The sequence below is a fragment of the Neoarius graeffei genome, chromosome 8, assembly GCF_027579695.1.
Source record: "Neoarius graeffei isolate fNeoGra1 chromosome 8, fNeoGra1.pri, whole genome shotgun sequence".
NCBI classification, from domain to species: domain Eukaryota; kingdom Metazoa; phylum Chordata; class Actinopteri; order Siluriformes; family Ariidae; genus Neoarius; species Neoarius graeffei.
In genome coordinates this window covers 18,168,629-18,312,807 of record NC_083576.1, presented here as the reverse complement: position 1 = coordinate 18,312,807, position 144,179 = coordinate 18,168,629, and positions in this window count along the sequence as shown.

Below are 144,179 nucleotides of genomic sequence, written 5' to 3'. Positions count from 1 at the left end.
GGCGATCTTCCTGCTGGGCCAGCATCAAGGCTTCGAAGTGTTGCTCTTGTTCCTTTCAGAGGACAGTCAGCGCTTGATGCTGGTTCTGCTGGGTGGTAGCAAGGGCAAGGATGAGCTCTTCAAACGGGGAGGACTCCATGGGGTGATTCCCTTCTGTGCATCCCGGGCTTCGGCACCACTGTGGCAGTTCCTGATATGGGAGGAGCAAAGAAGCATGGCAGGTGAGTTGATGGTCACACACAAGTTCTTTATTTCACTTATTACTAGCTTTTCAGCTTGCTTGCTTGCTTGCTTTCATTCATTCATTCATTCACTCACTCTACACACACATGCATTGTGATCAGGAGGGAGCCCCTTTTCTCTGCTCCCCCCCTCCTTTTATGCTCCGTCCCTGTAGCAAACATGCTCCCACACACAAATTGACAGCAGGTGAAATGACTGAGCCACTTACCTTCCCTGACCCTGCCCTCCATTCACAGACTGCTGCTTGGCCACACCCCCGCTGCCACAATATGATATTGTACATTTTAATTTTTAATAAATTAAAAACCTGCTTTCACTTTGTCATTGTGGACTATTTTGTGTAGAATTTTGTGACAAAAAATGAACTCAGTCTATTGTAGAGTAAGTCTGTAACATAAAGCATGAAGAAGGTGAAAGGGATGTGCAGACTTTTGTGGCTTGACTCTGTATATATATATATATATATATATATATATATATATATACACACACATGCGGCACAGTGGTGTGGTGATTAGCACTGTCGCCTCACAGCAAGAAGGTCCTGGGTTCGATCCCAGCGGCCGGCGAGGGCCTTTCTATGTGGAACTTGCATGTTCTCCCAGTGTCTGCGTGGGTTTCCTCTGGGTGTTCCAGTTTCCCCCACAGTCCAAAGACATGCAGGTTACGTTAATTGGTGACTCTAAATTGACTGTAGGTGTGAATGGTTGTTTGTCTCTGTGTGTCAGCCCTGTGATAACCTGGCGACTTGTCCAGGGTGTCCCCTGCCTCTCACCCATAGTCAGCTGGGATAGGCTCCAGCTTGCCTGTGACCCTGTCGAAGTTTGCAGGTTGTATGAGTTCATGGCCTGATGGTCAGACCTATACAAACATTTACCATCCAATGGCATTGCAAGGCTAAACAATAGGAACCATTGACTATGTAAATGTGGCCTTTAATATATATATATATATATATATATATATATATATTTTTTTTTTTTTTTTGCAGGTTTGTTTTTGGGAGAGCTAAAAGTGATGTTGTAATTTTACAACAGTGGGCCTTCCAGGGGCGGAAATGAGTTTGTCTGACGTTTTGTATAAAGTTTTTATTTATTGGATTTGCAAAAATAAATTTATTAATTAATTTAAAAAAAATACTCTTTTTCTCAAAATCCAGTGAATGTGGATAGTTGATGGCACTGTCTGTCTCGAAAAACAATGGTATGTGCTTCAAGGAGGACAATTTAGTGTTGGCATTTTTCATGTGGCTAATTTGCCCAATTCTAGCATGACCCTGATGATTGCATTTAGGACAGATAAAGTCCCAGTTTGCTATTTCATCAGCAGCTGATCTGGACATATTGTGTCTTCTATGTCGCTTTTCTTGGTAGTGTTCTGCATCCTTGTTCTTTCTCTTCCCCTCGAGAAGTGTCATTCGCCACAAAGCTCTATCAGCAGCAACATCCTGCCACTCAAAAGGGCTCAGTCCACAAACATTAAGATCTTTTTTACAAACATCTTTGAACCTGAGTTTAGTCCTTCCCACTGCTACTACTATGGGCAGACTTCAAAAGAAGTTTGCCCTCTTTCCTTCACAAGTTCTCCATAGAAAAAACTGCCTTGAGAATCCTCTCATCTTTCATTCTACTAACATGTCCTAGCCAGCAAAGGTGTCACTGGAGGAGCATGGAATGAATGCTGGTGAGCTTTGCATGGTTCAAGATTTTAGTATCAGGTATTTTGTCAGTATACCAAGAATATGCCTCAAACAACGCATAATGAAAGCTTTAAGTCTATTAGCTTGCTTTGTATAAATCAGCCAAGTTTCACTCCCTTACAACAAAGTACACAGGACACGTTTCAAACACTCTGATCTTGCTATTTTGGGTCAATTTGGGATTTTTCCATACTCTCTTTTAAAGTATGCCCATAGTAGTAGCAGCTTTGCCTATTCTGATATCTAGCTCAGTATCGAGAGACAGAGTATCAGTTAAAGTAGAACCTAGACAGGTAAACTTTTGCACAGTGTCAAGGGTCTGGTCATCAATAGTAATCATGGGAGGTTCTTCACAACCCTGTCCCAGAACTTGAGGTTTTTTCAAGCAGATGGTGAGTTCAAACTCTTTACACACAACAGAAAATGTGTTGATGAGAACCTGAAGTTCTGCCTCACTGTGGGCAGCCAGTGCTGCATCATCAGCAAACAACATTTCATGAATCATGATTTTCTGAACCTTACGCTTGGACCTGACTCTTGAGAGATCAATGAGATTACCATCAGTGTGGGTGTGCAAGAATTTTTCCTCTTCATCCAAAGGAAAAGCAAACTTCAGAAGCATTAAAAAGAACATTCCAAACAAAGTTGGTGCTCGAACACACCCTTGCTTAAAACAGTTATTCTACTCAGTCTTGTCGTACATGGCTTAACGCTAACTTGGTACTATGCGTCTCATCAGCTATCAGCTCATGGATCACTCGATTTCATTGAATAACTGTTTATATATATATATATATATATATATATATATATATATATATATATATATATATATATACACACACACACACACACACTTTAGACTAACTGAAGTAAATCTTCACTTGATTGACATCAGATCATAAAACTTGCACTGATTACTGCCCTTTTATGGAAGTCGCTGTCAAGATTTTTTTTGTTTTTTTGTACAGCATTTCATAGATTCCCTCATGCAGCAAATTGCAGAAATAAATTGGTGTCTATCAAAAACACATCCTCAGGTGTTCACTAGTACTATTTATATTAAAGGTATTCATTTAAGAATGAAAAAAAAACATTACGGTTGCATAAAACCCATAAATTAAGACAAATAAAAATTATAATTCAGTTGCCACAAAATAAATACCAGCTTATAAACCAAGAATGGGCCACTCAGTACATGCACAATCAATTGCCATAAATGAAAACAAATGCTTCACCTGATGTAAGTTATTACAGCAGAGCAAAGAGACTTGGGACAAGTTTTCAGCTTTTGTTCATTGTGTGAAATTCTTTTCAGGTAGCATCACATTCAGATTGTATTAGAGAGTATTTCCTATACACTCTTACCACAACATTCATTTCTCAGGTTGTTACAGATACTGGCCTTCAGGCTTCATTTTTTCTGTCATTATTTTTTGCAGGGAGACATGACACATTAAGGGGAGATATGGGACATTATGTTGGGAGATGTAGAATTTAAGTTTAATAAATCATACTACATATGATAATGGGCGGCACGGTGGTGTACTGGTTAGCGCTGTTGTCTCACAGCAAGAAGGTCCGGGTTCGAGCCCCATGGCCGGCGAGGGCCTTTCTGTGTGGAATTTGCATGTTCTCTCCGTGTCCATGTGGGTTTCCTCCGGGTGCTCTGGTTTCCCCCACAGTCCAAAGACATGCAGGTTAGGTTAACTGGTGACTCTAAATTGACCATAGGTGTGAGTGTGAATGGTTGTCTGTGTCTATGTGTCAGCCCTGTGATGACCTGGCGACTTGTCCAGGGTGTACCCTGCCTCTCGCCCGTAGTCAGCTGGGATAGGTTCCAGCTTGCCTGCGACCCTGTAGAACAGGATAAAGTGGCTAGAGATAATGAGATGAGATGAGACATATGATAACTCTAGGCTACATGCTTTAATTCCTAACAAATCCCAAATTCATCAGCATACAATGCACCTAAGAATAGAGGTGGATGAGAAGTAGGATATACAAGTTTTGGTTGGCAAAAAAATTGAACTGCACAAACCTTACTGCAGTGTCCAGCTTCATGGATCCAAAGGAAGTAGTTTACTCTTCGAGGCAACATCTCACTTGTGATGTAATCTAAAACCTGATTGGTTGAAATTAATTAATGGGAATACAAACTGTCCCAAGTCTCCCTGCTCTATGCTCTTATATTATCTTCTATTTTTCTTTGCAGAGAAGTCAAAATAGCTTCCTCTTCTGCCTTCCAGGCTTTAGCCTGATTGTTTCTTTCATGCTCCCAGCTGTCTGTAAACTTGAACTATTCTGGTTTTGTGGGTGTCATGACATGAAAATGAGCTGTGACTGGAACAGTAGAGGTGATCAACATACACAGCTGAGTACAAAGAAAATCAGAGCTTCTGAATCTTTTGTAAATCCAATAGATTTCTATCTATCTATCTATCTATCTATCTATCTATCTATCTATCTATCTATCTATCTATCTATCTATTGCAAATATTTGCAAAAAATGTCAGTAAAAGAATGATTGGCCCATTGGTGGCATTTCAGTCTTAAATATTTGTTTCACCTCGAATTAGCAAATTAATGTGGTTAACTAGTAATGTGAATTTAAAAAGAACTGAAATTCTGCATTTTCTTCTTCTCATGATTTTCAAGAAATTTGGCTGATGCAATTTCTTCCCAAATATTTCATCAGGATGAATGTATCTGAGCAACAGGGTAGTGTGAATACTGTGGGACACTAATCTCCTTTTTTTTTTTAAATCTGTAATGGATGACTCATTGTAAAGGATGTTTCAAGGATGAAAAGTTAAGAAGTTTCAAATTAATGCACAGGTACTAAAAATTTTGAAGCATTTCAATAATTAGATGTCAAGATAAAGTGTAGCTATAGTGGGCTGTGACAGGCAATCATGGTCAAATATACACATATGGTGTTCAAAAGATAACATTACACACACAAATACAGGGTGTCTCAGAAGTTAGGGGGCACTTTGGAATCATAATATAGATCAAGTTGCTCCCTAACTTCTGGGACATCCTGTATATTACAGACATATTTGTAGTGTTAAATTGACACAGATGATATGCCAATCAGGGAAATGCCCAACACATATTTTGTAAAATGTTTAATTTTAATTATCTCTAAAATATGACTTGATGACTGGAAGCAGAGGGGCGGCATGGTGGTGTAGTGGTTAGCACTGTCGCCTCACAGCAAGAAGGTTCTGGGTTTGAGCCCAGCAGCCGACGAGGGCCTTTCTGTGTGGAGTTCTGCTTGGGTTTCCTCCGGGTGCTCCAGTTTCCCCCACAGTCTAAAGACATGCAGGTTAGGCTAATTGGTGGCTCTAAATTGACCGTAGGTGTGAATGTGAGTGTGAATGGTTGTTTGTTTCTGTGTCAGCCCTGCAATAATCTGGCGACTTGTCCAGGGTGTACCCCGCCTCTCGCCCATAGGTGGGGTTTACATTAGACCGTATCAGCGGATCATCAGATTAACGTTTTTAAAATGATTAGTGTACACACAGCAACGCCAATACACGATTCGCGTGCAAATAGCAACGCCAATACACGGACACGCTCGGATCCGCAGGCATCCTGCGCTCCAAATCACTCCACCCTGAACAGCGAGTGCCCTCTGGAGGGTGCGCATTCCGGCCCTGCGCAGCTCACAGAGCGCACGAGTATAGCGCACGAGCAGTGATTTGGGACTGAGCCGCTGTGTGTGTGATCTCAGTGCATGTCGGGCATGCGCGTCACTTACCACTTGCAAGTGGAAGGATGGCAAGCCTAAAGACAATCATAACTACACAATGGGCAGTATTTGCATCAGTATTTGCAGTATTTTTATACTTTTTAATGAAAGGTGATACAAGGCGGAAGTTCGCGCCGTTTTTCAGCAGTCGCGTCACATGACCAACGCCAGCGAATCAGGAAGGTGGATGTCACAGTGACGTTGTCCAATGACGACGCCAGCTAGAGCTCAGCACAGCGTATTCGCGTATTCTCAATGTTTACACAGCACCGGACCAGACACGATCTAGATTGAATACGTGGACCCTGGCGGATTCCCGTTTCCCGGCCTTTCCCGGCGTTTTAATGTAAACGGACAGTGCATCCACGAAGAAAACGAGACAGATACGGTCTAATGTAAACTTGGCCATAGTCAGTTGGGATACGCTCCAACTTGCCTGCGACCCTGTAGGACAGGATAAATGGCTACAGATAATGGATGGATGGATGGACTGGAAGCAGTTGAAACATCTGTGTGATGAGACCATTTTAGTTGCAGAAAGCCTGGGGCCTTGACTTGACTGTGACAGCTGTAAAGTATCAACATGTGTTAACACATTTAATGGCAGAGTAATGTTCAAGCTTTTAGCAGTCTGACAGACCTGCATTAGCTGTGTCACTTATAACAGGCACCATGTATGATGCAACAGTTCACCAGGTATGATGCAATTACTGGAAATCCTGTCTGCTTCATCACGTCAGCGTTAAAGTGGTAACTTTTTTTTAAGATTGCCGTTCTGAGAGTTTAAATGAATGGCCATATTGTGACTATAGACATATTCATATCCTCTCACTGAATGCTTGACACATCAGTTATATAATTCCTGTGCATAAAGTCTATTTTTATGTAAAGGAAGCTCTGGAATAACATAAGAAATAAAGCATGATAAGAGGTGGTGTTGTTGGAAAATAATCAATGATTAGGTGGAAAATGTATTCCGTACATTTTCACCTTGACCTTCAAAACCTGTTCAAATATTTGTTTGTTCGTTCGGTTGTTAATTTGTTGGATTTACCAATGATTCATACAGTCTGACATGTCTCCTTTGGCTCCCACAAAACAAAATAACTAAGCAAGCAAATGGTTATTTTTTTAGACTCCCTGTAGGCCAGCTGGCCTGTCAGTTGCCAGCCTCTTACAAGGCTGTCTGCGTCTATGGCGAGCACCACCAGCTTGTCATCCACCACCAGTGTGTGAGGCCTGTTGTAGCTTCCCCCAAAAATAACCATTCACACACACAGTTTAGAGTTGGCAGTTAACTTAATTGCATGTCTTTAAGCTGTGAGGGAAACCCACAGAAACACAGGGAGAACATACAGTACAAACTCCACACAGAAAGGCCCCCATCAGCTGCTAGGCTCAAACCCAGAACCTTCTTGCTGTGAGGTTACAGTGCTAACCACCATGCCACCCAATGGTTATTTCTGATCAGTTAAAAATCTTAAATTTTTTTGTCTCTTGAATATTTGAGTATATTTACAGTAAACTAGTATTTTTTTCCACTCAAGTCCATTTGATTAATATTTTGACACAGTGACCAAACGTTTATCTAATTACAGTTACAGCACTTTTTTCTTTCTTTTTTCATACCTGGCTTCCCTCACAAGACAAGACCACTTGTCATGTTTACCGGAGTAAAACTCATTCACTGATTTGACACTAGAGACTCCATCCATAAATGTTCAATGTCCCCAGAAAGCTTCACCATCATACCAACAATGACAGACTTTTTTTCTTTACTAACTAAAGTGACTTTTTAAAATCCATTTATTATTAACCTTAGATTATAACCTTAGATGGGCAGCCATGGCCTGAAGGTTAGAGAAGCAGCTTTGGGCCCAAAGAGTCGCCGTTTCGATTCCTGGGATCGGCAGGATAAATGTGAGGGGAGTTGAGTGAATGAACAGCGCGTCCCCCTCCCTCTGTATCATGGCTGAAGTGTCCTTGAGCAAGGCACTTAACCCCCAACTGCTCCCTGGGCTGTGTAGCATAGCTGCCCACTCCTCTGGGTATGTGTGTGTCCTCATTGCTCACTTGTGTGTTCACTGCTTCAGATGGGTTAAATGCAGAGGAGGAATTTCACTGTGCTTGAGTGTACATGTGATAAATAAAGGCTTCTTCTTCTTTATGTCAAGTATTTGCCGTATAAGACCTTTTGAATAAGCTGTTGCTATAGAAACATTAACATATTAGAACCACTGCATTAATATAAACCTATCATTTCAATTACACTCCAGTCAAAGCAGAGAAAATTAATCCACACCTACACATTTGAGAATTCACCAGTGCCATGGTATAATGTAGCATAAATGACATGCACAGACATCTCAAAGACTGAGAAGTTGAACATGCAGGTGAATAATAATTTATCACTGCCATGCTGGAATTTAAATGGCATTTACTCAGAAGGGTTCATTTGTCTGGAAAATGAGACTGTAGATCCCATGGCTATCATAGATGCAAATATTTCTGCAAAGTTTGGTTTCTCACAACTCGTCAATAAATAAGTTTCCTCTTACCTAGAGTGCCTTGAAGAATCAACATAATACAAGGACATGATTGAATAAGTTTAATGTGTTCCTGTCTGCACTATGATTTGGTTTATAATTTGGTTGCAAACATCCAGTTTTATAAATGATCACTGAGATTTCCATTTTTCCATCTCTTTGCTTATAAAGTGAAAAAGTTATGCAATAGAAATCCTGTTTGCTGGTAGCAATAGGGAACACGATTCGCTTGATTTATTACATTCAGGAAAATGTACGGGGCCTGCATTTTCCATGTTTACAAATGTTCACAGAATGTGTGAAATGCTAATTTGGTGAAAAATGTGCACTTAAGCTAAATTGTATTTCTGCTCTGTCAGTTTGATTCATCGCAATAGATTGTATTTCTTTATAACCATTTATCAAGGTTTCATCACCGGCTCATGAGTGATCATCGATAAATCTCATGTACTATTGGTTCAGGTCTGATTAGATTGCTTTAAGGGGGATTCAGAACTTCCAGTAACTTGCAGTAAGTTATTATCATTAGTGCGCATTAAGCCAAAAAGCTCCAAGTTTCTCTTTAAAAAATAAAATAAAATCCTTGATTTCTATTGAGGCTTTGTTTTTAGGAAGAGAACACAGGAGTTCATTAGGAATAAAATACAACAGGAATCAGTGATAGGGTGGCGTGATACTGTTACCAAGGCAAAGCAAGGCAAGTTTATTTTTAGATACACAAAAGCAAGTCAAAGTGCTTTACATAACTTAAAGCAAAATAAAAGATAAAACATAAAGAAATAAAATACAGAACTGTAATATAAAACATTAAAATGAACTACAAAGTGTAGGTACCACCCTGAAGTTTTAAATTTTTACAATGTCTCAAAGTGGGCGGCACGGTGGTGTAGTGGTTAGCGCTGTCACCTCACAACAAGAAGGTCCGGGTTCGAGTCCCGTGGCCAGCGAGGGCCTTTCTGTGCGGAGTTTGCATGTTCTCCCCGTGTCCGTGTGGGTTTCCTCCGGGTGCTCTGGTTTCCCCCACAGTCCAAAGACATGCAGGTTAGGTTAACTGGAGACTCTAAATTGACCGTAGGTGTGAATGTGAGTGTGAATGGTTGTCTGTGTCTATGTGTCAGCCCTGTGATGACCTGGCGACTTGTCCAGGGTGTACCCTGCCTTTCGCCTGTAGTCAGCTGGGATAGGCTCCAGCTTGCCTGCGACCCTGTAGAACAGGATAAAGCGGCTACAGATAATGAGAGACAATGTCTCAAAGTGTTTTATTGAAGAAGAAGAAGCCTCTATTTGTCACATGTACACTTAAGCACAGACTTAAACATTTAACCCACCTGAAGCAGTGAACACACACATACCCAGAGCAGTGGGCAGCTGTGTTTCAGCACCTAGGGAGCAATTGAGGGTTAGGTGCCTTGCTCAAGGGTATTTCAGCCCAACCTCAAGCCATGGCTGCCCCATGTTAACCTAACCGCATATCTTTGGACTGTTGAGGAAACCAGAGCATCTGCATGCAGACACGGGCTGAACATGCAAACTCCATACAGAAAGGCCTCTGTCAGCAGTGTTGGGCACGTTACTTTCAAAAAGTAATTAGTTATAGTTACTAGTTACTTTTCCCAAAAAGTAACTGAGTTAGTAACGGAGTTACTTTGTCATAAAAGTAACTAATTACCAGGGAAAGTAATTATTCTGTTACATTTTGTTCCCCCTCAAAAAAAAAATCAAATTCAATTAGTGTAATCATAATAAAAGTGAATGTTAAATGTGTTTAATGACTGAAATGGACACTTAACAGAAACAATTAGTAATGTTATCTACACTATATTAATATTTTTTGTGGGACAATGTGAGATAAGACATCTATCAAATGTATTATATTTTTGTAGTTATTAAAATTATGTTACTAATTACTGGCCACTGACAAGGACAAACGCTTTGTTCCTCGACATAATGTGCATTGCACGTAAACACGCTTGCCTTTTATTTCAAGTAATGAAAAGTAATGGCTGTATTTCCAATGTGAAAGCGCAGTGCTGGGCTGACCGCTGACCATCGCTGTGTCTTCCGATTGAAAGAGCGCGCAATAGTGCAGTAGGTGTGGCCTACCTACGTATGTTGTCCAAATCTACTCTGATTGCCTTACTGTGCCGTTGTCTCGTGTCTCCCCACCCCACACGAAAGCAGAGTAAAGAAAGGCTGAATGAGCAGCATGCCAGATGAGAACAGCTTTAATAAAGTAACGCATAGTATTTTATTGTAAGTAACGGGAACGGCGTTATAACGATGTAAAAAGTAATTAGTTAGATTACTCGTTACTAAAAAAGGTAACGACATTAATTTCTAATGCCGTTATTCCCATCACTGCCTGTCAGCCACTGGGCTTGAACCCAGAACCTTCTTGCTGTGAGGCGACAGTGCTAACCACTACACCACAATCATTACACCCCCATTATCTCTTTATTTTGACTAAGTACATAATTTTTACTGAAATATTTAACAATTTACTTCTCTATTTAACAGTTATTCCACGAAATCAAGTCGTACGTGAGCTGATAGCTGACGAGGCGCATAGCACTGAGTCGGCTATCAGCCATGTATGACGAGATTGAGTGGAATAACTGTTTTATTCGAGCCACATTCACTGGATCATGAGAAAAAGAGCATTTTAATTTTTATATTTGGTCAATTTGATCAATAAAAAAACTATACAAAACATCTGACAAAATCATTTCTTCTTAAAATGTAAACAAACCAGCGCAATGATAGTAGCAATTTGTGAAAAATGCTGTAACAGTAATGATTCTTGAAAAAAAAAAGAAATGTTCTTACCATCAATTTTCTTTTTTTTTGGGGGGGTTCTTCTTTGTCTTCTTTAGGGTTTTTGGGGTGTTTGGCAACTTAAAGCCACCAACTGGGCTGGAGTATGGAACAGGAGCTATTGGGGAGGGGGGGAAATATATTATTTTAGCTGTTTCTGTTTTATATAAAACACCGTGAATTATTATTTTTTTCTACTCATTGTGTCAAGCTATTATCTCATTGTTTTGACAGAGTAACTTAGTAGATTATTTTCACTTAGTAGCTTATTTTTTTCCCTTTTTTTCCTTCAAAGTAGTGACTCAGTATTTCAAGTGAGAAATTCTTTATTTCAAACTATTATCTCATATCTGCTGAAAAAAATCATTTTTATTTTGACTTAGTAACTTATTATTTTGACAAATTCACCTATTTCACAATACCATCTCATGATTTTGACTTAGTAACTCATTATTTTGCCTTCATAAGTCAAGATTTGAAGACATTATCTCATTAGTTTGACAGTCATTCTTCAAGATATTTATTATCTTGCTAATTTGACTTAGCTATTTTGACATTATTTCAACATAGTTGCTCAGAATTTTGAGTTAGTAGCTCAATTTTTTTCACTTAATAAATCAATTTTAAGACACTTATTTCATAATTTATACATAAGTACTTGCTTTTTGAGATTAATTTGGACTTAGTAACTCATTTTTGACTGAGTAACTTGTTATTTTGACTTAATAAGTCATTATTTCAAGCCATGATCTCATTCATCTCTTTACAACATGGCGGCGTGCCTAGACACAGCTGCTTTGTGCTGTCTGACTCAGAGTTTGTTTTGTCCATCCTGTCTGGTTAAAAACACCTATAGCTGACTGGAAATTTTATCTACAAGACAAGAGATCGAGGGAAGCTTGTCATACGACTTTCGCCGTATCCACAACATTCCGGACGACATCGCATGGACACCGGGCTCTCCGTGGATTACAATCCCAGCTTCGAGGAGCCGGTGGCGCAGAGAACGTAAACAAAAGAGGGGGTGCCAAGGCGGTGTGCCAGTGAGGCTAAGGAAGCAGCTGCACAAGTCAAGTCAACTTTATTGTCAAAAATGCTATACATGCTCGACATACAGCACAGATGAAATTTCAGTCCTCTCTGACCCACGGTGCAAACAGGCAATGCAATAGATAAAAATAGAATAATTGAAAACAACAAACAATATAAACAGTATAAACACTAGATAAGAACTAGACATAGACTAAACACTCAGACGCTATAAACAGTATAACCACTAGATAAGAACTAGACAAAAACTAAACACTCAAACGGTATAAACAGTATAAACACTCTAGATAAGAACTAGACATAGACTAAACACTCACACACACGTAAATTGGTCTAAATAAACAGTAAAGGGCACTTGAGGTATAGCAGGTAAACATGAAATAAGCAGTATAAACAATAAAACTAATGGCTGTTAAGGTGAGGTAGTGCAGAATAGTGCAAATGCGTGAGGTAAAGTGAAATGTGCAGTCCCTGAGTTCAGATTGTTAATGAACGTTGAGAGTATGTATGTGTGTGTGTGTGTGTGTGTGTGTGTGTGTGTGTGTTGGGGGGGCTGTGAGGGTGACATGTCAGTTGCTGAAGGGGGGGCAGGGGGTGTGGGAGCAGAATCTGTAGCAGGGGGCAGACGGGGGAGGAGTGGCAGAACAGGGAGGGAGTTGAGCCTCCTGACCGCCTGGTGAAAGAAACTGTTCTTGAGCCTGCTGGTTTTGGCCCGGAGACTCCTCAGTCTCCTTCCCGATGGCAGCAAACTGAAGAGGCTGTGAGATGGGTGGGTGGGGTCACCTGCAATCCTGATGGCTTTGCGGGTGAGGCGGGAGTTATAAATATCCATTAGAGAAGGGAGAGAGACACCAATGATCCTCTCAGCTGCTCTCACGATGCGCTGCAGAGTCTTGCAGCAGGACATGGTGCAGGCGCCGTACCACATGGTGATGCAGCTGGTCAGGATGTTCTCAATGGTGCCTCTGTAGAATGTGTGCATGATGGGGGCTGGGACTCTTGCTCTCCTCAGTTTGAGGAGGAAGTACAGATGCTGTTGGGCTTTTTTGGCCAGTGGTGTGGTGTTGTTGCTCCAGGACAGGTCTTCAGAGATGTACACACCCAGAAACTTGGTGCTGCTCACCCTCTCCACTGCAGCACCATCGATAGATAGTGGAGCATGCTGGGTGTGCGCTCTCCTGAAGTCCACAACAATCTCCTTCATCTTCTCCACGTTCAGGCGGAGATTGTTGTCCTTGCACCACATGGCCAAGCGGCTCACCTCACTCCTGTAGATTGTCTCATCGCCATTGTTGATGAGACCCACCACAGTATTGTCATCCACAAACTTAATGAAGAGATTGGAGCTGGATGTTGGTGTGCAGTCATGGGTCAACAGAGTGAAGAGGAGGGGGCTTAGCACACATCCTTGGGGGGCCCCCGTGTTCAATGTGATGGTGCTGGAGGAGTTGCTGTCGACCCATACAGCCTGTGGTCTCCCTTTCAGGAAGTCCAGCAGCCAGTTGCACAGGGAGGTGTTGAGTCCCAGCTGATCCAGTTTATGAATGAGCTGTTGAGGAATGATTGTGTTGAATGCTGAGCTAAAGTCTATGAACAGCATTCTGACATATGAGTCTTTTGTCTCCAGGTGGGTGAGGGCTGAGTGGAGGGCAGTGGAGATGGCATCATCGGTCGAACGGTTGGACCGATATGCAAACTGGAAACGGTCCAGGGTGGGGGGGAGGGCAGACTTGATATGCCGCATGACTAGCCACTCAAAGCACTTCATGAGGATGGGAGTGAGTGCGACAGGGTGGTAGTCATTGAAGCAGGAGGGAGACAGCTTCTTCAGGACTGGGATGATGGTGGTGGCTTTGAGGCACGTGGGGACAACAGCCTGGCTCAACGAGATGTTGAAGATGTCTGTAAAGACATCTGTGAGCTCCTTGGCGCAGTCTCTCAGGACACGACCAGGAATGTTATCAGGACCCGGGGCTTTTCATGCATTTGTCATCCTGAGAGCTCTCCTCACGCTGTCTAGGGACAGCATCAACACCTGGTCGCCGGGAGGTGGTGGGGCCTTCTGTGCCGTGGTGCTGTTGTCTGCCTCAAAGCGAGTGAAGAAGTTGTTCAACTGATTCAGCAGAGACATGGAGTTGTCACAGGTCTGCGGTGGGGGCTTGTAGTCTGTGATGGTCTGAATCCCCCGCCACAGGTTCCTGGTGTCTCTGCTGTCATTGAAATGGTTAGCAATGTACCTGGAATACTGACTCTTGGCCACCCTGATGCCTCGTGACAGGTTGGCCCTAGCTGTCCTCAGACCCACCTTGTCCCCAGCTCTGAAGGTGGTGTTCCGAGCCCACAGGAGCCTGTGGACTTCCCCTGTCAGCCATGGCTTCTGGTTGGCCCGAGTGGAGATGGTTCTGGTGACCGTAACGTCGTCCATGCATTTCCTCATGTAGGCAGTGATGGTCTCCGTGTACTCCTGTAGATCTGTGATGTTGTTGTAGGTGGCCGCCTGTCTGAACATGCTCCAGTCAGTGGTGGAAAAACAGTCCTGGAGTGCCTCTGAGGACCCCTCTGGCCACACACGTGTCTGCTTTGTCACTGGTTTGGTGACTTCAACCAGCGGCCTGTATGCTCCCATTAGCATAACAGTGGAGTGATCTGAGGCCCCAAGGTGGGGGAGGAGTAGGGCTTTGTAGGCGTCTTTATGCATGGTCTAAACATTGTCCAGAGTATTGTTTCCACGTGTGGGAAAGTTGATATGTCCATAGAGTTTTGGAAACATGCTCTTGGGGTTTGCATGATTGAAATCCCCAGCCAGGATGAGGAAAGCATCTGGGTGGGCTGTCTGCTGCTCACTGATGTGCTGATAGAGTTCATTCAGTGCTTCACTCCTGTTGTTATTGGAGCTGGGAGGGATGTATAATATTACCAGCAATATGGCTGTAAATTCCCTCGGCAAGTAGAATGGCCGGCACTTAATAATTATAAACTCCACCAGTGGTGAGCAGTGTTTGCAAACCACAACAGCATCGCGGCATCAGGCATCACTGATATAAACACAGAGTCCTCCGCCGTGAGTCTTCCCCCCCCCCCCGCCTAGTGCTCTGTCTGACCGGTAGCATGTTAGCCGGGCTAGCTGAATGGCACAGTCCGGGATGCTGTCGTTAAGCCATGGTTCCACAAACACAAGTACACAACACTCACTCACAGATTTAAAAGATGAGCGGAGCAGGCGGACATAATCCAGCTTGTTGTCCAGCGAGCGTACGTTGGCCAGAGTGATGGTAGGGATAGCCGGCCAGTGAGGGCTAGCTGCTAGCCTAGCCCGGATACCTCCATGCTTGCCCCTTTTCTGCTTCCGCATGTTCCACCTGTGGCACCTCCACTGTGGGCTGGATGCAGGAGTGGGGGTCGGTGGTTGAGCAGGCCTCCGGAGCAAACCATAGTCACATAGCACTTCCGCGTCCGCTGGATTTATATCCATGAATATAGTTCTGCGGATGTCGAGCAGAAACTCACGGGAGTATGTGCACCTTAAGACTGATGGACGCGACAAAGACGAACAGATACACACTGTTTTAAAACACGAAAACACCATTCTGTCGGGACAGAGAGGAGCCACTGCGTGTGTACATGCCACCACAAACCACTGCTTCCAAGCATTTTCCCCTCTAATGTGAGGTCTCTTGTGAACAAACTGGACAAGTGGAAGCTGCGGATTGCAACCGATAACCTTACCCGGGGCTGCTGCATTCTGCTGATCACAGAGACATGGTTGAATCCACTCATACCAGACACGGCTATCGAGTTTGTAGGCTACACAGCACACCAGCAAGACAGGTCGGAAAGCTCCGGTAAGAAAAGAGGAGGGGGGCTATGCATTTATGTAAACAACAGCTGGTGCACGAATTCCACCGGGCGGCACGGTGGCATAGTGGTTAGCACAGTCGCCTCACAGCAAGAAGGTTCTGGGTTCGAGCCCAGCGGCCAGCGAGGGCCTTTCTGTGTGGAGTTTGCATGTTCTCCCCGTGTCTGCGTGGGTTTCCTCCAGGTGCTCCGGTTTTCCCCACAGTCCAAAGACATGCAGTTAGGTTGACGTTGGGCAGCCTTGGGCTGAGGTGCCCTTGAGCAAGGTACCTAACCCCTGACTGCTCCCCGGGCACTGTGTGTAGCTGCCCACTGCTCTGGGTGTGTGTGTGTGCATGTGTTCACTGCTTCAGATGGGTTAAATGCAGAGGATGAATTTCACTGTGCTTGAAGTGTGCATGTGACAAATAAAGGTTTCTTAGTTGTTAGACACTGCTCTCTGGATGTGGAGTTCATGACAATTAAATGCAGACTCTTGTACCTCCACCATGAGATTAATGCTGTACTACTCACTGCTGTGTATATAGCACCAGATGCTAATGCTAGATCGGCTCTGGGGCTTTTGCACAACACCACCAGCAACAAACAGAACAAGTATCCAGAGGCTGCTCACATCATGCTGATCTGAAAGCAGTCCTCCCCAAATTCCATCAACACATACATAAAGTGTACAACCAGGGGAGAAAAAACACTGGACAAGTTGTACACAAACATCAGACAGGCCTACAGGGCTAAACCCCTAGCACACCTTGGCCAGTCTGATCGCATGTCCCTGCTTCTGATCCCTGCATACACCCCCCTCCGGAAACAAGCTCCCATTACGACCCGGACTGTTAGCACATGGCCTGAGGATGCCTCCCACCAGCTACAGGACTGCTTCCAAAGAACTGACTGGGAGGTTTTTGCTCACCAGGACCTGGAGAACCACACTACAGCAGTCCTGGATTACAGGTTCTGCACGGACAATGTCACCAGGGACAAACGTATAAGGATTTATCCCAACAGGATAAGGCACTCTAAAGTGCAGCTAGGGCCAACCTGAAAAGAGGCATCTGTGAGGCCAAGGCAACATACAGAAGGAGGATAGAGGACCAGCTCAGGAGCAACAACACCAGGCAGGTGTGGCAGGGTGTCCAACACATCACCAGTTACAGATCCAGCAACTCCCCTCCCATGGAGGGAGACTCTTCTCTGGTAGAGGAGCTGAATATCTTCTTTGGCCGCTTTGAGGTGACAGCAACAGCAGCTCCATTATAGCTGCCTGTCTACAGCAGCCTCACACTCACAGTAGAGGAGTGTGAGGTGAGGTGGGTGATGAGGAAGGTGAACCCAAGGAAGGCTGCGGGACCCGATGGTGTGACAGGATGGGTGCTGAAAGACTGTGTGGATCAACTGGCTGGAATCTTCACAAGGATTTTTAACCAGTCCCTTTCTCAGGCCATTGTCCCATCCTGCCTTTAGTCCTCAACCATTGTGCCACTGCCAAAAAAAAAACCTAACATCAACACCCTAAATGACTACTGCCCAGTGGCATTTACACCTGTCATCATGAAGTGCTTTGAGAAACTGGTGTGGAGTCATATCCTTGCCTGCCTGCCTCCTGAGCTGGACCCTCTTCAATTTGCTTATAAAGCAAAGAGATCCACAGAGGATTCTGTATTCACAGCACTTCACGCTGCACCGACCCACTTGGAGCAGCAGGGGAGCTATGTCAGAATGCTCTTTGTGGACTTCAGCTTGACATTTAACACCATCCTTCCACAACAACTGGTGTCCAAGCTGGTGGACTTTGGACTTCCACTACTTACCTGCAGCTGGATATTGGACTTTCTGTCAGGCCACTCCCAGAGGGTCAGGCTGGGTTCCCACACCTCCACTGCTCTCAGCCTGAACACCATCTCGCCACAGGGTTGTGTACTTAGCCCACTCCTTTACACCCTCTACAAGTATGACTGTATCTCCACCCACCTCAGCAACAAGATTGTAAAGTTCACAGATGACACGACCGTGATCGGACTCATCTCGGGCGAGGAGGGAGAGCTGGCATATAGGGACGAGGTGGAACGGCTGTCAGAGTGGTGAAAAGTCAACAATCTGCTCCTCAAGACCACCAAAACAAAGGAGCTGGTTATTGACTTTCGGAAAAACAAAACTGACATCTAGCCATTCATCATCGGCGGGGCCTGTGTGGAGAGGGTCCTGGTGTTCAGGTTTCTCGGCATTGAGCTGGAGAACGATCAAACCTGGAGTGCCAACACCAAGGAGCTGCTGAAGAAGGTGCAGCAGAGACTGTACTTTCTGAGAATCCTCAGAAAAACTGTCTCTCCCAAAATCTGCTCTGGGCCTTCTATCACTGCTCCATAGAGAGTGTGCTCACATACGGACTGTGTGTATGGTATGGCAGCTGCACATCCTCAGAGAAGAAGGTGCTCCACAGGGTCGTTAGGGCAGCAGAGAAAACAATAGGCTGCTCTCTCCCCACCCTGGAACAGACTTACACCTCCAGATGCCACAGGAAAGCAATGGACAGTTCAAAAGACTCTTCACACCCTGGTCATTGTCTCTTCCAGCTTTTGCCATCAGGCAAGAGATACAGAGCAATGAAAACCAGGGCAAACCACCTAAAAAACAGTTTCTATCCCAAAGCAATCATGGCTTTAAACTCAAATGTGCAATAGAACTATTCTTGGCCCTATCCCCAATGTGCAATTTGTGTATTGTAGTATTATACCAGGTGGGTGTAGCACAGAAGCACAGCAGGCCAGAACTGAGTTCTCAATAACTTTTATTTTCAGCTTTTCAGCGTTCGCTCATACACACACACACACACACACACATATGTGATCTGGTCGGGAGAGCTTCCTTCCTCTGCTCTCCCTCTCCTCTTATAGGGTGCTGTCACTGAGGAAGACACACAAACACAGGTTAATTCCCATCAGGTGCAGTGACTCCGCCCTCCCTTCACAGACCAACGCTTGACCACGCCCCCACTGCCACATGTGTGTGTGTGTGTATATATATATATATGTGTGTATATATATATATATATATATATATATATATATATATATATATATACACACACACATCAGTGCAATCTGTGTACATACAGAGCCAATACAATTCTGTTTATATTCTGTTTATACTATTTTACCAGTGCAATTCTGTATACTTTATGATTTATTTCTATACTTTATTTGTTCTTATTTTTTCTATAACTCATCATTGTACCTTTGGAAAAGTGACAATGACAAAGACTTATTATTTTAATGATGTACATAATTTTTAGTTCACATATTATTTTGACTTAAGCTATTATATCAAAACATGATCCCGTTATTTGGACTGTCACTCATTATTTTGAATTAACTTATGTTGACATCACATTTATTTTGTTAAAAATGACTTGCAACCACGTGATCAAAATGTGCTATGTCATGAGCATCCACCAAGTTGGTGGATATAGAAAGCAACTTGGATGGCAGCCACTGAAAGTGTGTCTGTAAACAATGCTGAATTTTCTCAGTATTACCATGATTTGAATGGTCGATTGAAGATTTGATACAAAGAGAAGATAGACATGTGTGGTTTTGATCCATATTATTTTAAAAAAGTCAGACTTCTCTGGAGATATAGTGGTGCTTGAAAGTTTGTGAATGATTTAAAATTTTCTATATTTCTGCATAAATATGACCTAAAACATCATCAGATTTTCACACAAGTCCTAAAAGTAGATAAAGAGAAACTAGTTAAACAAATGAGACAAAAATATTATACTTGGTCATTTATTTATTAAGGAAAATGATCCAATATCACATATCTGACTTGTAAAAGTATGTGAACCTCTAGGATTAGCAGTTTATTTGAAGGTGAAATGAGAGTCAGGTGTTTTCAATCAATGGGATGACAATCAGGTATGAGTGGGCACCCTGTTTTATTTAAAGAACAGGGATCTATCAAAGTCTGATCTTCACAACACATGTTTGTGGAAGTGTATCATGGCATGAACAAATTTCTGAGGACCTCAGAAAAAGTGGTTTTGATGCTCATCAGGCTGGAAAAGGTTACAAACCCATCTCTAAAGAGTTTGGACTTCAATCCACAGTCAGACAGATTGTGTACAAATAGAAGAAATTCAAGACTACTGATATTCTCCCAAGGAGTGGTCGACCAACAAAGATCACTCCAAGAGCAAGGCGTGTAATAGTCGGCGAGGTCACAAAGGACCCCAGGATAACTTCTAAGCAACTGAAGGCCTCTCTCACATTGGCTAATGCCAATGTTCATGAGTCCACCATCAGGAGAACACTGAACAACAATGGTGTGCATGGCAGGGTTACAAGTAGAAAGCCACTGCTCTCCAAAAAGAACATTGCTGCTCATCTGCAGTTTGCTAAAGATCACATGGACAAGCCAGAAGGCTATTGGAAAATATGTTTTGTGGATGGATGAGACCAAAATAGAACTTTTTGGTTTAAATGAGAAACATTATGTTTGGAAAAAGTAAAACACTGCATTCCAGCATAAGAACCCTATCCTATCTGTGAAACATAGTGGTGGTAGGATCATGGTTTGGCCCTGTTTTTCTGCATCTGGGTCAGGATGGCTTGCCATCATTGATGGAACAATGCATTCTGAACTATACAGTGAATTCTAAAGGAAAATGTCAGGACATCTGTCCATGAACTGAATCTCAAGAGAAGGTGGGTCATGCAGCAAGACATCGACCCTAAGCACACAAGTCGTTCTGCCAAAGAATAGTTAAAGAAGAATAAAGTTAATGTTTTGGAATGGCCAAGTCAAAGTCCTGACTTTATTCCAATCGAAATGTTGTGGAAGGACCTGAAGCGAGCAGTTTATGTGAGGAAACCCACCAACATCCCACATTTGAAGCTGTTCTGTACAGAGGAATGGGCTAAAGTTCCTCCAAGCTAGTCTGCAGCACTGATCAACAGTTATGGGAAACATTTAGTTGCAGTTATTGCTGCACGGGGGGGGTCACACCAGATACTGAAGGCAAAGGTTCACATACTTTTGCCACTCACAGATATGTAATATTGGATCATTTTACTCAATAAATAAATGACCAAGTATAATATTTTTGTCTCATTTGTTTAACTGGGTTCTTTTCATCTACTTTTAGCACTTGTGTGAAAATCTGATGATGTTTTAGGTCATATTTATGCAGAAATATAGAAAATTCTAAAGGGTTCACAAACTTTCAAGCACCACTGTAAGACACTTCTACCGACCATCGAGTACCCAGATATCATGTTTTATCTGGTTTCGCTTCCGAAGAATCACGTCTGACCTTGGACAAAACATAGCCCATTTTCTGAGTGGGTGTCCAGTCTGGATTGTTTCTATCATATAATTTTGCTAGTGCTCCTAGAAGCGAAATGGTAATACACGTGTTAAAATTATAACAAAAACCGAGTGAACCATGACAAGAGAACACTCATTTTATAGCAAAATTCTAGCGACATGAAATAAAATTCTTCCATGATATTATTGAGAAAGCTTTTGAATCTCGCCTGAGATAAAATGATCACTGCAATCATGAGCTGTTTTGGTTTGAGCCTCTGTTAGATCAGCCCTGCCGATGTTGTTCAGCCATGCTCGTCTCCTCTCCGTACTAAGCCTCAGAGTTTCCTCGCCCTCTTTCTGAATCACGGACAGAATTCTAAAAAAATTGGAACATGCCAAGGTCGCGAGTACTGTCGTGACCACAACCATATACAGCACAAAGATATGGCATAGCTAAAAGAATGCTTCAAGCAGTGGAAAAACTAAGAGAGTTGTGCACGCCTGACTATGTTTTGTATGGAATGTCGCTTGACTCCGCATTTGTATCTCCACCATCATGGCCGACATCCAGGTTTCGATTTTGCTTTGACGTCACTTGCAAGTCAAGGATGATAAGTTCATTATTTTGACTGATTACCTGGTTATTTTGTCTTCATCACTTGTTATTCCAAGACATGGTCTTGTTGTTTTACTGCTGTTTTTACATAATGAGCAGAATTGAAAATTGAAAATATATTCTATATACACAAAATAATGGATGATTTTCATTGTGTTGCCATTGTTTACAGCACTCAGCAGATGTCTCTGTGTCCCGAATACTGTGCACTTCATGCTTCATTAGAACAAGGCTGCAGAAGTTGCATTGTAAAATAAAGGCTGCTTTTATGAGCATCATTGCTTTTACCGGCAGTCGGCTGTCTCCTCTCTGTCCAGCATCCGCAGTGCAGCACCGGCTCTGGCCCTGCCATAATTAATGCATTCTAAGTAAATGATTAATGCAGGCAGCTTTTGGGAGAAGAATGTTCGTTTCTCAAATCAATCACTTTGTATCAACCTCCTATTGCCAATTAATAATTAAACCCACATTATGGCAGCTCTTTGCAGCAATGAGCAGAGCAGTGTTCTGCCTTTCATTATTTTCTGTTCTTCACTGATTTGGGAGCTTGGATGACTGTAAAGGAATCTGTCAATGTGAACAACTGCTTCTGCTGTTAAGAGTGGAGTAGACTGGCAAATTAGCTACATTGTTGAAAACAATTAAACTGCCACGGGTTCTCTTCAGCTGAATTAAAGACAATTACAGACATTTTTTCTTAACAAGAATTTTTCAATTGCTGCCACCAAAAAACAATTTTGCTGCTTCGGGGGGGTAGTTTATGTTTAGCTTGAAATAGAGGAAGATTTAGGGTAGGTTTCCTGATATCATTGTACTTTAGGGCTAAAGAGCGAGTTTAAAGACATTCTTAAGCAATGAATGTTGTCTCTGTACGTGGTTTTCCTGAACTCACTTGTAAGGAGAAGTCTTCAGAGCAATTTTGCGAAGAGTGTCTTTGCAATGTGCATCCTTGCTATTGACATTAATACAGTGGATATAGAAAGTGTACACACCCCATTAAAATGATAGGTTTTTCTGATGTAAAAAATAATGAGACCACAATAAATAATTTCAAAACTTTTCCCACCTTTAATGTGACCTATAACCTGTACAATTCAATTGAAAAACAAACAAATCTGTTAGGGGTCTATGTCTAAATTTAACAATTCTCAAAGCTGGAATTAATATATCAGTCAGTCAGTCTACTTTGTGACATTGTCCATTGTTCAAAGAAATTTAATTGGTTAATTATACCACTTCCATAATGTATTTTAGCTTATTTCGTTTTGGTTGTGAGCACAATTTCCTACTTATTTGAGCTATTTTCACCCTTACTAAAGCTTGTTGCATAAGTTTGCACACCCTTAAACTTAAACTAATACTTAGTTGAAGCACCTTTTGATTTAATTACAGCATTCAGTCTTTTTGGGTAGGAGTCTATCAGCCTGCCACATCTAGACTTGGCAATATTTGCCTACTTTCCCTTGCAAAAGCACTCCAAATCTGTTAGATTGCGAGAGCATCTCTTGTGCACAGCCCTCTTCAGGTCACCGCACAGATTTTCAATTGGATTTAGGTCTGGGCTCTGGCTGGGCCATTTCAAAACTTTTTTGGGGTCACTGTCATGCTGAAAAAAAATTCCTCTTCATCTTCAGCTTTCTAGCAGACACCTGAAGGTTTTGGGCCAAAAATTGACTGGTATTTAGAACTGCTCATAATTCCCTCCACCTTGACTAAAGTCCCTGTTCCAGCTAAAGAAAAACAACCCCAAAACATGATGCTGCCACCACTATGCTTCACTGTGGGTATGGTGTTCTTTTGGTGATGTGCAGTGTTGTTTTTGTGCCAAACATACCTTTTGGAATTGTGGCCAAAAAGTTCAACCTTTGTTTCATTAGACTATAACATGTTTTCCCACAAGCTTTTGGGAGAGTTGATGTAGTTTTTTGCAAAATTTAGCCAGGCCTGGATGTTTTTCTTTGACCCTACCTCATAGTCCAGAGAGATGGAGAATACAGGAGATTGTTATCACATGTAGTGCACAACCAGTACTTGCCAGAAATTCCTGCAGCTCCTTCAGTGTTGTTGTAGGCCTCTTGGCAGCCTCGCTGACCAGTTTTCATCTTGTCTTTTCATCAATTTTGGAGGGACATCCAGTTCTCTGTAATGTCACTGTTGTCCCATATTTTCTCCACTTCTTGATGACTGTCTTCGCTGTGCTCCATGGTATATCTAATGACGTGGAATTTTTTTTTGTACCCTTCTCCTGACTGATACCTTTCAACAATGAGATCCCTTTGATGCTTTGTAAGCTCTCTGTGAACCCTGGCTTTTGCTGGAGGACACAACCGAGTAAATGTCTGAACTTTATTTGGGGTTAATCAGAATCATTTTAATTGATCGCAGACATGAACCCAAACAGACTGAATGCTGTAATTAAATCAAAAGGTGCTTCAACAAAGTATTAGTTTAAGGGTGTGCAAACTTATGCAACCAGCTTATTGTACATTTTAAATTTTTTATGTTTCCCCCGCAAGCAGATTTGTTTGTTTTTCAGTTGAATTGTACAGGTTATAGGTCACATTAAAGGTGGGAAAAGTTTTGAAATTATTTATCGTGGTCTCATTTTTTTTACATCAGAAAAACCTATCATTTTAATGGGGTGTGTACACTTTTTATATCCACTGTAGCTGCTAAAGGCATTCATATTGTAGTTTCTGAAGACATTAGTAGTTGCTAAATGCAGTCAAAGAAGTAATATGGTGTTAATTTTTAACCAAAAAAAAAGAACTATAAAGTGTTAAAATATGTTAATATATTGTATCATTGTTGAGCATAAGATAAATAATGTGGTAATTAATAATTGAAACAATTTTACATTTTTGGACAAGCACCTTTTTTTTTTATTCCAAGCATGTTTTTAATTAAATGAACAAATGTTCAGATGAATGAATGAACAAATAATAAGCTAAATAATAAAGTAAATGGTTTCCCTGTGCTGCTCATTTCACTGTTACCCAATCAAGCAGTCAGGATTATTTCAATTCTTATCAACAGTGCAAAGTTGGCAATGTTCTTCCTGATATATATATATATATATATATATATATATATATATATATATATATATATATGTATGTCAATTCAATCTCCTTCAATACACACAGATCAAAACATAACTCTCTTTTTCTCTCTCACACACACCATGTTAGAGGTGCAGAAATTTGTCTCATTTATGACAATAAATTAGATAATCACTTGACTAATGGAGTTAAATTTGATTAAAATGTGGTGATATCAATGTGACATTACAATATCCATATGTAATTCCGTAACGTCCATTATCCATAACCACTTATCCTGTGCAGGGTCATGGGCAAACTGGAGCCTATCCCAGCTAACTATGGGCAAGAGGTGGGGTATACCGCAGGGCTGACACATAGAGAAAACAACCATTCACACTCACGATCAATTTAGAGCCACCAATTAGCCTAACTTGCATGTCTTTGGACTGTGAGGGAAACCAAAGCACCCAGAGGAAACCCATGCAGACACAGGGAGAACATGCAAACTCCACACAGAAAGGCCCCCATCAGCCACTGGGCTCGAACCCAGAACCTTCTTGCTGTGAGGCGGTAGTGCTAACCATTGCACCACCGTGCCTCCCTGTTCCATAACATATTGAAATATATTCATAATGTTTTGCGTATTGTGACATCCTGAGAGGCTGGGTCTTGGAGGGGCGCTATATTCCACGCAGATGGCTCCAACCACTGGCAGCTATAACTCCATCTGGTGGTGGAGTTAGGAACTTCACTCCTCAGCACACAACATGACAACACACCTGTGGCCAATGAGGGTCTGATGAGGAAGAGGGCTTTGTGAGAGCTCAAAACTCTCAGTGTGAATGTGGAGGGGAGAGGAGAGAGGTTCATGGACTCTCTTTGCTGAGTGGATCCTGCTGGGCAGAGTATTCATTGAAATTCTTATCTGGAATTCTTACCTGAGGGGTTTTGCACTGAAATACTTATCTGGGTTACGAACGCCTGCTACTGGACGGCCACCGGGCTGAAGACTACAGGGATTGTTGACTGGACTCAAAGTAAGGCAGAAGATTCTGTTTATTCTGTGAAAAGGATATTGGACTGAAGGAAACCTGCCTATAATTTTGTTATTCTAAAACCAGAGACATTGTTTGAGTTTGACTTTTGGGAATCCATCTTCGTTTGAACATTGGACTTTGAGATACCTTTTCTGTTTAATCTCCTGGCATAACATTAAAAATCTTGATTTATTCTAACCTTTGCATCCTTGCACTAATTGAAGGATCCCACTGAGAGCCAGTCAACCTCTCGTGATATCACATATGGTGGAGACTGTGGGCACTTCAATCATCAATAATAGTGCAGGTATGAGGAGGACACTGAACATTCGATTCCTCAATTCTCACAGTTAGCCATAGCCCCTCCCCATAACAAGATGGAGGAAATTTTGCAGGCCAGCAAGCCCAAATTCAGCCAAGTGCGGCCCTCCTGGAGGAACAAAGGAAAGCCAACCAACTGAAGGCAGAGGAGTTGCAGCTACAGAAGAGGATGGCTGTTCGGAGTGTTGGCCCAATAAAGGCAAGTAACTTTATCTCCAAAATGGGGGCCACAGATGATGTTAAGGCATACTTGCACACCTTTGAAGCCACGGCCACTAGGGAAGGATGGCCCAAAGCACAGTGGGTTGGACTGTTAGCCCCATTCTTAACGGGAGAATCGTTGAATGCTGTCCGAGACCTACCCCCTGACAAGACTACGAACTATGATGCTCTGAAGACTGAGATCCTCAGCAGACATGGGCTCACCAAGTTCGGTATGGCTCAACGCTTCCACAGCTGGACCTTTCAAGCAGACCAGGCTCCCTGTGCACAGATGCACAAACTTTCCAGAATCGCGAGGAGATGGCTGGAACCTGAAAAATCCACAGCGGCTGCAGTAGTGGAGGCCATGGTTGTGGATCACTACATTTGAGCCCTGCCATATGAGGTGAAGCGCTTCATCAGCCAAAAAGCCCTAACCACAGCTGAACTGACTGTTGAAGCTGTGGAAAAGTACCAGGCCACAACAGAAATGCTCCGTGCTTCCAGGAAGGACCCCAGGACTGTGGCCCCGCTGCCTACAGGGGGAGGCCACCCCAAAAACCCCAAGGGGTCCAAGCCTAGCCACAGCAGGACCTGACTATGCTCCAGGGGGAGCCAGAAGCCAGCCAGGTCCAGTTAGAATTCCCCGTGATGGTGACACCTGACAATGCTTCCGGTGTGGGGGCATGGGACACATGTCTTGGCAGTGTGGCAAACCGGTGGCCAACCCTATGCCCACGGCAGGGTCCTCCAGCTCACCATTTGCCCAGCTGTTTGCATCACTCATCGGGGCTGCTGACGGGCCCCCAGATTGACCCCCCCCACCTGCCCAGTGACAGTGAATTGCCGTGATGTCGAAGCATTGTTAGATTCGGGTAGTCAGGTCACCTTGGTGCATAAAGACCTGGTGGATCCATTGTGTCTGACCACTGACAAAGTTCTCCCAGTTTCCTGCATCCATGGAGACACCAAAGAGTACCCCACCACTGAACTAAAAGTGACCACCACCAGGGGGACTATACACACGAGGGTGGGAGTGGTTGATTCCCTCCCTTTTCCTGTTCTGATTGGGCAAGATTGCCCAGCCTTCCACCTGCTGTGGAGAGAGACCCAGCAGAGGCCAGCCTGGGTACCCCACAGTCAGAGGGGTAAGACTTGTCCTGCAAACATACAAGTGCAACCCGCACAACCACTTATCCCCACGTTTGCCCTTGCAGGCATGACAGGCACCCAGGCTGACAAAGAGACTGGCCCGGACACTGGAGAAGAGAATGTGGCCCCGGAAAGCTCTCTGAGCTCCAACGAGGAAGACGCCCCAGGCATCAAGGAGCTTCCCCCTCTCACAGGCCAGTATGGTACTGCCCAGTTGCAGGATCCCATGCTTGCAAATGTCTTAAGAAATGTGCAGGTGCTAGAGGGTGTACTGTTAGGGGGTAGAGCAAGCCCTACATACCCCCATTTCACAATTATACATGGCCTAGTGTATCAGGTGGTGAAGAAAAATGACGAAGTGCATGAACAGCTCCTGGTACCACAGCCCCACCGGGTGACTGTGCTCAATCTGGCACACACACATCCACTGGGGGCCCACCTAGGTGTAGAGAAGACAAAAGAGAGGATCTTACAGCGTTTCTTCTGGCCTGGAGTGCACAAGGAAACAGAGAATTACTGTTGTAGTTGCCCAGAATGCCAGAAGGTGGCGCCTAAGCCCCCATACCGTAACCCGCTCATCCCCTTACCAATTATTGAAACTCCTTTTGAGAGGATTGGACTGGATATAGTTGGTCCTTTGCCAAAAAGCTCCAGGGGGCATCAGTACATCCTGGTCATCCTGGACTATGCGACCTGGTACCCTGAGGCCATCCCCTTGAGGAAGGCGACCTCCAAACAAATAGCCAAGGAGCTGTTCCTCCTCTCCACCAGTCTAGGAATTTCAAAGGAGATATTGATGGATCAAGGCAGCCCGTTCATGTCCAGGGTGATGAAAGAACTGTGTGCCCTATTGAAGATTAAACAGTTGCAGACATCTGTCTACCACCCCCAGACAGATGGATTGGTCGAACATTTTAAAAGGACTCTGAAGTCAAGGCTGAGGAAGGCGGTTGAAGAGGATGGGCAGAACTGGGACCAGCTGCTGCCATACCTGCTGTTTGCAGTGAGAGAGGTACCCCAATCTTCTAATGGCTTTTCACCTTTTGAACTTTTGCTTTCTTACAGACCCAAAGGGCTGCTGGACATTGCCAAGGAGGCTTGGGAGGAGCAACCCTGCAGACAGCGGACCCTGATCGAGCATGTCGGGGCCATGAAGGAGAGAATGAAGGCCGTCTACCCGATAGTGCATGAACACATGGAGACTGCTCAATGGCAACAGCAGGCCTCCTACAACTGACCTGCCCAGCCGAGAGAGTTTAAGCCGGGGGACAGAGTGCTGGTGCTGACCGTGGAATGTAAGTTCCTGGCAAGGACCGTATGAGGTCATCGAGCGGGTAGGAGAGGTGAATTATAAGGTGAGACAGCCTGATAAAAGAAAACCTGAGCAGATGTATCACATTAACCTCTTGAAAAAATGGCACGCCAGGGAGGCATTGTTCAGCTGTTTGCCTCTGACAGAGTCCAAAGAACCCGCCAGAGAGGAGGTTCAGGTGGGGCCAGGCCTATCCCCACATCAGCAGCAGATGACCCTAGAGCTGGTGGACCGCAACCGAGACGTCTTCTCCTCACTTCCCGGGCACACAGAGGTGGTCCAACACGAGATCCGCACCATCCCTGGCCAAACGGTGACCCAGCATCCCTATCGTGTGCCGGAGGCTCGCAAGGCGGCTATCCAGGAGGAGGTGAGAAACATGCTAGAGCTGGGAGTCATCAAAGAGTCAAAAAGTGCCTGGGCAAGCCCCATCATCCTGGTTCCCAAACCAGATGGGTCGGTGAGATTCTGCAATGATTATCGCAAATTGAATGAGGTGTCAGAGTTTGATTCATACCCTATGCCCTGTGTCGATGACTTAGTCGACTCCTTAGGACATGCCCAGTTCCTCACCACTCTGGACCTTACCAAAGGCTACTGGCAGGTGCCCCTGACCCCGGCGTCAAAGGAGAAGATGGCCTTTGCCACACCAGAAGGTCTCTACCAATACACATGGCTTCCATTTGGTCTGCATGGAGCACCGGCCACGTTCCAGTGCTTAATGGATCGGGTCCTTGCTCCCCACAAGAGGTATGCAGCTGCATTTTTAGATGATGTTGTCATTCAAAGTCCGGATTGGGACAGTCATTTACCCCGTGTACAAGCTGTGCTTAATTCCCTCAGAGATGCAGGTCTGATGGCAAACCCGAAAAAATGCAGGCTGCCCTTCAGCAAAACCAATTACCTGGGGTACACCATTGGCCGGGGACTGGTCAAGCCCCAGGAAGCGAAGCTGCGGGCCATACAGGACTGGCCACAACCCCTCACAAAGAAGCAGGTGAGGTCATTTTTGGGCCTGGCCGGCTACTACCGGTGTTTTATTGCCAATTTTGCCTCCATTGCTGCACCCCTGACAGATCTGACAACCAAGCGGCACTCAAGAATGGTGAAGTGGAATCCTGCGGTGGAGGCAGCCTTCATCAACCTGAAGCAGGCCCTCTGTTCCAGTCCGGTTCTGGTGGCACCAGACTTCAAGAGGGAGTTTGTGGTTCAGACAGATGCTTCAGAAGTGGGGCTGGGGGCTGTACTCGCTCAAGTGCATGAAGGTGAGGAACATCCCATCCTATACCTAAGCAGAAAACTACTCCCAAGAGAGAAGAATTATTCAATGGTGGAAAAGGAGTGTCTCGCCATTACCTGGGCCCGGAATCCCTACGATATTACCTCCTGGGCCGGCGTTTCACAGTGATCTCTGCCCACGCCCCTCTGCAGTGGATGGCCAAGAACAAGGAGACAAACAGTAGGGTTACCAGATGGTTTTTAAGCTTGCAAGCATTTAACTTCTCTGTTGTCCACAGGGCTGGCAGGCGCCATGGCAATGTGGATGCCCTGTCCTGGCAAGATGCCCTCTTCATGACCTTCAGCCTGACGAGGATGTCCGTCCTGAGGGGGGGGGGGGATGTGTGACATCCTGAGAGGCTGCGTCTTGGAGGGGCGCTATATTCCACGCAGATGGCTCCAACCACTGGCAGCTATAACTCCATCTGGTGGTGGAGTTAGGAACTTCACCCCTCAGCACACAACACGGCAACACACCTGTGGCCAATGAGAGTCTGATGAGGAAGAGGGCTTTGTGAGAGCTCAAAACTCTGTGTGAATATGGAGGGGAGAGGAGAGAGGTTCATGGACTCTCTTTGCTGAGTGGATCCTGCTGGGCAGAGTATTCATTGAAATTCTTATCTAGAATTCTTACCTGAGGGGTTTTGCACTGAAATACTTACCTGGGTTATGAACGCCTGCTACTGGATGGCCACCGGGCTGAAGACTACAGGGATTGTTGACTGGACTCAAAGTAAGGCAGAAGATTCTGTTTATTCTGTGAAAAGGATATTGGACTGAAGGAAACCTGCCTATAATTTTGTTATTCTAAAGCCAGAGACATTGTTTGAGTTTGACTTTTGGGAATCCATCTTCGTTTGAACATTGGACTTTGAGATACCTTTTCTGTTTAATCTCCTGGCATAACATTAAAAATCTTGATTTATTCTAACCTTTGTGTCCTTGCACTAATTGAAGGGTCCCGCTGAGAGCCAGTCAACCTCTCGTGATATCACAGTATATTAATTAATAATGAACTCAATGTCCTTGCAATGTAAAAGAAAAATAATTGAACACCAGCAGCAGATTCAACACCAGTTTTCACCCATTGACTGTGAGAGTCCCTCGTAGGCGCATGCGCGTTCTGTATATTCAGCTGTAAGCGAGATGCTCTTTGCTGTGAATGAGTGATCTAGGTCCACTGTAAGTTCAGAGTAAACTAAAGGACTTCTTTGGCTATGATGTTGTTTGGGAAAACCACATTACCTTAACGACAGATCTTAAGAGGTAGTTAAAGACGCTCTTAGGCTACGTTTACATTACGTCAAATCAGCGGATCATCAGATTAACGTTCTTAAAACGATTCGCATTTACACTAAAACCGTTAGCCGTGCACACAGCAACGCCGATACGCGGATACGCTCGGCTCCGCAGGCATCCTGCGCTCCAAATCACTCTGCCCTGAACAGCGAGTGCCCTCTGGAGGGTCCGCACTCCGGCCCTGCGCAGCTCACAGAGCACGCGAGTGAAGTGCACAAGCCACGATTCGGGACTGAGCCGCTGTGTGTGTGATCCCAGCGCATATCACTTACTACTTGCAAGTGGAAGGATGGCAAGCGTAAAGACAATCATAACTACACAATGGGCAGTATTTGCATCAGTATTTGCAGTATTTTCATACTTTTATACTCTTTAATGAAAGGTGATACAAGGCGGAAGTCCGCACCGTTTTTCAGCAGTCGCGTCACATGACCAACGCCAGCGAATCAGGAAGGTGGATGTCACAGTGACGTTGTCCAATGAGACGCCAGCTAGAGCTCAGCACAGCATATCCGCGTATTTTGAATGTTTACACAGCACCGGAGCTGACACGATCTGGATTGAATACGTGGACGCTGGCGGATTCCCGTTTCCAGGCGTTTCCAGGCAGTTTAATGTAAATGGACAGTGCATCCGCGAAGAAAATGAGATAGATACGGTCTAGTGTAAACGTAGCCTTAGTCTTAAGAGGCTTTTGGGAAATTGGTGCATAAAATATGCTCTATCCATGTCCTTGTGGAACATTTATTCCAGATTTGTGGCTCCAGTACCTGTCAATTTAATGAAATGGACTATACCTGAATTTTTAATGTTGTTTGAGTCTCTTTTTCTCTTGACATGGGTTTTGTGTAATCCACTGTTTCACTAAAATAGTGGATATGTGTGATTTATTTCCCATCTGACAGAATTCAATAATAACTCATTTTATCCTTGAAGACCACTCAGTACATGTATTGACATCTACAGCACAGCCTCACATCAAAGCTCTGGGTGTAGTTTCACTACATAAGTGGTTTTCAAACTTTTTGCAGCCAAGGACTGCTTTAACTGTAAAAGAAATAGACCCCTTCTGGAAATGACCAGAATCCTATTCAGAACTATTCAAATCATTTCCATGGGTGGAATGTAATGAACTACACGTACTCTCATTTTCACAGAGCAAAGCTCCATGGTTAAGAGAATGTGATAACTTATGACAGTCAGTCAAACATGCTTATAACTATCAGTCGGCAGATCAGGTGAAAATTCAAATTCAATCCAAATTGCTTGAAACTGCTCTCATTGAATTCAGAATTGAATGCAGAACAACATACTTTTTTTATAGATTGAAAATATATTCATCCATTCTTGAGATATTACAAATCAAAGATTGAAAAAACGGCTTATTTTTTTAGAAAACTGCCATAATATTATGTATTAGGATAACATGGGCCTCATTAATGAATGAGGTCAAATGTTTTTTTCTTAATAACTTTTTTTAATTATTTTTCAAGATATTTATATGGAAATTGGCAGGCACATAGATGGTTGTATACTGAATGCAAAGTTTGAAAAAAATAGTGAAAACCAATCATGCAAATTGGTATTTAATTAGTATTGATTATGTTAATTAGGTAAAGGGCAGCACGGTGGTGTAGTGGTTAGCGCTGTCGCCTCACAGCAAGAAGGTCCAGGTTCGAGCCCCGTGGCCGGCGAGGGCCTTTCTGTGTGGAGTTTGCATGTTCTCCCTGCGTCCGCGTGGGTTTCCTCCGGGTGCTCCGGTTTCCCCCACAGTCCAAAGACATGCAGGTTAGGTTAACTGGTGACTCTAAATTGACCATAGGTGTGAGTGTGAATGGTTGTCTGTGTCTATGTGTCAGCCCTGTGATGACCTGGCGACTTGTCCAGGGTGTACCCCGCCTTTCACCCATAGTCAGCTGGGATAGGCTCCAGCTTGCCTGCAACCCTGTAGAAGGATAAAGCGGCTACAGATGATATGAGATGAGATGAGAGATGTTAATTAGGTAAACTGTTAACTGGGTACACTGTCTTCTTCAAAGTTTCACCAAATGTGCAATATTTGTGCAATATAAAGCTGATCTTAACTCTCATTTATACATCATAAAGAAGGAGAAATCAATGTTAATTTGAAAATATGCATAAATCAGCATTGAATATCATTAACATCTACCATTCTCTATCAAAATTTAAAAAAAGTAATAAAATATTGTTTCTAATACCCTCTTTGTACTCTGTAGGCCTTTGTATTTCTAAGTAGGGCCTACTAGTGTTTATATGAAAGAATATAAATGATTATTTCAATTTATATTCACAGCTTTCAAGGCTAACCTCGAAAAAAAAAAAACAGTGTGAGCCACATCCGATAAACAATTCCAATTAATTGAACTGAAATTGACACTCGTGTTTCTGGCTTCCAGTTTTTTTGTTTTGTTTTTTTAATATCATTCCGACCACTAAAATATTAATATTTTTCATCAAAACAACTACAGTTATATTCTAAAATAGTTATTTATTTACATGAATCAGTTTGATTTGAAAAAAAAAAGTAGGTAAAGCTATGAAAACTCACTTCAAAGTCTCCCGTGAAGCATAACATCAAAATTACCTCATGGAAAATTTTGCTGAACACTTCACCTGAAACAGTGAGAGCTAGAGAACATCCCTATAAAAGTAATGTGATTGATATTTATGAGTAATCCAATCAGAAACCAATCAGAAGAGAGAGAGCCTGACCACTTTCCCATGACTCAAAAAGCACCAGCAGTTTCCTGATGTCACGCGAGCAGAGAGTGTACTCTGTTGTACCAACTTCAACCTGCTTTTACTCCCAAAGTACTGAACAGATCTTAATGAGATAAATTTCCTTTTAATGATAGTATTCATGATAGAAAATATTCAAGAGTTAAACAATGACAGAATTGGGAACTCAGATGAGCTTTTGCATGGACAATTTTCACAGCACGGCCAGCGAGCATCTGATCTGCCTAATACCAGAACTCAAAAATATTACTTGGATATACATATTTGTGTGATTTGTCATGTTCAAGACTGTCACAAAACTCAGAGGCCTTGAGTACAATTCCCAGTGATCCACAGAAAAGGAAAAGAAGAATGTCTCAGATAGGATGAGTTCTCGTTGGGATAGCTGTTAAGACCAATTGGGTTTCAGAATTGTCCCTGTTGAGAAAGCCGGAGTAATAAAAGCTATTCCATTTGAGAAAGCAGCAACAAGAGGTGAATGCAAGCATGCTGTTGTTCACCATTACCTGCTTAAACTACCCTCTTTTTATTTTATCCGCAAAATATATGAAGAGTTATGAAGCTCTCTGTAACATGACACACTGAGGCAGTGAGGCAGAACAAAAGGAAGTGACTTTGCAGTTGCTCGACTGACATTGTCGCTCTGGCTGTTCTTGTCGCTTCGTCATCAGTAAACCACATCGTCTTGCCTCTTCTTTACAAACGACATGAAACAGTGTTTAGCACAATATAAAGCCTCCCACATCACTTGTTTGTCACTGGCCTCCCCGGGGACCAAGATTCCATAGCAAACACACTCCTACACTTTCCTTCTAGGCATATGATGTTGTCAGAAAATACTTGTCATTTTTATATGGCATGTATAAATTTCATATTTTGTTCTATCCAGTCATCCTCTTGTGGGCTTTCAGACCACAGCAAAGAAACAAGCAACAATTGATATGAATCAAAAGAGCAAAGAAATTAAGAAATGAGAAGACAAGCAGGGAGGGATGAACTCAGCTTGCAGGACTTCAGATATGACAGCTCAGTGAGGTAAGGTGCTCACTGTTGTCACCCTGTTGCATAAATCAACCCTCCTTTTGCATTCCAATCACTGCGGTCTACGCTCATTGCCTCTGCCTGTATGCAAAACCTGCTGGCTATTTGGTTTTGCCCTCTGGACAGAAGGAGGTTAGCTGTCACTCGAGATTAAGAGACTTATTTACCATTTTAACATTGCTTGACCCCCTTTCACCCTTTCACACTGGACATCGTTATACACTCTCGTGTTATTCACCTTGGATATACTGACAAAATCAGAGCTGGGGAGAAGTGATAGGAATGATATAATATGGAAGAAAAATCACAAAAAAAGTTATCAAATATGGTCAAAGCTCTTATTTGAAACACTGTGGAAGATGAGGCTGTGTCAACATTTTTTAAAAAATTAATTAAATTAATCAAATTAATTTTTTTATTTAATTTTTTGATCATTCATAAAATCAATCCCGATATTTTTGACAAATATCAGTTTAGCCATATTTACATGAATCATATCTCAGAAATACAATGTATTAGGTCATACTATATCAGCAATTATTCTATCCACATTCACTGGATATGAGCAGTCGTATGCTCTGCTTGGCTACTCTACTACTCGGCTATTAGCTCATATACCATGAGTAGAGGGAAAAAAAATGGCAGAGCATGTTGCTGAACCAACTGAGGATGAAATAAAATCTTTACTTGAAAACAAAACCCCAAAAATGCAAAAAAAAAAAGGAACAAAATATGAAATGAAAGTATTTGATGATAAGAATGTATCTTTTATTTTTGGAGAATTATTACCATCACATTTTTCACAAATTTTTACTGTCATTTCGCCAGTTTATTTACATTCTCAGATGAAATTATGTTGTCGGACGTTTTGTATAAAGTTTTTATTTATGGAATTTGCAAAAAATAAAAATAAAAATGCTCTGTTCTCAAAATCCATTGAATGTGGAGAGAATAAAACAATTATTCCACTCAATCTTGTCATACATGGCTTACAGCCCATGTATGACTTTAATTTCATGGAATAACTGTTTAATATTCAAAGTAATTATAATTTGCTTAAGATAACACAGTAAGTGTAGCCCAGCACGTTTCTGAGAAAATGTGTATGATGATGAATCTGATCTTATAAAAACATGCAGGTTTTCTGTGGTATGAAAGAAAAGCATTTGCCCCATCATATGTAGATCACAAGTTTGATGATGCCTCAACCATCCGTGGCCAGGAGCAAAAGATCATGAGGGCAAAATTGGCCATGCTTTCAGGGAGGGAGGGAATGAGTGGTGGCTTACTCTCTCTCATCCATATCAATCACATCAACACTAGCCAATCTTGGGTTTCTGTGAGCTCATGTATGCAGAAGGGGGTAGATGGCACTATCCTCTGAGTGTATTATGCTGCCCCCTGACATTGCATGAGTCGCAGTTTGAAAAGATGCAATCGCCTGGCTTGACATGTCTCAAAAGAAGTACGTGATAATCTTCATCTTTCTTGTTTGGTACCTGTTGTGTGACAAGAGAGAGCTGTCTGATGGGCGGGAATTGGCCATGACAAAATTATGGAGAAAATCAGGGAAAAGAAAAAAAATCTGATGTCATTCTGCCAGAGGAATGGATCCAACCCTGTCTGTACTTCTGTTTATAATTGGACAAGTCCATTAAAAGGTAATTTTTTAACCTAAACATGGTACTATATGGTACTGATATCTGGTGCCAGAAAACTTGGAAATGAAACGATCAGTTCAGTGTCTGGGTTATATACAACCCACTTCGCCCTTTTCATATTGAAGAAAATGGCTGGAGTCATTAGCTGGACTAAATCCCAGCCTAATGATATAGTAGGTTATTATTGTAATTGAGAAACTGGCATTGAACCGGCAGCAACTCAGGCTCCATCTTTGTCTCTTCTCCTTTCTGGGTTTCACATGAAAATCCTGAATGCATTTTAAAACTTTACCTCACACCCTGCAGCTCCACCTGCTTCTCCTTCTGTCTCTTCCATGGTTTCATCAAGGTTCTCCTGAAAAAATACATATATGTACTGTAGAAGATATTTTAAACAAAGTAATACTGGACTTGGGAGGTGATCAGGTATATTAATTTTGAGTTCCTCTGTATGTGCAAAATGGTTGATCAAAGGTACAAACTTTCACACATTCATCACTAATCCATTCAAGACCTCACCTCACTCCCTCTGCCACTTGTTACCCTGCCACTCCTTCCTGACCTAACTCTTCCCTGTTTGTACCACCATTGTCCTTGAAAGATGATCCATTATATTTTAAATATTTTATACTAGGCTTGGGAAGTGATCGGTTCTGATGTTGTCTTCTTGTCATTGTATGTGAAATCTGTTTGTGGCAGCGGGGGCATGGTCAAGCGCCGGTCTGTGACAGGAGGGCGGAGCCAGGGAAGGTGAGTGGCAGAATCGCTACACCTGACGGTGATTAACCTGTGTTTTGTGTGTTTTCCCAGTAACCGCTCCCTATTTAAGGAGGCAGAGGGAGAGCAGACGGAGCGCAACCCGGGAGGAGATTACAGAGTGTGTGTGTTTGTGTGTTACGCCGCATACGAGAAACGGGCGATTGGAACTGAAAAGTTGTGTAATAAAAGCCCTTTCTGTATCTCAAGCATTGTCCTGCCGCCCTCTGTGCTCCACCCACACTCCGTAAGCGCTACAGTGGTGCCAAAACCCAGGAAAAGGTGGAGCACCAACCTTGCAGCCCCATGGAATCCTCCCCGTTCGCGGACTTGGTCCACGCCCTCGCCATGGCTCAGCAGAGCCAGCACCAGGCACTCGTCACGCTCCGAAAGGAGCAGGAGCGCCGCTTCGAAGCCCTGGTGCTGGCCCAGCAGGAAGATCGTGAGGCATTCCGGCATCTCCTCGCGTCGGCGGGGTCCACCAGCACCCCAGCCGCGGGCCCGTCTCCCCTCACCATGACCAAGATGGGCCCGCACGATGACCCCGAGGTGTTTATCACCTTGTTCGAGCAGGTCGCCGAAGCCTCGGGGTGGCCGATGGAGCAGCGTGCGGCGCGCCTCCTCCCCCTCCTGACGGGAGAGGCGCAGCTGGCCGCACTACAGCTCCCCGCCGACCGCCGGCTGGCCTACGCGGACCTTCGCCGGGCCATCCTCCAGCACGTGGGGCGCACGCCCGACCATCAGTGCCAGTGCTTCCGCGCACTGCAGATGGAGGAAGTCGGCTGGCCATTTGCATTCGGCCAGCAGCTCCGGGATGCCTGCTGGCGGTGGCTGAGGGCCGACGATCGCGACGCCGAGGGAATCATCGATCAGGTGGTGCTGGAGCAATTCATCGCCCGCTTACCAGCCGGAACCGCGGAGTGGGTCCAGTGCCACCGCCCGGCGTCGCTGGATCAGGCCGTAGGACTGGCGGAGGATCATTTGGCGGCTGTTCCGGCGGCAGGATGGCTGACGACGTCGTCTCTTCTCTCCTCTTCTCTCTCTCTTCCTCCCCCCCTTCTGTGTCCCGTCCTCGCCCCATTCCCCCACCACAGAGGCGGGGGCCGGCTCCACCCCAGCCGGCCCGCCGCACCCGTGGTGCCCTCCCATTTCTCCCTTCTGTGTCTGTCTCTCCCCCCCCTCAGGTGAGTGAGCCCCAGAACACAGCTGCAGAGGGAAGGCCCGGGCCGGTTTGCTGGCGCAGTGGGGAACCGGGCCACCTGCAGCAACAGTGCGCAGCAATGGAGGTGGGGGCGGTGGTGCGGATCCCCGACGAGCCAGAGGCTGCCCTCGATCGGGCCGGAGCGTATCGCATACCGGTGAGTGTACAAGGGGCTACATATCAGGCGTTGGTGGATTCGGGTTGCAATCAGACCTAGATCCGCCAAAGCCTGGTGCAAGACGAGGCATTGGGGGGAGCACGGGGGGTGAAGGTGTTGTGTGTGCACAGGGATGTTCACAGTTACCCTTTGGTGTCGGTCCACATATATTTCAGAGGGGAAAAATCTATAGTGAAGGCGGCGGTTAATCCTCGCCTTACCCACTCTTTAATTTTGGGGACTGATTGGCCGGGATTTCGGGGTTTAATGACACGCCTAGTAAAGAGTGGGTCCTGCCGTTTGACAGGGGGAGGTCCCGGTGTCACTTTGGCTGGAGCTGCGGTCGCAGAGCCGTCTACGTCATCTCCGCGACAGAGCGAGGAGCCGCCGGCTCCTCCTCTTTCTGTTGGGGAATCCCTCGCGGATTTCCCACTAGAACAATCGCGAGACGAAACTCTGCGACACGCGTTTGACCAAGTGAGAGTAATCAATGGTCAAACGCTCCAGCCGAACACCACCCCGTCCTTCCCCTATTTTTCCATTTTGAAGGATAGATTATACTGAGTGACGCAGGACACTCAGACGAAAGAGCGAGTCACACAGTTATTAATTCCAAAGAGCCGCCGGGAATTGGTATTCCAGGTGGCTCACTTTAATCCCATGGCTGGATACCTAGGGCAGGATAAGACACTAGCCCGGATAATGGCCCGATTCTATTGGCCGGGGATTCGCGGCGACGTCCATAAGTGGTGTACGGCGTGCCGCGAATGCCAGTTAGTAAATCCAGCGGCCATTCCAAAAGCGCCCTTGCGCCCCCTACCATTAATCGAGGCCCCGTTCGAAAGAACTGGGATGGATCTCGTCGGGCCATTAGATCGGTCAACACGAGGGTACCACTTTATATTGGTTCTGGTGGACTATGCAACGCGATACCCGGAAGCGGTGCCTCTTCGCAATATCTCAGCACGCAGTATTGCAGAGGCCCTCTTCCACGTCATCTCCCGGGTTGGAATCCCGAAAGAGATTCTGACTGACCAAGACACCTCATTTATGTCACGAACACTGAGCGAACTGTATGGGCTACTAGGTATTAAGCCGATCCGCACCAGTGTTTATCACCCACAAATGGACAGTTTAGTTGAATGGTTCAATCGCACCCTCAAAAATATAATCAAAAAATTCGTAAGTGAGGACGCACGTAACTGGGATAAGTGGCTCGAACCCTTGTTATTTGCAGTGCGAGAGGTCCCCCAAGCCTCCATGGGGTTCTCCCCATTTGAATTATTATATGGGTGTAAGCCGCGCGGCATCTTAGATGTACTGCGGGAAAATTGGGAGGAGGGACCTTCACAGACCAAAAACGAAATTCAGTACGTTATGGACCTGCGCGCAAAACTCCACACGCTCACCCACCTAACTCAGGAGAATTTGCGGCAGGCCCAGGAACGGCAAGCCCGCCTGTACAACGGGGCATGCGCCTTAGAGAATTCACTCCGGGAGATAAGGTACTCATCCTGTTGCCCATGTCGAGCTCCAAATTAATCGCCAAGTGGCAAGGACCCTTTGAGGTCACACGGCGAGTCCGGGACATCGACTATGAGGTAAGGCGAACAGACAGGGAGGGGGCACTACAGATCTACCACCTCAATCTACTTAAACTCTGGAACGAGGAGGTCCCCATGGCGTTGGTGTCGGTAGTTCCAGAGAAGGAGGAGCTGGGGCCGGAGGTTCAAAAACGGACATTGGCATCACGTACCTCTACAGTCCCCTGTGGAGACCACCTCTCCCCGACCCAACTCACGGAGGTCGCCCAGTTGCAGGCCGAGTTTTCGGATGTGTTCTCGCCCCTGCCCGGTCGCACTAACCTCATAGAACGCCACATAGAGACGCCCCCGGGGGTGGTAGTGCGTAGCCGCCTTTATAGGCTACCCGAACACAAAAAAAGGTGGTTCGGGAAGAACTTCAGGCCATGCTCGAAATGGGCATCGTCGAGGAGTCCCACAGTGACTGGAGCAGCCCGGTGGTCTTGATTCCCAAGGCCAACGAGTCGGTCCAGTTCTGTGTGGACTATAGAAAAGTCAACGCGGTGTCTAAATTCGACGCGTACCCAATGCCTCGTATTGATGAGCTGCTCGATCGACTAGGCACGGCTCACTTTTACTCGACACTGGATTTGACGAAGGGATATTGGCAGATCCCCTTGACTCCATTATCCCGGGAGAAAACGGCCTTTTCCACACCATTCGGCTTACACCAGTTCGTCACACTTCCGTTTGGGCTGTTTGGGGCGCCTGCTACGTTTCAGCGGCTGATGGACAGGGTCCTCCGGCCCCACGCCACCTATGCGGCCGCTTATCTCAACGATATTATCATTTATAGTAATGACTGGCAGCGGCACCTGCAACACCTGAGGGCCGTCCTTAGGTCGCTGAGGCAGGTGGGTCTCACTGCCAATCCGAAGAAGTGTGCGATTGGGTGGGTGGAAGTACGGTATCTGGGCTTCCACTTGGGCAACGGGCAGGTGCGTCCCCAAATTAATAAGACAGCAGCGATTGCAGCCTGCCTGAGGCCCAAGACCAAAAAGGGGGTGAGGCAGTTCCTGGGGCTGGCTGGCTACTATCGTAGGTTTATACCTAATTATTCGGACGTCACCAGCCTGCTGACTGACCTCACTAAAAAGGGGGCACCAGATCCGGTCCAGTGGACGGAGCAGTGCCAGCGGGCTTTCACTGAGGTAAAGGCTGCACTGTGTGGGGGGCCACTTTTACACTCCCCTGACTTCTCTCTCCCTTTTATGTTACAGACGGATGCGTCGGACAGAGGGCTGGGGGCCGTTTTGTCCCAGCAGGTGGAGGGGGAGGATCGCCCCATCCTGTACATCAGTCGGAAGCTGTCGGTGCGTGAGGGATGCTACAGCACGATTGAGAAGGAATGCCTGGCGATCAAGTGGGCGGTCCTCGCCCTCCATTACTACCTGCTGGGGCGCCCTTTCACCCTCTGTTCGGACCACACGCCCCTCCAGTGGCTCCACCGCATGAAGGATGCCAACGCGCGGATCACCCGTTGGTATCTGGAACTCCAACCCTTCAACTTCAAGGTGGTCCACAGGCCGGGAGTGCAGAAGGTCATGGCGGACTTCCTCTCCCGTCAAGGGGGGGAGGAGTCGGCTGCGGGGAAGGTGAGTGGCAGAATCACTACACCTGGCAGTGATTAATCTGTGTTTTGTGTGTTTTCCCAGTAACCGCTCCCTATTTAAGGAGGTAGAGGGAGAGCAGAGGGAGCGCAACCCGGGACGAGATTACAGAGTGTGTGTGTTTGTGTGTTACGCCGCATACGAGAAACGGGCGATTGGAACTGAAAAGTTGTGTAATAAAAGCCCTCTCTGTATCTCAAGCATTGTCCTGCCATCCTCTGTGCTCCACCCACACTCCGTAAGCGCCACACTGTTATATACAGTGCTCAGTGTAAATGAGTACACTCCCTTTGAAAAGTAACATTTTAAACAATATCTCAGTGAACACAAACAATTTCCAAAACGTTTACAAGACAAAGTTTAATATAACATCTGTTTAACTTATAATATGAAAGTAAGGTTAATAATATAACTTAGATTACACAATTTTTTCAGTTTTACTGAAATTAGGGTGGTGCAAAAATGAGTACACCCCACAACAAAAACTACTACATCTAGTACTTTGTATGGCCTCCATGATTTTTAATGACAGCACCAAGTCTTCTAGGCATGGAATGAACATGTTGGTGAGATTTTGCAACATCAGTCGTTTTCCATTCTTCAACAATGACCTCTTTTAGTGACTGGATGCTGGATGGAGAGTGATGCTCAACTTGTCTCTTCAGAATTCCCCAAAGAAAATATTTTTTTTACACCACAAAGGTGAAGGCTACAAAAAGGTCAGCAAAGCTTTACTTATCAGTCAGAATACGGTGGCAAAAGTGGAACAAAAATTAAAGAAAGATGGAACTGCAACCATATCACAGAGATGTCCAGGTCGTCCACGGAAGTTAACACCTTGATAGGAGCATCTTCTGATGAGAAGGGTTGAAGAAAAATCAGCATGCAAGTTCACTGCAGTTATCTAAAGAAGTAGAAAGCCAAACTGGGGTGACTATTTCCCGTGACACAATACGGCGTACACTGCAGAGGAATGTCATGCATGGATGCCATCCACGAAAGAAGCCTCTCCTAAAGCCCAGGCACAAAAAAGCCCACCTAGAGTTTGCCAGGGCCCATGCTGACAAAGATGAAAACTACTGGGACTCTATACTCTGGAGTGATGAGACCAAGATAAATGTTTTTGGAACTGATGGCTTCAAAACTGTATTCCGTCACAAAGGTGAGGAATACAAAGAAAAATGCATGGTGCCTACAGTGAAACATGGTGGTGGCAGTGTCCTTATGTGGGGCTGCATGAGTGCTGCTGGTGTCGGGGAGCTGCATTTCATTGATGGCATCATGAATTCACAGATGTCCGTATTGCTCTATACTGAAAGAGAAGATGCTACTTGGTCATCGTGCACTTTTCCAACATGACTAAACACACATCTAAGGCCACTGTTGGATTTCTGAAGAAGAACAGGGTGAAAGTGATTCAGTGGCCAAGTATGTCTCCTGATCTGAACCCAATCGAACACCTATGGGGAATTCTGAAGAGACAAGTTGAGCATCACTCTCCATCCAGCATCCAGTCACTAAAAGAGGTCATTGCTGAAGAATGGAAAAAGATTGATGTTGCAAAATGTCGCCAACTTGTTCATTCCATGCCTAGAAGACTTGGTGCTGTCATTAGAAATCATGGAGGCCATACAAAGTACTAGATGTAGTAGTTTTTGTTGTGGGGTGTACTCATTTTTACACCACCCTAATTTGAGTAAAACTGAAAAAAGTGTGTAATCTAAGTTATATTATTAACCTTACTTTCATGTTATAAGTTAAACAGATGTTATATTAAACTTTGTCTTGTCAACATTTTGGAAAGTGTTTGTGTTCATTGAGATATTGTTTAAAACGTTACTTTTCAAAGGGGGTGTATTCATTTACGCTGAGCACTGTACTCACATTAAAATAAAAAAGCAAGCAAACAAACTAAAAACAGTACTGTTGTGTTCTCTGATTATAGATTCATTCATTCGTTCATTCATTCATTTTGTGGCATTATGTGGAAAAAATATGACAAAACAATTGACGTTAAAGTTAACACAGAGAAAGTTTTAATGTTATAGGACTAAGATAAGACAAACATTAATATGAAACAAAGAAACGAACATTACCTGATGTAACCAGAGTGTTTTTTGACAACTTGAGTATTGTTAACATGAACATTAGCTCACCCAAAACCCTCCTAATACATTACACACTCAGAAAATAAAGTACATTATTGTACCTTAAGGGGTACAACAGCTTGTCACTGGGGCAGTACCCTCTAAGGTAGGTACTTGTACCCTTTATATACTGCTAGGGGACATACAATTGTGGTCAGAAGTTTACATACAGTGATATGCATATCATTTTGGATATTGTGGGTGCAATCAGTTAATTATTGATATTAAGTGATCAATCTCGTTAAATCAGTCTCATTAAATTTTGAAGGTTAATAATTAAAATGAATCAATCCCATTGAATCATTTACTTTGACTCGTTTGAATTGAATCATACCATAGAATCACTCATTCAGTGAATCATTTAGTGAATCGTTTAATGAATCGTTTAGTGAATCATTTGGTGAATCGTTCAATGAATCGTTTAGTGAATCATTTGGTGAATCGTTCAATGAATCATTTAGTGAATCATACCATTAATCCTGGTGCTTAATAATAAGTTACCAAACAGCTAAATTATGGTACATTTCCAAATTATTAAGATCACTTACCATATAACATTTGCACCCTTTTGAATTCTTCGAGAAGATTGGGGATTTCAGATATTGTTGTTCACACAAATAAACAGTTTGTTTAATAAATGAATTTATTATACAAAGATAAAAAGGTAAAATAATAAATCAATATATACAAGCAGTGAGGTGTGTGTGAGAGAAGGACTTGACCATGTATTTAGCCTCGTGTAGCTAACTACACGTGGTGGAGGCCTAGCTTGTTGGTAGCTAAACAAAAGAATGTTATCTAAACAGAACAAAGGATTAGCTCTGTGTTTAGCCTTGTGTTGCTAGTGTGAGTTTGCTAAAGGCCCTATGGCCTAGCTAAAGTGTGTTTGTTAGGCCTGGTGAGGCCTACTGAGCACGTGTGGCTAAAGACAAAGGGAAGCTATCTAAAGTGTATCAGGCCTGGTGAGCACGTGTTCTCAGTAACAAAAAGATTCCACACTCATAACATTACCAAACTCACTGAAACCTTGATAAGGTCAAAATGTATGATAAAGAAATTAGTGTTAGTCAGAATAAGAGAGAGAGAGAGAGAGAGAGAGAGAAGCATGCGCAGCCTATCTATTAAACAATTGAGAGAACATAGAACAAAATAAATCAACACGCTGCGTGTCTAACAGTGTAACAGATAAACCTGGGTTTAAATTCACACTATTTCAAATAAAAGCAAATTCCTAAGACTATCCTAATTATGCCCAAATGCCAAAATCTTACTTAATCCTGCCTTTAGCAAGATATGAAGAACTATTCGCCGGTGTAGTCTCGGGCCTCGCCGTGGGAGCACGTGAGCCGCTCGTGAGGGAGGCGCAGAGAACTTTCGGGTCCAGCGGAGCACTTGGGTGGTTCCCGTGGAAAGCAGAGGATTCTTGGTCCGAACCTCAGCATTCGTGAGGAAAAGTCTCTGATCAGAATAAGATGCACAGCGCTTTTGAGTTAAAAAGGATTCAATCGCTTCTTAACTTTTGACTGCCTGGGCTGCAGTCGTGACGTCACTTCTAATGCAAGTAAACCGGTTGTAACTCAGGTTGAGTTTAAAGATCGCGCGACTCTAGAGTTTACCTTTGCCAAGGGTAAGAAAGAAAATCGCGCTGAGTGATGGATCTTGCAAGAAAGAAGACGTCTTTCGGGTGGAGAGCGCCTCTTTATACGTCCAGATTCATCGGAAGGCAGACGTGAGAGACCAAGATGGTGGAACTTCCGCTTGGATTTATGCGTGCATGGCAGACTGACGTAGGTGATCCCGCCCACGCGTGACGTAGGTCACACGGAAGTTGCCTGGGAATTGTAGTTCTGACACAAGATGGCGGTATGATACCTACAATATGAATGTCATGGCAATATTTGGGCTTTCAGCAATTTCTTTGAAATGTTCTTTTTCTGTGGCAGAATGTACAACATACATCTTTAATTTAAAAAAAAACTAGATAGAACTCGACGCCAACAACATTGATGGGGATGCCTCCACCTGGTAGACTACACGCCTGATTAAGTTGTGATTTGGGGATGGACATTTGACCTCACAGTGACCTTGACCACAGACCTTTTGATCTCAAAATCTAATCAGTTCATGTTTGTCCCCAAATGCACAAATGGTGAAAGTTTGGTGAAATTCCTTTCATTTGCCTTGGAGATATTGTGTTCACAAGGTTTTTGGACAGACATTTGACCTCACAGTGACCTTGACCTTAGACCTTTTGATCTCAAAATCTAATCATTTCATCTTTGTCCCAAAGTGCACAAATGGTGAAAGTCTGGTGAAATTCCTTTCATTAGTCTTTGAGATATGGCATTCACAAAGTTTGGGGAAGGACATTTGACCTCACAGTAATCTTGACCTGTGACCTTTTAACCTCAAAATCTAATCAGTTCATGATTGTCCCAAAGCGCACAAATGATGAAAGTTTGGTTAAATTCTTTTCATTTGCCTTGGAGATATTGTGTTCACAAGGTTTTCGGACAGACATTTGACCTCACAGTGACCTTGACCTTTTGATCTCAAAATCTAATCATTTCATCTTTGTCCCAAAGTGCAGAAATGGTGAAAGTTTGGTGAAATTCCTTTCATTTGCCTTGGAGATATGGTGTTCACAAGGTTTTCAGACGGACATTTGACCTCACAGTGACCTTGACCTGTGACCTTTTGACCTCAAAATCTAATCAGTTCATGTTTGTCCCAAAGCACACAAATAGTGAAAGTTTGGTGAAATTCCTTTCATTAGCCTTTGAGATATTGCGTTCACAAGGTTTCGGGACGGACGGATGGACGCACGCATGGACAGACAGACAATCCAAAAACATAATGCCTCCTGCACCTTAAGGTGTTGGAGGCATAAAAACACTTGAATTTGGTGCACAAGTTTTAATTTTCTTTGGGTTTTCTGAAATCAACACCGAGTCAAAATTATACATACAGGGTCAAACATTTGCATATACTTACGCAGATTATTAATTCAGGGGTGCTGAAACTTCCAAAATGTCTTTTATCTTGCCAAGGCTGAGGTCTCTTAACTTCCTGTTCATGATCATGATTGACTACAACTGGTAGCTTCTCTGTGCCTTCATTAAAACGGTTTGTTTACAGCACTCATTGGATTGACCAGCACACAGTAAAATGGGATAGTCCAAGGAGCTCAGTGCAGATCTGAGAAAGAGGATTGCAGATATACACAACTCCAGAATGTCTCTTGGAGCCATTTCTAAACACCTGCAAATTCCAAGATCAGTTCAAACAATTGTATCCAAGTTATTATGAGGTGTAGTCACTTTGCCAAGCCACGTTGCTTCAAGAAAACCCAAACTGTCACCCTTGGCTGAAAGGAAATTGGTTTGGATGACCAGGAACAACCTGGGAACCACCATGGGACAGCCCTGCCATGAACTGCAAGCTGATGGATCACTGTCTACAGTTCAGATCACCATGGACTATAAAATAGGCTAACATAAAGCTTAAAACAAGTCCTGGCTTCAACTCTCTTGAAAATATTTGGACCATGCTTATAAGAATGCCAAGAAAAAAAAATTTAAAGAATTGAACTCTACCATGAAGAGTCGTGAAATATCCAACCAGAATTCTGTCAGAAGCTTGTTCATGGTAAACAAAAAAAATGTTTGGTCAAGGTGAATCTTGCAAAGAGATATTTTACCCAAATATTAGGTGTGCTGTGTGTATATTTTGGACCCTGTATGTATAATTTTGAGCCTGTGTTGATTTCAGGACCCCCCCCCCCAAAAAAAAAAAAAATAAATAAATAAAATAAAAAATAAAACTTGTGCACCAAATTCTATTTTTTTTATTTATTTTTAATTAAAGATGTATGCTGCACATTCTGCCACAGAAAAAGAACAGTTCAAAGAAATTACTGAAAGCCCAAATATTGCCATGACATCCATATCCAAGATGACATTGATGCCACTGTATGTAAACTTCTGACCAAAACTGTATAAGGACCTTTTTGTCTCTAAAAAGGTACACGTAGTTACCGTCAGGACCAATAATGAGCCCTAGGGGGTACATTAGTGTAGATTGTACCTTGGGGTATAAAAATAGATTCCTACTGTACCCCTGTTTCTGACAGTGTACTGTCACAAGATGTGATACACAAGCTGTTTCCATAGCTAAAATTAGCAGTCGCTGCTATTCCTTGTGCTCTCATAGCCAGCCAGTTTGGCAATTGTTGGGTTTCACATGACATCACATCTGCCTCATCATTTATTCAAAACTTTAGCTGGTGGTCTACCAAAGCTCAGTTGACACAGCGTTTGTACAGAGGTGCATTGCTCGCATGAAAAATGCCTTACGCTTGCGTTGTTTTAGGTTGTTTGAATCGATCAAACCATGAAACTGATAAAAGTTTCTTCATGGTTCCCCGTGAACTAATAAAAAAAAGGTTGAGCAAACACAGGCTTTCACAAAAAAAAAGTCAAGAAAGGTGGCTTTTGAACCTCTCACTGAAATCGAAGGGAGCCGAGTCGAAGCATGCTCGAGTTTGCAGTGATCACTTCATGAAAGGTTTGTATATCCCTCTCAGCTATGTCCTTAGTGTTTTCCAAGTACTTTCTTGTTATGTGTCATTATTTTACAATACTTTTTTTCATCACGAAGCGCTAAAGTCCCCAGCTGTTTCTTTGTTTACTCCTCATTAAGTCTATATGCATGAAGGTCGCAACAAAATTCTTCCCCAACCATACAGTTACACTGCGCTGTGATCACTTCTCCGTCTTGTTTAACTAAGATCCAGGTTTTTAAAGAGGTTTCTGATGATCTTTGTGAATGATTTGCCTGAGAGATAATAGCCAACACAAGTGATAATCAAGTGAACTGTTCATTGTTTACACTTCAACTTGCAGCACTTTGTTGTAAAGACACAAAAAGCTTAAAAAACAAAAACAAAAAAAGCATACTTACACAGGCAAAAACATTACAGGATTCATTCGGCAGTGACTTGATACCAAGGTCCTTTACCCAGCCACATACAAAAAAGTTGTAAGCCTCCATACTCTTCCACGCTTTCATCTGTTTTGCGGTGTAGAAGGACGTCTGCAATACCAGATAGTTCAAGATGTTGGGGAACTCGACTGAAGGGTAGTTTTCGAGATTGTATGACAAATCCTTCTTTCCCAGACTGTAGGGGTCGATTCCATTGCACATAGCAATCTTCTGGATATATCTAAAGCGAGCAGTGGCTTCTAGATTTTGAGCATTTTCTAAGTTATCGCTAGTTGCTTGCACTACGGCAGCCATTTAGACCACCAGCTATTTCACTTCCAGTAAAACCGCTAAGAAAAGTCACATGACTGAAACCCAGCAATAATAGGCTAACATTAGTGTTGTTACCAGCTCATTAACTAGCTACTGTATGGCTAACTAGTGTAAGAGCTTATGTAACACTTCAGCCAGTCACAAACCACCAGACGTGCCATTCAAAATTAATTTCAGAAACACTTTTTTTTTTTTACAGAATCAGAAACACTTTTATTGCCAGGTATGTGGACACACACGAGGAATTTGACTCCAGTTTCACTTAGCTCTCACAGTACAAAAACAGATAAAAAGTGTATACACAAAACAAACAAACAAAAAACAAACAAACAAAAAAAGGTGCAATCGGTGCATAGTGCAAACTAATCCAGGTAAGTCAAGTATGAAATAGATAAATAAATATAAAGTATACAGTGTGCATAAAATGACAGTATGAGTGTGCAGATATTTTACAAGTGATATTACTGATATATGAATCTGGATTTTAGCTGTTCATCACAGAAAGGATTTTCCCTTTTGGTGCAATATGGTGCATAGTGCAAAGATGAAATAGTAAATATAAATTAAAGCCGCAAGCGGCCTCGACGGGCCCTCGCGCCAGCGGCCAAGGGGGGCGGGGGCATGCGTCCCTGCGAAATACCTTCCACAGATTCTTCGGCAAGAGACATTACTCCCACAATGGCGACAAAGCACAGAATTGGACACATGGCAACAATAGGGTCTCGCACTGTACGGTGCTCGGGTGGCGCTATAGAGGCCCTGAGGCCCGCCTGGATCTGGGCTTCTGGTTCGCAGTAGCGGTGGCAGTCTAGGAAAAAGGAGCCAAAGTTCGTGCGTAGTCGACCATGGCAAGCGCCCCAATAAGGGTCTTGTAAAGAGTTTGCTTGCCAAGTTTGACAAATCAGAAGCTGCAATATCATTTCTGCCATAACCAGCACCCCCAGGGGCGAAAGTGCACAAAATTTGGCGTATGTGTCAGGTGAGCTATGAAGAGTTTGCGTATGAAGTTTGATGACAATTGAGTAAATAGAAGATGAGATATAGATTTTTGAAGAATAAATTTTTTGGTTTTTCCCATGTCAGTAGGTGGCGCTATGCTGTACATGAGCGATTATGAGTTGGAAAAATAAGTGTCTACAACAGCAACGTACTATCACAAGGTAGTGGTGTGAAGGAAAAGCATTATGGAATTATTTACCAAAAACCCGTTTTGGAGCAATTGCGTCGGCCAAAAACAGCGCCCCCCATGGACGAAAATTCCCAAAATGTGGTGTACATGACAGGGGAGGTAGTAAGAGGGTGGCCGTGAAGTTTGACCAAATTTGAGGAAAGATTGGATTTTTTGCCCAAAAATAGCGCCCCCAGTGGCGAAAGAGCACAAAATTTGGCATATATGTCAGGTGAGCTTTGAAGAGTTTGCGTATGAAGTTTGATGACAATTGAGTAAATAGAAGATGAGATATAGATTTTTGAAGAATAAATTTTTTGGTTTTTCCCATGTCAGTAGGTGGCGCTATGCTGTACATGAGCGATGATGAGTTGGAAAAATAAGTGTCTACAACAGCAACGTACTATCACAAGGTAGTGGTGTGAAGGAAAAGCATTATGGAATTATTTACCAAAAACCCGTTTTGGAGCAATTGCGTCGGCCAAAAACAGCGCCCCCCATGGACGAAAATTTCCAAAACGTGGTATACATGACATGGGAGGTAGCAAGAGGGTGGCCGTGAAGTTTGACCAAATTTGAGGAAAGATTGGAATTTTTGCCCAAAAATATCGCCCCCAGTGGCAAAATATCACAGAAATTGGGTAACATGTCAGAAGCCCAATGAGTGATTTGCGTGTGAAGTATGAGCAGTTTTGAGCAATCAGAAGATTTGTTATGAATTTTTAAGCATGTAAAATTTTGCATCGAAAATTGATTGACGTATAACTTCTGAACGGGTTATCCTACGTGAAACCTATTTAGTAACTTTTGTCAGCCATGTCTCTAGATGACGTGTATTAATTTTGGTGACATTCCTATGAACGGTCTAGGAGGAGTTGCGCCGTCTTCGTGGCCATGCATTTCGCACAAAAGTGAAATTACCTCACTTCCTGTTGGGCGTGGCTAATGCATTGGCATTACATTTTTGTCCAGCTTAGGGAGATACATATGCGTACCAAATGGCATGCCACTACTACAAACTACATGGCAACCAGGCACCTTAATGCGGGAGGCCAAAATCACAACGAGTTAGGGGGCGCTATAGAGGCCCTGAGGCCCGCCTGGATCTGGGCTTCTGGTTCTCAGTAGCGGTGGAAGTCTAAGAAAAAGGAGCCAAATTTCGTGCGTTGTCGACCATGGCAAGCGCCCCAATAAGGGTCTTGTAAAGAGTTTGCTTGCCAAGTTTGACAAATCAGAAGCTGCAATATCATTTCTGCCATAACCAGCACCCCCAGGGGCGAAAGTGCACAAAATTTGGCGTACATGTCAGGTGAGCTATGACGAGTTTGCGTATGAAGTTTGATGACAATTGAGTAAATAGAAGATGAGATATAGATTTTTGAAGAATAAATTTTTTGTTTTTTCCCATGTCAGTAGGTGGCGCTATGCTGTACATGAGCGATTATGAGTTGGAAAAATAAGTGTCTACAACAGCAACGCACTATCACAAGGTAGTGGTGTGAAGGAAAAGCATTATGGAAATATTTACCAAAAACCCGTTTTGGAGCAATTGCGTCGGCCAAAAACAGCGCCCCCCATGGACGAAAATTCCCAAAATGTGGTGTACATGACATGGGAGGTAGTAAGAGGGTGGCCGTGAAGTTTGACCAAATTTGAGGAAAGATTGGATTTTTTGCCCCAAAATAGCGCCCCCAGTGACGAAATATCACAGAAATTGGGTAACATGTCAGAAGCCCAATGAGTGATGTGCGTGCGAAGTATGAGCAGTTTTGAGCAATTAGAAATTTGTTATGAATTTTTAAGCATGTAAAATTTTGCATTGAAAATTGATTGACGTATAACTTCTGAACGGTTTATCCAACGTGAAACGTATTTAGTAACTTTTGTCAGCCATGTCTGTAGATGATGTGTATCAATTTTGGTGACATTCCTATGAACGGTCTAGGAGGAGTTGCGCCGTCTTCGTGGCCATGCATTTTGCACAAAAGTGAAATTACCTCACTTCCTGTTGGGCGTGGCTAATGCATTGGCATTACATTTTTGTCCGGCTTAGTGAGATACATATGCGTACCAAAGTGCATGCCACTACTACAAACTACAAGGCAACCAGGCACCTTAATGCGGGAGGCCAAAATCACAACGAGTTAGGGGGCGCTATAGAGGCCCTGAGGCCTGCCTGGATCTGGGCTTCTGGTTCTCAGTAGCGGTGGCAGTCTAAGAAAAAGGAGCCAAATTTCATGCGTTTTCGCCCATGGCAAGCGCCCCGAAAATGGCCCAACAGCGGAGAAAAATAAAGAAGAAGAAGATGGAAGAATAATTAAAGCCGCAAGCGGCCTCGACGGGCCCTCGCGCCAGCGGCCAAGGGGGGCGGGGGCATGCGTCCCCGCGAAATACCTTCCACAGCTTCCTCGGCAAGAGACATTACTCCCACAATGGCGACAAAGCACAGAATTGGACACATGGCAACAATAGGGTCACGCACTGTACGGTGCTCGGGGCCTAATAATAATAATAATAATTAAAGCCGCAAGCGGCCTCGACGGGCCCTCGCGCCAGCGGCCAAGGGGGGCGGGGGCATGCGTCCCCGCGAAACACCTTCCACAGCTTCTTCGGCAAGAGACATTACCACAAGGTAGTGGTGTGAAGGAAAAGCATTATGGAATTATTTACCAAAAACCCGTGTTGGAGCAATTGCGTCGGCCAAAAACAGCGCCCCCCATGGACGAAAATTCCCAAAATGTGGTATACAGGACATGGGCGGTAGTAAGAGGGTGGCCGTGAAGTTTGACCAAATTTGAAGAAAGATTGGAGTTTTTGCCCAAAAATAGCGCCCCCAGTGGCGAAATATCACAGAAATTGGGTAACATGTCAGAAGCCCAATGAGTGATTTGCGTGTGAAGTATGAGCAGTTTTGAGCAATTAGAAGATTTGTTATGAATTTTTAAGCATGTAAAATTTTGCATTGAAAATTGATTGACGTATAACTTCTGAACGGTTTATCCTACGTGAAACGTATTTAGTAACTTTTGTCAGCCACGTCTGTAGATGATGTGTATCAATTTTGGTGACATTCCTATGAACGGTCTAGGAGGAGTTGCGCCGTGTTCGTGGCCATGCATTTCGCACAAAAGTGAAATTACCTCACTTCCTGTTGGGCGTGGCTAATGCATTGGCATTACATTTTTGTCCGGCTTACTGAAATACATATGCGTACCAAATGGCATGCCACTACTACAAACTACATGGCAACCAGGCACCTTAACGCGGGAGGCCAAAATCACAACGATTTAGGGGGCACTATAGAGGCCCTGAGGCCCGCCTGGATCTGGGCTTCTGGTTCTCAGTAGCGGTGGCAGTCTAAGAAAAAGGAGCCAAATTTCGTGCGTTGTCGACCATGGCAAGCGCCCCAATAAGGGTCTTGTAAAGAGTTTGCTTGGCAAGTTTGACAGATCAGAAGCTGCAATATCATTTTTGCCATAACCAGCACCCCCAGGGGCGAAAGTGCACAAAATTTGGTGTAGATGTCAGGTGAGCTATGAAGAGTTTGCGTATGAAGTTTGATGACAATTGAGTAAATAGAAGATGAGATATAGATTTTTGAAGAATAAATTTTTTGGTTTTTCCCATGTCAGTAGGTGGCGCTATGCTGTACATGAGCGATGATGAGTTGGAAAAATAAGTGTCCACAACAGCAATGTACTATCACAAGGTAGTGGTGTGAAGGAAAAGCATTATGGAATAATTTACCAAAAACCCGTTTTGGAGCAATTGCGTCGGCCAAAAACAGCGCCCCCCATGGACGAAAATTTCCAAAATGTGGTATACATGACATGGGAGGTAGTAAGAGGGTGGCCGTGAAGTTTGGCCAAGTTTGAGGAAAGATTGGAATTTTTGCCCAAAAATAGCGCCCCCAGTGGCGAAATATCACAGAAATTGGGTAACATGTCTGAAGCCCAATGAGTGATTTGCGTGTGAAGTATGAGCAGTTTTGAGCAATCAGAAGATTCGTTATGAATTTTTAAGCATGTAAAATTTTGCATCGAAAAGTGATTGACGTATAACTTCTGAAAGGATTATCCTACGTGAAACGTATTTAGTAACTTTTGTCAGCCATGTCTGTAGATGATGTGTATCAATTTTGGTGACATTCCTATGAACGGTCTAGGAGGAGTTGCGCCGTCTTCGTGGCCATGCATTTCGCACAAAAGTGAAATTACCTCACTTCCTGTTGGGCGTGGCTAATACATTGGCATTACATTTTTGTCCGGCTTAGTGAGACACATATGCGTACCAAATGGCATGCCACTACTACAAACTACCTGGCACCCAGGCACCTTAATGCGGGAGGCCAAAATCACAACGACTTAGGGGGCGCTATAGAGGCCCTGAGCCCCGGCCAAGTTTGGGCTTCTGGTTCTGAGTAGCGGTGGCAATTCTCGGAACTGGTGCCAAATTTCGTGCGTTTTCGCCCATGGCAAGCGCCCCGAAAATGGCCCAACAGCGGAGAAAAATAAAGAAGAAGAAGAAGACGGAAGAAGAAGAAGAAGAGGAAGAAGACGGAAGAATAATAATAATAGTGAACTCTTACAAGAACAATAGGGCCTTCGCCCATAGGGCTCGGGCCCTAATTAAAGCCGCAAGCGGCCTCGACGGGCCCTCGCGCCAGCGGCCAAGGGGGGCGGGGGCATGCGTCCCCGCGAAATACCTTCCACAGCTTCTTCGGCAAGAGACATTACTCCCACAATGGCGACAAAGCACAGAATTGGACACAGAGTACACGGTGCGCTGAGATGTTGTCATGGACAGAACATTTTATGCCATGGCTTCCCAACCAAAGTAATGTATTTACCTCATCAGTCACCAAGCTATAGCTACATAGGATTGTCTTCTGTTAGACATCTATTAGTCTGTATGTAACGCTACAACACTTGCTCCCGACTGCCTACCCATCCCCCACAAGTCATGTGTGTTTAAGGCAACCAAAACAACATACTCCTGGTGCCTCATGATTGTAAACACCTCTCCTGCAACTGCTACAGCGCAATGAGCGCCCCCAGTGGTGAAAGTTCACCAAATTTGGTATACATGTCAAGGGACCTATGCAGAGTTGTTCTGTCAAGTTTGATCAAGTTTGACCAATCAGAAGCCGAGATATAAATTGTTGCCTGAAAACAGCGCCCCCAGTGGCAAAAGTTCACAAAATTTGGGAGATATGTCAGGTGACCTGTTAAGAGTGTGCGTATCAAGTTTGATCAAGATTGAGTAAATAGAAGATGAGATATTGATTTTTGAAGAATAAATGTTTTGGTTTTTCCCATGTCAGTAGGTGGCGCTATGCTGTACATGAGCGATTATGAGTTGGAAAAATAAGTGTCTACAACAGCAACGTACTTTCACAAGGTAGTGGTGTGAAGGAAAAGCATTATGGAATTATTGACCAAAAACCCGTTTTGGAGCAATTGGGTCAGCCAAAAACAGCGCCCCACATGGACGAAAATTCCCAAAATGTGGTATACATGACATGGGAGGTAGTAAGAGGGTGGCCGTGAAGTTTGACCAAATTTGAGGAAAGATTGGATTTTTTGCCCAAAAATAGCGCCCCCAGTGGCGAAATATCACAGAAATTGGGGCGCATGTCAGAAGCCCAATGAGTGATTTGCGTGTGAAGTATGAGCAGTTTTGAGCAATTAGAAGATTTGTTATGAATTTTTAAGCATGTAAAAGTTTGCATTGAAAATTGATTGACATATAACTTCTGAACCGTTAATGCTACGTGAAACGTATTTAGGAAACTTTTGTCAGCGATGTCTGTAGATGATGTGTATCAATTTTGGTGACATTCCTATGAACGGTCTAGGAGGAGTTGCGCAGTCTTCGTGGCCATGCATTTCGCACAAAAGTGAAATTACCTCACTTCCTGTTGGGCGTGGCTAATGCATTGGCATCACATTTTTGTCCGGCTTAGTGAGATACATATGCGTACCAAATGGCATGCCACTACTGCAAACTACATGGCAACCAGGCACCTTAATGCGGGAGGCCAAAATCACAATGAGTTAGGGGGCGCTATAGAGGCCCTGAGGCCCGCTTGGATCTGGGCTTCTGGTTCTCAGTAGCGGTGGCAGTCTAAGAAAAAGGAGCCAAATCTCGTGCGTTGTCGACCATGGCAAGCGCCCCAATAAGGGTCTTGTAAAGAGTTTGCTTGCCAAGTTTGACAAATCAGAAGCTGCAATATCAATTTTGCCATAACCAGCACCCCCAGGGGCAAAAGTGCACAAAATTTGGCGTACATGTCAGGTGAGCTATGAGGAGTTTGCGTATGAAGTTTGATGACAATTGAGTAAATAGAAGATGAGATATAGATTTTTGAAGAATAAATTTTTTGGTTTTCCCCATGTCAGTAGGTGGCGCTATGCTGTACATGAGCGATTATGAGTTGGAAAAATAAGTGACAACAACAGCAACGTACTATCACAAGGTAGTGGTGTGAAGGAAAAGCATTATGGAATTATTTACCAAAAACCCGTTTTGGAGCAATTGCGTCGGCCAAAAACAGTGCCCCCCATGGACGAAAATTCCCAAAATGTGGTATACATGATATGGGAGGTAGTAAGAGGGTGGCCGTGAAGTTTGACCAAATTTGAGGAAAGATTGGAATTTTTGCCCAAAAATAGCGCCCCCAGTGGCGAAATATCACAGAAAGTGGGTAACATGTCAGAAGCCCAATGAGTGATCTGCATGTGAAGTATGAGCAGTTTTGAGCAATTAGAAGATTTGTTATGAATTTTTAAGCATGTAAAATTTTGCATTGAAAATTGATTGACGTATAACTTCTGAACGGTTTAAGCTACGTGAAACGTATTTAGTAACTTTTGTCAGCCATGTCTGTAGATGATGTGTATCAATTTTGGTGACATTCCTATGAACGGTCTAGGAGGAGTTGCGCCGTCTTCGTGGCCATGCATTTCGCACAAAAGTGAAATTACCTCACTTCCTGTTGGGCGTGGCTAATGCATTGGCATAACATTTTTGTCCGGCTTAGTGAGATACATATGCGTTCCAAATGGCATGCCACTACTACAAACTACATGGCAACCAGGCACCTTCATGCGGGAGGCCAAAATCACAACGACTTAGGGGGCGCTATAGAGGCCCTGAGCCCCGGCCAAGTTTGGGCTTTTGGTTCTGAGTAGCGGTGGCAATTCTTGGAACTGGTGCCAAATTTCGTGCGTTTTCGCCCATGGCAAGCGCCCCGAAAATGGCCCAACAGCGGAGAAAAATAAAGAAGAATAATAATAGTGAACTCTTACAAGAACAATAGGGCCTTCGCCCTATAGGGCTCGGGCCCTAATAATAGTGAACTCTTACAAGAACAATAGGGCCTTCGCCCATAGGGCTCGGGCCCTAATTAAAGCCGCAAGCGGCCTCGACGGGCCCTCGCGCCAGCGGCCAAGGGGGGCGGGGGCATGCGTCCCCGCGAAATACCTTCCACAGCTTCTTCGGCAAGAGACATTACTCCCGCAATGGCGACAAAGAACAGAATTGGACAGATGGCAACGATAGGGTCTCGCACTGTACGGTGCTTGGGCCCTAATAATAATAGCGCCCTAATAAGGGTCTTGTAAAGAGTTTGCTTGCCAAGTTTGACAAATCAGAAGCTGCAATATCATTTCTGCCATAACCAGCACCCCCAGGGGCGAAAGTGCGCAAAATTAGGCGTACATGTCAGGTGAGCTATGAAGAGTTTGCGTATGAAGTTTGATGACAATTGAGTAAATAGAAGATGAGATATAGATTTTTGAAGAATAAAATTTTTGGTTTTTCCCATGTCAGAAGGTGGCGCTATGCTGTACATGAGCGATTATGAGTTGGAAAAATAAGTGTCTACAACAGCAACGCACTATCACAAGGTAGTGGTGTGAAGGAAAAGCATTATGGAAATATTTACCAAAAACCCGTTTTGGAGCAATTGCGTCGGCCAAAAACAGCGCCCCCCATGGACGAAAATTCCCAAAATGTGGTATACATGACATGGGAGGTAGTAAGAGGGTGGCCGTGAAGTTTGACCAAATTTGAGGAAAGACTGGAATTTTTGCCCAAAAATAGCGCCCCCAGTGGCGAAATATCACAGAAATTGGGTAACATGTCAGAAGCCCAATGAGTGATCTGCTTGTGAAGTATGAGCAGTTTTGAGCAAGTAGAAGATTTGTTATGAATTTTTAAGCATGTAAAATGTAGCATTGAAAATTGATTGACGTATAACTTCTGAACGGTTTATGCTATGTGAAACCTATTTTGTAAGTTTTGTCAGCCATGTCTGTAGATGATGTGTATCAATTTTGGTGACATTCCTATGAACGGTCTAGGAGGAGTTGCGCCGTCTTCGTGGCCATGCATTTCGCACAAAAGTGAAATTACCTCACTTCCTGTTGGGCGTGGCTACTGCATTGGCATCACATTTTTGTCCGGCTTAGTGAGATACATATGCGTACCAAATGGCATGCCACTACTACAAACTACATGGCAACCAGGCACCTTAATGCGGGAGGCCAAAATCACAACGAGTTAGGGGGCGCTATAGAGGCCCTGAGGCCCGCCTGGATCTGGGCTTCTGGTTCTCAGAAGCGGTGGCAGACTAAGGAAAAGGAGCCAAGTTTCGTGCGTTGTCGACCATGGCAAGCGCCCCAATAAGGGTCTTGTAAAGAGTTTGCTTCGCAAGTTTGACAAATCAGAAGCTGCAAAATCATTTTTGCCATAACCAGCACCCCCAGGGGCGAAAGTGCACAAAATTTGGCGTAGACATCAGGTGAGCTATGAAGAGTTTGCGCATGAAGTTTGATGACAATTGAGTAAATAGAAGATGAGATATAGATTTTTGAAGAAAAAATTTTTTGGTTTTTCCCATGTCAGTAGGTGGCGCTATGCTGTACATGAGCAATTATGAGTTGGAAAAATAAGTGTCTACAACAGCAACGTACTGTCACAAGGTAGTGGTGTGAAGGAAAAGCATTATGGAATTATTTACCAAAAACCCGTTTTGGAGCAATTGCGTCGGCCAAAAACAGCACCCCCCATGGATGAAAATTTCCAAAACGTGGTATACATGACATGGGAGGTAGTAAGAGGGTGGCCGTGAAGTTTGACCAAATTTGAGGAAAGATTGGAATTTTTGCCCAAAAATAGTGCCCCCAGTGGCGAAATATCACAGAAATTGGGTAACATATCAGAAGCCCAATGAGTGATGTGCGTGTGAAGTATGAGCAGTTTTGAGCAATCAGAAGATTTGTTATGAATTTTTAAGCATGTAAAATTTTGCATCGAAAATTGATTGACGTATAACTTCTGAACGGTTTATCCTACGTGAAACGTATTTAGTAACTTTTGTCAGCCACGTCTGTAGATGATGTGTATCAATTTTGGTGACATTCCTATGAACGGTCTAGGAGGAGTTGCGCCGTATTCGTGGCCATGCATTTCGCACAAAAGTGAAATTACCTCACTTCCTGTTGGGCGTGGCTAATGCATTGGCATTACATTTTTGACCAGCTTAGTGAGATACATATGCGTACCAAATGGCATGCCAGTACTACAAACTACATGGCACCCAGGCACCTTAATGCGGGAGGCCAAAATCACAACGACTTAGGGGGCGCTATAGAGGCCCTGAGCCCCGGCCAAGTTTGGGCTTCTGGTTCTGAGTAGCGGTGTCAATTCTCGGAACTGGTGCCAAATTTCGTGCGTTTTCGCCCATGGCAAGCGCCCCGAAAATGGCCCAACAGCGGAGAAAAATAAAGAAGAAGAAGAAGACGGAAGAAGAAGAAGAAGAAGAAGAAGAAGAAGACGGAAGAATAATAATAGTGAACTCTTACAAGAACAATAGGGCCTTCGCCCATAGGGCTCGGGCCCTAATAAGTATAAATATAATATAAGTAACAGTGAGCACAGAATGACAGTATGAGTGTGCAGATATTTTGCAAGTGATATTACTGATATATGAATCTGGATTTTAGCTGTTCATCACAGAGACAGCCTGAGGGAAGAAACTATTCTTGTGTCTGGTTGTTTTTGCATACAGTGATCTATATCGCCTCCCTAAGGGGAGAAGTTTAAACAGTTTGTGACCAGGGTGTGATGGGTCCGCAGAGATGTTACCTGCCCGTTTCCTGATTCTGGACAGGTACAGGTCTTGGATGGAGGGCAGGTTGACACCAATAATTTTCTCTCCAGACCTTATTGTCTGTTGCAGTCTGTTATTCTCCTGTTTGGTGACCGATCCAAACCAAACAGTGATGGAAGAGCAAAGAACAGACTGAATGATGACAGAGTAGAATTGTGTTAGCAGCTCCTTAGGCAGGTTGAGCTTCCTGAGCTGGCATAGAAAGTACAACCTCTGCTGAGCCTTTTTGATGATAGTCACTGTGTTGGTCTCCCACTTCAAGTCCCGAGAGATTGTGGAACCCAGAAACCTGAAGCTTTCAACAGCAGTCACAATGTTGTTGGTGATGGTGATGGGCAACAGAGTGGGGGGGCTCCTCCTAAAGTCCACTGTCATCTCCACAGTTTTGAGTGTGTTCAGCTCCAGATTGTTCTGACTGCACCAACAGACCAGCCGTTCAACCTCCCATCTGTATGCAGACTCATCACCATCTCGGATGAGGCCGATGACCGTTGTATCATCTGCAAATTTCAGGAGTTTAACAGATGGGTCTCTTGAGGTGCAGTCGTTGGTATAAAGGGAGAAGAGCAGTGGGGAGAGCACACACCCTTGGGGGGCTCCAGTGCTGATAGTCCGAGTGCTGGATATGATGCTCCCCATCCTCACCTGCTGCTTCCTGTCAGTCAGGAAGTTTGTAATCCACTGACAGGTGGAGGAGGGCACAGTGAGCTGGGTGAGCTTGGTGTGGAGGATGTCTGGAACAATGGTGTTGAATGCCGAACTGAAGTCCACAAACAGGATCCTGGTGTACGTCCCTGCAGTGTCAAGGTGTTGCAGGATGTAGTGTAGACCCATATTTATTGCATCATCCACTGACCTGTTTGCCCAGTAGGCAAACTGCAGGGGGTTCAGCAGGGGTCTGTGATGTCCTTCAGGTATGACAACACCAGTCTCTCAAAGGACTTCATGACTACAGATGTGAAGGCAACAGGCCTGTAGTCATTCAGTCCTGTGATATTGGTTTTCTTAGGAACTGGGATTATTGTGGAGCGTTTGAAGCATGAGGGGACTTCACACAGCTCCAGGGATCTATTAAAGATCTGGGTGAAGATGGGAGCCAGCTGGTCAGCACAGACCTTCAGACAAGAGGGTGACACACCATCTGGGCCAGGTGCCTTCCTGATCTTCTGTCTGCGGAAAAGCTGACAGACATCCTCTTCACAGATCTTGAGTGCTGGTGGGGGGTCAGAGGCGGGGGGTGGCAGAATGGCAGGGGGTGTAAATGGGTCTTTAATGACTGAAGGGGGGAGAGGTGTGAATGTGTCAAATCTGCAGTAAAACATATTCAGCTCGTCAGCCAGTTGATGGTTCACTGCAGTGTTGGGGGATGGTCTCCTATAGTCAGTAATGTTCTGCAGGCCTCTCCACACTGATGTTGGATCGTTTACTGAAAGGCTGTTTTTAATCTTATCAGCATACAGTGGTGCTTAAAAGTTTGTGAACCCTTTAGAATTTTTGATATTTCTGCATAAATATGACCTAAAACATCATCAGATTTTCACACAAGTCCTAAAAGTAGATAAAGAGAACCCAGTTAAACAAATGAGACAAAAATATTATACTTGGTCATTTATTTATTGAGGAAAATGATCCAATATTACATATCTGTGAGTGGCAAAAGTATGTGAACCTCTAGGATTAGCAGTTAATTTGAAGGTGAAATTAGAGTCAGGTGTTTTCAATCAATGGGATGACAATCAGGTGTGAGTGGGCACCTTGTTTTATTTAAAGAACAGGGATCTATCAAAGTCTGATCTTCACAACACATGTTTGTGGAAGTGTATCATGGCACGAACAAAGGAGATTTCTGAGGACCTCAGAAAAAGCATTGTTGATACTCATCAGGCTGGAAAAGGTTACAAAACCATCTCTAAAGAGTTTGGACTCCACCAATCCACAGTCAGACAGATTGTGTACAAATGGAGGAAATTCAAGACAATTGTTACCCTCCCCAGGAGTGGTCGACCAACAAAGATCACTCCAAGAGCAAGGCATTTAATAGTTGGCGAGGTCACAAAGGACCCCAGGGTAACTTCTAAGCAACTGAAGGCCTCTCTCACATTGGCTAATGTTAATGTTCATGAGTCCACCATCAGGAGAACACTGAACAACAATGGTGTGCATGGCAGGGTTGCAAGGAGAAAGCCACTGCTCTCCAAAAAGAACATTGCTGCTCATCTGCAGTTTGCTAAAGATCATGTGGACAAGCCAGAAGGCTATTGGAAAAATGTTTTGTGGATGGATAAGACCAAAATAGAACTTTATGGTTTAAATGAGAAGCATTATATTTGGAGAAAGGAAAACACTGCATTCCAGCAAAAGAACCTTATCTCATCTGTGAAACATGGTAGTGGTAGTATCATTGTTTGGGCTTGTTTTGCTGCATCTGGGCCAGGACTGCTTGCCATCAGTGATGGAACAATGAATTCTGAATTATACCAGCAGATTCTAAAGGAAAATGTCAGGACATCTGTCCATGAACTGAATCTCAAGAGAAGGTGGGTCATGCAGCAAGACAACGACCCTAAGCACACAAGTCGTTCTACCAAAGAATGGTTAAAGAAGAATAAAGTTAATGTTTTAGAATGGCCAAGTCAATGTCCTGACCTTAATCCAATCGAAATGTTGTGGAAGGACCTGAAGTGAGCAGTTCATGTGAGGAAACCCACCAACATCCCAGAGTTGAAGTTGTTCTGTATGGAGGAATGGGCTAAAATTCCTCCAAGCCGGTGTGCAGTAATGATCAACAGTTACCGGAAACATTTAGTTGCAGTTATTGCTGCACAAGGGGGTCACACCAGATACTGGAAGCAATGGTTCACATACTTTTGCCACTCACAGATATGTAATATTGGATCATTTTCCTCAATAAATAAATGACCAAGTATAATATTTTTATCTCATTTGTTTAACTGGGTTCTCTTTATCTACTTTTAGGACTTGTGTGAAAATCTGATGATGTTTTAGGTCATATTTATGCAGAAATATAGAAAATGATAAAGGGTTCACAAACTTTCAAGCACCACTGTAGCTCCTCTTAGCTGCTTTCACCTCCATTGTCAGTGTGTTTCTGGTTTGATTATACAGAACTCTGTCTCCACTTTTGTAGGCCTTTTCTTTGTTCTGTCAAAGTTGCCTGAATTTTGCAGTGAACCAGGGTTTATTGTTGTTGTATATGTGGAAGGTTTTAGTAGGCACACACATATCCTCACAAAAACTGATGTAAGATGTCACAGTATCAGTCAGTTCATGCAGGTCTGAGGCTGCAGCCTCAAAAACACTCCAGTCAGTGCAGTCAAAGCAGGCTTGTAGTTCCACTTTGGCCTCATCGGACCATCTCCTCACCGTCTTAACTACAGGCTTAGCAGATTTCAGCTTCTGCCTGTAGGACGGGATAAGATGAACCATACAGTGATCAGATAGTCCCAAGGCTGCACGGGGGACAGAGTGGTATGAGTCCTTTAAAACAGTGTAACAATGGTCCAGAGTGTTAGGCTACGTTCACACTGCAGGCTGAAGTGACTCAAATCCGATCTTTTCGCCCATATGTGACCTGTATCTGATCTTTTATTGACAATATGAACGACACAGATCCGATTTTTTCAAATCCGACCCAGGCCGTTTGGATATGTGGTCCTAATTCCGATTCCTATCCGCTCTTTTCATATGCGACTTCAGTCTGAACCGCCAGGTCGCATTCATCCGACTTACATGTCATCAACAAGCCACAAACGTCACTATTCTGCACTGAAGTAGGTGGCGGGTCTCTCAAAAAAAGTTACAACAACATGGCGCATAATCACGGGCGCAGATAGAGGGGGGGACTCGTCCCACCCAGATTTAAATTCACCTCGTTCGGTCCCCCCCACTTATAGGGAGGAAAAAACGTCTATGCTGTCTTTCTTTGTATAAGGCAAACCTCACGGAAAAATCAAAAGACTAATTACCATTCGGTTTATTGAGGTGCATAGCAGTGTATACATAGTTGCAACAACTCACATAAAACAAAGACTGATATTCGGTTGGTTGAGCTGCGCAGACTGCACAGGTTGCGAGCTCGAGCTTGGTTGCTATGGTTACTAACAACAAGTTTGACAGGCATATCGGGGTTGGGGTGGGTTTGCTGGCAGCTTTGTCCCCCCCAGTTTTTTGTCCCTCCCAGTTCAAAAAACGTATCTGCGCCCCTGCGCATGACATCAATGCGAGGGACGCTTCGGGCTGTGAAGGTTCAGAATCTTCTCAATGGAAGGACGCAGAGGTTAGGGAGCTGATTTCCATTTGGGGGGATACAGCTATTCAAGCTAGATTGGATGGGTCATACCGCAACCGGGCGGTTTTACTTCCGTAAACACTGGCCATGCTCACTGCGTGTGACGTCGTCGTATCCTGCAATGCGCATGCGGAACACTTTTAGGTCGCTTTTCGTTCATACTGAGGATCACATACAAGTCGCATATATTTGTTAATGTGAACGACCTCACAAAAAAATCGGATTTCACAAAAAAATTGGAATTGAGCATTAAGCCTTGCAGTGTGAACGTAGCGTTAGTGTCCCTGGTGGGACACTTAATGTGCTGTTTATATTTTGGCAGTTCGTGGCTGAGGTTTGCTCTGTTAAAGTCCCCCAAAAACTGAGCAAAGAGTCCGGGTGTTTTTTCTCCACGTTGTTTATCTGGTCAGTCAGGTGTTGTAACGCCTCATTAATACCCGCCTGAGGAGGGATGTAGACTCCAACCAGAATAAACGAGGAAAACTCTCACAGACCATAAAACGGTTTGCAGTTTATGAATAATGACTCCAGATGAGGACTGCATGATTTGTTTAGAACTGTGACAACAGTACACCAACCTTCGTTAATGTAAAAGCAGATTCCACCTCCCCTCGTTTTCCCCATGAGCTCCGTTTCGCGGTCCGCTCGGTGTAGGTGAAATCCAGGCAGGTGGAGAGAAGAGTCCGGGATGTGCTCACCAAGCCAGGTTTTGGTGAAGCACAAGGTAGCAGATCTGTTAAAATCTGTGTTAATTGTGTTGAGGAGCAGCAGTTCGTCCATCTTATTGGCCAGAGAGCGGACGTTAGCCAGGTGAATAGACGGGAGCGCAGTGCGAAACCCCAGCTGCCTCCGTCTGATGAGCGCGCCGGCTCACTTCCCCTGGTGTCTCCGGCATCCTTGGCGTAATCCATAGAGAGCTGCTGCTCCTCCAACAAGTAGCTCTGGAAAACTTTCCAGATCAATGAAAGCCGATGAAAAAACTTTACTGGTGGTTATTCCAATGTTTATAAGTTCTTCTCTGGAGTATGTGACCAGAGAAGCAGCGCAAAAAACACCACAAATACACAAAAACATAGAAAGTACGAGAGAGCGAAGTACCGAGGCAACCATCCGCGGCGCCATCTTAGAAGGTATTTATGGATTTAATTGTATCCACTGTTTAATTTATTAAAATTTGTTATTTTTACCTGCAAATTACCTCATCCAATAAGTCCTTACTCACCTCAAGTTCAAATCTAGTGAAAGCTAACCTTATTCTATACTCTCTAACAGGGTGAATGGTGAAGACAGTAAACCTGGTGATTGGTGAATATTAAAATATTGCATTAAATGGGAAGGTTGGGTGATTTCTTGGAAAAGAGGCCTACCCTCTGTGTCATGCTTTTGAAATAAAAAAAAAAGTTTAATATTTATTTTCTTTTTTTTTCCCCCTACCATATAATTTTTGAGTGGAACAAATGCAACTGTTTACAATATTGTGGGTTAGGGGGGCACATCCCAGCCCTCGCACCATTTCCTATGCCATTAAGTGTGTGTGTGTGTGCATGTGTGTGTGTGCGTGCACGTGCATTTTTTTGTAAATCTAGAGACATCTAGATAGTTTATCAGTATAGATCAGGGGTGTCAAACTTATTTTAGGTAACAGACACTCTACCCAATGCCAAGTCAGCCAAGCCAAAAGAACAATTTTATAGCCAAATAATGCATCACAATTCTTTCATTGAAAAGTTACATTCTGAATGCAAAAATGGATCAAAGACACCAAATTACCTCCAAAAAAAGACAAACATTTGGCAATTCATTCACAAACAACAACAACAAAAACAACAATGTATTGCATAAATATTCACCCGCTTAAAACTGTTTCACATTTTGTAAACCCTAAGAGAGAAAGCGCTATACTTTATTTATGACAGCAAATGTCCTTCCCATTACATCAAGTTTTATTGAGTCTATTGTGAAATTAATGTATGATGTAGTTTTCAGTCATGCTCCTTCCTTAACTTATTTTCTTTTGTTGATTTAGTTCACTCCTATAACACAAGGCCATCTACAGTGGTGCTTGAAAGTTTGTGAACTCTTTAGAATTTTCTATATTTCTGCACAAATATGACCTAAAACATCATCAGATTTTCACACAAGTCGTAAAAGCAGATAAAGAGAACCCAGTTAAACAAACGAGACAAAAATATGATACTTGGTCATTTATTTATTGAGGAAAATGATCCAATATGACATATCTGTGAGTGGCAAAAGTATGTAAACCTCTAGGATTAGCAGTTAATTTGAAGGTGAAATTAGAGTCAGGTGTTTTCAATCAATGAGATGACAATCAGGTGTGAGTGGGCACCCTGTTTTATATAAAGTACAGGGATCTATCAAAGTCAGATCTTCACAGCACATTTGTGGAAGTGTATCATGGCACGAACAAAGGAGATTTCTGAGGACCTCAGAAAAAGCGTTGTTGATGCTCATCAGGCTGGAAAAGGTTACAAAACCATCTCTAAAGAGTTTGGACTTCACCAATCCACAGTCAGACAGATTGTGTACAAATGAGGGAAATTCAAGACCATTGTTACCCTCCCTAGGAGTGGTCAACCAACAAAGATCACTCCAAGAACAAGGCGTGTAACAGTCGGCGAGGACACAAAGGACCCCAGGGTAACTTCTAAGCAACTGAAGGCCTCTCACATTAGCCAGTGTTCATGAGTCCACCATCAGGAGAACACTGAACAACAATGGTGTGCATGGCAGGGTTGCAAGGAGAAAGCCACTGCTCTCCAAAAAGAACATCGCTGCTTGTCTGCAGTTTGCTAAAGATCACGTGGACAAGCCAGAAGGCTATTGGAAAAATGTTTTGTGGATGGATGAGAGCAAAATAGAACTTTTTGGTTTAAATGAGAAGTGTTATGTTTGGAGAAAGGAAAACACTGCATTCCAGTATAAGAACCTTATCCCATCTGTGAAACATGGTGGTGGTAGTATCATGGTTTGGGCCTGTTTGGCTGCATCTGGGCCAGGACGGTTTTCCATCATTGATGGAACAATGAATTCTGAATTATACCAGCAAATTCTCAAGGAAAATGTCAGGACATCTGTCCATGAACTGAATCTCAAGAGAAGGTGGGTCATGCAGCAAGACAACAACCCTAAGCACACAAGTCATTCTACCAAAGAATGGTTAAAGAAGAATAAAGTTAATGTTTTGGAATGGCCAAGTCAATGTCCTGACCTTAATCCAATCAAAATGTTGTCGAAGGACCTGAAGCAAGCCGTTCATGTGAGGAAACCCACCAACATCCCAGAGTTGAAGCTGTTCTGTATGGAGGAATGGGCTAAAATTCCTCCAAGTCGGTGTGCTGGACTGATCAACGGTTACCGGAAACATTTAGCTGCAGTTATTGCTGCACAAGGGAGTCACACCAGATACTGAAAGCAAAGGTTCACATACTTTTGCCACTCACAGATATGTAATATTGGATCATTTTCCTCAATAAATAAATGACCAAGTATAATATTTTTTTTCATTTTTTTTAACTGGATTCTCTTTATCTACTTTTAGGACTTGTGTGAAAATATGATGATGTTTTAGGTCATATTTATGCAGAAATATAGGAAATTGTCAAGGGTTCACCATGTTTCATGCCCCACTGTACCTCTAAAAATCTCTATTTTCAATATTCAAGAACAGACATCCAAAAAAATTATTTTTCTCGCATTGGCGTTTGCATATGGAACAGAATGCCTGTCCATATTAGAACACAATCTAAAAAGAAATTTGCAGATATATTATGCAACTTCTCTTATGTTGCATCACTAAGTCAGGATACGAAGTTGACCTTGATAACCTGTTTTAGTTCTTCATAACATAAATTCTTTAAATATTTGTCTTATACGTATTTATGGATGGGTGGCACGGTGGTGTAGTGGTTAGCGCTGTCGCCGCACAGCAAGAAGGTCCTGGGTTCGAACCCTGTGGCCGGCGAGGGCCTTTCTGTGCGGAGTTTGCATATTCTCCCCGTGTCCACGTGGGTTTCCTCCAGGTGCTCTGGTTTCCCCCACAGTCCAAAGACATGCAGGTTAGGTTAACTGGTGACTCTAAATTGACCGTAGGTCTGAATGTGAGTGTGAATGGTTGTCTGTGTCTATGTGTCAGCCCTGTGATGACCTGATGACTTGTCCAGGGTGTACCCTGCCTTTCGCCCGTAGTCAGCTAGGATAGGCTCCAGCTTGCCTGCGACCCTGTAGAACAGGATAAAATGGCTACAGATAATGAGATGAGATATTTATGGATCTAGAGCTTGTCAAAATTTATATCTTGTTGGAAAATCTGTCTTGTTCAATAAAATGTTCTGTTTTCTAAAGAAAGGGGAAGAGAAAGAGAGTTTGTCTTCTTGTAAAGAAAAAAATCTGTCTTGTAAAATTGTTTTATAGAAGCTTTGTTTTAGATATAATATTTAGATATTTGTATTTACAAAGCCACCTAGACTAGCTATTTAGCTATATGTTGGTGCATAATTTATTGTACTTATTTCGCTAAAACATAAATAAACTTGAACCTGCAGTTGAAATGTAGATAAGATTATATAGTAGGTCTAATTTTTGCTTGACAACAAAACAAATTATTAATTACATATTAGCATTTTTGTCTGTAACTTTTTTTTTTTTTTTTAGCCCTGAGTTAATTACTCTATTTTGCTCCTCATGGACTAACATAGATTCGATTGAATCTAAATTAATTTTGGGAGCATTTATCAGCCTTTATCTTGATACCTTGTGCATTGTTTATGCACTTGTTTGGTATAAATGTCTGATTTCCCATGCTATCTTTGTTATATATATATATATATATATATATATATATATATATATATATATATATATATTTTTTTTTTTTTTTTTACATGCTATCTTTGTGATTTTAAAGAACAATGATTTATATATGTTCTGGGCCTTTATGCTATGGAATGTCAGACCAAAGCTGTTCAGCTGGTCTTATTTAAAAGAGCATAAAAAGCAGAGCCACCAGAGAATAACAGTGATGTGATTTAAAGCAAACAGGGAAAAAAAAACACACACACACACACCTTTCTGGTTGGTTCTATGATTACAAAACCTGTCTTTAACTGGCACACGAAATACAAAACCATAATCACTGGCTTAATGGAGTTAGAATTATATGCCTATACATTAATTGGATAAATTTCATTTGCATATTTTTCAGCAGCATAGGTTACTGTATTTTAACACAAAATTAATGTTCAAGAGATCACTTTGGATTTAAAAAAAAAAAAAAAAAGTCTGTAGATTTTGCCTTGACAGCCTTGAACTCTTGACCATAAACTTTTGAAGTGTGAATGAAGACACCCTACAGTTCACAGGATTCAGATTTAATGTTTATGCCATATTCACATTTGTATGAAAATTTGTTGTCATGTGGGTAAATACAGTCAAAGTCTTTCCAAGTACAATTAGCTTCTGATAATCAAAAATAGTTATACCATTCTTCTGCACAGTTTATGAAGAAATTAGAGGAAAATTCATAACTTTCTAGCTCTACCCTGCAAGACACTAATGGCCCTTTTCCACTACCCTTTTTCAGCTCACTTCAGCTCGCTTCAGCTCACTTCAGCCCGACACGGCTCGCGTTTCGACTATCTAAGAACAGCACGACTCAGCTCGCTTCAGCCCTGCTTAGCACCCAAAACTCGCACGGTTTTGGAGTAGGGCTGAAGCGAGCCAAACCGAGCTGAGTGGGGCTAGGGGCACGAGCAGACACTCCCCTGTGCACTGATTGGTGAGGAGGCGTGTCCTCACACGCCCACACATGCCCCGCGAGCACGCTGGGATCTGTAAACACCGTAAACCCGGAAGAAGAAGAATTACGAGAATTATGAAGCCTTATGCGCCTCGCCTCATCTATACGCTCTTGCCAGTATCTGTTGGCGTTGTCGGTGACAACAAGCCACAGCACCAAGACCAGCAACACTAACGACTCCATGTCCTCCATGTTTATTGTTTACTCTCCGGGTTGTGAGACTACCGCTTAAAAGATCACTGATGTCACTGTTTGCGCCGCCTAACGACATCACCTGACGTCCACCCACTTTCGCTAACTCCACCCAATGTGTCCACCCACTTCCAGCCAGCATGGTTCAGCGCGGTTGTAGTCGAAATGCAACTCCAACAGCCCCACTCGGCTCGACTCAGCACGGCACGGCTCAGCCCGACTCAGCCGCGTTGGTAGTGGAAAAGCGGCATAAATAGGATTATGTTGAAATATTTGTAATTTGTTCTGTTGCCAATTTGTGGGTTGGTGCTGGATTTCTGTGAAATATTTGCCACTGTAATGTGACAGGGTGACATTGCCAGCACAGTTACAGTGGAAGTTAATAGGAGGAAGAAAACAAAAGTTCCACTGTTCACACCTAAAACAAAACATGGGCTTCATTTCTCACTCACATTTTCCAGCAACATTCAATGTCATATTAGTGAGAAATGTGACAGAATTGAAGGCAACAAGCATGAGTCTATAATACACTGCAGTTATATGATGCTGAAACATGGTTTGGATAGGTAGCGAGCTACGAGATGATAAGCAGGAAAGCTTTAATGGTGGTATTAGCAAAAAGGTTGAAGCTTTATAAGCTGATCTGTTTGACCAGAGTGTAGAAATAAGGAGCTGTCATGTGAAGGCAGTGGATGGAAGTCATTGTCAGCCAAGGGTCATGTGAGACACAAACAGAATATCAGAGGTAATATCAAAGGCAAAGTCTGAAATACAAAAGCAAGTCAAAACCAGGAAAGCAATACAATGAACAAAGGCTTGGTCATGTGAGACACAAGGTAGCTACAGTGCATATACTTCTCAAAGTCTGTGTGTAGAAAGAGTCCTGATAAAAGCATGCTGTGATTGCACTCTAATCTGGAACAGGGGCATGGCAATTAGTTCCAATGGTGTTGTGCAGGAGTTGCAGTCTGCGGTGCATGCTGCATGCTCTGAGTGCCTATGTGCATGGATGTGACGGGGTGAGAAAGCTAGACTGAATAACTGACTAAAGTGCTGCTGCATCACTCTGTTTAGGTAAAAATGAAGTAAGGACCAGTGTTGTAGTCGAGTCACTAACCTCGAGTCTGAGTCCAGTCTCGAGTTCCAAGTGTTCAAGTCCAAGTCATTAAAGAAAATTTTGAGTTGAGTCCACTATTGAGCCGAGTCGAGTTCAAGAACAAGACTCCAACCGCATCATTTGATGCTGTTGCTGTCTTTATGTGAAACTGTCTCTGCTACCGTGTTGGACTAACGTTACTGCTTGACTGCCCCATTTTAATTAATAGGCTACAGATATAAAGCTTTTTCATCGCTCAGCAAGCCCCACCCACTATCAACAGGGCAAACAACATGAGAGAGGGTTAACACTAGCTAGTTCATCAGTCAGCAAGCAAGCCTCACTGTCAACAGAGCAATGAACAAAGCGTGTCACTTACTTCTCTGGGTGGAGTCTTACCAAATGACGATTGAAGTTCAAGGTTGTCCCTGTCATCTCCTTGATAGTTCTTCTACATATGGAACACATAGCAGTGCATTTTTTCCCACTGCACGAGAAGTCTGTATAAGCAAAGCAGAATCCTAGGGGCTTCTCTACAGGCATTTTAATGCCATTAATGTTAGTTTGCTACTGAACATGATGTATGAACAGGTGACTGTGCATTGTCTTGCATGAAATTAGTATAAAAATGAATGTAGATATAAATATTTTATGCCAAATTATTATGGCATGGAACAAAAAAGAAATAAAAAAACAGAGTCCTCGTCTCCATTTTACAAGTTCGAATGAAGTTAATGCACGAGTCCAAGTCCAAGTCTGAGCCAAGTCACAAGTCCTTAAAATTAGGGCACTAGTCGGACTCGAGTCAGAGTCCTGGACTCGAGTACTACAAGCTAAGGGATAAATATTAGCCAAAGTTGAAATAGAACAAATGTTAATTAATAAAGTTTAAAGTAAGCAGGATGTCATTTTACAAAAAATGATCATGGGTGCGGCGGCACGGTGGTGTAGTGGTTAGTGCTGTTGTCTCACAGCAAGAAGGTCCGGGTTTGAGGTCTGTGGCCGGCGAGGGCCTTTCTGTGCGGAGTTTGCATGTTCTCCCCATATCCGTGTGGGTTTCCTCCGGGTGCTCCGGTTTCCCCCACAGTCCAAAGACATGCAGGTTAGGTTAACTGGTGACTCTAAATTGACCGTAGGTGTGAATGTGAGTGTGAATGGTTGTCTGTGTCTATGTGTCAGCCCTGTGATGACCTGGTGACTTGTCCAGGGTGTACCCCGCCTTTCGCCCGTAGTCGGCTGGGATAGGCTCCAGCTTGCCTGCGACCCTGTAGAACAGGATAAAGCGGCTAGAGATAATGAGATGAGATGAGATCATGGGTGCCACTGAAAAAGTTAATTATGCAAATTAATATGCAAGTAATTCAGGCTGGATTTTTACTTTATGGCTGATGTGGGCCTCACTTATAGCTCTTGTTTTGGGGTCTTTGCCAGGTCAAATTGAGCCAGGACATGTGGGGTTTAAAACATTACAGACATAAATGATTACATAATTACCACATGTATATGATCTCTATTTCCCTTACAAATAATACTGATAACAAATTTCTTTAATACTACCTCTGATAGATCACGTTTAACAATGAGAAATTTTCATGTGTTGGTGTGATACATGCAGTTAATCAACATAAGTTTGTAGCATAAATCATGTCCATCTATTATTTATACAATTTATCCGTCAGGGTTGCAGGTGAGCTACAGCTAATCCTAGGAGGAAGAAGGAGTGCCCAAAGGAAACCCATGCAGTCACACTGAGAACATGCAAACCAACAGCTTGCATTTACCAGAAAGAAAGAAAGAAAGAAAGAAAGAAAGAAAGAAAGAAAGGAAAAGCTGCACCCCCAACTATAAGATGTGTTTAGTTCAGTTCCTGTAGTTGTGTCGATTCATTGCTTTCTCACTGCAGTCCAAACGCATTAGCTTTCACTTGGAGCACTCAGAGCTCTGGACAAACAATCAGCTGCAGGGCTGGTCGTGAACCAAATCTGAGTCACTGTTTTCCATTTAATGATATTGTTTCCATGTTCTTGGCTTTCACTTCAAATTCCCAGTGGTGGATACAAAATGCAGAGAAAGCATAAACACCTTACACCATTGAATTTCATTGTGCTAAAGAAGGACAACATGTACTTTTCCAGATTTTTGTCCAGGATGAATATTAATACAACCCAAAACAGAAAAAAATTGGGACAGCATGTTGAAATTTAAATTAAAACTGAAAACAATGATTTGTAAATAATCTTTGACCTGTATCGCACTCAAAACAATACAAAAGCACATTATTTGATGTTTTATTTCATGATTTTCCCCCCCAAAAATAAACTTGTATCAATTTTGATTCTTACAACACAAGTTGGGATGATTATGAAGTGGTAATTTTTTTATGTTGCCATTCATTCTCAAAACACTTAAAAGATGTTTAGGGACTGAAGACACCAAGTGATGAAGTGTTTCAGGTGTTGTTTTGTCCCATTCTTCCTGCAAACAGGTCTTAAGATTTGTACCAGTATGAGGTTGTCATCATATTTTTTGTTTCAAAATTGGCCACTCATTCTCTACTGGGGACAGAGGGTGCAGGCATCCTCTCCTTCCACAGCCATGCCTTTGTAATGTGTGTTGTCAGTAATACAGTGTCTTGCAAAAGTATTCATTCCCCTTGGTGTTTGTCCTATTTTGTCGCATTACAAGTTAGAATTAAAATGGATTTTTGGGGGGGTTAGCACCATTTGATTTACACAACATGCTTACCACTTTAAAGGTGAAAATTGTTGTTTTATTGTGACACAAACAATAATTAAGATGCAAAAACAAAAATCTGGCATGTGCATAGTTATCCCCCCCCCCAAAAAAAAAAAAAAGTCAGTACTTTGTAGAGCCACCTTTTGCTGCAGTTACAGCTGCAAGTCTCGGGGCATGTCTCTATTAGCCGAGCACATCTAGCCACTGGGATTTTTGCTCATTCCTCAAGGCAAAACTGCTCCGACTCCTTCAAGTTAGATGGGTTGTGTTGGTGTACAGCAATCTTCAAGTTATGCCACAGATTCTCAATTGGATTGAGGTCTGGGCTTTGATTAGGCCATTCTAAGACATTTAAATATTTCCCTTTAAACCACTCCAGTGTAGCTTTAGCAGTATGTTTAGGGTCATTGTGCTGCTGGAAGGTGAAACTTTGTCCCAGTCTCAAACCTCTAACTGACTCAAACATGTTTTTCTCCAGAATTGCCCTATGTTTAGTGTCATCCATCTTTCCTTCAGTCTTGACCAGCTTTCCTGTCCCTGCAGATGAAAAATATCCCCACAGCATGATGCTGCCACCACCATGCTTCACCGGAGGAATGGTGTTCTCAGGTTGTTGGGTTTGTGCCACACATGGCATTTCCCATGATGGTCAAAAATATCAATTTTAGTCTCATTTGATCAGAAAATCTTCTTCCATGTGTTTGGGGAGTCTGCCACATGCTGTTGGGCAAACTCCAAATGTGTTTTCTTAAGCACTGAATTTTTTTCTGGCCACTCTTCCATAAAGCCCCACTCTGTGGAGTGTACAGCTTAAAGTGGTCCTATGGACAGATACTCCCATCTCCGCTGTGGATCTTTGCAGTTCCTTCAGTGTTATCTTTGGTGTCTTTGTTGCATCTCTGATTCATGCCCTCCTTGCCCGGTCTGTGAGTTTTGGTGGGCAGCCTTCTCTTGTCAGGTTTGTAGTGGTGCCATATTTTTTTCCATTTTGCTATAATGGATGTAATGGTGCTCCCTGGGATATTCAAAGTTTGGGATATTTTTTCTAACTTAACCCTGATCTATACTTCTCCACCAGCTCTTATTTAGAGGTTTCATACAAAAGGACTAAGAGTTATTCACACTCCAGATGTATTGTTTTACTTTTGTTTAATCTTATTTATTGTTTGTGTCACAATAAAAACAATGATTTCTTCCTTTAAAGTGGTAGACATGTTGTGTAAATCAAATGGTGCTAATCCTCCAAAAATCCATTTTAATTCCATCTTGTAATGCAACAAAACAGGACAAACACCAAGAGGGGATGAATACTTTTGCAAGACACTGTAGCACTGAAAACCTGAGTTTGAAGCAGCCTCCAAATTCCCAAGCACCACAGCACCCCTCATCTCTGAATTTCTAGGAAGTACACCTGTTTCCCATTTCTCCATAATTACTTCCCTATATCAGCCCAGCATTCACAAATGCTCACCACAAAGTATCATTCTGTGTCCCCCTGCCTGATCATACCGATTCTTCTGACTTTCTGCCTGAGTTCTAGTGCATTTGACTTTGGGTTTTTTTTTCTGACTTTGTTTACTCACCTGCCCTTTGACATTTCATTTGTGAATAAACCGACCCTTGCCCGTCCCCAACTATGTCTTCAGATTGCTGTATTGGATTTGGTTACCAGTTTGTGATGCACCCGCTCTCCCCGTGCTTGCATCTGTAAGTGTCTGCACCCTGACATGTACAGAATCTGGTTTTGTGTTGTCTTGTTGAAACGACCCTGGAAATGATGTTGTCTGGAAGGCAGTGTATGTTGCTCCAAAATCTCAGTGTACTATTCTGAATTAATGCTGCCTTCACAGAAGTGCAAGTTACCTTTGCCAAGGGCACTGACACAACCCCATGCCATGACAGACCCTGGCTTTTTGACTTGTTGCTGGTGATAGTCTGGATAGTCCTGTTCATCTTTGGTCTTGAGCATATGACATCCATTTCTTACAAAAACGACTTCTAATACTGATTTTTCTGACCTCAGTACACATTTCCACTGTGTGATGGTCCATCCCAGATGCCTCCGAGCCCAGAGAAGTTGACAGTTCTTCTGAACACAGTTACCATAAGGCTTCCTTTTTGCATAGTAAAGTTTTAACTGGCATTTGTGGATGTAACTCTGTATTATTGTGCTTGACAAAGGTTTGCCACAGTAATCCTGAGCCCATGTGGTTATATCAGCTGTAGATGAATGACAGTTCTTGATGCAATAACGTCTGAGGGAATGGAAATCACAAGTGTTCAGCTTAGGCACAAGCCTTTAAAAGTAGGAATTCCTCCAGATTCCTTGAATCATTTAATGATATTATGCACCACAGAGGGTGAAATACCCAAATTTATTCCTTTCTTTCATTGACGAGCACTGTTTTTAAATATTTCAATCACTTTTTTTTATTAAAAAAAAGCGCGGTTCCCTACATCTATTTTGGGCGGGCTCATTCACAGTACCAGGGGTGATTTGAGTTCATGCTAAATAAATAAATAGAATAAAATCTTTGTGTCATATCCTCCCAGCCCACATTCTTTCCAATAAGACATGCCCTGTATCACTGTAAGGCTCTAAAGATTCGCAGCAGGAGATGAATAATTCAGATTGCCATCAATATCTTCATTTCATACACCCCAGCAGAGTGGAGGGCAGTTGCTCATCTTATCCAAGTGATCCGAGTTCAGAATTTCACTCACATCTTCACTGCAAAGTGGGTAGGAGCTCTGATGTCTCTTTGTGAACACGTGGTTGAGGGATAGACCATGGGAGGTGATAAAGGAGTACCTGATTCAGTCTTCAATCGAGTTGGAGTGGGTGGTAAGAGGGGGGAGGGAGCTATTGTCGAGTTGATCTGGACTGCAGTGTTGCATCTGGCCTTTGCGTACATCAGCGGGTGACAGCATGAGCAATGTGCTGAGCCAGGCCCATGCATCATCTTTTGGCAGATGCTTAACCCGCTGATTGCCTTTCAGAAGCAGGGAACATGGATCAGATCCTTCTGCCCTTCAGTGCACACTGGTTTTCTGGCTTCTTGTTTACGAGTTATATACACACCAATGTGCGCCCACACACAAAAATTATTATTACTATTATTATTATTATTATTATTATTATAGGATTTGAAGATGAAAAAAATTGAATGATGAAGAAAGGTGACATAGTGATTATATTGTAATCATGTGTGGTCACAAATTAAGATATTGAGGCCGCAAATTAATAATTTAAGACCACAAACTAAATATTTTATGGCCAAAAATTATTATACTTTACTTACAAGATACCAAAATTGTGGCCGCATCAAGCAGTGTAACTTGAGCCCTCAACATAATATTATGTTCTAGGAAAGTTTTGGGAACTTCATACTAAATACATGGCTGGCATTAATTATTTGGTGAGAAAGGGTATAAAACTCAATTAAGTTTGGAAATTCACCCTTTTTTAAGGCCCACTGTTGTAAAATTACAACATTACCTTTCGCTCCCCTAAAAATACACCTGTATTTTTTATTTTTTTGCTAATACCACATTTACAGTACATAGTCAATGGGTCCTATTGTTTAGCCTTGCAATGCTATTCAATGGTAAATATGTGTCATTCCATTTTTTTTTATTCTAAAGTATGCGTCATTCCAAAATTGAAATCGATTGTCGCATTATCATTGATCTCTATGGTTACATTATATTATAGTCTAATTCAATTGATTTCTCTGTCTCACTCATTTTAAAATAAAATCGTTTTCAGGAATTAGGTATTTTAGTTTGTGACCACAAAATAGATCTCAGTCTATTCATTTGTGTCCACACCTTATTAAGAAATGACCACCATGTGATCTCAGCTGCTCATAAAGTTCAAATGTATAAGTATCAAAATATTGAGAGAGAGTTTGTGCATGTACTGTATGTCACATCCATGAGCACGAAGCGACATGCCTCGGACTGCAACTCACGTTCATGCCGCACTCACGTTCATTCAGACTAAGTGACGCCGAGCACCTGTTCCTGATCGCCGTGCAATCAAGGCTCACATATTTAAGGACACACAGGATATTGAGAAGTGTCCACTGTGTCACATACCTGTCTATACCAAGCCATTTGCATTATATTATTTTTATTATTGTGACTCTGGTTTTGACTTTGTTTCTGTTTTCCTGACCACATTTTGCCTTTCCAAGTTGATACTGTTTGCCTATCGCCTGTCCGCTGCCTGTTCCCTTTGCCTTACATTTCAGTATTGCTTACCAGCTTGCTTTTAATAAATCTTCCTGTCATTACATCCATCTATCCCCTACTCACATGACACTCCATTTATTTTATTGGCAATACATTATTATATTATTATATTGTACATTATTATATTATTAATTATTTTAATTGTCTTTGTTTAAATATTCAATGTCACGTATTCTGACTATATTGAGACTTGTGAAAGGACAAGTTCTTGAATGATTCTGGGAGAAGTGTTAGATAGCAAAACAGATTTTTGCCACCTCCATCTTGTTGTTTAAAAAGATTGCTACTTTATAAAGCAGAGAAATGATGGCTCATTTCAACTCCCGTGCTCAGCAAAGCTGAAGACTGTCATGAATGACATGAATTACTGATTTAAAAACTGAGCTTTAGGTCACTATTTTAGGAGGCCCTGGGTAAACCCGAGGGAGTTCATATCTAAATGGTCTTTTTGGCAAAAGAACTGTGTTACTAGATTAATTACAGGCGAGAGAAGAGTGCACTTGGCAAATTGAGCAATCACAGGTTTCCCCAAAATGAAAGAGCAAGCAGAGAGAGAGAGAGAGAGCGCTAAAATTACTATTCCTGCAAAAACACTTGATGCCACATATCTTAAGTCAAAAGTTTAGTCCCAAAGGAGGCATGACCAGCTGCTTTATTTGTCTAGCATTTGCCAGAAAGCACCCTTCCTGTCTTGTACCTGGTTAACCTTTAGACCTTTAGTGACAGCAGCAAGCTAATGAGGCACCTGCTGTGCCACCTTCCAAAACTTTTTAGCATCAGCTACATCGACTGCAGTCTATTTTGTAGGCAGTAAAATCTTGATGAAACATCACAGAGCACAAACAAACATTTTGATGCCATGGTTTGGTTCCACTTGTCCCATATATAACCTGCTGATCCAATCAATCAATCAATCAATCAATCAATCATATGGTAGCAGCACAATGTATAAAATCATGCAGATACACGTCAAGAGCTTCAGTTGGTGCAGAAATCAGAATGGGGAGAAATGTTGCATCAGTGATTTTGACCACAGTAAAGATGATGGTGCCAGACAGGCTGGTTTAACTAGTAGAAACTGCTGATCTTCTCAGATTTTCATATGCAACAAACTCTCAAGTTTTACACAGAATGGTGTGGAATAATCCAGTGAGCGGCAGTGATTCTGTTGAAAATGCCTTGCTGATGAGAATGGCCAGACTGGTTTGAGCTCACAAGAAGGTTAAAATAACTTAAATGGACACTCTCTTTACAACTGTGGTGAGTGGAAAATCATCTGAGAACACACAGTATTTCAAACCATGAGGTAGATTGGGTGAATGAAAGCATGAGAATATTCACTGAAAACTGAGAATACAGAATGAAACTTCCATTATATGTAACCATTTATCCTGTGCAGGGTCACAGGCAAGCTGGAGCCTATTCCAGCTGACTATGAGCAAGAGGCAGGATACACTGTGGACAAGTCACCAGGTCATCACAGGGCTAACACATAGAGACAAACAACCATTCACACCTATGGTCAATTTAGAGCCACCAATTAGCCTAACCTGCATGTCTTTGGACTATGAGGGAAACTGGAGCACCCAAAGGAAACCCATGCAGATACTGGGAGAACATGCAAACTCCACAAGGAAAGGCCCTTGCCAGCCACCGGGCTTGAACCCAGAACCTTCTTACTGTGAGGCAACAATGCTAACAACTACACCACCGTGCTGCCCCAGAATGAAACTTCCATCCATCCATTATCTGTAGGCGGTTATCCTGTTCTACAGGGTCACAGGTAAGCTGGAGCCTATCCCAGCTGCCTATGGGCAAGAGGTGGGGTACACCCTGGACAAGTCCCCAGATCATTGCAGGACTGGCACAGAGTCAAAGAACCATTCACACCTACGGCCAATTTGGAGCCACCAATTAGCCTAACCTGCATGTGTTTGGACTGTGGGGGAAACCAGAGCACCCGGAGGAAACCCACACAGACAGAGGGAGAACATGCAAACTCCACACTGAAAGGCCCTTGTTGGCCACTGGGCTTGAACCCAGGACCTTCTTGCTGTGAGGTGACAGTGCTAACCACTACACCACTGTGCCACCCCAGAATGAAACTTGAGAATGAAACTTCATTTCATCTCATTATCTCTAGCCGCTTTATCCTTCTGCAGGGTCACAGACAAGCAGGAGCCTATCCCAGCTGACTACGGGCAAAAGGCGGGGTACACCCTGGACAAGTCGCCAGGTCATCACAGGGCTGACACATAGACACAGACAACCATTCACACTCACACCTACGGTCAAATTAGAGTCACCAGTTAACCTAACCTGCATGTCTTTGGATTGTGGGGGAAACCGGAGCACCCGGGGGAAACCCAAGCGGACATGGGGAGAACATGTAAACTCCGCACAGAAAGGCCCTCGTCAGCCACGGGGCTCGAACCCGGACCTTCTTGCTGTGAGGCGACAGTGCTAACCACTACACCACCGTGCTGCCAGAATGAAACTTGAGAATATAAAATTAAACCTATACAATATCATTGAGGCAGCATGGTGGTGTAGTGGTTAGCACTGTCGCCTCACAGCAAGATGGTTCTGTGGTGTTTGCAGGTTCTCCCCATGTCTACAACCCCGATTTCAAAAAAGTTGGGACAAAGTACAAATTGTAAATAAAAACGGAATGCAATAATTTACAAATCTCATAAACTGATATTGTATTCAGAATAGAACATAGACAACATATCAAATGTCGAAAGTGAGACATTTTGAAATTTCATGCCAAATATTGGCTCATTTGAAATTTCATGACAGCAACACATCTCAAAAAAGTTGGGACAGGGGCAATAAGAGGCTGGAAACGTTAAAGGTACAAAAAAGGAACAGCTGGAGGACCAAATTGCAACTCATTAGGTCAATTGGCAATAGGTAATTAACATGACTGGGTATAAAACGAGCATCTTGGAGTGGCAGTGGGTCTCAGAAGTAAAGATGGGAAGAGGATCACCAATCCCCCTAATTCTGTGCTGACAAATAGTGGTGCAATATCAGAAAGGAGTTCGACAGTGTAAAATTGCAAAGAGTTTGAACATATCATCATCTACAGTGCATAATATCATCAAAAGTTTCAGAGAATCTGGAAGAATCTCTCTGCATAAGGGTCAAGGCCGGAAAACCATACTGGGTGCCTGTGATCTTCGGGCCCTTAGACGGCACTGCATCACATACAGGCATGCTTCTGTATTGGAAATCACAAAATGGGCTCAGGAATATTTCCAGAGAACATTACCTGTGAACACAATTCACCGTGCCATCCGCCGTTGCCAGCTAAAACTCTATAGTTCAAAGAAGAAGCCGTATCTAAACATGATCCAGAAGCGCAGACGTCTTCTCTGGGCCAAAGCTCATTTAAAATGAACTGTGGCAAAGTGGAAAACTGTTCTGTGGTCAGACGAATCAAAATGTGAAGTTCTTTATGGAAATCAGGGATGCCGTATCATTCGGACTAAAGAGGAGAAGGACGACCCAAGTTGTTATCAGCGCTCAGTTCAGAAGCCTACATCTCTGATGGTATGGGGTTGCATTAGTGCGTGTGGCATGGGCAGCTTACACATCTGGAAAGACACCATCAATGCTGAAAGGTCCAGGTTCTAGAGCAACATATGCTCCCATCCAGACGACGTCTCATTCAGGGAAAACTTTGCATTTTCCAACATGACATGCATGGCTGCAACATGAGCATCATGGCTGCGTAGAAGAAGGTTCTGGGTACTGAACTGGCCAGCCTGCAGTCCAGATCTTTCACCCATAGAAAACATTTGGCGCATCATAAAACGGAAGATACGACAAAAAAGACTTAAGACAGTTGAGCAAATAGAATCCTACATTAGACAAGAATGGGTTAACATTCCTATCCCTAAACTTGAGCCACTTGTCTCCTCAGTCCCCAGACGTTTACAAACTGCTGTAAAGAGAAAAGGGGATGTCTCACAGTGGTAAATATGGCCTTGTCCCAACTTTTTTGAGATGTGTTGTTGTCATGAAATTTAAAATCACCTATTTTTTCTCTTTAAATGATACATTTTCTCAGTTTAAACATTTGATATGTCATCTATGCTCTATTCTGAATAAAATATAAATATATTCCACATCATTCCATTTTTATTTACAATTTGTACTTTGTCCCAACTTTTTTTAGAATCGGGGTCATACGTGGGTTTCCTCTGGATGCTCCGGTTTCCCCCACAGTCCAAAGACATGCAGGTAAGGTCAATTTGTGGCTCTAAATTGACCGTAGGTGTGAATGTGAGTGTGAATGGTTCTTTTGACTCTGTGTCAGCCCTGCAATGATCTGGGGACTTGTCCAGGGTGTACCCTGCCTTTCGCCCATAGTCAGCTGGGATAGGCTCCAGCTTGTCCACGACCCTGCACAGGATACATGGTTACAGATAATGGATGGATAATGTAGTTGAAAGTGAATATAAAGTGAAATCTGTGAATACAGAATGAAAACTTAAGCATATTGAATGCAACCAGAAGGCTATGCTGGAACCAGCTTAGGTTTCTGTGTCCAAACAGGCTACAATGATGAACTAACTTCATTTAATGTGCATTTTCAAAATGAGTATGGAGTCAGCAGGAAAACTGGTGGCAAGTAGCTTGAAAAATAACCAAGTAATTAATACACAGGCCATTGCTCATGAGTGCAAACCCAACTCTGTCCTGTTCTGCATCCAGTGTTAAAATTCACATTAAAGAGTCCCTCAGTGGCTGTAATTCCTCTTGTCACTTCCCATGGCATCACCAATTGCGTCACCGGCCTCGGGAACTGGAGGTCACCCTAAGCAAGAGGTGCTGTATTATTTTTTTTTGCCAGTGGAAGCTATATGGAGATGGTCATTTCTACCACTTAAATGCTCAACAAACAAAAATGAGTGAGTCTTTTAATTCCCGAGGGCTGATCGTGATTTTATAAAGCCTGTTGTCTTTGCAACCTCAATAAAAACCTAATGGCAGCAAAGTATCTGGATATTTTTAAATGCAAGACATTGGAGCACTAAAAAGAATATAAAAGCTTATTTCAGTGCTGTAAATGGTGTTGCATTAATGCTCCTTTTAAACCCAATGTGCAGAAAGCACCTTCATGAACATGCAGGATACTTTGTTAAGCTACTCTAGAGTTGTACGATATCTTGTATTAACTTACTGTACACGTAGTGAGAAAGCACAGAGCATAAGCTTATGCTGCAGTGAATGAATGTTTACATGGCATAGTTCTCCGGTTGAAATCAATTTTTAATTCTGATCCATAAATAGCAGTATATAAAGTTTACTCCCACTGTACTCCCATCCTACTCAAACTCTCCAAGAAAAAGATGATTTTCCCCCCATCCATTTACCTTGCAATAAGTTCACCACTGAAGATGCAGATGGAAAAGTAAAAGTTCGAAAGGGATTTAAAAGTCCATTAAGAAACATGGCACAAAGGTCTTGGTGGTGTTGTGTAAGTCTCTGCTAATTTAGAGGACTCTATCTGACTACATTCTGAGTTATTCAATACGGAAAACTGCACAAATCTTTTAATGGGATTAGTAGAAAACTACAGAGCAGAACAGAGTTTGTTCAGCTTCTCTGGTTAGTGCTCTAGGTTGGAATTCAATCAATATCATTTAGACTAAACAAGACAGTTGAGGAACATTCCCATCTCAGACAAGCGTTTCAGTCAAACTGAGCTTGATTGATGTGCCCTAATGTGACAAACGTTCTCTGTCTTTTAGCACATTAAGTGATCTTAATAGATTACTGTTTATTTAATGTGTGCTGGATTTTGAGTTGGTGACCACATAAAAATATGTTAAAGTTATTTATATTTAGAGTTGTGCTACAAAGGTTTCGAGGTACATTCCATGGCCTATGTGACCTGTTGTCAGCCACATTTTACACACTTTTGAGACTTAAAAGAAACTAGTGGCAAATCATGTGACTTTTTGGGCAGATGTTGGCAACTGCCCTGAACTCAATATGGCTCTCCAGCTCACATCATAGCTGCAGGTTATACAAGGTCAGAGAAGATGTCTGGTCAATTAAGGTGGGGTTTACATTAGACCGTATCAGCGGATCATCAGATTAACGTTTTTAAAACAATTAGCGTGCACACAGCAACGCCAATATACGATTCGCGTGCACACAGCGATGCCAATACACGGATACGCTCGGCTCCGCAGGCATCCTGCGCTCCAAATCACTCCGCCCTGAACAGCGAGTGCCCTCTGGAGGGTGCACACTCCGGCTCTGTGCAGCTCACAGAGCGCGCAAGTGAAGTGCACGAGCAGTGATTCGGGACTGAGCCGCTGTGTGTGTGATCCTAGTGCATATCAGGCATGCGCGTCACTTACCACTTGCAAGTGGAAGGATGGCAAGCCTAGAGACAATCATAACTACACAATGGGCAGTATTTGCATCAGTATTTGCAGTATTTTCATACTTTTATACTCTTTAATGAAAGGTGATACAAGGGGGAAGTCTGCGTCGTTTTTCAGCAGTCGCGTCACATGACCAACGCCAGCGAATCAAGAAGGTGGATGTCGCAGTGACGTTGTCCAATGACGACGCCAGCTAGAGCTCAGCACAGCGTATCTGCGTATTCTCAATGTTTACACAGCACCGGACCAGACACGATCTGGATTGAATACTTGGACCCTGGCGGATTCCCGTTTCCCGGCGTTTCCAGGCGTTTTAATGTAAACGGACAGTGCATCCGCGAAGAAAACGAGACAGATACGGTCTAATGTAAACTTGGCCTAACCATCTGTGTATAAAGCCTGACTGAGTTGAGCTTACACAAGCCCATGTCCCCAGTGATCTATCACTGACTCATTCTTCCCAAAGACCAATCACTCTTAATCATTTTTCCCAAAGACCAATCACTGATCACCATTGTCCCCAACAATCAATCACTGGTCATCATTATTCCCAACAATCAATCACTGATCACCATTCTTCCAACAACCTATCACTGATAAACATTTCCCAATGGCAAGTCTCTGATCACCATTGTCCCCAACAGAGGTGGACAAAGTACCCAACTTCATTACTTAAGTCAAAGTACAGATCCCACTGGTCAGACGGGTCCCATCTGTATCTCATCATTGCTGAGTGTGCTCCCATCACCCAATCAAGCATCCAGCCAGAGCAGGTCATGATATTTTTTAACCATATTAACATGCCATTGTTGTGTATTATGTCTGATGTCAAGACTCTCGTCTCTGTGAGCCTACCACACAGATTTAATACTTGTCATTTTTAGGGCATACCTAACAACCTGTGTTTTCTCTCACCCCCCCCCCCCCCCCCAATCTGTCCCTCTGAGTTACATGTTGGTCCTGGGATTGAGATGCTGGCCTCTTCTGCCCCTCGGACCTGCTTGATCCATCCTGGTGCCCTGTGTCTGGTCAAAGTTTTATCGCATTGCTCCTGTGAAGGATGGCCCCATGAGGACAGTTGAGGGTTACACCTGGAGGATGCTCTGGACTCTTACAGTAATGCTTTTATGGCTGAGGACTACAGTTGACTTGCTAACTTTAGGACTGCAGTTGTCATGAACAGTTTTGCACTCAAGTTTCCATCAATGAACAGTTACAACATCAACAAAACTGTCTTCATGTTAAAAGTGTTAATGTTATAGTCATGCTGTCTGTTGTTGCCCAAATGAGGATGGGTTCCTTTTTGAGTCTGGTTCCTCTCGAGGTTTCTTCCTCATGTCGTCTGAGGGAGTTTTTCCTTGCCACCGTCGCCACAGGCTTGCTCATTGGGGATAGATTAGGGACAAAATTAGCTCATGTTTTAAGTCATTCAAATTCTTTAAAGCTGTTTTGCGACAATGTTTATTGTTAAAAGCGCTATACAAATAAACTTGACTTGACTTGAAACTTGATGTTACTCCGATACAAGTGAAAGTTGTTCAGTCAATTTTTTACTTAAGTTAAAGTACTGAAGTACTTGCTTTTAAAAATACTTAAGTACTATTAAAAGTAAATTTTTCTGTCAACGTATCGTTGTATTATTGCCACTACGCTTATAATACCTAATGCCATTACCAAAGACAGAAATGTGAATTCACAAAATGAGCACATGCTGTGCCAACATGGTGGTTTAATGTTAAGTTAGCTAGTCAGTGAATCTCCACCTGACATGCTTGCAAACTCTTTTCAAACTCGAAATCATACTGGGTAGTTAATGCTACTAGAAAAGAAAGATTTCTACATCCTGTTTATTTGGCAAGATTATGCTAAAACATATTTCTGAAAGGACTTCAGAGAAGTTAACATTATTCATGTTAGCGTAACTCCATTTTTGCATGCTAACTAACAGTGTCCAAGTTAACTAGCTATGTGTTAACATTAGCCGTAGACAAGGCGATGGCAACTTGGTGGGCAAATCCATAGAAAGTCATGTGACTAACCAGACTACATAGCTATTGCAACATTACCACTAGCTCTAAAAGCACAGACAACTTTGTTGCAAGCTTTCTCTTGGAATAAAATGTTTATATACCTCAATATGCTTCTAAAGGTTGGATGGCGAGTTTTTGTAGGCCGTGATGTGGTTCGTTTTTGGCAAACATTTAAAATGAAACAAATCTTTAATCCTTTCAGAAAACTGAAACATGGGTTCTAGGTCTGGCCATGGGTGCAGTTCTTCTTCTCCAGAAGAACCGCCTCCTTCCATTCTGCCATCAACTGATCATGTTCAAATAATGCTGCTGAGAAATCACTGAACTTGATTTTATACAGTCTATGGACATGACATGACCCTAGTGATTATTGATAGGCTCTCAGTGTCACCTCTGAAAAAAAACAATCACGTTTTAGAAAACAAAAGAAAAACATCCCCTTTCAAAGCTGCTTCATAGTAACGAGTAACGAGGACCTTGAGAGAAATGTAGTGGAGTGAAAAGTATGATATTTGTCTTTCAAATGTAGTGAAGTTAGTCATAAGTTTCCCAAAAAAAATAATACTCAAGTAAAGTACAGATACTCAAAAAGTGTACTTACTGTAAGTACAGTACTTGAGTAAATGTACTTCGTTACTGTCCACCTCTGGTCCACAACAACCATTCACTGATCACCATTGTTCCCAGTGACTTATCCCTGGTGATCTGATCTCTGTTGTTCCCAACAACCAGTCACTGATCCCCATTGTTCCCAATTACTTATCATTGATAAACATTTTTCCAATGACTCGTCTCTGATCACCATTGGTCCCAACAACCAATCACTGATCACCAAAATTAGGCTATGACATCATTTGGCAATTTGAGTTTCATTCATTCATTCATTCATTCATTCATTCATTTATTTTTAGCATGACAGTTTGAGTCTCTGGGTTTATGTTAAATTTATAAAAAGGAAAATAAAGAAAAATAAAACAAAGTTTAGCTTTGTGATTAGAATTTACAATATGTCTTTATTAATAATAAATATATTAATATAAGGGGAGCCTGGTAGGGATTTTGTACTGATCGTATGGTGCACTCAGAATAAGCAATGATCTTTGCATTCTTACCTGTCTCCAAAATCCCCTGAAGAATTTCCTCTGAAAGGACATCATTAAGACTCCTGGCATGGAAGGCCCTTCATTGCCTTGTTTGAACAGAAATGAGGATGAGAGAGAGAGGAAGAGAGGCAGAGACAGAAATCCACTTAATAAAGGGCTTTCAGTGGAAAGTCTAAAGCATTTTTAAAAACTGCAGATATATTTACATAGATATTTTTGTTAAGGCATAGCTAATTAGCATAACAAAGATGATGTTTGTGGAATTGGAGGCTGTAGGGATTGCTTGCGGGAACATAGGCGATCTGTATATTTGCTGTGGGGAAATTATTAGCTCCCAAATCTGTTTTTAGAGGGGATGGAACTACTGTCAGTGCTCCTGAAGACAGCAGAGTCATTTCTGGTCAAAGGCATAATTAAATCTTTATTGCCTTGGGGTGCTCTTCACTGTGGCCAAGGAATCAATATATACTGTTTATGTGAATGTGAAAAAAGAAAAGACAAAAAAAAAGTAACTACAGTGTATTGTGTCCTAAGAATGTAAGGGATAGAAGACCTTGGCCAGTTTGATAGTATTGGGATTGTTGACACTAGCCTCATAGACTAGTTTACTAATACATTTACGAGTCACCACTGTGGGGATGTGAACTAGTCAGTTGGTGGAGAAAACAGTAGCAAGACTGATAGTAAAGAAAGCAGGCTAAATGTAATTATTTGGCTTAAAATACTCTTTCTTTCTTAAGTTTCTTTTGCTTTTACCTGTTACCTATCCTCCTCATGCCTTGTGGCACACAGGGCGTCCACAAAGCTCATCCACCTCTTCCTGTCGGCCACCACAACCTGTACATCTTCCCATGTACTCCAGTCAATCTCTCCCCTTTTCTCTCATGAGGTGGTGCCTTGGTACCCCCCACTATATGATGAATTTGCTCTGCTTCTGGTTTCTGTAATACACCTTTTTTACAGGAGCAGGTTATCAGCCCTCAGCCCAACCCCCAAACCTGGAGGACCAGTAGGATCACTCTTTATCAGGCCCCTACCCTTCGACCTGTCTGGCATGGGTGGCCCTACCAGGAGTACACAACTCCCGCAGGCATAGCTCTAGGGGTCATTGGGACACGCAAACCACTCCATCATGATAAGGTGGTGATCCCATGGAGTGGTTCTTTTTGCTTTAACATAACATTTTCAGTGTTGCATCATGTAGTATGGATTGTATGGTTTAATTCTGCTCTTTAAGGAAATTCTGTCCAATCCTGTGAAATCCTACAGTTACTTTTGTTGTCCTCTTAAAGCTAAATAAAAATTAAGATAAATCCTTTGCGGGGCGGCATGGTGGTATAGTGGTTAGCGCTGTCGCCTCACAGCAAGAAGGTCTGGGTTCGAGCCCCGTGGCCAGCGAGGGCCTTTCTGTGCGGAGTTTGCATGTTCTCCCCGTGTCCACGTGGGTTTCCTCCGGGTGCTCCGGTTTCCCCCACAGTCCAAAGACATGCAGGTTAGGTTAACTGGTGACTCTAAATTGACCGTAGGTGTGAATGTGAGTGTGAATGGTTGTCTGTGTCTATGTGTCAACCCTGTGATGACCTGGCGACTTGTCCAGGGTGTACCCCGCCTTTCGCCCGTAGTCAGCTGGGATAGGCTCCAGCTTGCCTGTGACCCTGTAGAACAGGATAAAGCGGCTAGAGATAATGAGATGAGATAAATCCGTTGCATTGTAGCATAGTGAATTCCATTCCATTATAACCAACAATGGGTACAAGACTGCATTTGGTGCCACAGATTGTACATTATGATCCAGTCCCATTTAATCAGTGACAAGCCTGTCAATGGAGCATGCTAGCTGACAGACGCTGATCCAGACTCATTTTCATCAACATACCCTTGTCCATCGAAGGAAGGCTGGTCATTATGCTATAAAGAAGTCTCTGTTGATGGACACAAGCATCCTCGATGAATGCGCTCAGTTTCAGAATGAATGATTTCAGCTGAGCCTTGTCCAGTGCAGATTAAAAAAGCAATGGAATTGGAAATGTGATTTGTACTTTTTAATCCTTCATGATATTTTGATTTCAGTAAAACTAACACACATCAGCTTGGATGAAAATGTAATAATTGTACTGCGACAGGGGTGGCATGTGGATGCAGTGGTTAGCACTGTTCCCTCATAGCAAGAAGGTTATGATTTGAACCTCATGACTAAATGGAGCCTTTCTGTGTGGAGTTTGCATGTTCTCCCCATGCCTGAGTGGGTTTCCTCCGGGTGCTCCGGTTTCCCCCACAGCCCAAAGACATGCAGATTAGGCTAATTGGTGGCTCTAAATTGACCATAGGTGTGAGTGTGAATGGTTGTTTGTCCCTATGTGTTGGCCCTGCGATGACCTGCTGACTTGTCCAGGGTGTACCCTGCCTCTCACCCATAGTCAGCTGGGATAGGCTCCAGTTTGCCTGCAACCCTGCACAGGATAAGCGGTTACAGATAATGGATGGATAGATGGATGGACTAAATGGAGCCTTTCTGTGTGGAGTTTGCATGTTCTCCCCGTGACTGAGTGGGTTTCTTCCAGGTATTCTAGTTTCCTCCTACAGTCCAAAGACATGTGGATTCAACTAGATACTCTGAATTGCCCATAGGTGTGAATGTGAGTGTGAGTGGTTGTTTGCCTCTGTATTAGCCCAGTGATACACTGGTGACCTATCCAGGGTGTACCTCACCTCTCACCCAATGTCAGCTGCGATTGGCTCCAGCTTCCCCTACGACCCTGACAGATAAGCAGTATGTAATACAACAGCAAGATGCTAGGTTTCCAGCTGTAGATTTTCTTATAAATTTACTTGCATGAAACCAAACAAAACAACACTTCTTGTGAGATTGCATTGTCTAGCTGGTGTGTAGTACAGCAGTGTAGAATGGCATTGTATTTTATTCAAAATGAAAGAGTGTTTACTAGCCCACAGCAATGGGTTTCCACTAGTTGTTTTCTTGGTATCTGGTGGGAATGAAAAGAACAATCAATGGTGCCCCTCTGTGAATAACTAGCTTACACGTCTTACTGCTCAGCCAGCTATAAATAAGCAAAATGGCTCACATGTTGATGGGGATATGATGTGAAATGCATTGTTTTTGATGCAGATCCATTCGAATTTCTAAAATCTAAACGGCTTCTCCCTTTAAGAGAGACATGATATTTGCTGGATTATTAATTGTGGTGGGCGGCACGGTGGTGTAGTGGTTAGCGCTGTCGCCTCACAGCAAGAAGGTCCTGGGTTCGAGCCCCGGGGCCGGCGAGGGCCTTTCTGTGTGGAGTTTGCATGTTCTCCCCGTGTCCGCGTGGGTTTCCTCCGGGTGCTCCGGTTTCCCCCACAGTCCAAAGACATGCAGGTTAGGTTAACTGGTGACTCTAAATTGACCGTAGGTGTGAATGTGAGTGTGAATGGTTGTCTGTGTCTATGTGTCGGCCCTGTGATGACCTGGCGACTTGTCCAGGGTGTACCCCGCCTTTCGCCCGTAGTCAGCTGGGATAGGCTCCAGCTTGCCTGCGACCCTGTGGAAGGATAAAGCGGCTAGAGATAATGAGATGAGATTAATTGTGGTTTTAAGTATCTCATACCTCAGTGCTGTTGAATTATTGAATGTGATTGGTCAGAACGTTTACACTCACTGGTTACTTGAATAGAAATTTGTTCTTGATTCTAAGATTCCTGTTCTTGGCTAGCAGGATTGGAACCTAATGTGCTCTTCTGCTGTTGCATACTGAGAATCTTTTCTGCTCACCACAGTTGTAAAGAGTTACTATGAGTTGCTATATCCTTCCTGGCAGCTCGAACCAATCTGGCCATTTTACTCTGACCTCTCTTATCAACAAGGCGTTTGTTTCCACCCACAGAACTGTCACTCACTCAATTTTTTTTTTTCACACCATTCTGTGTAATCTCTAGAAACTGTTGTGTGTGAAAACCCCAGGAGATCAGCAGTTTCTGAAATACTCCATCTGGCTCAAACCAACACCCATGCCACACTGAAAGTCACACCTTGAGATCACAATTTTTCCCATTCTGATGTTTGAAGTGAACATGAACTGCAGCTCTTGGTTTGTATCTGCATGATTTGATGCACTTTGCTGCTGTCAAGGGATTGGCTGATTAGAGAACTGTATAAAACAGCAGGTGGATGGGTGTTCCTAATAAAGTGGCTGGTGAGTGTATATAATGTGGTGATTTTATACCCGCATATGTCATCATGAACACACACACCTCAAGTAATCACAAATGTATTTTGATTCATATAACCACACATACACTGATTTCTTTTTATGCTGATTATATATTAATTCAAAGCCGAGTATGTTGATTTTCAGTAAAGAATAAGTGAAGTTAATTCAATTAAAAGTAATAATAAATTGATTTATGAATGATCATAATTACAGTAAAAAAACAGCAAAGACATTGAGATTGTTAATACTGATGGCTGTTTCTGTTAAATCACAGGCCTATTCAAAAAAGTGTATTATTCTAACTCCAGCACCTGCAGTGTTATCATATGCTGTAATGAGTTAGCCAAGACCATGCCGAATTAAGCAACTGTTAATTCTGGAGTGTTTTGCATACTAATGACATACATTTTATGAAGTTATTCTGAATTGGGGAATGTTACAGGCTGCAATGTACATTTTTTTTTTTTAATCCTATGTTGTGGTAGACTGGCCAAGGTCATGAGTGTTGTCTTCATTTACAGCCTGTATCAGTCTTAAACCTGATTTGACCCCAGTCATTTTGAATCATGTACTGTACACTCTGAATGCTGTGTTGTTCATGATGTACCACTTCTTATCATATGTTTTGATTCTTTCTGAATTGACCATTCATACTGGAAAATTTGGCTCAGTTGATACAAAATATGAGAAGCGTGAGATGTACTGCCCAATAGAAAATGCTCAAGTGGTATGATATGACATGTTAAAGGAGAACTGAAGTGTTATTCAATTAAGTTTTTGGTTTTAGTAACCTTATATCGTGACTCGTATTGGCAACTAATTGCAATTAAATATTATACTTAACGGCCTATTTGTTTTTTGTCCATGATGAATATAGTTTGTTTGGTCCACAGCAGGCGTCAATTATCCAAGCGATCTTCACTAGACTTGTGCGAGACTTTGAAACGTGAAGTGTCAGCCAGGTGTCAGTGCTGCCATTTTGAAAACAGTTTTCCAAATGAAATATTGCAAAAAAACGAGTTTAAATGATGATTACTGCCTACTTTTTTCAAACTTTCCTGATTGCTATCAAAACAAACAAAAACTCCGGCTTGATTACATCAGCAATCGAAAGAGGGCGCACGCATCTTTTGACAACGTTGGCAGATATTGGTCACTTTGATTTCCACTGTACGTTTTACTTCCATCCGACAATGTCTCGCACAGGTCTCAACAAATCTTGTTTACAGCCATTGCTTTGACATATGGTCTGATATCTTACATTGCATATTTCAAACACTCATAACTTACTATAGCAGCGACAAAATAGCTATCAAAAATGCATTCCTATATTTAATAAAATGAAACAAATAGAATTTTAATAATAAAAAAATTGCCTTCAGTTCTCCTTTAACCAATGAAATCATTTGTATACACTTTTATTTTTATTTATTTATTTTTGAAACAGTAAAAAATGAGAACTTTGTGATTTTGAGTTGGTTCACTCTGTAGACTGAACACGGCTTTTATTATTTGATTTCATACAAGTCTAAACTTTTCTGGAACCTCTTGGACTTTGAATCATTTTTTGTTTGGAGAGTTTAAGAGTTTCCAAGACAATAACAGTCGTAGTTTTGGCTGTAATTCAAAACACATGATTACATTAACATGCTTGATCTAGTAGTTTGAACTTCCCTGTGCTATACAATACGATCTTATCATGAAAGGGCTGGTGTGTGTGCAGGTTTTCATTCCAACCAAGCAGAAGCCACACCTGAGTCTATTGAGAGCCAAGATCAACTGATTAAACAGATGGAATCAGGTGTGGCTCCTGCTTGATTGGAATGAAAACCTGTACCCATATCGGCCATTACAGGAAAAGATTGGATACCACTGTTATAGCAGCTCCTTCACATAATCAAATCCTAGAACAAAATGATTAAAATATGTTACAATATAACAAAGAACGACGTATAATCAGGAATATGGTAAAACATTCTCTAAGGATCTGCTTATTTAATGTTTATGGAAAGCGTCTAGAGTGTCAGCTGTTATGTCCTTGACTATATTTTAGTCTGTACTGTGTGCCATTCGTGTGTCCATGTCAGTAGTGGGATGGGTGTCCTTTTGTCTCTTCCTCTTTCAGGCCCAGCTCACTGCAGCTTGTCATGTTCCGGCTTCAAGCTTGCCATTGGAAGATCACAAGTCTTACATGCCTTGTTCTCATCTTGTGCTTTTCTGGATGTGTATTTAGATGTATCATTCTACATCTCCATGCAGATCAATGCCTGTGCTTTGTCCCATGTAAATTCAGCAACATATTCTGATTTCTTCTGTGCATGACCCTTTGCCTGTTGTTGACCTTGTTTGTGCTTTTTGCTTTTGATTGTTTCATTTGTATATACAGTATCTTGTTAATTATTTGTGCGCGTGTGACATCATGCTCATTTCCCAAACCGGAGTCCACCATGTTGGATGATCACAATAACCAGGGACCAGCACTTCATGTGTGAGCTGCTGCAACACTTTGTGATTTTCTTTTGATTTCATTGCCTTTGAAGAAAGACAATGCCTCCTTTGTGTGTGGGATATAATTGCAATAATAATGCTACTTGTGACAAATGGTTCTTCAGAATTCCCAAACTAATTAAAAAAAGGTAACAAGACAGATGAAGAACTGGCCAGAGACCGCTGTGGTTCAAAAACATACATCGTAAGGACTTAACTGAGGAAAAAGTTAATAACACACATGTGTTGGGACCACTTTATATCTGATAAGAGTTCATTGCTAATTAAAGCTATGTTTTCTGCTGCTTAAATTGAACTTTTGAGCTTTAGCGCAAACACTTTGCTTCTCACTTTGCAGGAGCACCAGCAAACCTACACTATAAAACAAATCCAGATTGGGCACCAACACTCAAATTAGGACGCGATAAGATCAAGATGAAAGAAAACTCATCTCGCAGTATCAAGAAGCAACAGGATAAATGGAAGATCTGCCAAGAAAGCCAGATTAGAAGCAATGCAAATGTTAGCGAGTTTAGATACACAAGGAGAAACATGTGGGTCAACTTTGCCAGGTGAGATATTAGCAATGCTGTTCCAATAACCCGGTAACTTCGATTTACTTATGCATTTTTTTTTGAGAATGAGATAGTTCATAATATTTGTGGTAATGAGGCTAAATCCTGTGTATACAGTGGTGCTTGAAAGTTTGTGAACCCTTTAGAATTTTCTGTATTTCTGCATAAATATGACCTAAAACATCATCAGATTTTCACACAAGTCCTAAAAAGTAGATAAAGAGAACTCAGTTAAACAAATGAGACAAAAATATTTTACTTGTTCATTTATTTATTGAGGAAAATGATCCAATATTACATATCTGTGTGTGGCAAAAGTATGTGAACCTCTAGGATTAGCAGTTAATTTGAAAGTGAAATTAGAGTCAGGTGTTTTCAATCAATGGAATGACAATCAGGTGTGAGTGGGCACCCTGTTTTATTTAAAGAACAGTGATCTATCAAAGTCTGATCTTCACAACACATGTTTGTGGAAGTGTATCATGGAATGAACAAAGGAGTTTTCTGAGGTCCTCAGAAATAGCGTTGTTGATGCTCATCAGGATGGAAAAGGTTACAAAACCATCTCTAAAGAGTTTGGACTCCACCAATCCACAGGCAGACAGATTGTGTACAAATGAAGGAAATTCAAGACCATTATTACCCCCCCCCCAGGAGTGGTCGACCAACAAAGATCACTCCAAGAGCAAGGCGTGTAATAGTCTGCGAGGTCACAAAGGACCCGAGGGTAACTTCTAAGCAACTGAAGTCCTCTCTCACATTGGCTAATTTAACTGTTCATGACTCCACCATCAGGAGAACACTGAACAACAATGGTGTGCATGGCAGGGTTGGAAGAAGAAAGCCACTGCTCTCCAAAAGAACATCGCTGCTCGTCTGCAGTTTGCTAAAGATCATGTGGACAAGCCAGAAGGCTACTGGAAAAATGTTTTGTGGACAGAGGAGACCAAAATAGAACTTTTGGGTTTAAATGAGAAACATCATGTTTGGAGAAAGGAAAACACTGCATTCCAGCATAAGAACCTTATCCCATCTGTGAAACATGGTGGTATTAGTATCATGGTTTGGGCCTGTTTTGCTGCATCTGGGCCAGGATGGCTTGCCAACATTGATGGAACAATAAATTCTGAATCATACCAGCGAATTCTAAAGGAAAATGTCATGACATCTGTCCCTGAACTGAATCTCAAGAGAAGGTGGGTCATGCAGCAAGACAACAACCCTAAGCATACAAGTCATTCTACCAAAGAATAGTTAAAAAAGAATAAAGTTAATGTTTTGGAATGGCCAAGTCAAAGTCCTGACCTTAATCCAATGGAAATGTTGTGGAAGGACCTGAAGTGAGCAGTTCATGTGAAGAAACCCACCAACATCCCAGAGTTGAAGCTTTTCTGTATGGAGGAATGGGCTAAAATTCCTCCAAGCTGGTGTGTAGGACTGATCAACAGTTACCAGAAATGTTTAGTTGTAGTTATTGCTGCACACCAGATACTGAAAGCAAAGGTTCATATACTTTTGCCACTCACAGATATGTAATATTAGATCATTTTCCTCAATAAATAAATTACCCAGTATAATATTTTTGTCTCATTTGTTTAACTGGGTTCTCTTTATCTATTTTTAGGACTTGTGTGAAAATCTGATGATGTTTTAGGTCATATTTATGCAAAATACAGAAAATTCTAAAGGGTTCACAAACTTTCAAGCACCACTGTAATTGGACAGCTTTAACATATAAGGGCCAAAGCTGCAAATTTAAAATTTTTCTCTGAATTGTGACTTGGCAGAGGATTCCTGAAAATAAAATTTCAAGAAAGTCAGAGATGCATCACAGTTATTGTTTGCACGAGACAACATCTTAAATTTGGATGTCATCCAACATGGCGGTAGGTGCATATGTCACACTGTTTTTGTCACGTAGTTGCACGTGAATAACAGACACACATAACTACCACTTGTAAGTCGCAGACAGTTAGTAGAATGCCAGCACGATTTGTTTAATAAGTTTTCAGTGAGGCGGTGTAGTGGTTAGCACTGTTGCCTTATGACAAGAAGGTCCTGGGTTTGAGCCCAGTGGCTGATGAGGGCCTTTCTGTGTGGAGTTTGCATGCTCTCCCCGTGTCTGCATGAGTTTCCTCTGGGTGCTCCAGTTTCCTCCACAGTCCAAAGACATGCAGGTTAGGCTAATTGGTGGCTCTAAATTGACCGTGAGTGTGAATGATTGTTTGTCCCTATGTGTTGGCCCTGCAATGACCTGGTGACTTGTTCAGGGTGTACCCTGCCTCTTGCCCACAGTCAGCTGGGATAGGCTCCAGCTTGCCTGCGACCCTGTACAGGATAAGCAGCTACAGATGATGGATGGATGGAAGTTTTCAATGAGGGATTTTTTTTTTTTTGGCCTGGTCAGCTTCTGAAGCTTTTAACCACATTTTTTTTTATGGGGGGGGGAGTCATAATAAAATACAAAGCAAACAGAACTTGATCTTGCTACCCCTTTATTCCTTTGTACATTATGGCATGACCTAGATCAGATAGTAACACAGGACTTTGTAATGTACGGTAAGTTTTTCACCATGGGAATGTCTTTAGAACAAATCATTTTCCTAGTTTCTTTGTAATGTGAGAGGCTTTTTATTTATTGTATTGACTTTGAAAGCTGGTAAGGGGATATCTGATAACTGCTCTAACATAAGTAATAATAGGAACTAACTTGTCTCACAGACATCACAAAATTAAATTTTATTAAAAACTGGTAAACATATAATGTGATTTTTTTTCAAATCAATTAAAATTTCAGTAATTGACAAATCAGTGTGATATTAGAATAATAAAACACTATTAATGTAAAATAATCAACCTTCAGTTTTCAGCTTCACATGTGGGTTGCATTGCGGTACCTCATCACTAATTATTTTCCCCCAAGTGTTTTATTCCTTCCATACATCTATGTTTATTTGGTATATATAGATATATTTATGTTATTTTCTGCCTTGTATGTTATTTGAAACTTGTTTCCATCCATTCCTTTTGAGCCTGTTTCTAAAGCTGCAGTGAAGTGTTGATAAATATTACGTGTATTATCTCTTTCATTTATTTCCATTACTTCATATGAATCTGAAATACAGAGGATTGCAAAGTGCTTCAGTGGGATATCAAATGCAATCCCTGACTTCCTGCTATCAACCACTGTAGGCAATTACATTACCGTAACCCTAATGCGACTTTAATATGATGGCTATCAGTTAACAGCCCAGGCCTTATTACTCCAATCAATTAGAACCTGAGAGGGGCCACATCTGGGATGCAGTTCCTATTCTGATTAGCGTCATGAGCAGGGAGTCTGTCTCCCACCGAGAAACTCTAGCCTGTGAGGGATGAGTGAATGGAGCCCTGCTTCTCTATAGACAGAATATCAAGCACAACAGACAAAGGCCTACCTTCCGCAAAGCAACCAAATTGCTTTTGAGACGTGGCCCCTTTAGTGAAGGACAGACAGTGCCAGAGCCTTTCTATCATTCTGTTCTACTCAAGCACTTGAGCTTCAGACGATACCCAGAGAGAGAGAGAGAGAGAGAGAAGCTGTGTTTTGACAAGAGAATATAAGACATACAGTAACAGGAGAATCTATAGATCATATGATATAAAGATACAATGTGTAGGATAAATGACATAGTTGAAGTAAAATCACTAACAGAAATGTTATCTTTGACTAATCTGGGGAGGGTTTCCCAAAAGCCTCTTGATGCCAAGAGCATCTTAACTAGGAGAGAGCGTTCATTGGGCTGCTCACTCTACTATTTAACAATTATCTTTGTGCTATGGTGCTTTTGGGAAACTCATGCCTGATGTTTTCTGGCTACCGCAAATATACTGTGTTCCTCTTCATTTGCTAATAAAACTGTCAACTGTTGTTTCTTTGAATAAAAAATGTGTGTTACATATGTTAAATGTGAGTCACGATATGATGCATGTTCTCTTTTTCCTTTTAATCCCACGCTGCATTATTGGCATCTCCTGTTACCATGACAACACAGTCTTCTTCATGTTCTGGCAGTGCCTTGGAGCCAACCTGATGATGTTAGTAATTAAACCTCCTCTTTGCATAAAATTAGAGTTTTCACTGGATAGCAAGTGAAGCCTGAAAATGTAATGTTCATGTTATGATAAATGTAAATGGTTCAATTTATTTTAGGTCAGTTTAAGAAAGATGGTTGCCATTACAGTCAGCATAAGTGACCTAAATTACAGTACTTCTTGCATATTTAAGAAAAGGTCAAGAGCAAGTAGAAAACTGATGATGCTGCAGCCATACATACAAAACCTTGAGTCCAGCAAAGCAAAATTTGTTCATGTTCTCTGGGTGGAAGGGATGGAATTCTCTCTCTGCCCTGTCAGTCACTACATCACCTGGCAATATTGGGCATCTGTGAGGTCATGTTTGCAGAAGAGGGTAGCTAGTGCTTTCTGCCCAGTGTATTCAGTTTCGTTATGATGTACCATGAGCTGAAATTTGAAAAGCTGTGGTGGCTTCATGTGTCTTGGAGGAAACACATGCTAGCCCTTCCCCTCCCTGGTTGGTGTTTGTCATGCCATAGGGTGAAAACTGGTCAGTGTCTGAACTGGCAAATTAGCATTCATCACTGTTGGTCCTGAAGGCCAATCATTGATCACTATTGGTCTCAAAGGCCAATCACTGATCACTATTGGTCTCAAAGGCCAGTCATTGATCACTATTGTTCACAAAGGCCAATAATTGATCAAATTTGGTCCCAAAGGCCAATCATTGATCACCGTTGGTCCCAAAGGCCAATAATTGATCACAATTGGTCCCAAAAGCCAATCATTGATTAGTGTTGGTTTCAAAGGCCAATAATTGATCACGATTGGTCCCAAAAGCCAATCATTGATTACTATTGTTACCAAAGGCCAATCACTGACCATTATTGGTCCTAAAGGCCAATCATTGATCACTCTTCATCCCAAAGGCCAATCATTGATCACTACTGGTCCCTAAGGCCAATCATTGATCACTACTTGTCTCAAAGGCCAATCATTGATCACTATTGTTCCCAATGGCTACTCATTGATCACTGTTCTTCCTATTGACTAATCACTGACTACCATTGTCCACAATGACCAGTCACTGATGGCAATTTTTGCCACTGACTAATCACCGGCAAGCATTTTCCCCATCAACAAAGCCCTAATCACTATTGTTTCTTCCACACATGCATTTCTGTGTTCATCATTTTAAATTATTGGCCATTCTTACAAGCAATAGAAATAAGTAATTCCATCCATAATAATTTGCTTCAGGTCCATTTCCTGATTAATCCTACATCAGGCTATCTTCCTTCTTTATACAATACATTTGATACACTGGTCAAAGCCAGCTCTGATAATCTACCAGCTCACAAAACACAGGCTGAGCTGCTCAAACTGGTCGACTTTGCTAGCTAGTAAATTATTTTTCATGCTTTTTTATTATTTGAATAAACTGATCAATACATCTTTGTTTGTGTCATGTTTAAAACAAACAAGTAAACAAGATAAAAATCTTATCCACGATGTTGTGTTGATAGCAGTAATTCAGAAAATCTTTCCTTTCTACCACCATTTACCAACTGCCAAAGACTGTCTTGCAACTTGACCAGTCCTGCCCATGTTTTGGCAGCTGGCCAAACTAAGCTGGATTTTACAGCAGGGATGGAAGCAGTTGATAAGTCCAATGGACAACAGCTACAACACAGAAATAACAAACCTGAGTACTGTTTTAGAGCCAACAGCCAAGCATGTCAGCTTACAATTCAAACAATCTAGCATGGGGCACAGGGACATACTGTAATCAGCTGCAAAGTGCTGCATACACAGCTGGACTGAAGCTGTGTAACAGGTTTAGCTCACAGTTCCCTAATGCTTTGAAGAGCCATAAAGAGGAAAACTCTCACCATGAAAATGGCATCATTTCAAACCATTTACTTTATTGTCAAAATGAGGAGAAAGCCTCCTTTGGTTCCTTTGGGAAATTAGTTTGAGCTTTGCTCTGGCTGTAGCATTGGTTCAACTAAAAATAAAGACAAAATGTCTGCCTAGTCCACATTCCTATTTTCTCTATTTTACAAATACCCAGATGCCAGAGTGTAGGTGTTACAATGCTAATACTAAAAACCAGCTCTTTTCTTAAGTGTGCAAAGGAAGAAGTGGTGAACGTAGAAACTAGTCAAATAGAGAGAATATGGAGGTCCTTGTTACTTTCTCTTAAGAAAAAGTAAGAAAGAGTTTCAGGTTTGCCCTGTCTTATTTGTTTGTCTGGAAAAAGAAGCAAAGATGAATATCATGCTGCGCAAAGAGTCAATTTGCATGCTTAACTGTAGCCACAAGCTTTGTTTCAACAATAACATTAACACATAGACAAAAGCACGCTGTCAGGAACTGCCAAGCAAGCTCGCATATATAAATTTATGACTGAGCCATAACGGCAGGAGGCCTCAAGCTGTAAATTCCAGTCACTCCTCTATGTGAGAACTGCTTGTCTTTCATTTCCGTCATGTTTAGAGTTGGAAAGGGACAACATGAGTTGATTTGAAGGAATGGCACATGGTGCTATGCAGCTAAATCACTGAACAGCTTCCGGAAGTCGGTATGCCCGAGGAGGGAGCAAATTGATCTCACTGCAGTGGAAGGAAGGTCAATTTGAAAAGCAACACTGTCCCCTTGTGTTGAAGGTGATGTATCTGCAGCTCAGAAAATCTGGATTTTTTTTTTTCTTTCCCCATGCTGAGGGTTAATGGCATTGTATAACCATTCGCATGGTTGAATTTCAACTGTTTCTACTATATACTGTACACTGAATGGAAAGTTTCATATATCTCAATCACAAGTAAAGGTGCAGAATTTTAAAACCTGGTTATTCCCCAAAGTGAAAAGAAGAAGAACAACTTCATTTATCACATGTGCACTTAAGCACAGTGAAATTCCCCTCTGCATTTAACCCATCTGAAGCAGTGAACAAGGGCACTTCAGCCCAAGGCCACCCCAAGACCTACCACCATGTCTTTGGACTGTGGTGGAAACCAGAGCACCCAGAGGAAACCCACACAAACACAGGGAGAACATTCAAACTCCACACAGAAAGGCCCCTGTTGGCCACTGGGCTCAAACCCAGAACCTTCTTGCTGTGAGGCACAGGCGATTGCTCTAAGACAACGAGGGAGGCTCAGCCTCCTCTAAAAATGATGAACATCGTGTAGGATTGTTGGGGTTCACCCAGAAAGAGACCCTGATTCCTTTGTGGGCCACCCTCGGATCCGGGACGAATGATAGAACGATAGAAACAGACAGGGGAACCAGAGAGTTCACATGCCAGTTTATTCGCACAGTCACTTCGTCAAAGATGAAAGATTACAAACACCTTTTATAACAAATCATAATCTCTCCAAACGGCTATTGTGTCTGTCAAATGTGTGTGTGGGTCGATCTGACACTAAAACAGACCTTGGTGGGTCCTTCAGACACTTCTCTGTTCAAAATACACATTTTATAAACAAAATGTTCCCAAACAATGTCCAGCCGAGACGCGCACAAGGTCATTTTTAACTGAACCTTAAGTTAACTCTTAATTTTGTCACCATTTTAATAATAATACTTATAAGAATAATAAGAATAATACTTATATAACCCTAACAAGGATGAATTGCGCTAGGCTTATGTTATAGCCGACCTTATAACATTGCTATTTCAGATCCAGAATCATAGAAATATATGTGCTCAACCCACTACAGTATCATTCCGTTATAACTTTCCCCAGTTCGCCTAATGTGCGCGTGAGTTTTTCCCCCTTGTGACAGCACGATGCAGCCCAGCCTCAGTGGACTGGGAGCTATGTGCTTGTCAATCTCAAAATGCAAGACGATTATTGGACAAATACTGTGAAAATGCCCGCCCACAGAGTCTCACGGACTCCCAGCCTCAATGGACTTCAACGGCATTTGGGAGCTCTGCGCTTTTCAATCTCAAAATGCAAGACGGTTATTGGACAAATACTGCGAAAACGCCCGCCCACGCACTCCGAGCCTCACATGGGAGGGACATGGCAGTTTCCGCGAGGAGACTGGTGATTGGTGAAAGCGGCCGGATATTTTCTTTGATTGACAGCTCGTTTCAACTATAGACAGGCAGCACAGTGTTGCCAGATTGGGCGGTTTTAAGTGCATTTTGGCGGGTTTTGAACATATTTTGGGCTGGATAACGTCAGCAGTATCTGGCAACATCAGTTCAGTCCCATGCGGATTCACAAGTGCTGTGGTGTATTGTAAGAGATCGGCTTACATTTCGATTTCATTCATTGGTTTCTACCAGCTTTTTTAGTTTGTATATATTTTCATTGTAAATAAAGTGTAAATATAGTGTTGTCAAGTTTGCTATCTTAGTTCCAGAAATTTCGTTTATTTGAGTGACTGAACTTGAACTTGAGGGGGCTAGTCAGCTAGCAAGAATGCCAAGCGGATGCCAAGCATTGCTGATTTAATTTTGGCGAAGCCATTTGCCAGTCTTCCTTTCGAGGAAAAAATTAAAATTAAAGAGCAGGGTAGATCAACGCCTCAAATTGACTTGGTGAAAAAGGTAGGGAATAATACTCATTCCTTTCAGCTCTCCTGGTATGAGAAAGTAAATTGGCTAACAGCAAGTGACCCACATCAACAACAGTAAATAGGCGAATTTAGTAATATGGATGGACCAAAAATATAGAATCTATTTAAAATGTTTATGCTGAGTATATTATATTGGAATATATGTTTTTCTGGATATGAATTAAACACAGCTACGATTTGGAAAACATTTTTAAACAAAAACACAGCCGAGGTCAATTTTTAAACAACATGCCACAATTTTAAAATATAAAATGTTAAAATACCCCCCCAACACCACCATCATGTATATTGGACAGTAGGCTAATGGGCCAAAAGAACCTGTTATTTCACAGTTTGTGACCCTGCCAACAATCAGCCAAATCAGAGGCAAGAGTATGGGCAAAATTGATGTGTTTTTTCTTTTAAAATCTGGAAATGTCGTAACCGACCAGCCTCCCCTGTTTGAAAGACTACCAGCCGCCACTGCTGTGAGGCGACAGTGCTAACCACTGCACCACTGTGCTGCCCTAGAGAGAAAATTGCAATGAAAGATTTCATTCCAATTCTACTTAAAGGTTTCATTCCAATTCTCCATAACCTAATCTACTTATAACCTAATCTAAGATCCTTTGCAGTATTTAAACATGAGCCCCATTGCCATCTCTTCACTGGACTGATTGCTGTTCATGCTAATACTGGTAGGGAAATAATCAGTCATTAATTCAGTATTGTTCTATTGACTATATTTCTAAAAACAAATATCTTTCTCAGAGGTCATTAGTGGTCATCTGTACCAAATGCGTAAGCGTAAAGGCTCCTCTGCTTTGATGAAAATGTGACAGAGTATCAGTATCTGATTACAAACTTATTGAAATATTCATTTCACTCTTGCACGTCGTTACCCAACAAGTTATCTATGCATCTTTATGCAGCCTGATTGCATTTACTACAGTGTTCATTTTATAATATTTTATATTATTTTGTGGATCCTCACACAACAAGATCTGTGCAGGCAGGCAGCCAAGGCAAGGTTTATAGCCTAAATAAAACATTTCCATGTCCTTTTGGTAAATACATTCAGGTTTTCTTAAAGTAGACCTGTCAAAGTATATTAGTGGCAGAGCAAACTATTTCTTCACTATTATTCAACGAATCTTCATCATTTTGCCTGTAACACTTTGTGACAACCTGTTGAAATAACTAAATATAATATACAGTACATTGACCCATACGGTATTAACTGTGTGAAAACCAGAAAGCTCGACAAATTTATCAGGTTATGACATGAATCTATTGTAAATCATTATGAGCTGATATTAAATTTTAATTGAATTGAATTTTATTTATTACCACCAATATTTCTAGTCGAGAACTGAACAGCCCTGATCTGATGATAGACAATCAAATATTATTCATTTTCAATATTTTCTTTTGTTTGTTTTATCTGTAACCGCTTATCCCGTGCGGGGTCGTGGGGGGCAAGCTGGAGCCTACAGTATCCCAGGTGACCATGGACGAGAGGCAGGGTACACCCTGGACAAGTTGCCAGCTTATCACAGGGCTGACACACACATACAGTCGAGACACAAACAACCATTCACGGTCAATTTAGAGCCACCAATTAACCTAACCTCCATATCTTTGGACTGTGGGAGGAAACCCATGCAGACACAGGGAGAACATGCAAACTCCACACAGAAAGGCCCCTGTCAGCCACTGGGCTTGAACCCAGAACCTTCTTGCTGTGAGGTGACAGTGCTAACCACTACACCACCATGCTGCATTTTCTTTTGTATTTATTCAATATATATAGAGACAGATTTGTATCAGCTCTATTGCTGAGAACAGTGCAGTTTTCTTTTCTTCCTCAGCAGGGTGACACTGAATAATAGGCATGCCTTTAAAGCTGTCACAGTATAATGCAAGCTCATTTGCATGGACGTAAATCAATCTTTATGTTTCTGGAGGGTTTTGTGGAATAGAAAACTGCTGGTAAAAGTACATCAAGGGTGGGCGTCTGTCACCACTTAGTCTTCATATGCGACTGATTGTCTAACTCACTGTAAGCCTGTGTAATGAATCATGTTTGCAGATGTTGCAGGGTGTGACAAGGCCCATAATGATGCATTGATTGTGGGTTTTATTACAACCAGGTGCAGGCACACAAAATGACCAGATGACTGGATGATAAAATGAGTAACACTCCCTCCTGCCCCCCAAAGTGGAATTACAGAACTGTAGTAACCAAGATGCACTGCTAATAATTTACATAATGAAGCATTTGATGATCTTATTTCTGTACCGTGTCTGTCTACATTTCTCCATCTACACACTCATGGACACTCTTGGGGCCTAAAAATACCTTTTTTCTATCCTAAAACTCTTTAATCCTTCATATAAAACTTCTGTCCTGGTCGGAGATAATTCAGCACTGTTAAATGATACTACAACATTGCCATGCTAACCTGTTTAGCTTCCTGGTTGTTTTATTGCATTTGAAATTAATTTCTCCATTTTTTCCCTCTTTGTTGTTGCCTGCAGCAGGTTTTGTCATAACCTCAGGTTCAGTCCTGAGCTCAGGTTAATTTCTGTGGGAAATTTCTACTTTACATGTATCCACATCCTAGTTCTCATGGTGCTCCGGTTTCCTTGCACATCCCAAAAACCAAAAACACTCTGGTAGGTGCTTTGGTGATGTTAAATCGCCGTGACGTTTGAATGAATGTGGGCATTATCCCTGTGATAGAGTGGCATCTCATCCAGTGTGCCTTCCTGTCAGGATTCCCTCTCCCAGGGTTTCCTGAAATAGTCTCCTGATTCACCATGACTGTGACCAGGATAAAGCAATTATAGAAGATGAATAATTTTTATCCAAGTATTCTGAACATATGTTATGTTGCCGGAGTCTACATTTTTGCAGCAACCACTTGGTCGGCATGGTGGTGTAGTGGTTCTCACTGTCGCCTCACAGCAAAAGGTTTCTGGGTTCGAGCCCAGTGGCCGATTTGCATGTTCTTCTTGTGTATCTGCATGGGGTTCCTCTGGGTGCATTGGTTCTCCCGACAGTTCAGAGACATGCGGTTAAGTTAACACGGGGCAGCCATGGCCTGAAGGTTGGGCTGAAGTGCTCGTGAGCAAGGGCACCTAACCCACAACTGCTCCCCGGGTGCTGTAGCATAGCTGCCCACTGCTCTGGGTATGCGTATGTGCTCATTGCTCACTTGTGTGTGCATCTGTCTTTTCACTGCGCTTAAAGTCTGTGCTTGTTCTTGTCTTAGTCAGGGTCAAGGTGGAGCTAGTTCATTAGATCAATTAGTTCAATAATAATAATAATAATAATAATTTGTTTGTTGTTCCTGCTGTGGCTGTTATTTGCTTGCTATTTTGTTGTTGTTGTTGTTGTTACTGTTATAGAACCTGATGAATGTACCTCCAAACCTTATCGTTGTTTAAAAGCCTCTAAACCTTTGCAGTCATGAAAGCACAAAGTTCATCATCAGCACAAAATGCTTTGTGTAGCATAATGTCCACTGTGAACTGAAACCCCCACCTGGGACTTGATTTACTTGATTTTCTGTGGCATGTGAGAAAGTTCAGCACCTTCGGAACCTGCAGTCCATTTTGACTTGGCAGTAATTGAGAGCCTTTTAACCTTTGCTGCTGCTTGGTCCAAATGAAATAAGAGGTCTATAAATCTTCCAAAATAATGTCTTCCAAAATATGTTTAAAATCTTCCAAAAATTGAAAACTAAAACTTCTGTGAAGTTTATTCTAAGTACTTTCTCGACAGGAATTTGCTTGTTGGCAGTTTGGCTCTTTTGATACATCACATGGTGTAATACATGATACAATTTCGGTTTTGCATACACATAGAAAAGCTGCCATTGCATTGCATTGCTTGCCTTTGAGAAATTACTTGAATAAAACCAACACTTATCTCCAATCTTCTATGCATTATCGTATCACTCTCTTTCTTTATCTTTCAGGCAGTTTGTATTTTTTTTTTTTGTCTTTGACACCAGATCTAGAGCTGTTCAGATCCACTAGATGGTGATAAAGTAGTTGAGATGAAGACTTTGCATAAAAGAGTTATGAGTCTCATGCAATGAATGGCTTAAGGTTGCAGAACTTACTGTACTAATTATAGCTTTGCCATATTTCTTAGGTAAAAATAGAGCAGCGATTCATTGCTAGTCATTTTACAATGGGTCCAGTGCAACACTTTTTTGACTTTGGCAAAAAAAGATATAACTCATGGTGAATCAAACAGAGAGGAACTGGAGATAACCTCTATATTTTTTTCCAGACCTAATATACTCATTTTATTTGATTCCTCTCCTGGTTATTTCCTTAGGTCTGAATATGCACAAAATGGTTGATGAATTATTACACTGAGAAACAAAGACAATGGCTAACAATGTCTCTTATTGCATTCCTGCATATTTCCAACCACTGAGTTCCTGCTTCTGCTTCACTCTTACTGTGATTTGCATTTACAGAGAAAATGTTGTAATGAATGCACATACAGTATACCGTACATCCTGTGTTCTATGACTGTGGCTCGGATCTGACCGATTCATCCTGATGCCCTAGTTCTTCTTGGAGCTTTCTGTGCTCGTGACTCACTTTCGGCTGCTGTGGATGGTCCCATGTGAATACCCTAATGATTTCCACTTCCTTAACACAGTATATGGCCTATTCTTACACATGGATACTGTGGATTTAAAACTGCTGTAAAGCTCATAAAGCCTTTCCTGTACTCATACTGGGATTCATTCACAATGTAGTCATACTGAACATCCTTTCAGACTGTTTGAGTTTATATTATACAGTTCTAGAAGAGTAATGATGTGTAATTTCAGGATCTGTTATCTTGTTATCTTGTCACTACAGTTTGCTCATTAAGAATCCACATTCTTTATTTCCAGCTACTTTGTGGCAATTTCTGTTGTTAAAAGCACTTTAAATTTCTAATAATTTCATCAGTCATCTATATACTGTAATTTTGACATCCAGTAATAATTAGCGTCGTGAGTACTCCCAGTGTTACATGTACAGAGCTACAAAGTGCACTCTGTGCTTCTTGAACTTCATTTCTAACCTTTATATGAACCTATTTTTTTCCCCCTCATTAGTGTGCATGTACTACCGGATTAAACTCTGATGCCATGTCGTGATAAACTTGCAACCATGCTGTCAGAGGTAATTACTCTGAGTCGGCGAAGAACTAACTCCTTATCTTTTCAAACACCATCAAACACACACACACACACACACACACACACACACACACACTGGAGGGCCAAAAGTTACTAGGTGACCGAATATGATGCAGCCCTGATGGATTTGCCTTTGAATAGTGAGGAGGGTGCAGTCTGGCAGTGCCATAAAGGCCTTCGTTATGGAGACGCAAGGGCAGAAGCGGGTCGGGGGAGTACCCGCCACAGTGCCAGACAGAGTGGGGATTGTGAGTGCCACCAGCACCAGCTGGGGAGGTACAGAAGGCGCTCAGTGGTGGGCAGGAAGTGGCAGCAAGGAGGCTGTCACAACGCCACACTTGAGCCAGCTCCCAGCCAAATAACTGCAAGGTCATCATGGCTGCCTGATCTTAAAAGGGAAGAGTTTTTTTTTTCCTTTCTTTTTTTTGAAGTATTATGAAATACTGAACACTTTGTATGCAGCTCAAATTGCACATTTCTCAAATGTGAGAGGGAAATTTGATTAAGGTGAGAGCAAGAAGGTGAGCTAGAAATGACTAAAGTGCCATATTTTAAATTATATAAACTCCTTTTTGAGTTTATGGAGAGGTATAAATTTGATCATAGCATACATTAGCGAACTGAAAGGGAAAAAAAGGAAAGGATAATAAGTGATTCCAAACTCAGTCATCATTCAAGCTCTTGGCTTTAATAGGCATGAGATTAGCACAGGGGAAGGATTAAATGCCACAATCACTAAACTGTCAACCATTGTATGAACCACAGACGTATTATTATTATTATTGAGTGCAAAATTCATACAAATATAATCTAATGCACTGTACATGTTCACACTATACACATTATATCATAACAAGGGTTACACACACATACTGTATATATATACACACACATACACACAGTATATAATGTGATATAGTGGCTAGCACTGTCGCCTCACAGCAAGAAGGTTCTAGGTTCGAGCCCAATGGCTGACGGGGGCCTTTTTGTGTGGAGTTTGCATGTTCTCCCCTTGTCTGCGTGGGTTTCCTCTGGGTGCTCTGGTTTCCCCTACAGTTCAAAGACATGCAGGTTAGGCTAATTGGTGGCTCCAAATTGACCATAGGTGTGAATGTGAGTGTGAATGGTTGTGTGTCTCTATGGCCCTGTCCACACGGCAACAGATTCAGGTGAATCTGATAAAATTGTTTATCGTTTCGGCCTGGCGTCCACACGGCACCGGCGTTTTGGGTGCCCCAAAACGAAATCTTTTGAGAATGGGTTCCAGAGTGGAAAAATCTGGCAATGGCGCCGTTGCGAAGTCGTCTGGATGAGTAGAATGGATTTGTTTACGATGATGTCACAACCACATGACTGTCAGTGCTTCACGCTGGGTAGAAGTGTAACGAACTCGATGCGAGTTGTCAACAAATCCTATAACTTGGTTCATGAAACGCACTTACAAAATATTTTCACTGCTTTCTAAAAACAAAAACAATCCCGCCAGCAAAAATAGGGGAAAAAAAGGAGCGATCTCACCTCTTCAGATGTTGGTTTAAGTCCGACAATACATTCCTCAAAAAGGGCGTAGAAGAACAAAGTAATCCATCAACGTGTAGCATTCAATTTATTCCGGACCATTAAAGAATTCTGGAGGATATCAGAATGTTGGCATACTGGCTTCCATCTACCCCCATTCATTCCTCTTTCCGCGTCTTTCATTTTACGCTACTGATTAATAATCAAAACTTTATGTGGCTGATGCTACAGAAGAAGGGGTTTATGTGCATGTGTCTACTTTTTCTATTGTTCTGGTGTCTCCGATGGGACCATCTTACAGCGCATGTAGAGGTGTGGCATGTGTATTGCATCGTTTTCAGCAAGCGTTGCGTTGCCATATGTACCTGATATTTTACTGATCCGTTGCCCATGTGGACGCAATATTTAAAAAAAAAAATCTCATTGCCATTGTCGTGTGGATGTAGCCTATGTGTCAGCCCTGCAATGATCTGGTGACTTGTCCAGGGTGTACCCTGCCTCTTGCCCATAGTCAGCTGGGACAGGCTCCAGCTTGCCCATGACCCTGCACAGGATAAGCGGTTACGGAAAATAATAATAATTTTATATATATATATATATATATATATATATATATATATATATATATATATATATATATATATATATACTAAAATAATTATTTAAAGCAAAAAACAAACAATAATGTTATAAATTATAAGCTAACCTAAAGAAATGTCTTCAAAGCAGATTTAAAATTATCTATACTAATATCAGCTCAAAGCTGGCTGGGTAATGGACTCCACAAAACTGGCCCAGCCTCAGCAAAAGCCCTATCTCCTATCATCTTGTTAGCCCTTTGCGCAGGAGGTGCAAGTAACTGCTAGTTATTTGAGTGTAGTTCATATCTTGATGCTACTTTTAAGGCATAAAAGGTCAGTGATGTATGACCAGACATGGCCCTATAAAGCCTTAAAAGTAATTAAAATAATCTTAAATATAATCCTATACTTTACCGTGAGTCAATGTAACTCATAAAATGCAGGTGAAATATGGCAAAAGTGCAGGGTGTTGGAGATCAGCTGCAATTTGTACCCCGTTGTAGCTTATTTATGTGTATTTATGGCAATCCATAAAGTAGGCTGTTACAATAATCCAGTCTACCAATGACTAATGTGTGTATCCTTGACTTGCAAGTGACGTCAAAGCAAAATAGAAACCCAGATGTCGGCCATGTTGGTGGATATACACATGAGGGGTCAAGCAACATTCCATACAAAACATAGTCATGCGTGCACAACTCTCTTTGTTTTTCCACTGCTTTAAGTGGTCTTTTAGCTATGCCATATCTTTGGGCTGTATATGGTTGTGGTCACCACAGTACTCATGACCGTGGCACATTCTGATTTTTTAGAATTCCGTCCATGATTTGGAAAGAGAGCGAGGAAACTCTGAGGATTAGTATGGAGAAGAGACGAGCACGGCTGAACAATATCGGCAGTGCTGATCTAACAGAGGCTAAAACCAAAACAGCTTGTGTTTGCAGTGATCATTTTATCTCAGGTGAGATTCAAAAGCTTTCTCAATAATATCATGGAAGAATTTTATTTTGTGTTGCTAGAATCTTGCTATAAAATGAGCATTCTCTTGTCGTGGTTCATTCAGTTATTGTTATAATTATAAAATTATAATTTTAGACTGGTTGACCTGAAATAGGCGGCACGGTGGTGTAGTGGTTAGCGCTGTCGCCTCACAGCAAGAAGGTCCGGGTTGGAGCCCTGTGGCCGGTGAAGGCCTTTCTGTGCGGAGTTTGCATGTTCTCCCCGTGTCCGCGTGGGTTTCCTCCGGGTGCTCCGGTTTCCCCCACAGTCCAAAGACTTGCAGGTTAGGTTAACTGGTGACCGTGAGTGTGAATGGTTGTCTGTGTCTATGTGTCAGCCCTGTGATGACCTGGCGACTTGTCCAGGGTGTACCCCACCTTTTGCCCGTAGTCAGCTGGGATAGGCTCCAGCTTGCCTGCAACCCCGTAGAACAGGATAAAGCGGCTAGAGATAATTTGATGAGATGGGATGAGATGACCTGAAATAAATTGAAATGTCATTTGTGAGCCGTAAAACTACACTGTAAAAAATGATTTGTTGTTTTAACTTAAAAAAGTTAGTGCAAGGGTTGCCTTAAGGGCTGCCTTAAAATTTTGAGCTCACTGAAATTAACATAGTAAGTTCACAACAATTTAACTTACTATGTGAATTCCAGTGAACTCAAAATTTTAAGGCAGCCCTTGCACTAACTTTTTTAAGTTAAAACAACAAATATTTTTTTTACAGTGTAGAGACTTGTCAAAATTTCACACTTTGTATGTTGTTTACACATAAAAGTAAACTAAATGCAAAAGAAGCCCTAACTTAACCTTGCAAGTATAACTGCTTTGTCATTGTTGACTGGGTTAATTAATAAGGTATTTACCTATGCAGACACAAAGAAGTTACAGGCTTCCATGGACTTCTAAGCCTTCATTTGAAATTTGTCGACCCACAAAGTCTGCCAAACCAGATAGAACATGATATTTGGGTGCTCGATGGTCAGTAAAAGCATCTTATCTTCAGAAAAATCAGAATTTTTAAATAATATGGGTTAAAACCACACGTCTATCTTCTCTTTGTACTGAATTTTTGCTCGATCATTCAAATCGTCGTAATACTGAGAAAATTCAGCATTGCTTACAGACATGCTTTCAGCGTCTGCTATCATAATTGCTTTGTATATCCACCATCATGGCAGACGCTCATGGCATAACACATTTTGATCACATGGTTGCAAGTCATCTATTAGCGCTGTATGTAGTGTAGCGTAAAGAGATCAACTATTTTTGATTACACCTTCATGTCACGCTTGCATTGATTCTGACTCATTAAAAGCACACAGTATATTCCGTAGGTTTGTCTTCTGCCACCGATTTGCCCTAGTTTGCATGTGCAGGATGTTCTTACATATTTTAATTTTAATTTTTCTTGCATCTGGAGGATGGAATTAATAATTTTCCAAAACACTGCGCATTCACAGAAGTCTGTTTAAAAATTAGATTATTGTATGCACTGTGAAGAAAGATATTCCTCATATATTAGCAAACTGATATTTAACTTTTTACCCCTTGAAGCAGTTGCTACAGCCACCCTTGTATATGTATACTGTTCACCCTTAGAACATTTTACAAGAAAAAAAGTCTAAAGACAAGGTTTTAGACAAGGAGTCATGTTGTCATTATGGGATATACACGGGGTCATCATATGTCATCATTAAGGGGTAAAGAGTTAAAAGAAGGAAATAAATAAACAACAACTAGAATAATTTTAGTACATAAAACAGCAGATGTACTTTATGTCTCCGTTGTCACACATTACAGGTTAATAGATTAAGCCTGTGCTGCTTCATGTGCCATTGTCCCGCAGCCATCATGGAACCATTTTCTAAGCTCTTTTTAAAGACTCATGGGGTAAGATTGATGGAACCATTAGTGCTAATAAAGTTCTTGGACTTGCAATGCCCTCTTCATGATCCTCAAGAGTTGTAAAATGTCCTTTTATTGTGCAGCCAGATTCACTTAGCACAGTTAAAAAGCTTGCCAGTGGGGGTGGGTGGGAGGACATATTCATTCTGAGATGATCACTTGCAAGGACTTTATTTCCCTAAATTGCTGTTAAAAATGACTTGGATGCTTGCCCTGCATAGCAGTACATCGTGTGTACCTAAAACGTGTCCTACATTATGTGAGGAATAAATAAAACACAATGCGGCCACGCTGTTCAAGGGAAATAATAAATGACAGGGTATTATGATGCAGCACAAAAGAAATCTGAGTTACAGTTACCACGTTATATGTAGTTCATTATTTTCCAGTAAGACCATATCCTCGTGTTTTTTTTAATTCCTCTATACCATAGTGATTTTCCAATAATTAGTATTTTTTAATTGATTAATGAAAAATGTCATGCTTTTTAACCATTATTAAATTAGCCTCTGTTTTTCTTTAGCTCCTAAGTTGATAGGACAAAAATTACAGCTTGTCTTGTTCACTGAGAAGGCAAAAAGTGCAAACAACTGTGTTGGTAACACTAGAGACTCCTTCCATAAATGTAAAGGAAATGTTGCTGTAGAGAAAACCTCATGATAGTAAACATTATTATTACTACTACTATTATTATTATTATTATTATTATTATTATATAATGGCAGCACGGTGGTATAGTGATTAGCACTGTCGCCTTACAGCAAGAAGGTCCTGGGTTCGAGCCCAGTGGCCGGTAAGGGCCTTTCTGTGTGGAGTTTGCATGTTCTCCCCGTGTCTGCGTGGGTTTCCTCTGGGTGCTTCAGTTTCCCCCACAGTCCAAAAGGCATGCAGGTTAGGCTAATTGGTGGCTCTAAATTGACTGTAGGTGTGAATGTGAGTATGAATAGTTGTTTTTCTCTGTGTATCAGCCCTGCGATGATCTGTTGACTTGTCCAGGGTGTACCCCACCTCTTGCCCATAGTCAGCTGGGATAGGCTCCAGCTTGCCTGCGACCCTGTAGAACAGGATAAGTGGCTACAGATAATGGATGTTATATGACAGTGTGTTTTGTTTGTTTGCATTATTGTTTTTTTTATTATTAGATTTAGATTATGTGGCTCAACCATACAAATTCTAGTTGTTACTGTAAAAAAATAAAATTAATTAATTAATTAATTAATTAAAAATAAAAAGAGACTCAAATAAGCATGTTAATATAGCCTGTGATTTGCTTTGCACCTTGTTGGGGTTCAACCCAGTCAGAGACCCCGATTCCTTCGTGGGCCCCCCCCCCTGGATCCGAGGATGAATGAAACTGGTCGATAGAAACAGACAGGGGAACACCAGAGAGTTCACATGCCAGTTTATTCACACAGTCACGTCGTCAAAATGGAAACATTCTTGGAAACATCTTATAGTATCTCTGTGTTTATGTTTTGTCTTCGTGTGTGTGTGTGTGTGTGTGTAATGGGTGTGCGTCTATGTAGAAGTGGGTAATGATCTTGAATCAATCATAATATAAAAACATATTTCTGATGACAGTAAGGTACAGATAGATATCAGAATCTCGGCTTATGGTCAATATTATGGTTAATATTCATTACATAGAGCATGGAATGTCTAAACACAGATAATGTCTAGTCTACGGAGTCTATTCAGAGAAGGTCAAAGACAGTTTGCACAGAAAGGATCTAATAATTTAACATAATTTCTTAACACGTGAATGTGTGTTAAGTCAGTAAATTACATCTTGATTTCATCAACATAAGCAAAATAACAAATAACAATATGTCTTTAATAATGCTAAAACAAAGAATGTTATAAGAAAATAAACATAAAAAATAAGAACAACTTAAACATAAGAACAATGAGAATATGTCTGAAAGAGAGAGAACAATTAAACAACTAACAGGATTAAACTCATAACTAAATTAGGTTAATGCTTTTAAACTAAAAACCCTTAGAATCATAAGATCTTAACTATAATTATAATGTCATTATGAAACTAATCTAAAACTATAAAACTAACATTAATCACGGAATGCATTCATTAATTACGGGATCCAAATCACTACCATAGTATATTTCAAGCTTTTAAGAAGCTATAAGCCTAAGTTTCAACTAAACATGAATTAACATAAACATGAACCTTAATTCTACCATTTCAGAGTGTGTGTGGGTCGATCTGACACCAAAACAGACCTTGGTGAATCTTTCAGACACTTCTCTGAATGAATACACATTCATATCAAAAAATAAACAAAATGTTCCCAAACAATGTCCAGCCAAGACAGAAGGTCATTTTTAATTGAACCTTAAGTTAATCCTTAATTTTGTCACCATTTTAATAAATTACTGCCTTCTTGGTCAAGAATAATACTTATATAAACCTAACACACCTGAAACTACTGGCACAGCCCCTGTTCTAGAAATTTATTCAAAACCTTTTGACCAATAAGATTTAGTATCACTAAAATCAAATTACTATTAATATTTTTGCCACTGATTTATAAGAAGTAGAATCAAATAACCCTCCCGTGCCAGGACCTGGCCTTCCCTGGAAGTACTTATCTCCTGCAAGTACTTACTAGGCCCTTAAGGCACATTGGGCAGCACCAATCGCTGTTTCTTCAGCCCTCAGCCTCTTGCCTATTGCTGGGTTTCGGTCACGTGACTTTTCTTAGCGGTTTTACCAGAAGTGAAATAGCTGGTGGTTGAAACGGCTGCCATAATGCAAACAAATAGCGATAACTTATCAGAGTATGCTCGTAATCTAGAAGCCACTGCTCACTTTAGATATATTCAGAAGATTACTATGTGCAATGGAATCGACCCCTACAGTCTGGGAAAGAAGGATTTGTCATACGATCTTGAAAACTACCCTTCAGTCGAGTTCCCCGACATCTCGAACTATCTGGTGTTGCAGACATCCTTCGACACTGCAAAACAGATGAAAGCGTGGAAGAGTACGGAGGCTTACAACTTTTTTGTACAGTATGTGACTGGGTGAAGGATCTCGGTATCAAGTCGCTGCCTAATGAATCCTGTATTGTTTTTGCCCATGTAAGTATGCTTTTTTAAGCTTTTCATTTGCGTCTTTACAACGAAGTGCTGCAAGTTGGAGTGTAAACAAACAACAGTTCACTTGATTCTCACTTGTGCTGGCTCTTATCTCTCAGGTAAATCATTCACAAAGATCATCAAAAACCCCTTTAAAGACCTGGATCTTAGTTAAACAAGACGGAGAAGTGATCACGGCGCATTGTAACTCTATGGCTGGGTAAGAAGTTTGTTGCAACCTTCATGTATATGGACTTTGTGAGGAGTGAGGAGTAAACAAAGAAACAGCTGGGGACTTTAGCGCTTCATGACTAAAAAAAGTATCATAAAATAATGACACATAGCAAGAAAAGTACTTGGAAAACACTAACAACATAGCTGAGAGGGATAAACAAACCTTTCACGAAGTGATCACTGCAAACTCGAGCATGCTTCGACTTGGCTCCCTTCGATTTCAGTGAGAGGTTCTAAAGCCACCTTTCTCAACATCTTTTTGTGAAATCCTGTGTTTGTTCACCCTTTTTTATTAGTTCACGGGGAACCCTGAAAACATTTTTATTCGTTTCAAGGTTTAATCGATTCAAATACCTAAAACAACACAAGTGTAAGGCATTTTTCATGCAAGCAGTGCATCTTCTTCATACAAACGCTTTGTCAACTGAGCTTTGGCAGACCACCAGCTAAAGTTGTGAATGACTAATAAGGCGGATGTGACATCACATGAAATCCATCAATTACACAGCTAGGGTTACAGTGGGGGGCTGGTCCTCTGGTAACCGGGAGAGTCTGACCCCCTGCTTGCATCTGTATTGCAGTGTGCCTTGCCAGATGGTATTCAAAGTCCCTGCCGTGCCAGGACCTGGTCTTCCCAAGCAGCCTCCCATCTCAGTAATAACCAGGCCCTTAAGGTGCATTGGACAGTGCCAATCTCTGTTTCTCTAGCTCTCAGCCTCTCGCCTATTACATAGCTAGGATTACAGTGGAGGGCTGGTCGTGTGGTAACCGTGAGAGTTTGACTCCCTTCTCACATCTGTATTGTGGCATGCCTCACCAGATGGCAGTAAGTACCATTTTCATGATGGTCTTTGAAGTAGAACTTGTGATCTCCTGGTCCAGAGGCAGGCATGCTAACCACTAGGCCAGCTGAGGAGTAGAATAATTGGTTGAAAATCTACAACAGCAAACCCAGTCAACGCTCTAATCTAACACTGAACCACCTTATTTACAAGTTGGATTGTGCAACTCATAGATCCTACATTCATTTGGATTGAAAACCATAGTGCTACTTGTAGAATCATTCATTTTAAGTGGAGTTTTTAATATGGGACAATAATGTCAAACACCAGGCAGACATCACAGTATCCATCCTTCTGTACCCTTTTCACAAAGGTCACAAATGCTTGATTCATTGCTCTTTAGACAAGAATGAGCCCAGAGTGCTTGAAGAACTATTGTCTATTCTTAAACTTACCCTGTATGATGAAGTGTTGTGGTGTTTGCTTGGTCTTTGTCATTTTGTCTTGATTAGCCCAATATGGTTATGTGTACATTGTGATTTTGTGGCTGATTGTCAATTGCATATCTTGCTGTGCAAAATGAAAGCAGCTCACAAGCTAGCTTGCAGGGTCACACAATCTCTCCCAAACCTCATTTACTCCCCATTACACCATAGTTACTCAGAGCACCAAATTCTTCCTTGTAATTCAGGCAGCGAGGATATACAAATCTACAATCTGATGATGATGCACAGATTCAAATCTGTAAATCATTGTGCATGTTGTGTAATTGCTATGCTTTTTAAGATAGGAGTACCCTGCTATGAGCTATCTCTAAAACAAACAAAGATACCCCCCATATAAAACAAACAAAAAAAAACTGACATGGCTGACAGTTGCGCAGGAGTTTTGAACTCACCAATCAGACCCATGTATAGGGAGAGTAGTGTCAACTCTGTTTATTTCAATGGACCTTTTTTTTTTTAACATTCACAGAAATGGCAGACCATGGAGGGGTACACCCTGGACAAGTCCCAAATCATCGCAGGGCTGACACAGAGGCTACATCCACACGACAACGGCAACGAGATTTTGTTAAATAAAATATCGCGTCCACATGGGCAGGCCCGCCGACAGGGGGGGGACAAACGGGTATGTTGTCCCGGGCCCAGGAATGGGGGGGCCCAGAACTGGGCTCTCATGAAGTTGCGATTATTTTATTTTATTTCATTTCAAAATGTGTTGATTTGGGAGAGAAATGTGCTATATTTGCATTCAATAAATGATTTCTAGATCTTTTGCCTTTATTGTCTTTGAAAAAGGCGTCAAGAACCCCCTACCACCCCTAATGCAAAAATGGTTTGGTCTGACTCTTTGATTAAGGGGAAAAAAACGACATTGTTCGATCATAGCGCTTCGATAATCAGCGTGCGTGCCATTTGCCAACATGCACAAGTCAGGAGCACAGAAAAGAAAAGAAAAGAGAAAAAGAGAGGACGAAACCAAGAGACTCAGGGGCTCACTGCATAAATATTTTTAAAAAGATTCGGATGATGCAGCAGGTACTAGCAAAGGCAGTGGGGCAGCTGAGCCAGGTAAGACCAGTTTTGGGCACGTTACTTTCAAAAAGTAATTAGTTATAGTTACTAGTTACTTTTCCCAAAAAGTAACTGAGTTAGTAACGGAGTTACTTTGTCATAAAAGTAACTAATTACCAGGGAAAGTATTTATTCTGTTACATTTTGTTCCCCCTCAAAAAAAAAATCTAATTCAATTAGTGTAATCATAATAAAAGTGAATGTTAAATGTGTTTAATGACTGAAATGGACACTTAACAGAACCAATTAGTAATGTTATCTACACTATATTAATATTTTTGTGGGACAATGTGAGATAAGACATCTATCAAATGTAATATATTTTTGTAGTTATTAAAATTATGTTACTAATTACTGGCCACTGACGAGGACAAACGCTTTGTTCCTCGACATAATGTGCATTGCACGTAAACACTTGCCTTTTATTTCAAGTAATGAAAAGTAATGGCTGTATTTCCAATGTGAAAGCGCAGTGCTGGGCTGACCGCTCGCCATCGCTGTGTCTTCCGATTGAAAGAGCACGCAGTAGTGCATTAGGCGTGGCCTACCTACGTATGTTGTCCAAATCTACTCTGATTGGCTTACTGTGCCATTGTCTCGTGTTTCCCCACCCCACACGAAAGCAGAGTAAAGAAAGGCTGAATGAGCAGCGTGCCAGATGAGAACAGCTTTAATAAAGTAACGCATAGTATTTTATTGTAAGTAACGGGAACGGCGTTATAACGATGTAAAAATAATTAGTTAGATTACTCGTTACTAAAAAAAGTAACGCCGTTAGTAACGCCGTTTATTTCTAACGCCGTTATTCCATCACTGGGTAAGACACAGCCAACTTTTTCCAGCCCCGTAAGGTAACCCCAACCAAGGCACGCGCAGCACGCAATTCATGTTACAAACGAGGGGAGAGCAAGTCACACTGAACACCATATCAAATGCACAGGGCATTAAATCATTTCATAACCACAACAGCTTAATAACATTGTGTTTCATATATCTGATTGAAGCTAAGAATATTCACATTAGCCCGCAGTCATATCCCGCCGTTTCTCGAGCGGTGTGTTCTTCTCTGCTTTTCACACTGGACAGTACGCACGCACGCACAACAAAAGTCCGGCGCATTGCATTTCACACCTGAATAGTTGCAGACTAAGGAAATGTTAAAATGTTAAAACTGTAAAAATGTTGAAATGCTAAAATAAAATGGTTGTTGACCGGTTGAATGGTTTTTGAATACCTGTCATTTAAGGGTTGGAGTGAGTAGAGACTGGGATAAGAGAGGTGGGTGTGTGTGTGTGTGTGGGGGGGCCCATTCAGAGCATTTTGTCCCGGGCCCAGCCAAAGCTGTCAGCGGCCCTGCACATGGGCAACGGATCAGTAAAATTTCAGGTACATATGGCAACGCAACGCTTGCTGAAAAGGATGCAATACGCATGCCACACCTCTAGGGGCGCTGTAAGACGGTCCCATCGGAGACACCAGAACAATAGAAGAAGTAGACGCATGCATAAACCCCTTCTTCTACCTGGTGTGAAGCACTGTCAGGAACAAACACACAACAAGAAGAAGATGGCTGCGACCACGCGAGGAAATCGTGCCTTCTGTGTGTACAAATTAGTTTTATTAGTGTGCATAGTTTTATATAACTTAATTTTCTTATTGTGTGTGAACATTTTGAAAAGCAATTTTATATAATTTATATAACTTTTTATATTGTGTGTGAGCATTTTGAAAAGCAGTCTTATCCAATAAAAAAAGAAATTCAAGAAATGGTTCAGTTACTTGTTTATTTAAAAGAAAAGCTGTATACAAAAGTGAATGCAATGCAGTGGTTCATACAAAACAGCGAGAGTGCTGCTTGTTCTAGTCATGTGGTTGTGATGTCATCGTAAACAAATCCGTTCTACTCATCCAGACGACTTCGCAACGGCGCCGTTGCCAGATTTTTCCACTCTGGAACCCGTTCTCAAAAAATATCGTTGTGGAGCACCCAAAACGCCAGTGCCGTGTGGACGCCAGGCTGAAACGATAAACAATTTTATCAGATTCACCTGAATCCGTTGCCGTGTGGACAGGGCCAGAGTCAAAGAACCATTTACACTCACATTCACACCTATGGTCAATTTAGAGCCACCAGTTAACCTAACCTGCATGTCTTTGGACTGTGGGGGAAACCAGAGCACTCAGAGGAAACCCACGTAGACATGGAGAGAACATGCAAACTCCACACAGAAAGGCCCCCGTCAGCCACTGAGCTCAAACCCAGAACCTTCTTGCTGTGAGGCGACAGTGCTAACCACTACACCACCGTGCCACCTTATTTTAATTTAATTAGTCATTAAATTACTCGATTTGTTGTTCTGTTTTTCAATTCATGTAATAATATACATTTCTTTATTCACTAATATGTATTCCTTGGTTCGCTTTTCAGTTATTACAGGTATTGTAATCAGTGCGGTTTGTTTGTCTGTCTGTTTGTGTGTCTGCTGTTAACAATCTAACGTCTAGACGGTTGCACCGATTGACTTCAAATTTTCAGGGTAGGTGGGCAATGGTCCATAGATTACCTGATTAAAGTTTGGGGGTAATTGGGTCAAGGTCAAGGTCACCGGAAAGGTCAACCTTTTGGTCAAAATAACATTTTCCATTATAACTCAAAAATGGTTGCCGATAGACAGATGTTTACTATTATGAGTACATAGGAAATCCCATATGGGCTTTCATTTGGCACCATGATCTTTGACCTTGAGTGACCTTGAACGGTCAATTTGAAAGTCATGGGTTTCATGACTTTCAAAGGACTATAACTTTAAAATGGTCCATGATAGCCAGATGTTTACCATTATCAAAATATAAGAAATCCCAGATGGGCTTTCAGTTGTCACCATGACCTTTGACCTTGAATGGCTCTGAAATGTCAAACTCAATGTCATGGATTTTCATAGGACTATAACCTGACAGCTGATAATTGAGAAACATTACCATGATCAACATATAGATATAAAATAAGTGCTGCCAGGTGAGGTTTGTTTTGCCTGGCAAGACTTGTTATTATATTTGTTGAAGTATTTAAAATGATAGACTTTCAAAAAACAGCTAAAAATAATGTTACTTTTGTAACTTTTGATGGGCAGCTAATATGTCAAGAATTTATTCTAAAAAATCTGTTTCACACCTGAGTTCAGACTTTTTTCCTGTTTAAAATTATTTATGATCAAAAGTTGGTGTAAAATATCTTTCATTTTGTCTTTACAATGAGTGCACATGAAAGCTTTTCTCTCTTTTTTTATCAATTTTGCTTTTACTCCTAAAGCAAATGGAGCATGTAGTGTCTTACATTGCCTGAAATATCCCATGTAGGATGAATAAAGATACCAGGTTAATATTTTACTGCTCACATCCACATAAATATTAATAGCAGAGCAGAGCCCCATACTTAATAAGGTAAGGCATCGACCTGAATTTTGATGGCTTGACCACATGACATCCATACACATGTACCGTACATGTACCACCACAGGGAACCTGATTGTAAGTGCATGGCAATGTATGTCATAAACATTTGACCACCAGACAACGAAATTTGTATCTTTATTGACATAAGGTAGATGGGTTTTTATCCAGTACTTATTTCTAATTTGCTTTTGACCAAATAAAGTCAGGTTATTTACTAACACATTTTACAGAAAATATTAATGACAGTTTCATATAAAACTAGTTAAAACAGTTGTTTTAGGCCACTAGCTTGTTGGACAATTGACAGTTTCTTTCTTGTAAGGGTGATAGATGGATGTAAGTGCAGGACAAGTTTTATTGAAAGCATGCTATCAAACAGATCCAAAATGGTGACAAAGGCAGAGTCATAAACAAGCAGTGGTCAAGTGAGGCACAATCAAGATTTCAGAAGTAAGACAAAACTCAATGTCCAGAAACACAAATAGGGTCAAAACCAGAAAAGTGATACACAATTGAAGGCTTGGTAACATCAGATGCAGGGTACAGAGTGTATACTTCGCAAAGTCTGTGTGTTACTAAGAGTCCTTACGTGTGCACTGTGATTGCACTCTAATCAGGAACAAGAGCATGAAAATTAGAAAACTGTTTGACATAACAAATTTGATATTTGATCATAATTAAGTAGCTATTATTTAAAGTGAAAGTGCTGGTTCACTGCTGTCCACCAGGCACCCAGCAGAGTCACACCATAATAAATGTCATGGTGGTGTTTCTGGTGCATGGCATGTCATGTCAAAGAAAGGAATAACTATGTATTCATAACTGTGATGTTTATCTCATTATTGGTATCACTGTTACAAGAAAATGCAGCAATTTGGCGACACTAAATACACTACACTACACAATTTGATGGTTCATATGCAATAATATTATTCTATTCAGGTTGATTTTGTGCCCTTGCAAATATTTTGCTCATACACTCATTTGATTTTAGGCACTGCCTAAATATCTATAATACAGTACACAGGAAGGTGGAACTCTTCAACCATTTGTTTAGCTTTACATTCTGTCAGAATTTTGCATTAGTGATAATAATAAAAGCAACCCATGTAATGGTGCATAATGTTCATGTTACTGATGTAAATATTAACAGACACTTAGTAGCAATATTTCAGGTAATATTGCCCTAAAATATGTCAATAAAGCAAGTAATACTAATTGTTCACTTTAATTCTCAAGTAGTACCAAATTTTACTTTAAACAAGATCAACTGTGAGCTACTGCTCACTTACATATACCCCCGTTATATCAGAATGCAAGCAATCAAAGGAATAGGGCACTTAATATGACTGTTGACTTCAATAAATAATTAACCCTGAAACATGTAAGTAAAGAGCAGTGTTCTCCCCAGTTATTTCAAATAGCATCCTGGTAAACTGTCATTTTGAAATAGCATTTTTCTTCTTGAAATAGCATCAAAATCCACCCTATATGTTTTGTAAATACATTCAGTCAGTAAACAGGAAGTCAATGTATGACAGACCTGAAAATGGTGTACACAGTATAAAACCCCAAGCTGAATCTCGGTACCAAATATCAAGCAGTTGTTATTTGTAGTTGCTGAGAAAAGTGTTACGAAAATTTTGTAAATACACGCTATATGTTTCGTAAATACATTAAGTCGTTAAACAGGAAGTTGATGTGTAACAGACCTGAAAATGGTGTACACAGTATAAAACCCCAAGCTGAATCTCTGTACCAAATATTAAGCAGTTGTGATTTGTAGTTGCTGAGAAAAATGTTATGAAAATTTTGTAAATCAATGCTATATGTTTTGTAAATACATTAAGTCAGTAAACAGGAAGTCAATGTGCAACAGACCTGAAAAGGGTATCCATGGTATAGAACCCCAAGCTGAAGTTTGGTCCCAAGTACCAAGTGGTTATGATTTGTGGTTGCTGAGCAAAAGGGTGTTTCGGGTGGACGGATGGAGATATGCAGTGCTTAATTTGTGAAGTGGGAGGTCCCGGAATGCCAAATATTTTCAAATACATTTTCATGAGAGCCATATATAAAAAGTGACACTGAATACAACTAAAATGCATTTTTACGTATGACCAACAATTTGAGTGTAATATATTCTTTTTCATAATGAAGAGGCTCTTGACATGCCGTCTTCCTCCTGTCCCCCACTGAATATTTTGACGCAAACGTAGCTTGGCGTGTTTTGAAGTGCCGCTTTATTTCATTGTTTCATCGATGCAATCTTGTCATTGTATAGGCCTATTGGACACAAAGCAGAACCCCACAAAGGCGAATTCCTCTGTCCATTCCTGTTGAAATGTACGGTAGCCTACCAGTCACCTTTTTTCCCTTTTCGCCATGTTCTTTGTCAAAAGGCTTTGCTTCGCGGACAGCTAACTGACTTTTTCATTAAATGGAGGTGTACTTCTTGATCTCAATGTGAGCTGATTAATCTGCGAGCCAGATGCAGTCACCAAAAGAGCCACATCTGGCTCCCGAGCCATTGCAGACCCCTGCGTTAAGGCAACAACTGGATCAACAATTTACAAATCAAACACAGGTTACAATATACTGATGGCCATAATAAAACACAGCAGAGTAAAGACTTAATCTTGCTTGTGTATCTGACTGAGATTATAAAGAAAGTAAATAAATAAAACGGTCCTGGCACTTGCACCCACAACGCAGCCCCATAGACCGTAGAACGCATTTGAACAATAGACCTACCGTATGTAACACATGTCGACCGACCCAGCAGTGGCCCCGCTTGGCAAAAAATAAATAAATAAATAAATAAATAAATTATTAATAATAATAATATTAATAATAATAATAATAATATCAGACATTATGATCTTAGAAAACGCTTTAGTGACGAACAGTTACAGACAGTAATATGTCGTAATATTATGTTATAAAATATTATTTTTTATTAGGCTATATATTAAATTATATATTAAATTTATCTTCTAAAATAACAGACTGTACTCATATCACAACCGGTTTATTTCACCATTGGAGATCAGATCACACAAGACATGAGTTAAATGACTCATTTTAAGGATTTAAGTAGGGTATTTAAAAGTATAGCCTAGGATTTCAAGCATATTTCAAGTTTAAAAGCAGTGCCAGCAAACATAAGTGCAATCAATTCAAGTAAAAGTTAAGAAATAAAGGGTTTACAAAACAAGTTGGAGAATTCATTTTAAGGATTCAAGTTTTACTATATTCCAAGGATTCAAGTAACAGCCATAAGTGCAATCGATTCAAGTAATGGGTAAGTAATAACGGGTTTTTAAAAAGTGACGTGAACCATTTTTTTCTTTTTCAAGTAACACGGTTAATTCTTTTCTTAAGTAATAACGAGTTGACGTAACTTTTTTTTTTCAGGGCAGCGATCCGCCTACACCCTTCACATAGTCAAGGATTTGTTATGTAACTGGGATTGTTCGCAGGTGGTCGGCAGGTTCAGGATGCACCGGTGCTTTGCCAGCCCATTGTAGCTCTCTCGGGTTGCTCCATCACGGGTGGGATCCTGTGCTGCCTGTGTAAAATATCTGTAGAGGGCAGGGTAACGTTTAGGATCTGGCTGTCCTGGGAATTTGAAAAATTTTAGTAAGCTTTCTTGTTTTTTTGCCATTTTTTCCACAGCGCAAGCTAACGGCTACAAAATACCCGGTGTTCTATTGAGCGGAAGTATACACCCCATGCCCCCCCCTTCCCCTTTCGCATAGATTTTGTGGATGTCATAGGAGAGAAATCAACAATAGATATCAAAACCGAACACTAAACAAATTTTTATTTACTTATTTATTTAATTTATTGTTTGATTTTTTTCCCTTTGTGATGGTCACAGAGGTGATCTGATCCATTTAAATAGCTGCCGGAACACCGAATGAAATGAAAATAGCTGCCGGATCCGACGACGGAGGTCCCGGATCTTGTTCCGTCATGTTCCGGCTCAAATTAAGCCCTGGAGATATGGATGGATGGACAGAGGTAAAAAAAGTATACCACCCCCCCTTCAGAGCGGGGGGGTATAAACAAACCATATTGAAATAACTACATACATATAAATACTGTAAATCAATGTATTCATTGACTACTAACTACCAGAAATCACAGTTCTGTCTCTCTTTATTTTTGCATTCAAATTACCTGCCAAGAAATGCCCTGGAACTCTTTGAAGTCTTCATGAATCACATGACAATCAAGCATTTTGGACCTGGTTTACGTGACTCTCTGTCTACATGGCTCTGTGGTCAATATTAACCCCCTGGACACCCCTTAGAAGCCCCACCCTCTTGTCTAATTCTCACATTAATAATGTAGTGCTTTTGTCTCAGATCAATCTTACCGCTTGAAAGATGCAGTCTCGCTTTCTGTGTAAATGGAGTTCACTGATATGAAATAAAATCTATCAATGTATGAAAACAATCTGCATTAAAATAAACAAACTGTGCAATACTGCGTTGCAATATTTGATCATTTTAGTGTTGGGTGAAGAATAATATCTCATCTCATTATCTCTAGCTGCTTTATCCTTCTACAGGGTCGCAGGCAAGCTGGAGCCTATCCCAGCTGACTATGGGCGAGAGGCGGGGTACACCCTGGACAAGTCGCCAGGTCATCACAGGGCTGACACATAGACACAGACAACCATTCACACTCACATTCACACCTATGGTCAATTTAGAGTCACCAGTTAACCTAACCTGCATGTCTTTGGACTGTGGGGGAAACCGGAGCACCCGGAGGAAACCCACGCGGACACGGGGAGAACATGCAAACTCCACACAGAAAGGCCCTCGCCGGCCCCGGGGCTCGAACCCAGGACCTTCTTGCTGTGAGGCGACAGCGCTAACCACTACACCACCGTGCCGCCCCAAGAATAATATTGATAGGCACATTTAGACATTTAATTCTATATTCCATTGTCATATTTTAGGAAAATATTAGGGGACATCAGACTTCCAATATAATCTTAAAGCAATCACCTGTTGATTTGTTCCAGGTTCATGGTAATTAGAAGGCACTTGGGGGGTAGGGGGTGGTGGAAGCTGCTGCTTAGTCTGTGCTGGTTAAGATGCAGACCCTGGAACAGTTTTCTTGCAGAGTTGGACATAATAAATATCTATCTATCTCATAAATAAATAAATAAATAAATAAATATAATAAGTTGAAAATTGTTCATCTAAACTAGAACATCTTCACTAAAACTGACAATCTGGTGATTACCATAAAACCCCACATATATGTACATGCAACCCATTTTCAATCTTTGATCTGATTTGTGAAAAGACTATATTAAAAGTGTATCCCATCCCCATCTATGCCACAGCAGGACAACACATTACTTCTGTTCAGGGTTGGCAGCAGTCCAACACTTACTGACCTGAAGCAGACAGGTCATGCATTTGCATTGACAGGAAATGAGTTCATGGTGCTCTGACTCACTGATCCATTCGATCACAAAATCCTGCCGTTATTTTGGAATGATGGTTCTTTCAGTGCTTAGGCGAGTTGGGCAAGCTGCAAGCACGTTGAGCGACAGGCTGAGATAATGAAAGCAACAAATGCTATCTGTGTATAATCTATAGAATATGAAAATTAGATTGCTGAAGGAGAACTCTGGCACCCAGCCTGACTCATTGGTTTGTTTACTTTGTTTAATTTCATCATTCCTATTATTCATCAAGTAAACACACTCGAAATGAGTGTATCATTTGCATAGATGACTATCGTTATGACATGGATATGATGGAAATATTGACAAGATTAGATTTGTTTTTTTTTCCTTTCTTTGTGGTTAACTGTAATTTAGAGGATAAATGAAAGCATATTCTCTTACAGCATGCCCTTTGGTGAGTTTACAACTCATACATTAGGCCAAGTAATATCAGCACAGCAAATACAGCACAGCATATATATATATATATATATATATATATATATATATATATATATATATATTACCAGATGGAATTAAAATGGATTTTTTTGGGGGGGTTAGCACCATTTGATTTACACAACATACCGACCAATTTAAAGGTGCAAATTGCTGTTTTATTTTGACACAAACAATCATTAAAATGAAAAAAAAAAACAGAAATCTGGACTGTAAATAGGTATTCACCCCCTTTCATATGAAACCCATAAATCAGAGCTGGTCTACCCAATTCATTTCATATGTCACATAATTAGTTGATTAAGACCCACCTGTGTGCAATCAAAGTGTCACATAATCTGCCCCATGATGCTTGGATAAATCAACCTGTTCTGGAAGGACCCTGACTCTGCAACACTACTAAGCAAGCAACATGAGAACCAAGGAGCACTCCAAACAGGTCAGAGACAAAGTTGTGGAGAAGTACAGATCAGGGTTGGGTTATAAAAAATATTCCAAACTTTGAATATTCTACAGAGCATCCATTAAAACAAAATGGAAAGAATATGGCACCACTACAAACCTGACAAGAGAAGGCCGCCCACCAAAACTCACAGACTGGGCAAGGAGGGCATTCATCAGAAATGCAACAAAGACACCAAAGATAACACTGAAGGAGCTGCAAAGATCCACAGCGGAGATGGGAGTATCTGTCCATAGGGCCACTTTAAGCTGTACACTCCACAGAGCAGGGCTTTATGGAAGAGTGGCCAGAAAAAAAAGCCATTGCTGAAGAAAACACATTTGGAGTTTGCCCAACAGCATTTGGCAGACTCCCCAAACACACAGAAGATGATTCTCTGGTCAAATGAGACTAAAATTGATCTTTTTGGCCATCATGGGAAATGCCATGTGTTGCACAAATTCAATTCCCTGAGAACACCATTCCTACAGTGAAGCATGGTGGTGGCAGCATCATTTTGTGGGGATATTTTTCACCTGCAGGGACAGGAAAGCTAGTCAGGACTGAAGGAAAGATGAATGGCATTAAATACAGGGCAATTCTGGAGGAAAACCAGTTTGAGTCAGCCACAGGTTTGAGACTGGGATGAAGGTTTACATTCCAGCAGGGCAATGACCCTAAACATACTGCTAAAGCTACACTGGAGTGGTTTAGAGGGAAACATTTAAATGTCTTGCAATGACCTAATTAAAGCCCCGACCTCAATCCAATTGAGAATCTGTGGCATAACTTGAAGATTGCTGTACACCAACACAACCCATCTAACTTGAAGGAGTTGGAGCAGTTTTGCCTTGAGGAATGGGCAAAAAACCCAGTGGCTAGATGTGCTAAGCTAATAGAGACATACCCCAAGAGACTTGCAGCTGTAAGGTGAGTCTACAAAGTATAGACTTTTTTTTTTTTTTGGGGGGGGGGGGGGATAACTATGCACACACCAGATTTTTGTTTTTTCATGTCACAATAAAACAACAATTTTCACCTTTAAAGTGGTCAGCATGTAGTGTAAATCAAATAGTGCTAACCCTCCAAAAATCCATTTTAATTCTATCTTGTAATGCAACAAAACGGGACAAACACAAAGTAGGATTAAAACTTTTGCAGGACACTGTATATATATATATATATATATATATATATATATATATATATATATATATATATATATATATATTATTTTTTTTCATAGTTGTGTCTTAACAGCACTGTAAAACAAGTTATTACATCATTTTCCACTGGCTCAGAGTTTGCCCTCAGCAGATTCAAAAAACAATTTGAGTGTGTCATCAGTGGCTTTTTCAGAAACATTAAGTTGTGTCTTACTCTGCACTTTGAGATACAATTGGAAGAATGTTCAGGCAATTTTGCATACACCTGTGGCTTTGTGTACTAAGTGACATCCAGCTGTGATATGCTGCAAAATTAAATCATTGCTACTTGCTGATATAGGAAGCTATAATTTAAAAGAAAAACACTCCCAAGCCTAGTTGGGAAGTCTAGTTGGTATATTGTATGATGCCAAAGTAATGTTGTTGTTGGTGGTGGTGTTTCTCATCTCATCATCCCTAGCTGCTTTATCCTTCTACAGGGTCGCAGGCAAGCTGGAGCCTATCACAGCTGACTACAGGCGAAAGGCGGGGTACACCCTGGACAAGTCACCAGATCATCACAGGGCTGACACATAGACACAGACAACCATTCACACTCACGGTCAATTTAGAGTCACCAGTTAACCTAACCTGCATGTCTTTGGACTGTGGGGGAAACCGGAGCACCCGGAGGAAACCCACACGGACACGGGGAGAACATGCAAACTCCACACAGAAAGGCCCTCGCCGGCCCCGGGGCTCGAACCCAGGACCTTCTTGCTGTGAGGCGACAGCGCTAACCACTACACCACCGTGCCGCCTGGTGGTGTTTCAATGTGTAAAATCAAGTGTCATAAAAAATGGTGGAGATTATCCCTGGTTCAAATGCAGCAAACTATATCTGCAGACATATCCAGGCACAAGACTGATACTGTAACAGAACTGACATATTAAGAAACATGTTTACAAAATGTTTAAACATGAGCTAACAGACTTCTCTTGCAGCTTGTTGTAGCCAATCGCATATATTCATGTGAATTCTTTCCCCAAAGGCAACATATTGAGAAGATTTTACAGGTTTTCATAGATTTTATCCTGATCTCTATTTAAAAAAGTCAACCTTTAGATAAATAAACATAGAAGTATGCATTTATTCTCTGCTTCAAATTCAACACAGATCTCATCTGTTCAGAGTCTGTACTGCCAGTTAAATGTGCTAAAGTAAAGCACTCAAATGAAATAAAACATAACCATTTTGAATTGTCTAATTTATAGCCATAAACTAATCACTAATTAAGTATTTAAAGGTAACTGTTGTCATTATTCAGTTATGTACGTTACTTATCTGGGCATTACTATTTGAAGGATTTTATGCATCTGGACAAATTTAAGTTGAATTTCTCCTGCTTGAATACTCTAGGTCCCATTTGCACCAACCTGTTTGGCCCTTCCTTTTTTTTTTTTTGCATGTCTTGTAAATTTGTAGCCAATAAAGCTGTACAAATAAATAAATAAATAAACAGAAGTGGGGAACGTTAATAATAATAATACTAATAATAATAATAATAATAATAATAATAATAGCCCTGTGATGACCTGGTGACTTGTCCAGGGTGTACCCCGCCTTTCGCCCGTAGTCAGCTGGGATAGGCTCCAGCTTGCCTGCGACCCTGTAGAACAGGATAAAGCGGCTACAGATAATGAGATGAGATAATAATAACTTATTTAAGGGAAATGTTCTCCTATCTACCTCAATGTCACTTTAGTATGATGAGTCGAAATACATTCCCCAGAGTATACTTGTATGTCCCCACCAGTGAATTAGGGCCAAGTGTTTTATTATTATTAGTAGTAGTAGTAGTAGTTGTAGTTGTTGTAGTAGTAGTAACCTTCGTAAATTTCAAATAATATCATGACTGTAAAGGTACAGACTGCAAAGTCATCTGAAATTACTTACTTATTTACTTACTTACTTATTACTGTGCATGACATTTTACTATGTCCCACAAGATCAATATCATGTGGACGAGATGTGATCATTTTGATGTGCTGAGGGTCACGTTCCTCTATTTTGGGACCATTTTTCTACCTCTTGGAGCCAAACAATATGGCCTCATGGAAACAGCCAAACATGAGGAGTTTCAACTAATTAGCATAATTATGGAAAATGTGTCACACCAAGATGGCGATGCATGGAAAACATCATGACTCTGCATCAACCTTGGAGAGTTTTGAGTCACAGGTTTAAAGGGTTAAAACTGTATACAGGAATAAAGAATGGTATTAATATACATTACAGTTCATTATGGGACTAGGGCACAGTTCATTACTAAAATAAGTTGTGTGTTTAAAAACAGACACCCATATATATATATATATATATATATATATATATATATATATATATATATATAAAACCCCGATTCCAAAAAAGTTGGGACAAAGTACAAATTGTGAATAAAGATGGAATGCAATAATTTACAAATCTCAAAAGCTGATATTGTATTCACAATAGAACACAGACAACATATCAAATGTTGAAAGTGAGACATTTTGAAATTTCATGCCAAATATTGGCTCATTTGAAATTTCATGACAGCAACACATCTCAAAAAAGTTGGGACAAGGGCAATAAGAGGCTGGAAAAGTTAAAGGTACAAAAAAGGAACAGCTGGAGGACCAAATTGCAACTCATTAGGTCAATTGGCAATAGGTTATTAATATGACTGGGTATAAAAAGAGCATTTTGGAGTGGCAGCAGGTCTCAGAAGTAAAGATGGGAAGAGGATCACCAATCCTCCTAATTCTGCGCCGACAAATAGTGGTGCAATATCAGAAAGGAGTTCGACAGTGTAAAATTGCAAAGAGTTTGAACATATCATCATCTACAGTGCATAATATCATCAAAAGATTCAGAGAATCTGGAAGAATCTCTGTGCGTAAGGGTCAAGGCCGGAAAACCATACTGGGTGCCCGTGATCTTCGGGCCCTTAGATGGCACTGCATCGCATACAGGCATGCTTCTGTATTGGAAATCACAAAATGGGCTCAGGAATATTTCCAGAGAACATTATCTGTGAACACAATTCACCGTGCCATCCACCGTTGCCAGCTAAAACTCTATAGTTCAAAGAAGAAGCCGTGTCTAAACATGATCCAGAAGTGCAGACGTCTTCTCTGGGCCAAGACTCATTTAAAATGGACTGTGGCAAAGTGAAAAACTGTTCTGTGATCAAACGAATCAAAATTTGAAGTTCTTTATGGAAATCAGGGATGCCGTGTCATTTGGACTAAAGAGGAGAAGGACAACCCAAGTTGTTATCAGCACTCAGTTCAGAAGCCTGCATCTCTGATGGTATGGGGTTGCATTAGTGCATCTGGCATGGGCAGCTTACACATCTGGAAAGACACCATCAATGCTGAAAGGTATATCCAGGTTCTAGAGCAACATATGCTCCCATCCAGACGATGTCTCTTTCAGAGAAGACCATGCATTTTCCAACATGACAATGCCAAACCACACACTGCATCAATTACAGCATCATGGCTGCATAGAAGAAGGGTCCGGGTACTGAACTGGCCAGCCTGCAGTCCAGATCTTTCACCCATAGAAAACATTTGGCGCATCATAAAACGGAAGATACGACAAAAAAGACCTAAGACAGTTGATCAACTAGAATCCTACATTAGACAAGAATGGATTAACATTCCTATCCCTAAACTTGAGCAACTTGTCTCCTCAGTCCCCAGACATTTACAAACTGTTGTAAAGAGAAAAGGGGATGTCTCACAGTGGTAAACATGGCCTTGTCCCAACTTTTTTGAGATGTGTTGTTGTCATGAAATTTAAAATCACCACCTAATTTTTCTCTTTAAATGATACATTTTCTCAGTTTAAACATTTTATATGTCATCTATGTTCTATTCTGAATAAAATATGGAATTTTGAAACTTCCACATCATTGCATTCCATTTTTATTTACAATTTGTACTTTGTCCCAACTTTTTTGGAATCGGGGTTGTGTATATATATAATTGTATACTAAGCAGTGACTAAAGACCAATTTCATTGTGCTATACTTGTTACACTTGTGATACTAAAACAGGTCACTAGATGGCGCATTATGCTACATGGTGTAGAATATCACACACACGGAGGAAGAATAAATTCTCCTGCCATGAATTTAACACCAGCTGAACGTGTGTGTCTCTTCTATTCTGTATCACAGTCGTACAGCAGGTTTGTCACTGGCCCAGGTACCCCAGGCCTGAGGCCGGCAACACTGGGTTGTAATTTGTAATTGACATTCGCGAGTAGATCCGTAAAACAAAAGATGAATATATTTTTTCTCTGTTACTGCTTTTGTTTTGTTTCTTTCTCTGTAAGATCAAAATATTCCAAGACAAGCACTACAAATTCTTCCTCAGATTTCACGCCTGTTTCATCCTTCAGTCGATTCCAGTGATCAATCTGTCCCTTTACGCAAATTCTTCCAGACAACCTTTTGGTTTCTGTTGCTTTTCTGGCGTGCTTTCTAGCTGATTCGCTTTCATATTTTCTTTTGCTTTTCCACTGGCTTTTGGCTGGCGGGAGAGCAGAGTCTACCATGTTTACTCATGCCAACTTGTTTTGGTTAAAAGTAGGTCAAATACGCCCCACTGTGGTCACGTGATATTGTTGCTCACTTGCTTCGGCAATCTCCTGAATCATAAAATGCGGGATGCATTTTATGTCCGCAAAATATTTACACATAAGATACACGGTGTCTGCAGCAGTGCAAGTCCTCAATTTCCACTCAAATCAACTTCAAATCAGTGTGGAACATCTCGAAACTCCAACAGCAATGGAAATAGAACATTTTTGCCCAGAATTCAACTTTACAGTCAGAACCTTTAAAATTATAGGGTCTAGTGTCAGATTGTAAGGTGTCTGCTACTACTGCTACTACTACTACTACTACTACTACTACTATTCCTAGTAGTAGTAGTAGTAGTGGTAAGAGAAGGAGGAGGATTAATAATGATGATGATGATGATGATAACAACATCTATAAGTTGAAGAGTAGATGTAGTGATGTAAACATTTCATGTTATAATCATATTATTACTGCATCTGATTATTTCCAGAAGGGTGTGATCCAAATTGTCTTTTGTCAAGTGTTTTCCTGAGTATTGCAGTTTTTGGAGTGCTTGATGTCTTAGGGTATTTGTCTAAAACATCCTTTGGATTGTTGTAAAGGAAACAAAACAAATACCGAACATACATATTTGTTCATGGAATATCAGTCAGACACAGATGTCACTCCTTGGAAGGCCTTGTAAACTATGCTATAACTCTGGTAAAATGTGACTGAATTGAACAGAATTGCAATATGTGTATCATCGACATATAAGAAAGAATCCTGTCAAGTTTTGTGAAATTCCTCCAAAAATTGTGAAAGGAGTTGATTTCAGAAGGTGACTACCCTTCCTGGGATGGACGGGCAGACAGACAGACAGACATTGCAATGACATAATCACCCTTCAGGCCTTTTGGCCAGCGGGGGATAATAAAAATTGTGAGAGAAGTTGATTTCAGAAAGTAAGCACACCTTGATGAAATTGACAAAGTACAAGTTTGTTAATAATCAAGGGCGTAACTCTGGTAAGATTTGCCCAAATTAAATTAAATTTCATTATGCATAAAAATGTCATATAACGAAGCCTTTTGCCAAGTTTGGTGAAATTCCTCCACTAATTGTGAGAGTAGTTGATTTCAGAAGAACGTACACCCTCATGAAATTGTCAAAGTACAAGTTATTTAATTAAGGGTCAAAACTCTGGTGAAATTTTCACAAATTAAATTAAATTGCAATATGCGTATTACCATCATATACCAAGGCCTTTTGCCAAGCTTCGAGAAATTCATCCAAAAATTGTGAGGAGTTGATGCCAGAAGGCAAGCACACCTTCATGAAATTGTGAAAGTACAAGGTTGTTAATCAAGGGCCACAAGTCTGGTAAAATGTCACCGAATTGAACAAAATAACAATATGTGTAGTACTGACATAGAACAATGCCTTTTGCCAAGTTTGGTGAAATTCCTCTAAAAATTGTGAGATGCGTTGATTTCAGAAGGAAAACACACTTTCATGAAATTGTCAAATTATAATTTTGTTAATCAAGGGCTGTAACTCTGGTAAAATGTGACTGAATTGAACAAAATTACAATATGCGTATTAGTGACATATAAGAAAGAATCCTGCCATGTTTTGTGAAGTTCCTACAAGAATTGTGAGAGGAGTTGATTTCAGAAGGTGAGCATGCTTCCCGGGATGGACAGACGGATGGACAGAAGGAAATCACCACGACATAATCCCCCTTTGAGCTTTTTGGCCAGTGGCGGATAAAAATGATTAAAAACAAAATAACACCCTGTAATCAATCAGCAAGACCAAATTTATTGAATATTAGTTTATAATAGTTATTCCATATGCTGATTCCAAATTAGTACACAAGCTAGACATTGTGGAACTTGATTGGAATTCAGTTGACACTTATACAGATTACGTATCTTATACACCCACGTTATTAGGAAAACCTCTACACTTTCTCATTCATGCTGTTATCAAATCAGGCAATCAAGTGGCAGTAGCAGGAACTGCTTAACTCTTGGGATTTTCATGCACAGCAGTCTCTGAAAAAAATAAATAATTCAATAAAACATGAAGTGAGCAGTATTTCTGTAGATGGAAATGCCTTGTTAATGAGAGCGATCAGAGGAGGGCCAGAATTGGTTTGAGCTGACAGGAAGGCTATACTGAATCAAATAACCACTCTTTACAACTATAGCGTGCAGAAAAGCATCTCGTTACACACAACACATCAAACCAGGCAGCATTTTTCCAATCTTCAGCTGTCCTGTTTTGGTGCAATTTCAGTAACCAGGTGAAATCAGAAAATATATGCTCATTTTGAATTTGATATCAGCAACACATTTTAGAAAAGAATGGCTAGGGGCAAGAAAAGACTGAAAAAGTTGTGTAATGCTAAAAAAAAAACCCTAATTTGGTTGGGACAACATTTCTCTTCCAAAACTACAGCAACTGGTCTCCTCAGTTCCCAAATGTTTACAGATTGTTGTTTAAAGAAGATGTGATGCAACATGGTGGTAAACATGCCCCATCCCCTTTTTTTTAAACATGTTGATGACATCAAATTCAAAATGAGCATACCGGTATATTTAAAAAAAAAAAAAAAAAACTCAGTTTCAACATTTGATATGTTCTCTTTGTACTATTTTCCATAAAATGTAGGATTTCCATGATTTTGTAAATTATTGCATTCTGTTATTTATTTCCAGTTTACACAGCATCCCAACTTTTTTTGGAACTGGGGTTGTATATGCAGTGAAATAAATGGAGGGTCAAGTACCTGTTTATTATTATTATTATTATTATTATTATTATTATTATTATTATTATTATTATTATTATTATTTAGTAGTCGTAGCAGTAGTAGTAGTAGTAATCATCATCATCACCTCAGTAAATCTTTAATTTAACGATGTCCAAAAGATTTAAAATGTACATCATTTGTTTTGCTAATGTCATACATTTTCTATTCATTTCAATGTAGTGACTGAAAATTATATCGCAGTTCCTGAAGACCGTGCTTTACTCAGTATATTAACTGAGGAATAAATAAATATCAAGATTTATGCCTGAATCATAAATCTGATCTTATTTCAAGCTGAACTTAATTCAGGTGTAAGAGACTGGAGAATTATTTCCACACCATCCACCAGGAGGCAGTCTGACATTAACAGACGTGAGAAACCAGGTCACCACACAGTCAGACATAATCACAGCCTGTCTGTCTTTTTTTTTTTTTCCAGCTCCTCCATGTTCTGAAGGAGAGACAATGCTGAATTCATTTGGTGTGCTTAAACCAAACAGCGTGTGCTCATCTCCTCCAGCTTAGATGAGCTCATATTTCCTTCAGTGCTAGAATAGTTAGCCCATGTTCCTTTCAAAAAAAAAAAATTCCCACATGTATTTGAAGTATGACAAATAGCATAAAAATTGTCGAGACTGAGGTTTTGAATATGATGGATGTGTAGTGCTTGAGCATAATAAGCCACTTAATGTAGCTCATGTGCCAAGCTTTTACAAATACTACTCATATACATAAGTGCGCCATTAAGTTCAATTGTCTTCCTTAAATTATTCATTCACCAATTAAATGTTTCAGAGAGATGTCCTCTGGATCCTCATGAACACTATAAATCTTGAGTGAAAATAAGAATAAAAATAATCATCTTCACATATTTCTTTATGAGTCACATTAGTTCGTGATACAGCTGATGACACAAATATGATGGTTAATGAATAATGTCTTTTGCAAGAAATTCAAATATGATCATAACAAAGCACGATGTCAAAGCTGATAGACAGATTTGGTTTTTAGTCCTTTTACAAAACATTGTTATGAAATAATTAGGTTTAAAAATAGGGCTATTTGGAGCCATGGGAGTAATTACCTGCTCTGTTGCTATGGGTTTCATTTAATCATTTTCACAACCATTCTTTCCATTAATCTGTTTAAGGGCATGTTGATGAGTCTAGCACACAGAGTCCGTCTACCTAATACTTAAGTCTACCTTGTGGAAACCAATCAGGGAACCTTACAGTTTCATGGCTGGACATGTCAAGGGGTGAATGTTTGAGAAGGAAATAATATAGCTTGTCTTGCTGTGAAAGAATTGGTCACACACATTTCACACACCCAGCTAGGCTCCAGTGAAGGTAAATAACCAAAAAAAAAAAAAAAGAAAGACATTTAAAAACTGTTCACATTTTTCAACTCTTTCTCTAGAGGCAGTTAGCCAGCCATATATCAGATCAATTTTGGGTCATAATGGTTAACTAGGATCTCAAAGACATGCAGAACCAAATTGGACAGGATTACACCCCATATTTTGCCCTAAGACGAGCTCCAATTTGATCTGATTTTAAAGCAATGCCATTTTATTTTATCTGATTTTCACCAAGGTGAGATGAGGTAGGTACAGGTAAACACAGTATTTATCTCTGAGGCAATGTCTGAGACAAATAAGCCATCAAGGTTAAAAGAGATGTGAAATTCATCAAACACAACAAAGATTTTCAAGGCTGTTTCAGGATAAGAATACAATTAAGTTATTCCACAAAATCAAGTCATACATGAGTTGACTGCTGACGAGGCGTGTCACACCATGTAGGTTATAAGCCATGTATGATGAGATTGAGTGGAATAACGCTTTTATTCTATCCACATTCCCTGAATTTTGAGAAACAGAGTATTTTTATTTTTTGCAAATTTGATAAATAAAAACTTTATACAAAACATCCAACAAAATCATTTCCGCTAGAATGTAAACAAACCAGCAAAATGACAGTAGCAATTTGTGAAAAATGTGATAATAATAATTCTTCGAAAATAAAAAAACATATCTTCTTACCATCAAATACTTTTATTCCATATTTTGTTGTTTTTTTGTATTTTGGGGGGTTTTGTTTTCGAGTAGAGTTTTTATTTCGTCCTCGGTTGTTAGCAACATGCCATTGTGTTTTTCTCTACTCACGGTATATCAAGTCAAGTCAACTTTATTGTCAAATATGCTATACATGCTCGACATACAGCACAGATGAAATTTCAGTCCTCTCTGACCCATGGTGCAAACAGGCAATGCAATAAATAAAAATAGAATAATTGAAAAAACAAACAATATAAACAGTATAAACACTCTAGATAAGAACTAGACATACACTAAACACTCAAACAGACAATATAAACAGTATAAACACTCTAGATAAGAACTAGACATAGACTAAAGACTCATGAACAAACGATATAAACAGTATAAACACTCTAGATAAGAACTAGACATAGACTAAACACTCACACACACACACACGTAAATTGGTGCAAATAAATAGTCAAGGGCACTTGAGGTATCGCAGGTAAACATGAAATAAGCAGCTGTATGTATACGAACTGATAGCTTAGTAGTAGAGTAGGCAATCAGAGCGTGCGATTGCTCATATCCAGTGAATGTATAGTGAGTTGAAGACGAGTTCAAAATCATGCTAGCTGAATGGAATATATCTGATATACCATGAAAAAAACAGCCTATTATTATTATTATTATTATTATTATTATTATACATACACATTCAATGGAACAATTATAGATTTTATAAAAAAAAGTTAAGAACAGGGCGGTAACTTACCAATATTGAATGCTGATTCTGATCAAATGTAATTCAATGTTCTGTCAATCCAAAGTCAAAGTTCTAACAATAAAAATGGTACAAGTCCAAAAAGCCTGAACAACAACAACTCAACTTATACAAGCTATATGCAGGTTGACAGTTCAAGTTCAAAGTTACTTTTGGTAGTACTTAATTGTTACATTGCAGTTGTTCAAAACAAAAAGGGCTTTGCTGAGCGAAGTCCATGAGTGAAGTCCTCTTGTAAAAGTTTCCGTAACTTTTCCTCACCTCCAAGTAGAACTTTGACAATTCTGCTATTGCTCCCTTTTCCAGTTTTTCGATGTCTGTTGGCATGTTTTTGTCTTGTAAATATGCATGAAGAATATCCAGTGAAGTTTTAGTAGACTTTCGAGTGTTCAGCGTGTCTTTCTCTTTAAATCTTCTGCTTTTAAAGAAGCAAGCCTCACGGCCATGTTTGTATACAAATTGTCACAGTGACTCACTTACATGGAAGTTTTACATCTCTGACGTGTTTCTTTTCCAGTTTTTCAATGTCCGTTGGTATGTTTTTCTCTTGTAAAGATGTGAGAAGAATATATAATGAAGTTTTGGTGGCCTTTCAGGTGTTCAGCGCATCTTTAGTTTCACCTTTCAGTTTATTTATTTCATGCTTAAACCAAGCACTGAATTAACCCCATCTTCTCTCTCTCCTGGCTGACAAAGAAATGACTGTTCTCATGTGCAGCAGAAAATTTTAGTCATTGGATCTTCACATGAGCTCCAAAGTGTGACATCGTGTTGTCTTGACAACGTGCAATATTATAACAATATTGTTCACTCATTCTCCACTGGGGAGAGTGGCGTAATACATGTAGGATAAGCAATATGATAACAATATTGCATGCCATCAATAAACCTGCTAGAAGGGAACAGATGTTTTTATTCCATGGAAAAAGTGTCCCATATGTATAATAATACATATCATCTCATTATCTCTAGCCGCTTTATCCTGTTCTACAGGGTCGCAGGCAAGCTGGAGCCTATCCCAGCTGACTACGGGCGAAAGGCGGGGTACACCTTGGACAAGTCGCCAGGTCATCACAGGGCTGACACATAGACACAGACAACCATTCACACTCGCACCTATGGTCAATTTAGAGTCACCAGTTAACCTAACCTGCATGTCTTTGGACTGTGGGGGAAACCAGAGCACCCGGAGGAAACCCACGTGGACATGGGGAGAACGTGCAAACTCCGCACAGAAAGGCCCTCGCTGGCCATAGGGCTCCAACCCGGACCTTCTTGCTGTGAGGTGACAGCGCTAACCACTACACCACCATGCTGCCCCATAATAATACATGATAGATTCAATTTTCATCCTTCATTTCCTGATACTTACATCTCACTGTATTAAACACCATAGCACTTTTGGTTCAGACCACCAGTCTTAAAATAAATGAAGGTAAATAACATTTGTGCATCCCATGCTTCCAGTAACTGCATCAAACCAGTGACTCACTGACATCATCAAACTGTTGCATTCTTCTTGTGTGATCCTTTTCCAGGCTTGTACTACAACTTCTTTCAGTTGTTGTTTGCTTTGGGGAATTTTTCCCTTCAGTTTCCTCTTCATGGGGTGGAATGTATGCTCAGTTGGGTTAAGGTCTGGTAACAGACTTGGCCAGTCTAAAACCTTCCACTTGTTTTCCCCCAATGAAGCCTTTTGTTGTGTTGGCAGTGTTTTGGGTCATTGTTTTTGACCCAAAGTCTTGCCAATCCCAGTGCTTTCGTAAGTTCAGGGCTGTGTTTACATTGACTGCTATTGCTCTGTTTAAACCATTACCTTGTTGATTAATGTTTTGGAAGTGCCTTTTGTTTGATGATACCATTCCTCTTTGTTTGACCCTGGCCTGAATTATGACTCTACTTTTGGACTGTGTTTTGGCTTTGCAAATAAATCCTTCTGCACAAGGATCCTCAGCTATACCCAAGTCCTCTCTCTCTTTTACAGGGGATGCCACTATCCAGTGGAGGTCTGGGATCCAGTAGAAGTTCAGTACCTATGTACAAAAATGATCACCTCATGCCCAGCAACTG